The 144,179-nt window shown below is 36.3% G+C and overlaps 1 protein-coding gene across 3 annotated transcripts in view; it reads right to left on the bottom strand.

Annotated features, from left to right (window-relative positions):
* Positions 1–141,689: 141,689 nt before the first annotated feature.
* Positions 141,690–144,179, bottom strand: part of stol (voltage-dependent calcium channel subunit stolid) — a 1,833,618-nt gene continuing 1,831,128 nt past the window's right edge. For all 3 annotated transcript variants that reach the window (XM_069828334.1, XM_069828336.1, XM_069828335.1), the window contains one exon: positions 141,690–144,179. This exon is cut by the window's right edge and continues 6,563 nt beyond it. The gene's annotated coding sequence lies outside the window, so the exon portion shown is untranslated.

The raw sequence follows: 144,179 nt of genomic DNA, 5'->3' as shown, positions 1-144,179 counted from the left end.
GGAAGAAACCTCAACCAGGTAACTTGCCCCGACCGGGAATCGAACCCGGGCCACCTGGTTTCGCGGCTAGACGCGCTAACCGTTACTCCACAGGTATGGACTTCTTGCTAACAGTAGTCTGAAACCTTCTCTACTTAAACAAACGCCATTTAGAAACTAAATACCCCACCCACGTAAACAAATCTGCTGATTTGTTACACGAAAAACTAACGAGTGGAAAAATTATTTAACTACTTTTATTTCCGCTCCAATAGAGACAATGAGAATGCTCTTGAAGCGTCTTATCGCGTTAGCTACAGAATTGCTAAAACTGCAAAACCTCATTCAATAGCTGAAGATTTAGTGCGGCCATGTGTGAATGATGTAGCACAGTGCATGCTTGGAGAATCTTTCACAAAAAAAGTCAATATGGTACCATTGTCCGACAATACGATCAACCACCGGATTAAAGACATGGCAAATTATGTCGAAAATGAAATTTTGGAAAGAGTTGGTGCCAGTCCTTCTTTTGCCATTCAACTTGACGAATTGACTGATGTTGCCAATTTAGGCATTTTGTTACTTTTCGTCCTTTATATTAATGGGGAGTCTGTTAGAAGATGAGCTGCTATTCTGCAAACCCTTAAAAGAGAGAACTACGGGAGGAGATATATATATAAGTTTACCGACTAATACTTTAGCGAAAACGCAATAGACTGGACTTACTGTATAGGCATTTGTTCAGATGGTGCGAAATCTATGACTGGGTGTTATGCTGGGTTTGCTGCCAAAGTGAAGTCGGTAGCGCTGACCGCTTCTTGGACACACTGTTGCATTCATAGACAGACTCTTGTTTCTAAACGCATGCCGTATGGATTGAAATGTGTGCTTGGCGATGCAGTGAAAATCATTAAATTTATTACGGCTCGCCCTACAAATTCTCGCATCTTTGGAGTGCTTTGTGAGAAAATGGGAAGCATTTATAACTGTTTATTGTCTCACACTGAAGTTAGGTGGCTATCTCGAGGTAGAACTATTTCCAGACTGTATGAGCTTAAAGACAAAGTTTACGTTTTTCTCATCAGCCATGCCTTTCATCAAGCAAAGTGCATGGAAGATGAAATCTGGTTTCAGACTTTAGCTTATTTGGCAGACATTTTCTAAAAAAATTAACAGTTTAAAATTAACATTAAAATTAACTTATCTCTCCAGGGGTCAAATATAAACATTGTGCAAGACTGTATCGAATCATTCATTAAAAAACTTAATTTTTGAAAAACGTGTTTCAAGAGCAATCAAACCGAGTGCTTTGATACCCTTCACGACTTCCTGGTGGAAAATCATCTTTCTTTCAAGAACACGGTTAAAGAACATTTGATGGGACTTGGAAAAATCTTCAGAGAATATTTCCCTGCTATGTCCAATAATAACAATTGGATTCGCAATCCCTTCGAAGAGTCAACAATTTTAGAATCCACATTAAGCGTAGATGAAAAAGAGCAGCTCCTTGAAATTTCCACTTATTTTCAGTTACAGAAAAGTTATAAATCTTTGTCATTAATTAATTTTTGGTTGAGTTTAAAGGAGTTACCAGTATTAGCGAATAAAGGCATAACGGCTTTATTTCCCTTTTGATCCACATATTTGTGCGAAAAGTCGTTTTCTTCATATGCCTATTCAAAAAATAAATACAGGAACAGACTTTGTGCTGAAAGTGATTTGAGACTTTATTTAACTTCTGTGGTTCCTGACATCAAAGCTCTGTGCCATGGAAAGCAGGCGCAACCTTCTCACTGAATTCCAAGGAAGAGGTGAGTAATTACAATGAACACTTGTATTTATTATTGCAACTAGGCCTACACGTTGTGTAACTTTTAAGCCTTAACTAGAGTGACTATAAGGTAAAGTACCCAAATAAGATACATTTTTTAACTGCTTATAAATGAGGATGGGAATAGACATTTTTAATCTGAATGAGTGGAATACACACAGCATTTCGTCTATTTCTAGAATTGAGAATACAAATTTTAGTCAGTTTTTATTATTACTTTAAATTATAAAAAAAAAAATTGGAAATAATGATGTTTTGGAAAGGGTTTCCAAATAAGAGATACGTGTGTTATTTAAGTTTATTTTTGAACATGGACAAAAATTATTATCATTTGGCTGAAAATTGAAGCAATATATTACATTGTGAAGTCATGTAGATATTTTAATAAATTCAGGAACATTTTAAAATTGAAGGTGTCAGTGCAACAGTGGTCTAACTCCTCTCAACAGAAATTCTGTTGTTTATTTGGCATTTTTCCAAGTGAAATTGAGATGGTTAACGAAAAGAACACAAAGTCGGTCAAATCGGACATGAATGTACTAATATTATTTCGGCTACTATTGCTAACGTTAATGTTTTGCTAGAGAAAGAAAAATGATAGAACATTAAATTTCGATCTCCATATCTTAATTTTAAGTTGATTGCACTTATTTTGCCGACCCCTTTAATTGATAGAATTCTTATTTCGGTGTACTGAGCAAGTTGGACAAATGAAAGGTTCTTCATCAGTGCTGCAGTCTTCGTGTGCCCAACGATGGCATTTTGAACACTGAATCTATTTCTCCCCCTTGGGCCCTGGTATTCTCTGAAAAAGTTCAGTGTAAAACAAGCACTTTCCATCATCATAATTTTCTCCATATTCCGTGTCACTATAGTTAATTAATTCCATTTCCACATCGGATTTTTCATCACTGGACGAACTCAAGCAGTGCTTCTTCGACAGAGTTTTTCTATGGTTTTTGTACTTTTTCGAACAAATTCTTGCGAGCTCCATTTTTTCTTTGTTTTCTTCCTTATCTAAACTCTCTGTCATTTGTTTCTGATAAGAGTTGATAGGCTATTATGATAGCTCATTTTCCTGCCCTGGATGACTTTACATGCGACTACCTACTGGTTTATGCTTGCGGCTCTTGAGGTGGTGGTTGTTGCTGCTACTTCTGTAGGCATAACAGTGGTATAACCAAAGTCACCGTTTCTGGCGCGTGAAATATGTAATGGGAACGTTGAAAGCAAATAACTTATCTTAGCCACAGGCAGTGGGCATTAAAGCTGACAAGCGTGATTGGCAGATTGCTTACGTCACATCTGTTTAGGAGGTGATACCACTCTCAGCCGAAGTGACAACAGGTGCTACTGACTGGTCAATGTACTCAAGGACACATCCCAGAAACGCAAAGTGCGAGTGTCTTGCCTGTGACGCAGTTAGTGGGCAATAAGACTGACATCTGTGATTGGCAGATTGCTGACGTCTTGGGTGTTACCGTCCTCAGCTACACTGGCAACAAGTAGAGCCCGGACGAGAAGTTATGGCACCGGCGCGAGAGACGCATTTTAGTTCGTTTGCTTGGACTCACCCTCACACTCAACTAGAGGGGTGTTGGGTTAGTTGGTTGCTAGCATTCCGAGTGTTCAGATCGTTCTGCTATTGCCGCTATTGCTCTAATGAAAACGTTGTCCTTCTGAGCGCCCTCATTATGGCATTGTCTAAGGTGGGAAATCACAGAGTAGTTCACAGCCAAGGACGTGAACTAGCATACAATGTATGGAAATTCATGTCAGAAGAGGCTGTAAATGGAATATCAATTCCATTGAAAAGTGTGTGTGCAAGAGTACTGGCTGCCACTGGTATTTCAAAGCGAACCTTGGCAAGAATCAGGAAAGAAGGAAAGAATATTGACGCAGGAGCAGCAGCTTCTTTCTCCACTCCGGGAAAATCACGACCGAAGAAGAAGATTGTTGCAGCTGTAGATAATTTTGATGAGGAAGTCATAAGGAGACTCATCTATAATTTCTACGCTACACATAAGCAGAGGCCGACTCTGAAATCACTTCTTCCTATAGTTCATGAAAACACAAGTTTTCGAGGAGGGAAGACTTCGTTAAGACAGATCCTGTTGAAGCTGGAATTCAGGTACACAACATAATACACTATTTCTTTGTTTCCATAAAGCTAATTGTATTTGTAATATTGTGTTGTTGTTACTACATCTTTCAACGTTACCTTTTGCATTTTAATAGATGGAAGAAAACTTCCGACAACCGTCAAGTAATTATTGAACGCAGAGAAATGAGAGCTTTGAGAATTGCGTACCTGAGAGCTATACACAAGTTCCGAGAGGATGGAAGACCAATTATATACATAGATGAAACTTACTTGCACAGTTCTCACACTACAACTCATGAGTGGACTGACAGCAGTACAGAAGGTCTTAAAGCTCCAATGAACAAAGGGCAACGCCTAATCATCGTCCATGTAGGTGAAGTAATTAATAAATTAACATTTTGAAAACAATAACATTTTGTTATTATACGAATATTATCATTTATAAAATATAATTGACATTTTTCTTATACTGTACTGTTTTTTTTTTTTTTTTTTTTTTTTTAAATTTCAGGAGGTGAAAATGGTTTTGTTCCTAATGCCCTCTTAATATTTAAATCGGGATTAAAAACAGGGGACTATCACCACGATATGAATTCAGAAAACTTTACGAGGTAATTTATTTAAGTGCCGTATTTCAATATAATTTCATTTTAAAAGTAAAATCAGCAATAATTAATTTCTGAAACTAAGAAGATCTTATAATTTATTATATATTTGAATTGCCTGGGAGAGAATATTACCAAATACAATTAGAATATTAAATTTATTTTATTATTAGTTTATTATATAATCATTATTTTAAATTATTTTTTGTGTCATCATTCTTTTAGGTGGTTGGAAACAATGCTCATTCCGAATCTCCCTCCCAACGCAGTTATTGTGCTTGACAACGCATCCTACCACAATGTACAAGACAATAGACCACCTACTGCTAAAAGCAGAAAAGATTCAATTAAACAGTGGTTAGATTCTCACGGCATTCGTTACGCGGACGATGCCACAAAAATCGAGTTAATTGAACTTGTTAAACTTCACAAGCCCAGATACAAAACTTTTTCTATTGATAGTATTTTGGCACGACATGGACATGTTACTATTCGTCTGCCTCCCTATCATCCAGAGCTAAATGCGATTGAAAAAATCTGGGGTATTGTGAAAAACTGGGTGGCGCAAAATAACGTCACATTTAAGCTCGATGACGTCAGAAGACTAGCAGAAGAAAAATTTTCTTCTATCACGAAAAAAGAATGGGTATCAGTGTGTGATCATGTGAAGAAAGTAGAGAACAATTACATTGAAAGTTAGCACGTGATGGACAATATTTTGGAAAATATTTCCATTAACATAGGGATATCTGATTCCAGCTCAGATCAGTCATCTGATTCTGACGGAGAAGAATACGAAGATGGTATAGCGGGCGTACTTCCACTACCTTCGGATTCTGAGTAGGAAAGTACTGAGGTAAGACGAATGTTTTTAGAAAGAGATGAAACGAAAGTGCCCGCGCTCTGAGCTTGAGAACCGTAACCCAAACAACCCCCACTCCTCTACCCTGCTGGCCGGCAATTTAAAACTTCGCGCATGTTGGTGCCATAACATCTCGTCTCAGCTCTACTCACTAACTGGCTTTTTACTCAAAACCACGCGCCACAAACGCTGGCACTGGCTGTAATGGCGACATTTACACATGTCCAACGAAATTTTCGAAACCAGGAATCACAATTAAATTTAATAGTTTTAATAATTACACAAGATTTTTTATTAGAAATGTATAGAGAATATTTTACGAATTAAGCACTTATGTTTTGATCTTTAAGTAAGGTAAATATTGTCGAACTGTCCAATTTTAATTGATTAGCTATTGATATTATTGCCATCTCAATGAATAATTAATTTTAGTCATTAATAATAATAACTTAATCATTTTAATTAGTAATTTTTGTAATGAATAATTGAGGACAATGGATAATTAATGATCGGCCTAATTCGTAATTAATTTTAATTAATAGTTCAATTAATCTTTCATTGGTTCTTTTGTAGTTACTGGCAGACAAACTGACACGACTAGAAGCATTGACGCTTTTCGTGAAGTGTCAAAAGTGAGCTTCATAATAATACCAAATGAAGGTTCTAAATAAGAGACACTATCTCTTAATAGGACCCATAGGTATCTCTTATTAGGGAACGGAGTAAATAAAAATTAAATAATACCCAAGGTCATAAATTATTATCTTTCTTATTAGCAATCTACCTCAGTATATGCAACATTTTGCCAGCAATTTTATAAAATTAACAATAAATTTGATGTAGCTTACATTAACTGCTGTTCTATTCCTCAAGAAAAACCAGTAAAAAGTTCAAAGTATAAAAAATTACTTTGCTTGCTCTCAGCTTCGTTGCTTATTGTCAACCGAGGTTAGACAAAGAACACGATGTCTTAGAAGCACAAACATTGATTTACCATAATTGTCGAGAGATGGCAAATTATACCGGAGTAGTTAACAATGTATATCTTATTAGGACCCTGTCTCTTATTTGGGTACTTTACCTTAGGTTTTAACCGTTAAGGGTTAAGTTAATTTAAGGTTAATAAACCTTTTGCTTGGAATTAAATTTTATTCATGTCTACTGTATGTATATTTAACAGAGAGTGGTTCACCCAACTCAGATAGTTGTGGAAGGGGTTCGCGAGTGGAAAAACGTTGGGAATCGCTGCACTAGAGGAACAATACCTACAGAAAGCCGGGACGAATGGATGATGCCATTGACGAAGTAATAATTAATTTTGAACCAAGCAAGAAATACGATGACGATGATGGCAGCAATGATAGCGATATGGATTATGTATAATTGTAAATTAATGTAAATTCAAATAATAAGCCTGTAAAATATTGTTATAAGGATATGTACATATTAGCTGTAGGTTTAAGTCATGTAGGCCTATACAGTGTGTTAAAAAAGTATCCATTATTTTAGGAGGTGCTAGTATGCATCAAAACAAAAAATAATGTCTAATAAACATGGGTCGTACAACACATACATTCTCAGATCTGAACACTTGTTTGTAGGAAGTGCTCAATGTGACGTCCATTCATGGCAATGCATTCCTCTGCCAAGACCGTCTCTAATACTCAGACCTTAATGTAGGTATCAATAGTGGCCAAAATGGCGCCGGTAGCGGTCCAAGCATGTTTACCACGTGGTTTTATTATCATGTTTTCTTGTATAAGTCTGTTGTGAAATGGGCCGTTCGTGTTGTGTACCGGGTTATAACTCTAATAGTGGATCTGAGTCTCATATTTCAGAGTGTAAGTTCCCGAAAAATACAATGTTACTACGCGACAAATGGTTCAGGTGCATTGTGACAATTTCCAAGTTAAGGAAATTACAGTTTGTTTTTGTTTAGTCAACTGTCCGAAGACAGGTCTGAACCTCACAAATGATACCAAGAAGCCACCACTTATGAGGCAACTAAGCCAAGAAATAAGGGACAAGGTGGCCAGTTCTTATCCTCCTAAAGTGATAATGTTACACATAAATATTTTGAACTTAGATTAGTTATTGGGAAAGATATTTTTCCTATCGTAAATGGTAATGTTTTTCGTATTCCTCGGGAAATTTCGAATCTTACCCATCATGCCTAAAGAATCATAGCCTATTTCCTAACCAACTTTCATACCGTAATGTCAGTCATTCTAGTGCCCAGAAAGAATCCACAGCAACGTAAAGGGGAACAGATGGAGAGAGAAGAAGAATTTTTCAGGGAATGGTGTGAAAGGGACATTATTAGTACTTTTGATCAGTTTCAAAGTGATGTTCAGGAAAGAAGTGGGTTTCATTAATGACTGTTGTTTAAGGTGACTATGTTATTTTCTTAAATATGAAAGATGACAGTGTAGAAGAAATTCCATCATTAATAACTATACAATGGTGTTGAACGAGGGAAAACATTTCAGACCAATTATCGAGAAAAGTGAAAAGAAGTCATAAAGAGAATAAATCTTCTCGGGTTCTCAGCCAGGTGAGTTGGAGATTAGCTTCCAAGCTTTCGACGGCTAGCTCTGCCATCTTCTTCAGGGACCACGTCTAGCCGGTATATATGCAAAAGTAGGGCTTCCCGCTGCGGGCCAATCAGGAGCTAGTTCCTAGTCCCGACCGCCAGGCGCATTCTGGTTGGTGGACACGTCAGCCAATCAGGAGCCACTTGCTGGTCCCGACTGTCTGCCGTGTGCTGGTGGTCTAAGCGTATTGATGGCAGGTTTCCATGCCGTACTCAGCTGTAGACCCCCGTCTCTGTTGAAATTATTGCCATCTAGCTGGATTTCGATGGCTTCCTTGATAACTAAGTCCCAGTAACCTGATGTCTTGTCCAAGATGGTGGTGGCGCTGAAATCTATCTTGTGGCCAGTTTCTAGGCTGTGTTGGGCTACTGCAGACTTATCAGGATAATATAGTCTTATGCTGCGTTGGTGTTCCTTGCAACGTTCCATAATAGTTCGTCCCGTCTGCCCGATGTAGCATTTCCCACACTCACAAGGTATTCTGTAGACACCAGGTGTCCTGAGACCAAGGTCGTCCTTAACTGGTCTCAGCAAGTTCTGGATCTTTGTGGGCGGCTTATGGATGGTTTTAATCCCGTGTTTTCTTAGCATTCTGCTAATTTTGCCCGAGATGGGGCCGTAGAACGGGATATATGCCATGCCCTTTGTCTCCTCTTGTTCCTCGGCAGGTGGTTTGTCCGAAAAGGCCCTTCAGAGGGCCAAGCCGATTTCCCTGTTGCCGAAGTTGTTCTGTAGGAACGTCTTACGTAGGTGACAGATCTCAGAAGGGAGACTCTCTTTGTCCGAAATCCCTCTCGCCCTGTGTAGAAGAGTCGACAGGACCGTTCGTTTCTGTGCCGGATGGTGGTGGCTGTGTCCATTGAGATATAGATCGGTATGAGTCGGTTTCCTGTATACTCTGTGACCCAGTGTGCCATCTGACTTCCTGGAGATGAGAATGTCTAAGAAGGGGAGACATCCGTCTTTTTCCACCTCTTTCGTGAACTGGATGTTCGGGTGGATATTGTTCAGGTATTCTTGGAACTCCTGAAGTTTTTCTTCTCCATGAGGCCAGACGACCAAAGTGTCATCTACATAGCGGTAGAAGTGAGCTGGTTTCAGGGGCGCGTTCTCCAGGGCTCTGTGCTCGAAGTCTTCCATGTACAAATTGGCTATGGCGGGTGACAGAGGTGAGCCCATGGCTACCTTAGTATGTGGTACCTAAGAGGTTACGTCCAATTTCGGCTTCCCCTTCAAAATTCTCTAGAGCTCCTTCAGGGGAGCAGCGTAACCCGGAGTGAGACTAGTGGCCAACAGGCTTGGAGCTCACATATTTAGTTTTGTACAGCCCCCAACCCACTTGCAAGGACGCGTTTTGCGTACCTTTTAAATTTTCCTCCCAATTCTCCTTCGATTTTTCGATTTTCGATTTCGTCCCATGGGGGTTTGTGGCACTGTCCCATCTCCGTAAACTTCAAGTTGTCCAAAACCAGGTGATTCGACTCATTACCCATCTCCCCCGAGTCGCCTCGAGAAGAAAGTTCCATGATGAACTAGAGTTGCCAACCATAGACGAGTTCATTGCTCGACTGGCTAGGAACCTGTATGCGGAAGCTCGTGCTAACCCCAACCCGCTCATATCTGGCCTCGGCCAGTATGATCCTAGGTTACGGCGTAGACACCAGACAGGTCCATTAGCTATACTATTGAGACAGGAGGACAGGGAGGCTGGCGTTACTCCCAGGTTTTGGTAGCCACGACTCAACTCCATGAGACTCCTTGGATAGTGCAACCGCTTTAAAATGACCTTGTCTTAACTGGGCTAAACAAAATCCCTCCCTAACAATATCTACTTTTGTTGATCCATGGAACTATCATAGAGCCAATTGGCTAGTATATATCCATCGATTCATAGAGTCATTCAACCTAAGAGCCAACTGGCTAGTCTCTGATAATGAGACAACTCATCCTGCCTAAGGTTTTTCCGTGGTTTTCCTAAGGCGCTAAGACAAATGTCGGGATGACCCTAAAAGAAATGGGCCACGGACCTGCACCCATATCCCCATTAATCTCCCTAATTACTTATATTAATCAACTAATTACATCTCTCCCCCTCTTCGTAATTGAGCCATCATATAGCCAAATGGCTTGTCTCAAAATTGAGACGATTCAACAAGGCTCATGACAACAATCACATCCTACATAATAGCCAAATTGGCTAGTCTCTTATACATGAGACAACTCATCTCGCCTAAGGTATTCCGTGGTTTTCCTCAGGCGTAAGACAAATGTCGGGATGAGCCCTATAAGAAATGGGCCACGGACCTATATGCCTTTCCCCATACATATTCCACCCTTATTATAAACGATGTATGCCCTAGTTCAGATAATATAAATAGTCTATTAAATATACGAGGTCACTTAATAAGTCGCAAATTGAAAGGACAGGGACCTCTCAAATTGCAGATTAGATTTCACGGCGCTTCTTCCGACGGCCTTCACATGCTTTGTCATCGAACAACAGATGACGGCGTCTTGCCATTCTAACGGCAAACACCAGCCAACTCCTCCTCGCCCCGTTCCGTGATCAGTTGATCAATGTCAGCCCCCCTCGCGTATGTGGTACCTAAGAGGTTACGTCCAATTTCGGCTTCCCCTTCAAAATTTTCTAGAGCTCCTTCAGGGGAGCAGCGTAACCCGGAGTGAGACTAGTGGCCAACAGGCTTGGAGCTCACATATTTAGTTTCGTACAGCCCCCAACCCACTTGCAAGGACGCGTTTTGCGTACCTTTTAAATTTTCCTCCCAATTCTCCTTCGATTTTTTCGATTCGTCCCACATCACTTCGTCCCTGAAGAAGTTGGCAGAGCTAGCCGTAGAAAGCTTGGAAGCTAATCTCCAACTCACCTGGCTGAGAACCCGAGAAGAGTTATTCTACATCAAACGCCGGGAAAGCCTCAAGTCATACAAGTCATAAAGAGTTAGGTCTAAGCCTAAAAGTGACAAAACATAAACAATTGAAACTCAAGACAAATTAGGTTAAGGACCTTAGGTTGTCAACATCCATCTATTAAAAATATAACATATAAGCTGATTATTATTATTAGTATTAGTATTATTATAATTAGACTATCATTATTATTATTATTATTATTATTATTATTATTATTAGTAGTAGTAGTAGTAGTAGTAGTAGTAGTAGTAGTAGTAGTAGCAGTAGTAGTGGTGGTGGTAGTAGTAGTAGTAGTAGTAGTAGTATTTGTGGTAGTAGTAGTAGTAGTTGTATTAGTAGACCTTGTAGGCCTAATATTGGCTGACCTTGTTTAATTGTGGTATTGATTTTGAGTATGTGTTGGGAGCAGTTTTGTTCAAAATAAAACAAAATAAGTTATATAGTATTTGTGAAAACTATATTTCATATCTAATAACTGATAACAGGGATGAATGTATACATTTAATAGCATATTAGTGACTCTCAAGTCGTACAAGGAATTGTCACTTGTATACCCTTGTAAATTCGTGTTTGATAAAATTCTAAATGCAGAAAAATGTGATACATTGGTAGAAAATGTATTGACACTAAAAGATTTGAAGTCTTTATTCATTAACGCTTCAACGCATACGTTCCCAATTCGTTATAATATATTTGAAAAAGTCTTATCATTATTTTAGAACTAGAATATATTTATTGTTAAGAAAATTGTCTGTTATAGCAAATGCACGACAATAATTTGCTAAATGTGGCGGTCGAAATGTTGGTGTGAGAATTGCACTAGAAAATTGCTGATGTTATCCCTATTGAAATGGACATAACATAAATAATAAAGTGTTATCTCTCATGAGTCATTTCACTATGACAATAATGTTTATTAATTCTTGTCTCCTCTGTGTTCAATAAACTACAACAACATCTATGATATCGCCTTTAAATCACCATCGTTCTAGCATTACTGCTTACGCTTCTGTGTCGAGCAAGGAGTAAATATGGCTGCCGCCGTCGAGAATGCGGTACTCTCTATATACACTGCTCTGCTGAAGACCTCTGATAAGCGCTCCCTGCGGAGGCCAACAGTACTATGAATCGTTCCCTAAAAAACGTGGCGGTCTATAGTACCGCGACCCTCCGCAAGGAGTGCTTATCAAAGGTACACTGCAACGAGTTGGTACATGTATTATATTTCTCAGATACATCAATATTTAATGTAAACATTTCGCTATAGGTTTTGTAAAAAGCTGATTTATAAATGAAAAAGTAGTAATTAAGACTTTAAAATTTCCAAAAATGTCTCATTCCCTCGGATTTAAATGAAATGTACCGTAAATCATAATATTCGTTGCTGGATAATTAAACCCTCTCAATACAGGTACCGTTGCCGCAGAGAATTATAAGATAAGACGGACTGAGCATAAGCGAAGTATCTGTATTAATATAACCTATACTTAGGAACGAGAAACCAGGTCTCCACATGTACGCGGCGCCCCCCCCCCTCTTCATCCGGACAACGGGCACGGTATCAAGGTCACTCTTTCGGACCTTATGAGGACCAGTATTTAATATGAATACTACCCTTCATACAGACCTCAACCGGATTGGACCACGTAGGACCAATCAGATGCCAGAAGGAGAACCTGCGACCTATCACAGCAAGTACTCCCCCCCATCGAGACTACTATATATATAAGTACTGGCAGACTATTTCCTTATCCAACAACTGCTCTGAAGATGGCCACAACATAGCGGTCGAAACGTCAGCCAATAACACCAAGACAACGCGGTAGAAGCCCTGAAGCTTATCCACACACCATGTACACCAGCCGCGGAAGCCTACGCGAACATCTGTATTAATAAGTTTGTACCATCAAGAGTTTAGTATTCATTGTGTTTATAGGGCCTACTCCAATATTCTTTTCATTAATGCGTAGGGCTCTTTTTGTTAACAAAGAGGAAAGTTAGCACTTGCATCACACACAATTTGTCATTATTGTTCGAAATAATGTAAGAACAGTTTTATTCTGCAAAGCCTCTGCTTAGTTGCGAGACACGTGTGAGATCAATGCTTGTTTCAAATTATATTAGACTACACGATGTCTCCATCACGCGACAATATTTGTTTCAAACTATATTAGACTGTCATGATGTCTCCATCACGCGAAAAGAAGTGTACCTAGCTGTGGCTTCTGTTGTTTCTTATAACAATGTTAATCGTAAGTATCTTATCGTTTCAATAAATGCGGTGAGTTATGATCATGAGTAACATTCTATTAGTGTCATTCTTTAATTATTATGTTGCATGCTAAGAGATTATTTGTAGTTTTAATAATTTCAGTTTTCATAAGTTCCCTGTGTTAATTCCAATTTCAAATGAATTTTTCTCAGTAACTTAATTACTGGATTTTTTTTTTTTTTTAATTTTCGCCACTACCTTTCCTATATTTTACTCCTATTAGTTACATACGTCGTCTCTCTTGAAATCACCTGGTGAGCACTGAATTACATAATTTCATATTAGGTTAGATTAGCTGTACGGTAATTAAATTTGTGACGAAGTCAAAAAATTATTTATTTTTCTTCTGCCGATTAAATTCATCCGTCTTTAGGTGCTTTGCTTTGGTTGCATCGGGTATAGCTTGTCATTTAATATCTGGGCTATATTTAGTGAAACTAATAAAACATAGATCTACAGCTGTTATAAAACGTAAAGTTTTGTGTGTATTTTACTTTTTACTTATTAACATAGTCTTAATATGTAGCTCAATTCACAATAATACCAACTACATCACAGTCATTTCCTACAACATCCGAGCCACGCCCCTTTGTTTTGACTAACCGAAACATGGCGGACCAATGTTCAATTGTCTTCAACTTTCTGAGGTCTTTGTCCTCTCTATAGTATCTTAACTCGTTGGAAAAATTTGGACCGCAGCGGCGGCCATCTTTTTTCTGTATTAAGGTCTGGGTATTGGAGACGGTCTTGCCTCTGACCTTCGGCGTAAGAATCACGCACTCTTTGAAATTGACCTGGTTGTTCTTCATAAAAAAAAGTCTAGGGTATTTAGGTTTGGGGAACTTACAGGCTAAGGTGTGGGGCCTTCCCTATCAATTCAGCGATCCCGAAAAGTCAGCGTCACGTGTTCACGCACATTGCGGAGAAAATGTGCTGGTATGTCATCATGCATGAACCATATCTATAGTTTTTGCTGTAATGGCACATATTCCAGCAAGGTAGGCAATACGTTAATAATAAAGTCCTGATAGCGGACCCCAGTTAATATCTGTGGTAGCACGTATGGTCCTTAATCTATCGCCAAGAACGCCTGCCCATACGTTGATTGAGAATCGGTGCTGATGATTTATTTCTTCAACTGCATGGCGATTTTCATCAGCCCACATATGCTGATTACGAAAATTCACAACACCATCTCTGCTGAATCCCGCTCATATCCGCAACGAAACTTTTGTTTTCAGTATTCCTTGCGACTTATCAGTATTCCTCCACTACGGTATGATTATCTGGTAGTCTGCTGTATTGTAGGACAGAAAAATGCATTGCCATAAATGGACGCTGGTATAGCGCTGGCTTTCAATGCTCGAGGTTGCTGGTTCGATCCCGGCCGAGATCGATGGCATTTAAGTGTGTTTAAGTGCGACAAGCTCAGGTCAGTAGATTTACTGGCATGTAAAAGAACTCCTGCGGGGTAAAATTCCGGTAACGGTGATATAACCTCTGCAGTTGCGAGCGTCGTTAAATAAACCATAATTAAACAAAAATTTAAATGGACGTCACATTGAGTACCTCCTATGAACAAGTGTTCAGATCTCATAAAGTATGTGTTGTAGGACCCAAGTTTATTACACATTGTTTTCTTGTTTTGATGCATACCATAACCTCCTAAAATACTGGATAATTTTTTTAACATTCTGTATATTGTAGCCTATAGAAAAAGCTGTAGTAATTCCGCCATTGCCGGTCCCCAGCCCGGATGAGAGTGGAGGAGGGCACACACGATTATATTTAAATACTTACTCATTACAGGCTAATTAAGACCTGCTACGAAACCATGTTCTCCTCTCAAAACCGGAGTGTCGTGAGATGATGATGTCTGTATTGAACCAAGTTCATTTACAGTAGAGAGCCGTAAAGTGAAAGAACCAACGTTTTCTGAAAAGAATCACGTTACCCGAGGGAGGGGCATCCTTGCCATGCCGTTACGTTGATGAGTACATGCCGCACCGAGCAGTTCGAAAGACAGACTTAGGCCTGGTTTCTTCAACATTTGTTAAAATGCACCAACTTAGCGTTAATTAACTGCAAGTTAAAAGTATGAATTGCTGTTAAGAATATTGCGTTTCATCAACTTTACATTTCATATTTTAACATTTTGTTTGTTAACTCTCTGTTAAGACCAGAGATTCTAGAGTTAACCATAACCTATAACCTATATAGGCTCACTTCTGTTTTCTGAACTCTGAAAATTGCGATTCTCGCTTGTTTCCGTTGTTTGATTCAGAGAGGATAGAAGTCGGAGATTCTTCACAGCGTTCCAGAAGATGGGACAGCCGCTGAGATAATGGCGGCCCTGGAGGGACGTTATGGCGACCATCAACTTGCTGCAGCATTTAGGACCCAACTAAAAACGAGGGTCCAAAAGTCAGGCGAGTCCCTACAAGAATTCGCGATGGCGGCGGAACAACTGGCCCATAAGGCCCTCAGGGGCCTACCTAATGATTTCATAGCTGGAGAGGCGGCCTACACCTTCGGCAGGGGGGTTCGAGACCCCGAAATCAGACAACAGCTACTCCTGGTAGAGCATCGTACCATCAACGCAGCTCTGGCGGCGGCCCTCAGGATGGAGGCAGCAAAGTTGACGGCGAACGTCTCGACGTCGCACCGGATTAGGAGCGTCGCGGCGGCCGACGTCGAGGAGCGTCAACCGAAGTCACCCGACCGCCGAAGACGAGGAGTGCCTACCTGCTGGTCCTGTGGCGAACCTGTACAACTGAGGAGGGACTGTGACCGATCTGGTCACAAACAGGAAAACTAAAAGGGGCCGATGCGATGAGGGGCACGTCGGCGCCGTCATCACCATCCCCTCGGCTGATCTTGAAGACGGTTAACAAAAGATGCGACGATGGGCTGATTGCTGACGGATGGATAAGAGGCCGCCCATGCAGAGTACTGGTAGACACCGGGGCGTCGCTCACTATCGCCAGACCGGAAGTCGTGCGTGGCCTACCTGGGAAGACGCCGCTGCGCCGGTATGAGCTACGTACTGCCTCAGGTGAGAACCTGCCCATCCAGAAAGAGGTTTTCCTGGACTTGACCTTGGGAAAGAGGAGACTAGAGATGTGGGTGTTCGTCGCCAACATCACTGAAGAAGTCATCCTGGGACTCGACGCCATGCGGATCTTAGATGCAACGGTGGACGTCCGGCGCCGTATCCTCCGTTTTGGTCAGGATGAAGTGTTCCTGAGGGACGTCGTAGACCAACCCATGGCCAGCAGACTCACCTTGGAGAATCATGTGACAATCCCGGCAGGCTGCGAGATGGTGGTGACGGCAAGACTGGACGGACAACCTAAGAGAAACCTGCTCCTCGATTCGCATACAACTCCCATAGATGGGGTTTATGTGGCCAGATCCCTACTCCCGAATCAGAAGGTGGTACCGGTGAGGGTCCTGAATGTCACCAATCGGAACAAGGAAGTGCCTAGTGGAACTGTACTAGGTAACGTCGAGCCGGTTGTGTCTGTGACGTCGCTGGCAGATAACGAGGAATGTCACGGACCACGTCCAGATCTAGACCCATCTCTGAAAAAGCTGGCTCGAGAATTGGCGGAGAATTTAAGCAAAGGAGAAAGAAGACAAGTCCACGACCTACTGATAGAATTTCAAGACGTGTTCAGTCTGTCTGAAAACGACTACGGGAGAACGGAGAAAGTTCAGCATCGACATCGGAAATGCTCGCCCAATCAGACAACCTCCTCGACGCGTCCCTCTAGCTAAACAGAGGGAAATTGACAGCCAATTGGAGGGCATTAAAGCAAGAGGGGTCATCGAGGAATCCGACAGCACTTGGTCATCACCTGTGGTGCTGGTGAAGAACAAGAATGGGGACCTGCGTTTCTGCGTGGACTACAGAAGACTGAATGACGTCACCAGGAAAGACTGCTTTCCCCTTCCACGAATTGACGACACCTTGGACACCCTGGCCGGAGCAGAGTGGTTCTCGACGTTCGATCTCAAGTCAGGATACTGGCAGGTGGCGCTACATCCTGAGGACAAGGAGAAAACGGCATTCTCTACAGGCCAGGGACTATGGCAGTTCGCCGTTATGCCGTTCGGCCTCTGCAACGCCCCGGCTACATTCCAGAGACAAATGGAGTCCGTAATGAGAGGCCTGACATACGACACATGTTTGCTGTACCTTGATGACGTCATCGTGGTGGGCAAGACTTTCAGCGAACAGCTGTTGAACCTGAGGAAAGTGTTCGAGAGACTGCGACAAGCCAGGCTGAAGTTGAACCCGAAGAAATGTCATCTGTTCCAGAAGAAGGTCAGCTATATGGGGCACGTAGTAGGGACGAACGGAGTGGCCACGGACCCGGAGAAGCTACAAGCCGTCAGAGGATGGCCGAGACCGAGGGACAAACAGGAGTTGCGCCGCTTTCTCGGCCTCTGCACTTTTTAAAGAAGGTTCGTAGCTGGCTACGCCAACATCGCTAAGCGTCTAACCCAGCTGACCGAGGAGAAACGACAATTCAAGTGGACGGACGAGGCGGAGTCATCCTTCCTGTCACTGAAAGAGGCGCTCTGCACTGCTCCTGTACTGGGATATCCCATCCCTGGAAGGAAGTTCACGCTCGACACGGACGCTAGCAACGTAGGCATCGGCGGAGTACTCTCTCAGGAACAGGACGGGCAAGAGAGAGTGATTGCCTACTTCAGCCGAACATTGTCCAAGGCTGAGAGGAACCACTGCGTGACCCGTAGAGAACTTCTTGCTATTGTGGAAGCCCTGAAGCATTTCCACAAATATTTGTATGGCCAGGAGTTCCATCTGAGGACAGACCATTCTGCACTCACCTGGCTATTGGGCTTCAAGAATCTGGAGGGGCAGACCGCCCGTTGGGTTCAACGACTGCAGGAGTACAACTTCACCTCCGAACACCGACAAGGTAAGAAACATTCCAACGCTGATGCCTTATCACGACGCCCGTGCCCGGATGGCTGTAAACACTGCCTGAAAGTAGAAGAGCGGGATGGCGCCCACGCAGTCCGAGCAATTGCCGCCCAGCCGAGCCCAGGATGGGATAACGCCGCCATAAGGAGGGAGCAGCTGGAGGACCCAAACATTGGACAGCTACTACGTGATGTGGAGTCCGGCCAGAGACCAGTATGGGCCGATAACGCCAACCGTAGCACCACTTACAAGAGCTACTGGGCCCAGTGGGAATCCTTCACTGTCAAGGACGGTATCCTGAAGAGGATTTGGGAGTCGGCCGATGGAAGGACCCACATAGAACAACTTGTCCTGCCCAGGAGCAAGGTGAAGGAAGTGCTGGAGGAGACTCATGCTGGAGTGACTGGAGGCCACCTGGGAGCCAACAGGACGCTGGACAAGTTAAGGCAGAGGTTCTATTGGTTGCATCAGAGAACCGACACGGATCAATGGTGCCGAAGATGCGACACCTGTGCAGCCAGTCGCGGACCAAGGACCCGCAGCAGGGTAGCCATGCAGCAGTACAACGTGGGAGCTCCTTTTGAGAGGATCGCCATCGACGTTGCTGGACCGTTCCCGGTCACGGATCGCGGGAACTGCTACCTGCTAATCGCCATGGATTACTTCACAAAATGGCCAGAGGTGTACGCAATTCCCAACCAAGAGGCTTCGACGGTGGCCGACGCGCTGCTTGACAACTTCATCTGCCGATTCGGGGTGCCCCGGGAATTGCATAGCGATCAGGGGCGCAACTTCGAATCCAACCTGATGGGAGAATTGCTCGAGCGTCTGGGGGTGCATAAAACCAGGACCACTCCCCTCCACCCACAGTCCGACGGCATGGTGGAACGATACATCAAAACCGTGGAGGAGCACCTCCGGAAGGTGGTGTCCAACCATCAACGAGACTGGGATGCCAGAGTCCCACTGTTCCTCTTGGCGTACAGAGCTTCGGTCCACGATACAACAGGGATGACACCGGCAAACATGGTCTTCGGGAGAGAGAGAGCTGCGCCTGCCCTGTGATCTGCTGTTTGGCACGCCACCCAGCGCCGACCAGCCAGCAACTGACTAAGTGGCAGAACTCACCGAGAAGTTGAATGGAGTTCACCAACTGGCCAGAGAGCACCTCAAGATGGCCAGCGACAGGATGAAAGTGCGCTGCGACAGATTAGCCAACTCTGCAGGAGGGCGACCTGGTGTGGCTGTATCGACCTACCAGGACCAAAGAGAAATTACCAAAGCTGCAGCGTGCCTGGGATGGACCATACCGCGTGGTGACCCGGATCAACGACATGGTGTACCGCATCCAGCGACAACCTCGAGGGAAGATGATGGTGGTGCATCTGGACCGATTAGCAGCCTACCAAGGGACTGCCCGAGACGAGCAGTCCTAAGGAGGGAGCAATGTGACAGCGACGTGAGATTCGAACTCACGACCAGCGTCCCGCAAGAAAGCAGATCGCACAGGCTCCACGGAACATTGAGTGACGTCGCGCGGTGGAGAGAAGAGAGAGGGTGTATTACGTCAACGCGACGAGTTTGCGCGCGTATCTGGTCCTAGTAGAGAGGAGAGGGCTCTGGATTTCTCTGGAGTGCCATCTCTAGAGACGCGTGGAACCTTCGAGGCTACGTCGCTGTGGTTATAAATTACGGACGCGAAGGAACGGCAGCAGTTTGCAGTTTTCAGTTATTCAGTCAGTGAGTAAGCCAGAGCAAGCCAGCCAGTCAAGCCAAACGAAGTTCGACTCGAGTGTGCGTCCGCATCTGCGTCAGCATCCGAAGGCCTGAGTTCGAGTGCAGTGGATCGCAGTTGGAGGGACCTGAGTTCCAGTGCAGTGTACCGCAGTTGGAGGGACCCGAGTTCGAGTAGAGTGAACTGTCTCTGAAGGTCTGTGGTTCGAGATACTGTGGATTCGAGTGACTGAGATAGAAGAACTGTGAACTGAGAACTGATAGTTCTGATTTATAAATAGTGCTTTGTAAATATTAGTTAAGATTAACAGTTCATTGTTGTTCGTACTAGTCCAAGTAAATTGTCATTGTCGTCGGTGGAGTGCTATAACGAATACGGTGTTGAGTGAAAATCCAATTGTTGACGAGAGCGTTTAAGGCGAATTGTAGAAAGGAATTATTGTTGTGACGAATAAATTACATTGTTGTTACTAATAAAATTTACAATACATTACTTATATACACACGAAGTATCACTTTATGTCCACTTATTAGCAAGTTTCTGGCTGCCATCTTGTCTTCTCGAGGAACGTCTCGAACGAACGGATAAACAGAGAACTCTGGATTTTTTTTTTTCATTGATTGATTGTTCATAAGTACCAGGTCGAAATTGACCCTTTCCTTTTAGAAGAAGTGTAGGAGATCATATGACAAGTTAGAAATTAAAATATTTCAAGGCAACATAACTCTACAAATAGCAGAGTGTGCATATTGATAATGTAATGTATGAGGAACCGGTATATTTTTACTTATTAGTGGATTTGGATGGTTGTGGAGGGATGTTAGAAATTTTGTACGAAGGGTTTTGATATAAGCTGAGAAGTACAGTATGCCAAGATCGTCGTACAGTTGGCTATTTCGGAAGAGATAGTCCGCTCCAGTGATGGTTCGACAGATGGCTCGTTGAAGTCCGTCTAGTCGTTGAAGATGTCGCGGATTTGCTTGAGCCCATATTTCACAACAGAATGTCATGTAGGATCGAATTAAAACTTTGTACAACATGGTTTTGACATTTAAAGATGCATAGCTCTTGAAAAATGGGTAAAGAAGCATACGTGGTGTGTCTAAAAAGTTCGGTGAATGGTGTCATATCTGAACGGCAACTTAGCGCATGTGCTTGCGCATGCGCATGGTTCAGCAGAGACTTGGGGAGAATCGATACACAGCATGCAATGCATGTGACTGGCAGTGTAAACAGACTGCGACCAGTTGAACGTAGTCAGTGTGAGAGGAAGTGTCACAGCGCAATGAAGCAACGTATAAACATCAAGTTCTGCTACAAATTGGGGAAGACTGCAACGGAGACACATGGAATTCTGGTGCAGGTGTACGGGAAGGAAGCCGTGAGCAGAAAATGTGTTTACGAATGGTTTAAACGCTTCCGTGAAGGGAAGGAAACAATTGAGGATGAGCCACGTTCAGGTCGGCCATCGACAAGCAGAACCCCAGAAATGATCGAGAAAGTGCGACAAATGCTGGCACAAGATCGGCGACTGACTCTAAGATTGATTTCGGAGGAATTGGACATTAGCAAGGACACGTTGCACACCATCGTCCGCGATGATTTGGGTAAGCGGAAGATCTGCTCCCGATTTGTGCCGCACAAGCTCACAGACGAGCAGAAAGCAAAACTGATGGAAACTTCTGGTGATTTCATTTCCATGTGTGACCAGGATCCATTGCTTCTGAAAACCATCGTCACGGGAGATGAGACCTGGTTCTACCAGTTCGATCCGGAATCAAAACGGCAATCGATGTCATGGTGTTCACCGACTTCCCCGCGACCAAAAAAAAAAACCGTCTGCAAAAATCCACGGTGAAAACACTGTTGATCGCCTTCTTCGACAACAACGGCATCATCCACAAGGAATTTGTTCCTGCTGGTCAAACCATTAATGCTGCTTTTTACCAGTCCGTTTTGAAGTGTTTGCTACAGCGTATCCGGCGGGTTCGGCCAGAGTTGCACAGGACTGGAAAATGGATGCTGCTCCATGACAATGTCCCTGCACACTGTGCGATCCGTGTGCGCCAATTCCTGGCTCAGAAGATGGTAACTGTTCTCGAACATCCTCCGTACTTCTCTGATCTGGCTCCTCCGGACTTCATTCTGTTCCCCCGCTTGAAGGCGGCCATGAAATGTGAACGTTTTGCGGACATGAATGCCATCAAAGATCGTGTGACAGGCGTTCTAGGATCGATTCCACAGGACACCTTTGCTGATAGTTTCCAGAAGCTGTACGAATGTTGTCAAAAGTGTGTTGTAGCGGGTGGCGACTATTTGAAGGGCAATGAAGAAAATTTGTTTGTATCTTAGTTTTGTTTGTTTTCTGATAGCATTCACCGAACACAGATCGCACAATGTGCAGGGGCATTGTCATTGAGCAGCATCCATTTTCCAGTCCTGTGCAACTCTGGCCGAACCCGCCGGATACGCTGTAGCAATCACTTCAAAACGGACTGGTAAAATGCAGCATTAATGGTTTGACCTTCATGAACAAATTCCTTGTGGGTGATGCCGTTGTTGTCGAAGAAGGCGATGAACAGTGTTTTCACCGTGGATTTTTGCAGACGGCTTTTTTTTTTTGGTCTCGGGGAAGTCGGTGAACACCATGACATCGACTGCCGTCTTGATTCCGGATCGAACTGGTAGAACCAGGTCTCATATCCCGTGACGATGGTTTTCAGAAGCAATGGATCCTGGTCACACATGGAAATGAAATCACCAGAAGTTTCCATCCGTTTTGCTTTCTGCTCGTCTGTGAGCTTGTGCGGCACAAATCGGGAGCAGATCTTCCGCTTACCCAAATCATCGCGGACGATGGTGTGCACCGTGTCCTTGGTAATGTCCAATTCCTCCGAAATCAATCTTAGAGTCAGTCGCCGATCTTGTGCCAGCATTTGTCGCACTTTCTCGATCATTTCTGGGGTTCTGCTTGTCGATGGCCGACCTGAACGTGGCTCATCCTCAATTGTTTCCTTCCCTTCACGGAAGCGTTTAAACCATTCGTAAACCCATTTTCTGCTTACGGCTTCCTTCCCGCACATCTGCACCAGAATTCCATGTGTCTCCGTTGCAGTCTTCCCCAATTTGTAGCAGAACTTGATGTGTACATTTTGCTTCATTGCGCTGTGACACTTCCTCTCACACTGACTACGTTCAACTGGTCGCAGTCTGTTTACACTGCCAGTGACATGCATTGTATGCTGTGTATCGATTCTCCCCAAGTCTCTGAAGAACCATGCGCATGCGCAAGCACATGCGCCAAGTTGCCGTTCAGATATGACACCATTCACCGAACTTTTTAGACACACCACGTATATCGTTGGAAGACCATCTCACGAATATGTGAGACGTGATGTTTAAAAGTAAGTCTTTTATCAAGAAAAACTCCAAGATACTTGACGGTAGTTGTGAAAGTTTTATTTTCATTTTGAATGGTTAAGGGCTGTGATTGCCGCGGAAATCTTGTGAAAACAACTGCTTGCGACTTGGAGCCATTTATCTTAAGGCTCCATTTTGTGGACCATTGGGTAATAATATTTAAGGCTTCCTGCATTTGTAGACAAGCAAAATGAAAGTTTATATGCTTTGTATAAATAACAGTATCATCAGCGTATAGTGTAAGTTTACATTTTGGATGAATTGGTATATCACGGACATATGCACAGTACAGTGTTGGGCTTAAAACCTGATCCTTGAGGAACTCCTGCTGTTAAGACGTGAGCGTTTGAGAGACAGCGTCCGTTTTGAACACGAAAAGTTCTATCTGTAAGGTAGCTGGCGATAAGTTGAATATAATTTATAGGAATGTTAAGTTTGTGAAGTTTATATAATAAACCAGTGTGCCAGACAGTATCAAAAGCTTGCTGAATGTCGATAAATGTAGCTACTGTATGTTGTTCAAGTTGAAATCCTCTTTAAACGGGTGTTGTTAATCTGTGATGTGCTTCTCTGGGACTATGGTGGGGCTTAAATCTAAACTGTTCATGGTGAATGACATCTGGTGCAGTTAAATATGGCTTTAGTCGTGCCAGAATGATACGTTCAAAAATATTTCCAAGGAAGTTGGTTTGGCTGATTGGTCTATAACTTTGGGGAAATGTTGGATCTTTTCCCGGTTTAAATATTGGTATAATATGTGCTGTTTTCCACGCTGTTGGAAAATAATTATGATGTAGACATGAATTGAATATCTTCGTTAAATGTGTTATGGCTCTTTTTGGTAATTTCTTCAGTATGGCTGGTGTTATTTTATCCGGACCAGGTGTCTTCTTCGGTGCTAGATTTAGAATTATGATCTTGATTTCTTGTGGTCGTACGTGAGGTGCATTTCCGGGTTCAGGGCGATGTAATGTGGACTGTACATGTTGCGATATTGTTGTTGAAAAGTCTTGAAGTGAGGAGTGATGATGGGAGGAGAATCGGTTTTGAAAGGGGTTTGCAAGCGCTTCAAGCCTATCAATAGGATCATAATTAAATGTACCACTTGGGTCTTTAATAGGTGTTGAATTTTTTGTGATAGTTTTTGCTAACATTCGTTTTGTGAACGACCAAAAGGTTTTTTTCCTGTAGACTTTATGTTTTCCACTGTGTCGGCAAACTTATTGATTTTATAAATCTCATATTTTCTTCGGATAGCACGTTGATACCGATAAAAAGCTCTTTTTGCTTTAGGATCCGCATAAAGCTGCCACCGTTTTCGAGCTTGGTTTTTGGCTTTAAGAAGATATTTTAGTTCATTTTTACCATAAGCGTTGTTATCTGATTTCTCAAAAGTCAATGCGGAGGACGTTTCATCCAATGTGTCTATGATAGTATCAGAAAATATTTTTATAGCAGTTTCTATTTCTCAAGTTTTTAAATTCAATAGAGTACCTGGGATGATTTGGTACAAGCGTTTTGTGAAGCCATTCCAATCTGTAACTTTCTCTGTAGAAGGTTGATCTGATATCATATGGAAAGGGGCCTTAAAAATCAGAAGTACTGGAATATGGTCGGAGTCAAGAGCGTTTAAGCAGATTTGTTGGACCGGGGAATATTTTGTGTTACATAAACAAATATGAAGTACATCTGGATGATGAGTGATTAGCCAGGGAAATCTTGTAACTGCTTTTGGTCCTGTAATTGAGTAATGAAATTTATTGTAATGTAATAACAAAGTTTCACCTTTCGGAGTATTCAGTCTAGACTTCCATGATTTATATTTTGCATTGAGAACACCACAGAAAATGAAATGTTTGTTATGTGTGATAAGCAGGGTCAGGTCGTTTTCATTGAGTTGAGCGTATGGCGGGTAATAAACAGATGTTATGAGTATTTCTGTTCCTTCAAGCTGGATGAATACACCAGTGGCTTGAAGATTCTGAAAGATCGGTAGTATGGCTGTTCGATATGGTATGGAGTTTTTAATGAGTATAGCAGTTCCTCCTCCAGGTCGGTTGTTTCTATCTGTACGGATAACAGTATAGTTGCGCACACGAAATTTTATAGTGGGTTTTAGATGAGTTTCACTAATACATGCGAGGTCAATGTCATAATTAAAGAGCAAGGTTTGTAGTTCGTAAGTCTGGTGGATTATTCCATTGGCATTGAAATTTAAGATGTTTAGACCTCTGTGTTTGGAAAGCATTTAGGGATCATTTATGAATTGTTGTAAATTGAAAAGATTAATGAAACCTTCAATGAATATTATGACCTTGCATATTGAGTCATTTGCATTTTGGATTTTATGAAAAGTTGTGCGGATAAGCTGAATTTAACGTTGAATGTTCAGTGAGCGTAAGATATTAACAATATCTTTGAAGGAGTCTGATATTAATTCTGATGCTGTTGATGTTGCACTTGGAGAATTAAATGTTGACTGGAAAGCTTTGGTGTTGCCAGGATTAGCAAGTAGAGGAAAGTCACTGTGTTTCCATGTTGGTGGTGTAGAACGTTCTTCGGAAAGAATTCTCCTGTTCCTCATTTTGTCTTGAAGTTCCGCTTTCTTCTTTAGTTGAACTGGGCACTGGCTGTAGCTGGCAATATGTGCACCGTCACAATTTTCACATTTAGGGATATGTACAGGGCCTTTCAGAGGACAATCGGCGAATAAGTGATTATATCCGCATTTAACACACCGAGTAGGCAAATTACATCGACGTGAAGTGTGACCAAAACCCTGACACTTATGACATTGTGTAATATGCGGACGAGGTCTATATGACTCGATATTTATGGTATGATTGTTAATATCTTGCAATTGGTATATGGTTCGGGAGTGTTCTTTATTTGGAAGTGTAATTATCCAGATGGGGATGGGACGTCTTGTCGGTATGCCATCAGTGTCGTAGCAAGGAACAGTAATTTGACGAATGTGTTCTATTTGAAAATCTAAGAGTTCAAGTTGTGTTTTGAGAGTAGCAGTTTCTACAAAAGCTGGAAGTCCTTTCAGTACTACTTGTAGTAATTTAGTTTCCCGAGGTTCGTGAGAATAAAACTGAAGGTTTTCAGTTTGCAAGATATTATATAACTTGTCATAGTGAGCACGACAACTAGTTAAATATTTCATTCCTTCAGCACAATATGTGATTTTCAGTGGCTGGCTAAATAGTGACTGCAGTTTTTTATTATTTGCAAAGAAATTTCCGGCTGGGATATTCTTCACAATAAAATTGGCGGCATCCGAGCCGATTTGGGTCTAGGAAAATCTGTGTTGTTGTTATCTTTTTGGTTCCCTACTTGAGGATTATTTAGGTTTGGTGGTGATATGTCGGTATCCATTTCATGGACAAGAGGATCGAAAACATTTTGTAGTTTGATATCCAGATGAATTAATATTTCATGAGATAATGTTGTTTGTGTATCCGAAACTGAAGAATTTGGTTTGGCTTTGTCCGTATTTAGTTTCTGTTTCTTAACGACATTATCTCTTACTTTACTTTTACTTGAAGTTGCGTTTTCCGCGGGATTAATTTGTTTGCTAGTTGAATTGGGTATGGGAGTAGGATCACATAATGTAGTCATTGTAGATGTAGGAGTACTACTACTTGTTACAGATGTTGTGGTTGTTGTCGTATTTGAAGTCACTATGTTAAATACACCAGGTTGATTTTCGATTAGACACCAGTCTTCAGTATTTTGAGTCATTTTAACAGGCAAGCTAAAGTAATTACTACACAATCACTCGATTATGGTCGCGCACGTAACTCAAAATAATAAAGAAATAAAGTTATAACTTAAACAAACACCACACAATGTCGTTAAACTGTTAGATAATAATATAACTTAAAAAAACTACCGTACGCAACTACGTAAACACAAAACAGGGCGGAGTACTGTTCGATAAGATACTTCTCCGATCAGCACTCGATGCGAACTAAGAACTCTCGATAACGTACCCAACACGTAATTATAAAGTTCACCACCTACGACGTCGGGCGTTGATCATCTTATTTGAGCCCAAAGAGTTTGTAATATATAACTAGAGACACCAACGGCGCTAGTTTCGCGTACAAAATTGAACCGCTGTTCGGCCGCCATTAAAGGGAGTTGATGCTTCGCCGGGAGTGCGAGCAGTTCATGCTTATTGAGGAGTACGAATAAATATAAGTACACTTGAAGGGAAATAATAAGAAAATGCTGAAATACTGCGCCGCAAATAATTGTTCGAACATAGCTACTATTGTAGGATGCTCAGGAAAGCATGCATATCTTAATATTTGAAAAAATGTTCCAAATGCAGTTCCTCCTTTGAATGTGTTTGCAGAATGTCAGAATATTTCTTGGATAAAGTTTTTCCAGAAACAAATTAATCAGGTTTACAAGGTTGGTTTCAACAATGTCTGTAACGGTTAGGTGCCATCATATTACAGTGGATTATAATACCAGAGTGCATAAGAAAATCCTCAGACTATATCTGCCTAAAACTGTTTTGTTTCACAATAAATGAATTAATAATGTAATTTCCGTATTGCACAGTATGTACTTCTAGTTTTTGATTGTATTAAATGCAAAGAAATTAGTGAAAATATAGCTGATGGCCTAGTTACGCCTATTATTACCACTACTACTAGGTCTACTATGACTACTACTACTAGGCCTACTATTACCACTACTACTAGGTCTATTATCACCACTACTACTAACTAGGTCTCACTACTACTAGGCCTACTAATACCACCAAAACTAGGCCTATTATTATCACTACTACTAGGCCTACCATTACCACAAACACTAGGCCTACTATTACCACTAATACTAGGCCTACTATTACCACTACTACTAGGTCTACTATTACCACTACTAGGCCTACTATTGCCATTACTACTACACCTACTATTACCACAAAAACTAGACCTCCTACTACTGCACCTACTATTACCATTACTACTAGGCCTACTATTACCACTACTACTAGGCCTACTATTACCACCACTCCTAGGCCTATTATTACCACTACTACTAGGCCTACTATTACCACTAGTACTAGGCCTACTATTACCACTACTACTAGGCCTATTGTTACCATACTACTAGGCCTACCATTACCACAAAAACTAGGCCTACTATTACCACTACCGGTACTACTAGGTCTATTATTACCACTACTACTAGGCCTACTATTACCACTACTACTAGGCCTACTATTACTACTACTCCTAGGCCTACTATTATCGCTACTAATTGTATTAAAAAGCCTGTACTGACCTCTAACTTGGTGGTCATCAACTACACAATGAATAGATTGTTTTATGATAAAATTTATTCTCATTATATTTTAAATCTGTTTCCAGAATTTTTATGATCTCATATTTCATCACTAAATATTTTCTAAGCACCATATACCTTCCTCTTCCTTTGCATGAAAGGACTGAAATATAGATCACTTGAAATATTACAGTAAATATCCATTATTATGTCCTTAAAACAATACTAGTAATACTGAAAATTAATGCTGACATTGCCATTATTCACTATTTCACATACTTATCCCAAGTGTATATGGGTGATTTAATTTATATTTTAGAATATCGCCAAAGATGAACCATTATAATACTTTAATAAATATAGCGCTCCTCTGCCATTCATGTTTATTTCACGACTCATCCTTTGTAAAAGATCTTTAAAACAGTGTCTATCACCAGGCTACATCAATGTATTGTGGTACTGTTTTCGAATTTTGCGCCGCAAACCAGTGGCGTAGCTTCAGTGTAAGCTAAAAAGCTTAGCTTCCCCAGTTAATAATAATTTCATAATAAACCTGCAGTTTATGGAGAAAATTATTTATTAATTTTAAAAGAATTTATATTTACTCATTAAATAATGTGATGCGGCAGCACAGGATTATTTGTGATGCAGCAGTAAACAAGAAGCCTGCACACACCAGCTTCCAAGCAGACCGGTTTCTTCTGTGTAATCCACCCCGCAGATTTTCCATCCCTTTTAAACTACGCTAGTCGCAAGGCTCGAAAAGAAGCTAGCTTTAACATTTGAAATAAGTAGTTTCCGAGTTATCCCTATTCGTCAGTTGTGTTCAGTTGAAGTGTTAGTGTGCATTGTGGCTGATATAATAAATAATGAGCGAAATAATAGTTCCTGACACTAATTTACTTGAATTTTTTAGGACAATTGTATTATCAAGACTGACTTACGAACAAAACTGTGATTTAAAAAACAAATGACCGACTCCCTTGCTGTCAGTGAAGGACACAACGAAAAGACAGACGCATACTTACGTAATGATACTAATATTGTGATTTCTCTAAGTATGACAGGGAGTGAGCTAATGTTATACGTATACGTGTCTATTTGTTTGAGATATGTGTAAACCGTGAAATCGTATTTTATTACGTTTTATTTGAGGTCATGCCTTATTGGTGTTACGATGTTCCAACCAATCTTCGACTGCTGACTTGAAATTGACTACTATTTATTTTAAGACTGTATTTTTGTAATACATTTTCTCATATTGCATGAAAGACAACTTGAGTTAGCTTCCCCTGCTCAAAATTTCATGCTACGCCACTGCCGCAAACACTCCCTTTAATGGCGGATGCTAGCCGATTCAATTTGTGACATTTTTCTTGCCTGCCACTCACGGGTATGTGTCTCTAGTAAGTATTACAAACTCTTTGTTTGAGCCCCCTGTCGTCAAGTGGTGCTGACCGCAGTTTCGCATCATATTTATCCATGATGTAAGGTTCAAAGTAACTTGCATTAACAGTACCTGTTTTCTTTTTTAAGATAGGATAGCGCTGCGATCGGAAAAGACAACTGAATGTCAGCGTTGTGGGCCTGTTGCCACAGTAACAACAGTTGAGTTTGCAAAGTTATAGTTCCCACGTGATGAATGCTCAATAGCTCTCTTGGCGACATTTATTGTACACACAATATTAGCATTGATACGTTTCGTATTTCATTCTTTGCCGATTTGTATATAGTTTTTTCTTTTTATCTTCTCATAAATTAGCAATGAATGTTTTAACGTCAGCTATCTAACGTTAATCCCAATAGCTGACAGCGTGGTATTCCATATTGGGGACATAGGGCTGTAGTTCCAAACTTGGCCTCTTTACTGTCATGTCCCATCTTAAAAAAAGGAACAAATATAAGCTACTCACTAGCTAGTCACTAGCCGCTAGTACTAGCTAGTCACTAGCCGCTAGTATAAGCAGTCACTAGCTAGTCACTAGCCGCTAGTGCTTGGCATAGATCCATGCTGCAAACACTGGTTACAATGTGATTGGCATCAACGATAATATTGGTGGTAGAGCTTGCAAGTATAGCCAAAGCGTAACTTGTTTCTCTTTGGCTTTGTGTGGAAAATATGAATTCTTCTTTTCTCTCTTGTGTTCTGGCAGTGCCATGGCACGATGGCACTGTCTCTAAACCCGACCTTGTTCCAAGATATAAATCTTATAAATTAGATCCTATTTCTGTAAAATTAAGATTTCATTGTGAAAAATGCATCCTTCAACAATTTGATGAATTCTGGAAAGAACAGCTAATGAACTATTTTGTAAAAAGAAATTATAACAATTAAAGGATATAATTAGCCACCATACCCCATTACCCCCTGGCTTAGTTGCCGCATAGGTGGTATCTTCTTGTATCACTCGTTAGGTTCAGACCTGTCTTCGGACAGTTGACTAAACAACAACAAAACAAGGGATATAATTTATACCGTTACTGAAATCAGACGTTCTCCCTAGGATTGGTATTTAATTTAAAATTAGGGTAAATTGCTATCTTTGAAATGTCAAGCTCATAAGAAATTTGTACTCTAAATATCATTCAGTGGAATGTCAGGGGCGTTTTAAATGAAAATAACGACTAATTGATCTTATTTCTCATTGTGAAAGTCATATCCTATTGACAGTAGAAACTTGATTACAACTATGGTTGCCATAATGAAGAAACAAAAGAACAGTACAGGATTCACAAGTCAATTTTATCGACAAGAGAAAACGTATGAATTTCCAAGTAATTTTTAAATTTAATTTATTTTCTATAGGCATTAGAACATCAATATCATTTGTGTACTTAATATGGATGGGGTTGGCCACTTCAGTAATACACTTTATATTATCTAGAACCTTCTTATTTGGCATGGGATTTACATTACTATCATTTATTTTAACACCATACCATTCAGGTCTGTTTATTACCATCACAGAACCACCCATAAGGTAAGTACCCAAATAAGAGACACTTTATTTTAATTGCTTATAAATGAGGATGGGAATAGACATTTTTAATCAGAATCAGCATTTCGTGTATTTTTAGAATTTACAATACAAATTTTAGTCAGTTTTATTATTATTGTGAATGAAAAAAAGAAGTAAAACTGGGAAGTAATGATGTTTTGGAAAGGGGTTCCAAATAAGAGATAGTGTGTCATTTAACTTTCTATTTGAACATGGACAAAAATTATTATCATTGGGTGAAAATTGAAGCAATATATAACATTGTTAAATCATGAAACTTTAATAAATTCCGGAACACTTTAAAATTAAAGGGATCAGTGCAACAGTGGTCTAACTCCTCTCAACAGAAATTCTGTTGTTTATCTGAAACTTTTGCTAGTGAAATTAAGATTGTTTACGAAAATAATACAAATTCGGTCAAATCGGACATGAATGTACTAATCTTACTTAGGCTACTATTGCTAACGTTAATATTTTGCTAGATAAAGAAAAAATGACAGAATATTTAACTTCGATCTCCATATTTTAATTTTAAGTTGATTGCACTTATTTTGCAACCCTTTTAATTGACACAATTTTTATTTCGCTGTGTTGAGCAAGTTAGACAAATAAAAAGTTCTTCATCAGTGCTCCAGTCTTTGTGTCCCCAAGACGACATTTTGGGCACTGAGTCTATTTCTCCCCCCTAGGCACTGGTGTACTCTGAAAAAAAAAAATCCATTGCAAAACAAGCACTCTCCATCATAATAATTTTCTCCATATTGCGGGTCACTAGAGTTAATTAATTGCATTTCCACATCGGATTCTTCATCACTGAATGAACTCAATCAGTGCTTCTTGGACTGATTTTTTCTGTCTTTTTTTTGTTTCTCGAACAACTTCTTGCAAGCTCCATCTTTTCCTTGTTTTTCCTAATCTAAAATCTTTCTCATTTGTTTCTGATAAAGAGTTGATATTATGACAGCTCCTTTTTCTGCCCTGGATACTTTACATGCGACTCCACACTGATTGAAGCTTGCGGCTCTTGAGGTGGTTGTTGCCGATGCTGCTGCTTCTGCTGCTTCTGTAACTGTGGTAAAACTAAAGTCACCGTTTCTGGCGCGTGATATAAGTAATGGGAATGTTGAGAGCGAATAACTTATCTTTGCCAAAGTCTGCGGCATGAAAGCTGACAACTATGATGGGTAGATTGTTGACGTCACATCTGTTTAGGAGGTGGTATCACTCTCAGCCGAAGTGGCAACAGATGCCACTGACTAGACAGTGTACTCAAGGACACATCCCAGAAACGCAAAGTATGAGTGTCTTGCCTTTGACGCTGTCAGTGGCCAAAAAGACTGACATGTGAATGGCATATTTCTTACGTTACGTATTGGTTGTTATCGTTCTCAGCTATACTGGCAACAAGTGCTCACTACTCGCTTTTTACTCAAGGACATTGCCACAAACGCTGGCACTGGCTGTAGTGGCGATAGGTCCAACGAAATTTTGGAAACCAGGAATGACAATTAAATTTAATAGTTTTAATAATTACACAATGTTTTTATTTGAAATATATAGAGATGATTCACGAATTACGCACTTAAGTTTTGATCTTTAAGTAAGGTAAATATTGTCGGACTAGCCAATTTTAATTTATTTTAGCTATTCATATTATTATCATCTCAATTTATAATTAATTTTAGTTATTAATAATGATAACTTAATCATTTCAATTAGTAATTTTTGTAATGAATAATTGGGGACAATGGATAATTAATGATTGACCTAATTCGTAATTAATTTTAATTAATAGTTCAATTAATCTTTCATTGGTTCTTATGTAGTTAATGGCAGACAAACTGACACGACTAGAAGCATTAACGCTTTTCCTAAACTCTCAAAGGTGAGCATAATAATAATGATAATAATAATAATACCAAATAAGGGTTCTAAATAAGAGATACTATCTCTTATTAGGGAACGGAGTAAATAAAAATGAAATAACTACCCAAGGCCATAAATTATTATCATCCTTATTAGCAATCTACCTTATTATATGCAACATTTTGCCAGCAATTTTATAAAATTAATAATAAATTTATTGTGTCTTACATTAACTGCTGTTCACTTCTTCAACAAAAACCACCAAAAAGTTCAAAGTGTGAAAAATTACTTTGCTTGCTCTCAGCTTCGTTGCTTACTTTCAACTGAGGCTAGACAAAGAACACGATGTCTTAGAACACAAGCATTGATTTCCCATAGTTGTCGAGAGATGGCAAATTATACCGGAGAATTTAACAGTGTATCTCTTATTAGGGCCGTGTCTCTTATTTGGGTACTTTACCTTACTTCTGAGAACTGTGAAGAGAAGAAATTAACAGTGTATTATACTTTATCTGATGAAATACATTTACTAACTTATGTGATGATCTAATCATTTCTTTTATCCACTGCCTTTTTAACGTTGGTGTTATATCCAGACAGAGAGAAATAAAATTCTACACTGTTTAGCAGGTCTAAATACTGCACCATAGAAATACATTTGTGAAAAAAATTTAATGAGATATCGTGTGAAATCTTATCTTTATTCCTCTTTGTTGTGCGGTAGAAGAAAAATAAATTTTATCAGTTGGTCAATGAGAAGGCTTTCATTCAGTTCGCAAGATGAATTATCTTGCATCAGCTTGAGTATCATTTCAACACTATCTTACAAATTATTGCAATTTTCCATATTTCTATCCGACTTCATTCAAAATGGTGGACATCCGTCTTTTCGGCCCAGATTTTCTCCTTACACTATAAAACCATAGACTGTCTGCGAAATCCGTGGCATATGGCAGCCCTACTTACAACTTAATTCCAACTAAATGTAATAAATTTTTTCAATCTTATTCATTAGATAAATCAGATCATTATGAAGAAATATGTGTTTACATCCAAAAAACATACAAGTAAGCTCTTGAAAGATGTTTAATTTACACTCAAACAATATAATTATAAGTAATAACAATAATTAATGCATCCCTTATTTCAATAGGAACTATAGTATATTATACACTTGATGATTACAACTAGGGCTCATATACTTTGTCTTTTCGGGATTTAGTTCCAAACCTATCGCTTTACTAGCTTCAAGTAAAATTTCCGTGTTTTCCCTAATCATTTGTGGATTTTATCCTAACATTCACGGCAATTCCAAACCTTCTCTCTTATCCTGAACAGAGAGAGTTTGGAATTAAACGGGTTACATCAGCTTCTTGTCTATGTAGATGACGTGAAAATGTTAGGAGAAATCCACAAACGATTAGGGAAAACACGGAAATTTTAATTGAAGCAAGTAAAGCGATAAGTTTGGAAGTAAATCCCGGAAAGACAAAATATATGATTATATCTCGTGACCAGAATATTGTACGAAATGGAAATATAAAAAAATTGGAGATTTATCCTTCGAAGAGGCGGAAACATTCAAATATCTTGGAGCAACAGTAACAAATATAAATGACACTTGGAAGGAAATTAAACGCAGAATAAATAGGGATATGCGTGTTATTATTCGGTTGAGAAATTTTTGTCACCTAGTCTGCTGTCAAAAATTCTGAAAGTTAGAATTTATAAAACAGTTATATTACCGTTTGTTCTTTATGGTTATGAAACTTGGACTCTCACTTTGAGAGAAGAGCAGTGATTAAAGGTATTTGAGAATAAGGTTCTTAGGAAAATATTTGGTCTAAGAGACATGAAGTTACAGGAGAATGGAGAAAGTTACACAACGCAGAACTGCACGCATTGCATTCTTCACCTGACATAATTAGGAACATTAAATCCAAACGTTAGAGATGGGCAGGGCATGTACACGCATGGGCGAATCCAGAAATACATATAGAGTGTTAGTTTTTTCTTTATTGAAATTAAACACACATTCAAAGTAAACTGACCTCACTAATGATTAAGGTTTTAAAACAGCACTTTTACCAATTACATAAGAAATTCTGAATGTAATTTTACAACAAACTAAAAAGGTTAATTTGACAAGCTTTAACTTATAACTGTATCTTAATCTCAGACTTCATGATGCCTGCAAGACACGTGGTTCCGAAAACTTCACAGATGCACTGAGAATTAGCATTTAACAAAGAACACACAATCACATATTCAAAGGAGTAACTATTCTTCCGTAAGAAAGTCTAAAATTTGAATTTTTTCCTAACATGTACATCAGTTTGTAGATATACCCTTCTGAGTTCTTTAATAAAGTCGGGTAAAGATTTTGTTTTCATTTGCAGCATATCATAAATAAAACCCATGGCAAGCCACAATATACTAAAATAATGAGAAGTCTGTGATAAGTCCAGGTCAAAAACGACCCGCAGATTCATGTTCGGGTTCGTTGCCTTTTGCACATTATTTAACTGTTACTGAAGCCATAGCCAAACACACCTTGAAAGATCTGAACATTTTGTTAGTCTCTGGCTAATTGTATCAATAGTCCCACATTTATCGCATTGTGGAGTTGGAACAATGTGATACATATATTTTCTTTCTTCTGTCATAATTATCCCATTAATTAGCGCATATGACTCCCATTTACAATTTGATGGTATATGCTGTATTTTAAAATATGACCAAATCTTCTTCGAGTTCTTATTAGGAAATTTACGTTGTACATTCGGTAAACACCTCACTTGATCTTGTAAATAGCAGGGGCGTATTTTGCGGACTACCGGGGCTACCGGCGGTAGCCCAAGGAAATTACAAAAAAAAAGTTTATAATATAACATAATGTAATAATTTTGTATTACCGTATTAGTTTTACCACAGTAATTAAAATTAAAGTAATTGTTAGATTTATATGCGCTCTCTGCTCTCGAAAAGAAACAAGTTGCCAAGGCGGCATTACTGGAGAAACCGCTGCCGCGAACGGTAGCCTGTGACCGTTCCGCTCCCGTCGCACAACTCCCCGTCCCCCCGTTCCCTCCTGTTTCCTTCGTGCACTGTAGGTGGGTGAGTTGCCGCTCTCGTGATCGGTTTCTTGGAAGGCGCGAAGCAACAATATGCTTAGTACGCTAGCAATTGAATGTAATTGTGTTCTTACAGTGCAGTATTTTAAATTTGTGATTTGTTCGAGTGTCTAAGAGTTATATTAATTGTGAATTATTAAGTTTTTAATTTCCCAATTAAGTGATATTGTGAAAAATATGGCAGAACAAGTTTCTGGAGAGGTTTGTGTTGAAAATGACTGTGTAATAGAAGGTTTATTAAAAGTGCCTTTTAACCGTCGTACATACAACGAGAAAGTTGAAATTGTGAAAATGGAAAGACCAACTCCTGAGTTAAATTTGTCCATGGACGTAAAAGAAAAACAGCGTGAGTACACACGCCATTTCACTTCAACATCATATGGTAAGTGGAATTGGTTGTGTGGTAGTTCTAAACTGTCTAAACTATTTTGCTGGCCATGTTTGTTATTTAGCCGCGAAACTAATGTGTGGTCAAAAGAGGGGTTTTCTAATATGAACTCCCTTCGAACGACAGTCCTAAAACACGACAAATCAAAAGCTCATATTTGTAGTAGCATGAACTTTGCAAACTTTGGGAAGACAAGAATTGATTTACAGGTAGATAAGGAAAAAGTTCTACACATCAACCAACACAATGCTCTTGTGAAAAAAAAATCGGGAAATTTTACTGCGTCTTATTAACGCAGTCTGCTTTCTAGGAATTGGCTTTTCGGGGTCATAATGAGAGTGTGGAATCAGACAATAGAGGAAATTATATTGAATATTTAAGTTCCTTAAGTGAATTTGACCATTTACTGGCCAATCATCTTGAGAGTTCAACAGTATTCCGTGGTACTTCTCCCGCAATTCAGAATGACTTAATATTTGCTATAAGTGGGGTTATGATAAAGAACATAAAATCTGAAATAGAAGAAGCACCTTTTGTGGCCATTGTTGTTGATGAAACAAGTGACTGCTCTAATCAGAGTCAATTGTCCACTGTTTTAAGATACGTCGACAGTACTGCCAATGTTCAAGAACGGTTTATAGGATTCACAAATGTCAGTTCGGGCAAAACTGCTGCTGCTTTGTTTCAGCATGTGGAAGGTGTTATAGCAGAATACAATGTCGGCAGTAAGTTAATTGCACAGACATACGATGGTGCTTGAGTTATGGCGGGAAATATTAATGGCTTAAAAACAAAAGTTCAAGAAAAGTATCCTCAAGCACTATTTGTCATTGTTATAGCCATGTTCTCAATTTAGTTTTGCAACAAACTACTTCATCCATTCCAGAAAGCCGCATTTTTTCAAAACACTGTCGGGTTTAGCTGCATTTTTATCATCATCTCTTAAAAGATCAGAAAAACTCAAGGAATTTATGAAAAAGAAACTCCCAAAAGTAGCACCAACTAGATGGAATTTTACATCTCGGCTTGTAAATACAGTAAAGGAATACAGAGAACAACTGACTGCTTTCTTTGAAAATATAATTTGTAATGACTCTGAAGAAAACTGGGATGATGATGTAATTGTGCAGGCTCAAGGATATTTGAATTTTTTCACACAGTTTCAGAATATATTTCTTCTTGAAGTCTATGCTAGAGTGTTCGCACATACAGATGTGCTCTACAATATTCTTCAGACAGAAAGTCTAGACATAGCATACTGCTTGCAAGAGGTATCAAAGTTAAAACATACTATATCCGAGTTCAGACGTAGTGGGTTTCCGTCCATATGGAGTAATATGGAAAATGAAAATTCTTCAGACAATACAATGGAACCACCATTAAAGCGAAGAAAAGGAGATGATGAATTGAAATACAGGCAGCTGTACTACAGCATACTAGATCGTATGCACATGGAAATTACTGACAGATTTTCTGATTATGGAAAGCTTCAGTTCACACATCTTCTAGATTCTCAAAAATTTTCTGCTTATAGAGAAAACTTCCCGAATGAGGCACTAAACAAATTATTTCAGTCCTATAACAGTCACTTTGATCAAGTACGTTTGAAAAATGAATTGAGTGTAATATATTCAGCAGAAGTCTTTGATTTTTCGAACAAACCTATCCATGAAATATTATCTGCCATATATGAAAACCAGCTGAACCAAGTTATTCCTGAAGTCCTTAAATTGGCAACATTGATTGTGACAATACCAGCTACGTCAGCATCAGTAGAAAGAACATTTTCTGCGTTGAAGAGAATAAAATCCTACTGTAGACCAACTCATACACAAGAACGTTTATCCGGCTTGGCACTGATGTCCATTGAAAAGTCATTTCTACAGAAACTTCGCAAGCGGCCCAACTGTAATTTCAATGACGAAGTCATCAAAGTATTTTCGTCCCAATCAAGACGTCTGGAATTCACATATAAATAGGTGAGGAATTTTATTATAGGGTTTTAAAAATATATTTTGTGTAATAATAGGGTGAGTGGTAGCCCAGACCCTTAAACCAGTATACACCACTGGTAAATAGCTGTAGATCATTGTACTTGTTATTTGTTCTGGTGCTATGTTTGTGTATTCCAAAAATTTGTTTGCGTCAGTGGTGAGTATTTTCAAAGACCTAGTCTTACTGGATGTATGCAATGAAGAAACATATTGAGATTTGAACACTAAAGTGTCTATACTGTGGTCAGCGCGTAATATATCTTTAATAAATAGAGCATCACATTTAGATTTTACATTAATTAACTGTAAACCTCCTTCCTTGATCGACAATCTGCATTGAGGTCGTGCGATACGAAATACGAAACCTTTCCACAAATAGAAACCTACCACCGTTTCGATTTATTGAGCTGTCTGTTCGGGTATCGGAAGAACTTGTGCAAGGTACCATATTTTGGATAAAATAAACGTGTTTATATGCCACACTTTTTGAATAACATTCAAATTTCGACTGAGGTGTCTTTGGATTCCATATCTGATTTTGTTAACAATATCCTTCCAATTTATCTCAATAACATCCGTGATATTGGGTGTAAATAGTATCCCTAAAATTTTCATTTCATTAACATTAGTAAATCGAGTTGTTATCGTTTGTCCTCTTGGAGTTACAGCCACGAACGTACTTTTCGTAAAATTAATGACAGAGTTTGACACATTTCAGAATACTTGTAGAACTTTTTGAATACGAGAAGGATGTGTTGTTTCTTTGCATAAAATAATCTTATCGTCGGCATAGGCATAAGCCGGGGGTATAGACACCAACTGTCTGTGATTACACAAGGAAAAAGTCAGCATCTTCAGCAGTGGTTTTAATGCACATGTAAATAATATCATTGACATTGGACAGCCTTGACGCACGGATCTTTCTATGGCGATTGGTTTAGTAAAATACCCGTTAATTTGTACACGTGAATGCGCATTCTAATATAATCGTTTGAAGGTACTGATAAGTTTTATAGGCATATTCAATTTACATAACACTTCAAACAAATAGGAATGATTTATATTATCAAAGGCTTGCTCAAGATCTATGTTAAGTAACCCAGCAATATCTTTTTCAAAACCAAATCCCTAATAGTAGAGAGGATATTGGTGATTTTTCTTCCTGGCACTGCACACGTTTGCCCTATATCTATAAATTGAGGAAGCAGAGTTTTTTTAGTCTATTTGCAAAACTCTTCATTAGAGTTTTGTAGTCGGCATTTAGAAGTCTAATCTGTCTATAGACTTTAATCATTCCAGTGCATTGCTTTATTGGGATAAGAATTACATTGCCCACAGTAAAACTTGTACAGTCTAATTGACACTTAAATACTTCGTAACTTCGTTGCTCTTTTACGAAGTCCCAATAAGCCTTGTAAAAATTATAGGTAATTCCATCTGGACCTGGAGCTGATTTGGAACTTGCAGAAAATATCGCTCTTCTAATTTCCTCTTCAGTAATGGGTTGTTCTATTAGTTGTTCATCATCAAGTGATATGGCTCGTTGTAAGTATTGAAGTACGTTATGTTGATCTTGCTCAGAGTGTCCTCTATGACGAAATCTTGATTGAAAATATTTGAAAGCTTCTTCCAATATTAAGGGGGTACCTTTAATATTTTGGTTATCTGGTGTTTTTAAATGATGAATAAACTTTGTTTGACCTTTATTTTTTTCTGTAGCAATATGAAAAAGCGCGGCTTTTTCTTCAGCAATGATAGAACTATTTGTGCTTCGTGTTAAGGAACCTTGATATACACGCTCTTGAAGTAAGTTGAGTCTCCTCTTAGCAGCTTGCATGTGTTTAAAAACATCTTTACCGTCACATTGTTGTTGATAGATGTTCTGCAGGAATTGATAATGATAGCGCAGCTTGTTACGTGCAGTACGCGCCCTTTGTATGCCTTGGGATTTAAAAAAAACTGCTGAATAGCTGCTTTAACCGCTGTTCTGCAGTTGGTTCCCAAACAAAATATCAACAACGTGAGTTGGTTCCCCATGTTCAAATGTCAACAACGTGAGTTGGTTCCCCATGTTCAAATATCCAAGGCTGTGATTTTGTAGCGGGCTGTGTGGGACATGGATGTTAATCGATCACGTAGCAGAGTAGTTATTATTGTTAATGTCTTCGTACGATCTCAGCACTAATAAAAACGAACAGTTTTTGTTTATAAATGATTCCGAAAGAAACATTATTTCTTTTTCTTGTAAATCGAATTTAGAAGCTTTGAATGGAATGACACTATTTTCGTTGATGGCACATTCAAGGCGTGTCCTAAATTATTCAAACAACTTTTTACAGTGCTTGGTTTGACAGATAATCATTACGTACATTTGGTGTTCTTCTTGCTACAAGATCAACATGAGACGTCATATACTTACGCCTTCAATTCAATTAAACAATATGTAAATCCAGTTGTTGTTTATGCCGACTTCGAAAAAGCAATCCAAAATGGAATTTCAAACGTATTCCTTAATGTCAAACTGAAAGGTTGTACTGTTGTCACGCCAGGAGAAGGCGGCTGAAGTACTTAGACTGGGCGGAGGGGAAACAGTCGCGCATGCGCACCGCGCTGTTCACTGCAATATTCCTGTTTCACAAACATCTACTACACGTGTCTATGAGTCTTTGCGACTTTGTGAAAATAATAGTGGGGTTTTTACTGTAGTGTTTTATTAGTTTCAACAAGACAATTGTTTTCAGTATACCACAATTCTTGTATTGAATTAGTTATCCTTTGCTTTTCGTGTTAATAGTGTTGATAATAAAATAATTAATAGAATTTATGTTATTGTATACTGTTATTTAGGTTTATAACAGTTTTTGTGTATTGTAAATATGTCGACAAAGAGGAAACAAGGATTGACAATCTATAGCGAAGAAAGGAATATTATTAGAAGTGCAAAATAATTCTGTGATGAAGAAAAAGAACAGTGCCTTTGCATTCCTCTTACGAAACCTACAGCAAAGGTAGAAAAGTACTCTAATCTATCCACAAGAACAATGTAGATGACTTCGAGGGAGATTGACAAAAAATATAAAATTGAGAATTTTTTGACAAAAAAGATATAATTGAGAATTTTTATTTGAAAAAGAAAGAGGGCCATTGTCGTAGCTGAGGAGGTAGCGCGTTTGCCTGTTGATCTGCAGTTGTGCTCGGGAGTGAGTTCGATTCCCGTTTGCGCTGACTACCTGGTTGGGTTTTTTCCGAGGTTTTCCCAAGCGGTAGGCGAATGTCAGGTAATCTATGGCGAATCCTTGGTTTCATTTCGCCAAATACTATCTCGCCATCATCAATTCAATCGACACTGAAGAAGGTAGTAGTTATTACAGTGTCGTTAAATAACAAGTAAAAAAAATACCAAGCTGCAACGAGCTTCTACCCTTTCACAAGGGAAAATTGATTTGAAATGAAAGACAACATTAAGACGAATACTGAAGAAAAAGGATTTCAGGAGGAAGAAGTGTGCAGCAAAAAAATTTAGGAAAACACTGTAAATTAGAATACGTGAAGATATCTACAGCAAATAAGAAAGCTTAGGAAAGTGGAAAAACCGATTTTGTATCTGGACGAAATGCGGATAGATAGGCCTACCAATTTAACGTTTCCCAAGTGCTGGCAGGATAAAAATGTTATGGGAGTTTTGACTACCGTAAATGTGTCCAGAACACTCATTGTTGTCCATGAGGATGGGGGCGGTGGGGCTAATGGTTTTGTTGAGAGATTCGAATTAATATACACGGCTGGAACATAAACAGACGATTATCATGGACAGATCATACTTCAGAAATTTTGAAAAATGTGATAATGATAGTCATAGCGACAGCACCGAAGATGCGGAATCTTTTATGTCTGACTCCGTTCCCTTGTAGCCAAGTAAGTGGACCGAAGTTTTCAGGTTAGAGAGTAGCTTAAAGTTCCCCCGTCCCGCCTATCTACTCCCCGCGCCAACTCGAAGCGCGAAGACAGTAGGTTCCATCTTGCACAATCTTGGTGGAGGAAAATTCAATACTTAGGTTTGGGTAGATATGCATTCCTGCGACACGTTTGTTTCAAATTTTTACCAGTACAGAAATAAAATTGTGAAGTTATTCGACGCAGCGTGTCCGCCAAGCATAAAACATTTTTAACCTACCTACTACTGTAGACAGTAGTTGACAGTCCTAAGTCTGTATAAAATGGGAAGGGAAATGTTTTCTGTCTTGATATAGCGCGGGAACCAATTGCAGTACACAGGAGAAATCAACCTGGAACCAGCTCGAGTATAGCTCTGGGACGAACTGGGAACTAATTCACAGATTTGGGAACCAATTCCAGTACAGCCGGTTTAACAATGTAGGTCCATTTATGAAGAATGTTAGATGAAGACCGTCTCACTCTATCAGTCACTGCCTCCCAAAAAAATTTCAAATCTTCGGTAATTTTGTCATCACGTAATGACTGAGAGTTCAGTTTCCAGTAACTTTTCCCTATCTGTGGTACATGATGAAGTTTTTCCACTTTCAACATTACACAATCATGGTCAGTACAGGAAACTGGAATCGTACTGCCCGTTTCAAATTTATCTGTTGAAGCTGCGTTCACGTAAATTCTGTCGATATGAGAAGCTGCATTCATATGATGATACATAAACCGAATGTTGTTGCCATACAGTTTTCCCCACACATCATATAAACCAAGTTGAAGGGTCATGCGGTCTAAGGCAATCAATGGATTATATTCTCCAGTTTGGTTCTTTGCATGGAGCACACAATTAAAATCTCCACCAAAAATTAGATGATCAAAATTATGTCTTACATAATAAGGAAATTCATGTATAATAAAGTGTTCTCTTTCTGATCTTTTATTCGAACCAGAAGGGAGGTAAACATTTACGTATAGCGTATTATCATTTGTTAACAGCGTCGTTATTCTACCGCTTGGATGGATATCGAATTGTTGAATTTCAATACTAGAACGATACACAATGGCAGTGCCTCTTTGATTTTCCCCAGGGTTGCATATCGCATGAAACCGTGGACCCAAAAAATGCCTGTTATCTACATTTATTTCTTGTAACAAAAAATATCCATATCATTGTCATTAATAAATCTTGTTAGTTGCTGTTGTTTAGATCTACTGCGAAGAAGATTAACATTGAGAGTTGCCACTACATTTAAAGTGAGTGACATCAAAAATAAAATGCACAGGCAAAAATGCATTTTATAATAATACAATTAATTATGATATTATCACCCTTCGACTTTGGAAGTTACGGTTTGTTTCTTTTTAGAGAGACGAGGATCTCTTGAATTAACCTGCCTCTTTAAATAAGGTCGAATTATTAAATCAGTCGTTTCACTATCCATCAGTGTATCCGGAAACATTGCATCATAAGAATCATCTGTTCCGTGTTCTTGATTCACCGTAGAAATAGGAAGGTCATTCACACGATCGACAGGCATACTTTATTTCGTGTCTTGTTGAGAGGCAGTTTGTGTACTGACCTTGACATTGACACCGTGCGCAGAAGGATTATTTTGCGCTGAAGCGGTGTTTAGTTGTGGGGGAGTGCCATCCTCGGGTATCTTGTCAGACGTTGTCTCTGTTGTTATGGTTGAACTGATAAATCAATAACTTCAGATACGTCTTCTTTGTTTACTGATGACGTCGAAGCGGTAGCTTTAGTTTCCGTCGTATTGCTGGATATATTATTTTTACTAACATCCACTTCCAGTCGTTGAGAAACATTACGCTCTCATTCTGCAGAGTCGTGGTTATTTACATCCATCTGAAGCACAGATCGTCTCGCCGGCAGCGTCCCAGCTACCAACTTAGACCAAGCAGGTTGATCACTTTTATTACGAGAAATCATATTCGCGAGGTCTTTTTTGTTAGGACAGTTGTTTCGCATATGGCCAGTTTGATGACAGTATGAACAAGTAGTAGGTTGATTTTCATAACTTACTAAGGCTTTAATCCATAAAGATCAATATATGAAGGGATATGCGTTTTCAGACCCATTTCAACTGTATGCACTCCATTCTTAATCTTATATCTAAAAGTCTGTCCTCATGAATCATCAGTAACTGAATAAACCGTACCGTATTTTTCAAGAACAGTACTTATATTAGTATTAGAAAGTTCCGGAGGAAGGTTATAAATTTTGACAGATTTAATGCCGGGTCCTGCTTTCTCTATTTTCACCTTGGTTCTCTGTCCATTAGAAAATGTGAACGACAACCTCACCTTTGGTTCTTTATAATATTTCTTCAACAATGTTAGTGGAAGTACATTTAATGAAGACTTTCCGTGTCACTCCATTCAGTTGAATCATCTCTAGTTGTTCTTCCATTAGTCGGAGATCTTCATAAATCCATTCGTGAAATAAATATGGTTCTGGTCGAGGAATATCTTGCTCGGTGAAGGATATCACAAGCGTTTGTTTCCTTTCTATCATCATAATTCTTATGAAATAAATATCAGGAGACTTAGTCAAAAGTATATACACGCAAACTTGTGCAGGAACACTTAACAGAAATAATCACAGTTTATAACTCTAACAAAAGTCACTGTAATATGATATTATGTCACTTATGAAACTGAAACACTCACTACTCAGACAGTACAATCGCGTGCGTACGCTACCAAAGCTTGCTAGCAACTGCTGTACTCGTAGCGTAGTGTACGAGCGTACAATGAGTTGGGAGGCCGGAGGGAAAAAGACCTTTGGGGAGACAGAGACGTAGATGGGAGGATAATATAAAAATGGATTTTTGAGGGAGATGGGATATGATGATGGAGATTGGATTAATCTTGCTCAGAATAGGGACCGATGGCGGGCTTATGTGAGGGCGCCAATGAGTAAGTAAGTAAATCAGTGTAATGTATGCCGATTTAAAATAATTTGATAATTTTGAGTACCTGGTAGATTTTATAAGCAAGTATCTTTATATATTTTGGCATTGAGAATATTGTACGTAAAAACAAATATGGATATTTTCTTTATTTTTTAAAAGATCGTCGGTATTCGTGAAGTCCCACATACTGTATTTATTGTTATGAGGTTGTCATGGCTTTTGTATTTTTTTTAACTTATTTAACTCATGTTTGTAATGAATGTATTAAAAGCATTTCAGATTAAATAATTTTGTTTCAACACCAACAGATATGTTTTATTTATTAAAGTATGCGTTCAGTTATATTTAAGCTGTTAAATTTAAGCAGTATTTAAAATTACAACATTATACTTAATAGTTATCTTTGATTGAGGTTCTGTCTGATAATTGCATAGGGTGACCACTATGTGCATTTCTTCCCGGACATATCTCCTTTCTTATGCCATTTATAATGTGCGGACATATTTTAAAAAAATCAGAAAATGTCCTCCTTTTAGGGCTTCGTCAAGGGCTTAAACCAATTTTGTAGTTTTCTGAAATTGAGAAATTTCATCATACTGATATATCCAAGACAACTGAGAAGATTTTTTTCGAATGATGTATGGTGTAAATATTTTAAGGATTCGCCAGCTTTTAAAACTGGCAGAATTTTTCTTCTACATACCAGCCATAATACTCATGGTGAGAGAGAATTTTCTTTGATAAATTTTCAGTGAATAAAGGAGAAATAATTTCATATAGAAACCAGGAAAAAATCATCAATTTTCAGTAGGCCTATAATTTCAGTCACTTAAATTGTGTTGAATTTGATAGTTACTTATTAAATGTTTTCTTTGACGTCATTAGTTACTCTCTAATTTCACGACAAATAAACTACTTTATAGACTCAAATAATATTTTTTGCATTATCGCTACATGCCGGAAATAAAAGAATCTAAGCACAGAGACACTTAGAGGAAAGCTACAAATCCGCCGAAAACTCTGCAATTTACGTCTGTTGGAGTTAGGGTTGTTTTCTTTTCCATCATGATTTCGAAATTTAAGGCGAAGTACATGGAAAGGTGAATTGACGACAGTTTCTTCTAAGTCATTACTGCGAGCAGACGTTGCCGTCAAGCGTAATTTAATTGACCAAAGAAGTTCTGTAGTTTTTTAACACAGCATTTTAACACGAATGCTACGTTTTTTCTTTATTTTTTTTATTGTCGTAATTTTATTTTTACATAAGTTTCAGCCTCATATATAATAAGCATTTTACTTTAAAGTAATATAGGAAGACATTATAATGATTTTTGGTTCCAACTTAATTATTCTTTTCTTGAAGATAATTAATCAAATTTCATTTTAAATAGCCCGATCACGAATTAGGAGATTGGAATGATGCAGCAACTTACGAGAAAAGTTTTTTTAAATTCTTTTGATGAAATCATAAAATGATTCAATCTGTAACATATCTTGGAGCTGTGAATTTGATGTGGTATGATCAGCACCAATGAATTTTAAGGAGACTGATCGTTGAATAGCATGTAGTCTTGTGATGATTCTTTGATGAGCCGAATTCCAAACTTCACAACCATATTACGTCATCACTGGTCTTATGACCTATGTATAAAGCCTTACTTTGAGGGGAATTTTAAGATACGGAGATATAATCAGAGGGTGTAAGTGAATAAATCTGGCCAGAGCTTCATTTCTTGCATATTCTACATGTTCACTGTAGCGCAGACGTTTGTCGAGAATCAGTCCTAGATATTTAACTTCATTCTTGTAGTCAATGTTTTCTGAGAAGAGACGACAATCTGGTGTTTTAGGTTTCTTATGGGTGAATATGATAGCTTCTGTTTTTTCAATATTTACTTTTACTTACCAAATTTGTAAGCCGCGTTTCTAGAGCATTGAGTTGTGTTTGTAACTTGATATGGGCATTGTTGATGTTGAAGTCACTTGTGTAATACACAGTATCGTCTGCATATAATCCTAATTTACAATTAACAGAGCATGGCATGTCATGAACATAGACAGAATAGAGATATGGTGCAATTATGGAACCTTGGGGAACTCCTGAGTGAATATTCTGACCTGCTGAAAGTTCATTTTCCATTTTAACTTGAAAAGTTCGATCTGAGAGAAAACTGTGAATTATATGTATAAGCCCATCGTCTATGGTGAGTACTTGTAGTTTATGGAGAAGACCAAATTGCCAGACTATATCAAAAGCTTGAGCGATGTCAAAAAAAAAAAAAAAATTGCCGTTGTATGCTGATCTGTGTAAAAATGATCTTTGATGTGAGTAGTGATTCTTTTTAACTGATGAGCTGTGGAGTGCTGTTTCATGAAACCGAACTGCTGGTGATGAGTTCTTGATGGTGTCTGAAGAAGAGGAAGTAGACTTCTTGCAATGATTTTTTCTAAAATTTTTCCGGGAATACTTAACAACCTAATAGGCCGTCTGATATTAGGAATATTCTTTCTCGGTTTAGGAAATGTAACAATATGAGCATGTTTCAAGGATCTAGGAAAATATTTATGTTGCAAGCATTCGTTATAAATATTTGTACGATGTGTAATGGCTAATTGCGGAAGGCGAGTTAATATTTCAGTTGTGATTTCATGTGATCCAGGTGATTTCTTTTGTTTACTTTCGAAGAATTATAGCTTTCACTTCTGTGGGCGAAGTCTGAGCAATATCATATTTGACGAGAAGACTTAGCAAATTTCGTATTTGAGATTCTATATTATGAACGAATTGTAGATATATTGGAGTGTTGTTTGGCCAGAATCTCTATTCTAAGGAAGTTGCAACAACATTCGCTTTATCAATTGGTTTGTAATATCTCACTCTATTGTTGTCAACTATTGCTGTATTTGAAATTTTCTTTGATGTGCCTTGTAGTTACTTAATTAAGGACCAAAGATGTTCTGGTTTTTCTGTTATTTTTTCAACTGCAGATTCAAACTCTTGTATGCGTGAGATTTTATTTTTCTTTGGAGAGCTTTATTAAGTCGATTATAGCATCTTTTGGCTTGTGGGTTACCAGTTTCATGCCAATTCTTTCTTGCTTTATGTTTTGCTTTGTTAAGGAAGAGAAGTTCATTATTTTCTTGTAAGTCGAGGTCATGATCTTCTATGCAACTGGAAGAAGTTCTATAAGCGTCATTGATAGTATCAGTAAGGATCTGTATACTGGATTCAATATCGTCTTTAGTGACTAGATTTGGATTTCCTGGCAGAGTCTGTGTTAAGGTATTTTCAAATAAGTTCCAATCAGTATAATACTTCTTACGTGGTTTTTGACAAGAAAAAAGAATTAGCTGTATTAATAGGTATAAGAACAGGTAAGTGATCTGAATTAAGAGCGTTTAGTGGTTCAATAATGGGGGGCATCGCATATGTTTTGAGAAGAAATATATCTAGGACATCAGGTAGTTTATCTTTTTGATACGGGTAATAAGTTGGAAATATTGGGGCTAGAATGTAGTAATTGTGTTCTTCTGCATGTGCGTGGAGTACGCGTCCTTTTGGATTTATTAATCTAGAATGTCAGGATGTATGTTTGGCACTTAGATCACCACCAATGATAAATCTGGGGTGTGCACTGATGATTTTATCAAGTTCATTAGGAGAGAGATTTGAATTAGGAGGAATATATAGGGATGCAATCATTACTTATTTATTATCGAGAAGGAGTGTTATAGCTGTGATTTCAGCACAGGTTAAGCCAATTATTTGGATTGGGGCATAGGATATATTTCGCTTGATGATTGTAGCAGTACCTCCTCCACGTCTGTAAGGCTTGTCAGAGCGAATGATAGCGTAGTTACGTAATGTGAAACGATCAGTGGGTTCCAAATGGGTTTCTGTGATGAGAGCAATGTCGATACTATGTTCAAGTAAGAGATATTGAAGTTCATAAATTTGTCGTTTAATGCCATTTGCATTGAAATTAATTATACGAAGGTTTTTAATTTGTATTGGTTTAAGGAACATTTGTTTCTGGAGTCAGTATTGTTGTAATTGTTTCAAGTATTATGAATAGTTTAGAGAATGTATCTAATGCCTGTTGCATTTTTAATGCACTTTGTCTAATTTGAGTAATAATTTTGGTTAAGCCTGTGCTTTGAAGAAAAGTATAGAGTTCTTTAATATCCCCCATGAGTGTGTTTCTAGTAGTCTCTGTGTTGGAGTTCGTTTTCGTCCAAGCTGGATTAGATGTAAGATTGTCAAGCTTGGGAAATCATGGTGATTAATTGTATAATGTATTCCTCTATTTCTCAGTCTCTGTTCTTTCAGATCTTGTTTTTGTTGCAGTTTATTTCGATGTTGAAGAGCTATGTTACATTGTCGGTAATTAGCAGTGTGTGATTTACCGCAATTTGCGCAAGTAGGTGCGACTGATGGTCCTTTCACTGGACAGTCTTCAAGTTTATGATTGTTACCACATTTTACACATTTAGTAGGTAGGCAACAGCCCGAAGACATATGGCGATAGAGATTGGAATTATAGCATTGATATGTTTTTGTTTTCGGGTCGTAAGTTTCAATTAATATTGTTTGGTGACATATATATTTAAGATCATAAACTGTTCGCCCAACTTCATTATATTTTAAGGAGACAACCCATACTGGTAAATGAAATTTTTCAACAATATCTGTTGTCTGTCGAACACCGATAACGGGAACATCTAACATTAGTAACTCTTCTTGTATTTGTTGAGCAGTTACTTGTACTGGAAGTTTCTTGATCACGACTTGTAGCGGCTTGTGTGATTTAGGAGTAAACGTATAAAATCCAATATGCTTATCTTGGAATAAATTTTTTAGCTTGTTAAAAGCTTCTTATGATGAAACATGAATCCTTGTGATTGATTGTATATTATTCTTATAGGAAAGCCTATCCCTTTCTCCAGGTCCCGCGGTACTGAAAATAGTTAGGACATTTAGGAAGTATAGGAACAATGATTGGCGGAAATCTATCAGTTGTTACTTTAGGAGTGGCATCTAGCACCTCTTTTTGAGATTCATCATTTCCACAACGATCGTGCGAGAATACAGAGTTTCCATAATTTCTACAGTATTAACATTTAGCTGGGAAAGTGGGTTAAAATAATTATTTGTAGGAATCGAAATAAGTTGTTTTGAATATGAAGATTGTAGTGTCTTGAGTTTATCATATTGATTCATACCTGATGTTCCTGAAGTTGGTGGTGCAGGTTGTGGTTTTGATGTAACCGAATGTGAGGTATTTTGAAATATTGGTAAGTTACGTACTTCAAGTGATCTGTTTGGATTGATTAATTCTTTCTTAGCTGAAGATTTTTTTTGATTGCTTGACTTTATATAACATACCTTTTTTTAAGGTGTACGTTTTCGTTCGTGGGGCCTCTGTGAAGAGTTAATTCTGAAGTATCTTCTTCAATTGGAGTTGATTGTTTATTTCTTGTGGATAATTATTTGTTTCCTCCATAAGGATTTCTTGATTGGTGAGGCAATTGTTAGGAATCAGTGTCGTTTATCACAAGATTTATAAAACAATAAACGGAAGAAGAAACAGTACATATAACTTAATTAATATGTTATTTAAACACTAAACACTAAATAATAACTCAACACAAGATGCGTAACACAACACAAATAATAATTATTCAATATTTAAATTTCACGCTAGCTCTCTAAACACAACAATCGCGTCCATCATTTCTCTCTATCCCCTATATCACGAATGTCACTGAATTTCGGCTTTAGTGTTCCTCCATCTAGCCATCTAGCGTCTAAAGTTTACATTAATACGAAAAAGTGTAACACTATTGCCACCTGGCGAGTGAAATTCTACCTACTTACTCAAGTGGAAGCTTTAATGGGCTAAGGATTAAACAACGAGTTAGATACTGTCTTCGCGCTACGAGTTGGCTGGTGGAGTGGATTGGCGGGACGGGGGGACTTCACGCTACACTCTGACCTGAAAACGTCAGTCCACTTACCTGGCTACAGGGGAACGAAGTCAGACATAAAAGATTCTTCATCTTCGGTGTTGCTGTCGTTATGGCTGTCATCATCACTCTCATCACTGCTGTTATCGTTACTGGTGTCCGCGTCGCCAACATTAATGATGAACTCGTCTATAACGTCCTCCATTATTGCGTCTTTCTTCCAGTAGTAGTTTTCAATATCACTCACATGTTTACAGTATCCAGTCCAGTCTTCTTTAGTTACAGATTTGAATCGTCCTTGCCCAAGTTCTTGCAGTCTTATCAGTGACATATCACCCGTTGTGTTATGTAACCTTACATAGTTCTTAACACTACTCAAAGCTAATTCAATAGCGCTTAGGTCACACATATACGGTGGTAACCTAACGACAGTGTGACCATGATTTGCAAATATCGTATCTATTTGGTACACTTTTTGCTTAGGACGAATTTGTTCAATTAACGAAAAAAGAGTGAACTTTCTCTTATTTTCTTCACATGGCACTCCATGCCTTCGCAGGTAGTCCAACATTTCTTTTTTTACCGCTGATTTGGTTGGTACCTTATCTAATTGTTTTCCATGATAGGGCGCATTGTCCATGACGATTACAGATGGAGTAGACAGATTGGGAATAACTTTTTCAACCACCCACTTTTCGAAATTGTTAGAGTTCATCTGTCCATGATAGTCGCCTGTTGCTGTCCCCGCCTTGTATACTAATTCGCATCCTTCAATAAAGCCATTAATCCCACCCAGATGGACAACAATGAGTCTGTTAGACGCATTAACGGTAGTCAAAACTCCCGTAACGTCTTTATGCTGCCAGCACTTGCGAAACGTTAAATTGGTGTCTACCCATGTCTCGTCCAGGTACAAGATTGGTTTACCCTCTTCCGTAAGCTTTCTAATTGTCTGTAGGTATCTACACCTCCAATTTACAATGTTTTCCCTTTCAATTAAAAATTTTCGTCTCGATGCACACTTCTTCCATCTGAAACCCATTTCCTTTAGTATTCGTCGTAATGTTGTCGCCTTCCATTTGAAATCAATTCTGTCTTTTAACACAGGCAAAAGTTTCTTGCAGCTTGGTACTACTTTCTTGTTCAGATAAATATCCTCAATTATGTCCTTTGTCACTCTCCGGTCAAAGTCATCTACATTTGCGTTCCGATAGTCTGGACGTTTCCGTTTTTTTCCAGGTGTCGACAAAACACTTCCTTCTTCTTTGCAGTCTTTCATTTCTTTCCTTATACGCTGTATCGTTCTTATAGATACATTACAATACTTTTTTGCCCTTTCTGCAGATTTCGTAACAGGAATGCTAAGACATTGTTGTTCTTTTTCTTCATCACAGCATTTTATCACATTTGCAATAATATTTCTTTCTCCGCTATGGATTGTTAGTCCTTGTTTCCTCTTTGTCGACATATTTACAATTATTTGCAATTAATAAACCGCTATGTAAGCCTAAACTACCACTATACAATAATAAAAACTCCACTAACTGTATTATCATCAACTATATTAACACCAGAAAAAAAACCTATTATTAAAGACTTGCGATATATTGAAACTATTCTTGTTGAAACAAATAAAACACAACCAAACGCCACTATTATTTCACAGACCCGCAGACACTCTCAAATATACGTGCAGAAGATGTTTGTGAAACAGGAATACTGGCGTGAACAGCGCGATGCGCATGCGCGACTGTTTCCCCTCCGCCCCGTCTAGATACTTTTCGCGACTTCTCCTGGCGTGACAACAGTACTATAGAGAGGACAAAGATCTCAGAAAGTTAAGAAAATTGAACATTGGTCCGCCATGATTCGGTTAGTCAAAACAAAGGGGCGTGGCTCGGATGTTGTGGGAAATGACTGTGATGAAGTTAGTATTATTGTGAATTGAGTTACATATTAAGACTATGTTAATAACTAAAAAGTAAAATACACACAAAACTTTACGTTTTATAACAGCTGTAGGCCTATGTTTTATTAGTTTCACTAAATATAGCCCAGATATTAAATGACAAGCTATACTCGATGCAACCAAAGCAAAGCACCTAAAGACGGATGAATTTAGTCGGCAGAAGAAAAATAAATAATTTTTTGACTTCGTCACAAATTTAATTACCGTACAGCTAGTCTAACCTAATATGAAATCATGTAATTCAGTGCTCACCAGGTGATTTCAAGAGAGACGACGTATGTAACTAATAGGAGTAAAATATAGGCAAGATAGTGGCGAAAATTTAAAAAAATATCCAGGAATTAAGTTATTGAGAAAAATTCATTTGAAATTGGAATTAACACAGAGAACTTTTGAAAACTGAAATTATTAAAACTACAAATAATCTCTTAGCATGCAACATAATAATTAAAGAATGACACTAATAGAAAGTTACTCATGATCATAACTCACCCCATTTATTGAAACGATAAGATACTTACGATTAACATTGTTATCAGAAACAACAGGAGCCACAGTTAGGTACACTTCTTTTCGCGTGATGGAGACATCATGACAGTCTAATATAGTTTGAAACAAATATTGTCGCGTGATGGAGACATCGTGTAGTCTAATATAATTTGAAACAAGCATTGATCTCACACGTGTCTCGCAACTAAGCAGAGGCTTTTGCAGAATAAAACTGTTCTTACATTATTTTGAACAATAATGACAAATTGTGTGTGATGCAAGTGCTAACTTTCCTCTTTGGTAACAAAAAGAGCCCTAACGCATTAATAAAAAGAAAGTAGGAGTAGGCCCTATAAACACAATAAATACTAAACTCTTCATGGTACAAACTTATTAATACAGATATTTCGCTTATGCTCAGTCCGTCTTATCTTATAATTCTCTGCGGCAATGGTACCTGTATTGAGAGGGTTTAATTATCCAGCAACGAGTATTCTGATTTACGGTACATTTCATTTAAATCCGAGGGAATGAGACATTTTTGGAAATTTTAAAGTCTTAATTATTACTTTTTCATTTATAAATCAGCTTTTTACAAAACCTATAGCGAAATGTTTAAATTAAATATTGATGTATCTGAAAAATATAATACATGTACCAACTCGTTACAGTGTACCTTTGATAAGCACTCCTTGCGGAGGCTGACGGTACTATAGACGCCATGTTTTTTAGGGAATGATCCATAGTACTGTTGGCCTCCGCAGGGAGCGCTTATCAGAGGTCTTTAGCCTCTCTATAGTATCTAACTCGTTGGGATTAAACTAAAAGCCAGGTTATGAACCGAGGAACCGACTAAACAGGATGTAGGTGGCTGTGCGAGAGGAAAGTGCGGGTTAGAGGGGCAGCCTGTGCAGCCAGACGCGTCGAGTATGGCGGGTGGAGGGGGGGAAGGAGGACGGAGCTTTTCATTTGACCTCCCGTAAAAATGTCGTCTGCTAACGAAAATCTGGCAACGGAATCACGGAGACAGTGTAGACAAACTTCCCAGTTGCTTTGGAGCACCACGTGCATTACGAGTCGCATTTCGTACCAGCGTCATTAGCTCGTCTTTTCTTAAAAACAGTACTTTTAATTACTAATATTGTTGATAGTGTTATCGAGAATTTTATACAGTAATTATTTTAACATATCGGTGACAAACGCTGAACATGCTTTGACTGTAGCGCCACTATGTGGCAACAGAGCTCAGAAAGAGAGCAACAGAACGTTGCTTCCGGTTTAGACGGTTCATATACTGGCTTTTAGTGTAGACCTGTGAGGATAAAAAGAAATGAGAGAGCGATCCAAGGGGAAATGCTTGCAAGCGATGGGACGGATGTGACGTCAAACTACACCTTTTGTCCCATAATTCTCCGCGAATTACCGCCAAGTATTTAATTTTGCTACAGGCTGTTATGTCACATGGCGAAATTTAAATGTCTAACTCACATTTTAATAATGGTTAGTTGTTGCATTTGTGGTGTAACAGCTAAACCAAAATCTTCAGGAAATGCCGTAACCTTTCATATCTAAGCATTATATTGTTAAGTTACATTTAAGTATAATGAATGGTATTGATATAATAGTATGTAGGCCTAACCATTATGGCTTACGATGAAAGAATAATGGAACGGAGAAAAATTCTCTCCGGCGCCGGGATTTGAACCCGGGTTTTCAGTTCTACGTGCTGATGCTTTATCCACTAAGCCACACCGGATACAACCCCGACGCCGGTTAGAATCGTCTCAGATTAAGCTCCAACTCTTGGGTTCCTTCTAGTGGCCGCGCTCTGCACTACGTCATAGATGTCTATGAACGCAGGACCGAAGTCCACACATGTGCTGAGGTGCACTCGATATGAGTGACTAGTTGGCCGGGATCCGACGGAATAAGCGCCGTCTTAAATCACGAAGTGATTTACGCATATCATATATTGTTTTAATGTACCGAAGTACATATGATATTTCCATGCAGATATTCTGCATATATAATATATAATATACTAGTATAATATATAATATATAAATAATATATAATATTATGGCTTACGTTCCTCACAGATTTCCGAACGATATAAGTCGTAAAAATGAATGGATAAAAATTTATAAATAAGCCAAATTGGCAGCCAACGGCAAGAAGCGTTATTTGTTCGCAACATTTCCTGGAAGAATGTTTTGACAGGTCCTCCTCCTGCTCTACTGTTAGACTGAAATCATATGCAGTCCCAACTTTGCATGTGGAAAGACTTAAATATGTAAGCATATCATCCACATATATATATATATATATATATATATATATATATATATATATATATATATACATATATATATATATATATTTAGAATTTAACAGTGATGAAGTACAGCGCATTTAATTATAGTCTATAAGATTTCATATACAAATTAGCCTAGTTTTTTTCTCTTCCCTTTGAGGTTCGGCATCATAATCCAGAGACTCTAAAAGAAGTTCCTTATATAATTTCAACATCATCAGAACTGCCATCAAACTCTGACACACCAAGAAAGTTGGGCGAAAAGGAGGTTAAAAACGACACCGGATAGTAATCACCTCCCAGTCTGTTATAATTCTACACAGAATTACAGCACTTTTTTCTGCAGAAGAAAAGCACTGGCTATGGCCTATGCAACAATTGCACACTTTTCTAATTTTTCTGTAAATTTAGACATGATAAAGTGTCGCTATATAACTTAGTATTGTGTTAGGCCGTATAATGGTCTATCTATATACAAGATACGCCTACTACATAACCTATATAAAAATGTGGCCTACACTTTTCTGAACATTTATTAATAAAACAATTGATCATTAAATTTGTAATTTAGCATTATAATAGGACTGTATATATTCTTTGTACTGTATATAAAAATGTAAAATATTTTATAGCCTATATTTAAGAAATAATGTAATTTACCAGTATCAGGCCATGTGGCAACTACACGATAAAAATAATAGCCTACACTCTTTGAAAATACTACAGCCTATAATGATATTTTATTGTCGAACAGCCTTACGTAATTATATTTCACATGGTTGACCTTCACCTTGTACTATAAAAAATGTACTTTTCTGTTAGTAACTTACGGTATTTTATAAAGCCACGTATTTAAAAAATTAGACGCAACAGCACAGTATGTCCACCTATGCTCTATCTAACATATGAAGCTTCAAAAATTATATTTTGTCTTACGTAAATGACTTAGAATGGATGTGGAGAGAACAGGAGTAAATTAGTAGATTATTATATCAATGTACATTTCACTGTAGCTTTATTAAACGTATTATGGTTGTTACATGGACTGAACACTTCATTTCTACTTTTTTAAAATTGTTGTTCACTATATTCACTGAAAGAAAAGAATATTAGCTTTTATAAAAATAACACCCGCTTAATTTTACTAGACTTTCAAAATATTCCCAACATAAAACAGAAGTCTTAATCGTAACACTACGAACATAACAGCTGCTTAACACACCGGAAAAAGATGTGAACTATGAGTAATTTGGCGGCCATACTAGTACACCTTTTGGTTCAACCGTTTCAAGCTTATAGCCCGGGGTTGGTGTAGACGCAAGTACTTCAAACTACCCCGGGCTATAAGCTTGAAACGGTTGAACCAAAAGGCGTACTAGTATGGCCGCCAAATTACTCATAGTTCACATCTTTTTCCGGTGTGTTAAACAGCTGTTATGTTCGTAGTATTACGATTAAGACTTCTGTTTTATGTTGGGAATATTTTGAAAGTCTAGTAAAATTAAGCGGGTGTTATTTTTATAAAAGCTAATATTCTTTTCTTTTGGTGACTATAGTGAACAACAATTTTAAAAAAGTAGAAATGAAGTGTTCAGTCCATGTAACAACCATAATACGTTTAATAAAGCTACAGTGAAATGTACATTGATATAATAATCTACTAATTTACTCCTGTTCTCTCCACATCCATTCTAAGTCATTTACGTAAGACAAAATATAATTTTTGAAGCTTCATATGTTAGATAGAGCATAGGTGGACATACTGTGCTGTTGAGTCTAATTTTTTTAATACCTGGCTTTATAAAATACCGTAAGTTACTAACAGAAAAGTACATTTTTTATAGTACAAGGTGAAGGTCAACCATGTGAAATATAATTACGTAAGGCTGTTCGACAATAAAATATCATTATAGGCTGTAGTATTTTCAAAGAGTGTAGGCTATTATTTTTATCGTGTAGTTGCCACATGGCCTAATACTGGTAAATTACATTATTTCTTAAATATAGGCTATAAAATATTTTACATTTTTATATACAGTACAAAGAATATATACAGTCCTATTATAATGCTAAATTACAAATTTAATGATCAATTGTTTTATTAATGAATGTTCAGAAAAGTGTAGGCCACATTTTTATATAGGTTATGTAGTAGGCGTATCTTGTATATAGATGGACCATTATACGACCTAACACAATACTAAGTTATATAGCGACACTTTATCATGTCTAAATTTACAGAAAAATTAGAAAAGTGTGCATTTGTTGCATAGGCCATAGCCAGTGCTTTTCTTCTGCAGAAAAAAGTGCTGTAATTCTGTGTAGAATTATAACAGACTGGGAGGTGATTACTATCCGGTGTCGTTTTTAACCTCCTTTTCACCCAACTTTCTTGGTGTGTCAGAGTTTGATGGCAGTTCTGATGATGTTGAAATTATATAAGGAACTTCTTTTAGAGTCTCTGGATTATGATGCCGAACCTCAAAGGGAAGAGAAAAAAACTAGGCTAATTTGTATATGAAATCTTATAGACTATAATTAAATGCGCTGTACTTCATCACTGTTAAATTCTAAATATATATATAGGTGGATGATATGCTTACATATTTAAGTCTTTCCACATGCAAAGTTGGACTGCATATGATTTCAGTCTAACAGTAGAGCAGGAGGAGGACCTGTCAAAACATTCTTCCAGGAAATGTTGCGAACAAATAACGCTTCTTGCCGTTGGCTGCCAATTTGGCTTATTTATAAATTTTTATCCATTCATTTTTACGACTTATATCGTTCGGAAATCTGTGAAGAACGTAAGCCATAATGGTTAGGCCTACATACTATTATATCAATACCATTCATTATACATAAATGTAACAATATAATGCTTAGATATGAAAGGTCACGGCATTTCCTGAAGATTTTGGTTTAGCTGTTACTCCACAAATGCAACAACTAACCATTATTAAAATGTGAGTTAGACATTTAAATTTCGCCATGTGACATAGCAGCCTGTAGCAAAATTATATACTTGGCGGTAATTCGCGGAGAATTATGGGACAAAAGGTGTAGTTTGACGTCACATCCGTCCCATCGCTTGCAAGCATTTCCCCTTGGATCGCTCTCTCCTTTCTTTTTTATCCTCTCAGGCTTCAAACCATAGACTTATTAAATAACCGCTAGACCGCTCACTGGCGCTAGTGTTATGTTCCCAAATTGAACAGTCGACGAGCGGCCATTTGTTTGGTAGAGTTGAAGAAGTATGGTTCTTTCGTGTGCTGCTTTTTATTGCAGCAATGCACATGGATGTAACGATAATGAAGGAAGGAATGTTATATTTCACTGGTTAGTTAATCCTTCATTTCTAGGACGATTTTTTTCTCCATATTATGTTACAGAAGACTAACTATTGTACTTGCGATGTGACTCTTTATGCTTAAAGTTTCCTCGGAGTAAAGATTCCCTTAACCGAAAGTGGATAGGTGCAATCCGCAGAGAGAATTGCTACCCTACATTGAATCATTCAGTATGTTCAACTCATTTTGAAGATAGTAATTACCTTTCAAACTACGTTATTATACACTGTTATTGTCCTTCACTCACTCTATATCATTCATTTTCTTCAAACAGCTGTTTTTTCAGTGCATACATGAATAATAAAATTATTCACCGAACTTAAACATACAGAAACTGCATAAATTATATATATATATATATATATATATATATATATATATATATATATATATATATATATATAACTGATTGAAAGTAATTCCTGTCTTAATTACGGATTAATGAAACATTTTCTTATGCTATTGCTGCTGCTACTGCTATTATTACTACTACTACTGTTCCTGCTACTGTTGCTACTACTTTTTTGACTTCATAAAGCAATTTAACCTACAGAGTGAATTAAAAAATTTGGCATATTAATTCTTTTATTAACCGTGGTTATGAATGTTCACATTCAGAGTTCCTATGAAAATGATGCAAGTCTGAGCACGGTACCTATGTCTGACAGCCTGGTTTGTCGGGTATCCCAATTTAGGCGGGATTCTCCCAATTTCCTGGTTGAGTCCCTATTAAAGGGAGTCGGGATTGACAAAAATCCCAATTTTACATATATTAGCCTTGAACATAATTAAACAAATTAGTCTGTATTTCCTATTATCCGATATTTTTATTTATATATTGACTCAAATGGTAACATTGTAAACACAGAGATAACTGCGGATATTTAGTAAGTCTATGAGGTAGCCCAGCTGATTGCCGTAAGGCAACTAAACTCGCAAAATAATACTTCTTCTAGTTCTACCGCTTTGTTGATTATTCCGTCCCGGCCCATAGTCGCTGTTCTCGCAATTAGTAAACATTGTGTATTTCAAGTGCGTTGACTGGCAAGAAAGATAGCGTTTTGATATCGTACTTTACACTAATAACAGAGACATACAATTGCTGCCTTTTATAGTTTAGTGAACTATGTTTAAACATGGATTCATCGTCAGATAATGAAATTGTTGCAGTACCGGTTCAAAAATTAATTTATTAGCAAATTGTTAAAACATAGGCTATTCGCGGTTAGTAAAAGAAAAAAATTATTGTATTGTGTGTCCTTTGTATTTTAGTGTTTCTCACGGAGGCGAATAGGCGTATTACATTAAAAAGCACGTGAACACTGTGCAGAAAACTGCTATAAATTTTATGATAGGCTAATTGTTGACAAGTCTGTCTTAGGTTAGCTTCTGATATCCCGACTTCCCTCGTAGAAAACCTAGCAACTCTGCTGACAGAGAGACACGGTATTAAAGGTATCGCAAAGGAAGTATTGTTCCTTTCAACAAAAACATTTAGCTTACGGATACGCAATACAACACGTATTCGAATAGCGGTTTCGAAATCCCGCGCGTTTTCTACCTAACAAATGGCGGCTTTCTGCTGCTTCAATTTGGGAACATATTTCTCACTTCTCCGCTACGGGGTGGTAGGGGCTCGCTTCAAACATGGATGAACACAGTAAATGTGAAACTCCGGTCAGTAGACCTACCATCTAACATCTCCCGGAAGAAGTAACAAGGCCAGCGCCATATGTCGTAGGTGGTGAACATTAGAACTAGGTGATGGGTAGATTCCCAGAGTTCTTTACTTATCCGTTAGAGACCGTTAAATAGTTGAGAAGACAAGACAGAGTCTGTGGATACCAACGAGTTAGAAAGAGAAAGGTATAGAGTGGTCATTGCGCCGCCACGTTTGAAGAAAATTGAACGACCGTCCGCCATGAACTTATGCGTCCAAAACAAAGTGGGTGTGGCGATAAGTGACATTATAGAATCGTCAGCTGCCAAATTTCGTTTGCATAAATCAGTTAAACTGAAGTGGAAAAACCTAATATTTCGTCAAAAACGTGCTAGGAACTTAATCTAAATTTATGTACGCTAAATTTAAAACACTTGAGCTATTCCTAGGAGGAATGCTTAAAAGAATAACCTAAGCAAAATTGTCATGTAGTATGACAAGAAGTCCTAGCAAATGTACTGAAGAAATTGTTAATAATCCTAGGTTCTTTTAAATGCGACCTGCAAGATTGCCTATAAAATGAACGAGTATGATTCGGATAATTTTATTAAATTGTTTTCCCAGTCTCTACATGTTGCAAAACTATTTATTATACCATAAGATATGGAATGAAAGTAGGCCCTAACTGTAGTAAACAACCTTTACCTTCAAGCTTGTAACGTGGGTAAAACATGACCAAACACGCTTTTAGTTTTTTTTTTTTTTGTTACAGTAGAGTATAATTATTATCGAAATGTGAACGTGAGGCCAACAGCCGTCTGGTCTGTCTAAGCCTTTCAAGGGCTGTGGCACCACAGATAATTATTAGTGTATAATTGAGCACCCACGTACAATAATGGGGTAAGTACTAGTTACGAAATATATTCATATCCATTATTGCACGTGGGTGCTCAATTATGTTCTTTCATGTCCTTCCAGTCAAAATACTAACAACAATACGACCTACTCCAGAGTTTTGCGTTATTTTGGATGCGAGTGTCGAAATAAAATTTTAATATTTAATTGCAATTACTGGCTTTGAAACGGAATTGTAGCGATTTTATCCGTATTTAGTTTAACTTTATTACTAGTGAACCATTTATTTGATTAATCGTTTGTCTTCGAAATAGGCCTACTTTTTATAAGCTACAGCTCATCGTCTTCTTCTATAAGCAGTAAGGACAGAAGGAGCAGAAATAAAGAATGCCGGTGTCGAAATACAATTTTTATATTGTATTGCTATTTGTTTTTCACTGGATCTGAAACGGAATTGTAGTGGTTTTATCCGTATTTAGTTTAAGTACATTACCAGTGAACCATTTATTTTGTTTATGCCGGGCGTTGTTACGCATTTATGCATGAAAAAAGAATGTTGCTAATTAACAAAACTATGGACTTAACTTCATAAAATTTACATTAAATATGATATATCAGTTGTCTTTTCCTTTTGACATTGCAGTTATATGCAGCACACACAACAGGCATGTTTTTTCTTCGTTTATTGTAGTTCTTACCTCCGTTATACAACATTGTAAACAGACGAAATTTTACAAAGGTGGGCGCTTAGTTCAGATCTGCCGTGTTTCGCGGTGACACCGCAAAGAGCGCTGTACAGAACAACATGGCCACTCTATAGTCTTCTCTTTCTTACTCGTTCTCTTTCTAACTCGTTGGTGGTTACCCAGAGTAGCGCATCAACCAGTCGGCCACCATTGTTATTTCACTTCAACACGCTTGGGATAGGAATATTTAATGTAAAACGCAAATATTTTGTAACTTAAGAGCAAAAGGATCTTTATATATTTTAGAGCATTGTTGTTAGTCAACATATGAATGTAGAGAAGATCAGAGACCGGAAGTTTAGGCATTATGAATCATTAAAATACGCAAGCAAAAAGGCATCATAAATAGCTAAAATAGGCAGGCAAAAAGGCATTATAAATAGCTAAAATACGTAATAAAAGGCAATTACAAAAACCTTGCACTAGACTCATTTATTTACTAGATTACACTATTCAATAACTCGATCATCAAATTTTAAAGAACTTTAAAGTTTTGAACAAAGTGCTAGTGTTGTACTTGACACAAAAATGTTTTTAAAAGCCCTATGTATTTCAATGCCTTATTCATTGCACACGACAACCAAATGCTTTTTTAAGTTCTCTAGGGTCATGTTGAGTCTTCTGTCAGATAACACATATTTCATAACGAGAAAATGACCTCTGAACTTCGACAGAGGTTATTGGAGCAAATCTAAAACATAGCATCATTGTAGGATCCATTTCAACTGTAATAGAATTGTCACCTTGTAGAATTTTAGAAATGTTTCTAAGTTTATCAAGATCACAATTTTTCGAAAACACATTTTTACACTTTTCCCTAACTAATGAACCCCGTTTCCCTGGTACACTGTCCATTCTTTGCATTGCATCATCCACAATTTTCACTGATTTCGTCAAAGGCTGCCCTCTTTCTTGAAGCTGGCAGATCACTTGTGGCAGGAAACCAAACTCGGCCGCAATTAAAGCTAAATCATATTTCACTTCCGAAGAATTTAGAAGTTTCTTGGCTGCTACTACTGAAGATACTTCATTCTCCAGAGCGTTCACCACCTCAGTTATAGTCACGAAATTTGAAGCATAGTAAAGTGCCGCTGAGACCCATATCCCTCATCTCGTTATGATATGTTTGGGGGGCAGAGGTATATTTGGTACAATGGATTTAAATGCCAGAATTTTTTATGGGGCTTTCAGAAAAATCTTCTTGGTACTGGAAATCAAATTATCGACATCCGGAAACAAGCATCGTATCTCTTCTGACACTCTGTGTAAGCCGTGTGCTACGCAAGTCACGTGAAGCATGTTTGGAAATAGCACTTTTAAAGTTATTCCAGCCTTTTTCATGTATGGTGCAGCGTCACTGATGAAAAGTAACACGTTGTCGTATTGAATTTCTTCAGGCCACAGTAACTGTAATGAATTGATGAATAACTGCGCGATAGTTGAATTGTTAACTTTCTCTAGACACTCTGTTGCAAGTAGGAATGGTTTCATTGATTCATCTTCTGAAGGATCTAATGGCCCAACAATGACATTGGCAATGAAACGACCCGTAGGATCAGGTGACTCGTCGATAGAACTCCAGATCTTATTTTTAATTTTGTCTTTATTGATTTTCATTGTGTCATCGTAACATTCGCTTAAGTAACGTTTTCGCAAATTTGACTCGCTAGGCACAGATTCGTTCGTATACTTCTCCAAAAACTATCTTAATGTAGGATTCTGTAATTTACACAAAGGGATTTCGGCAGCAAGAAAAGCTTTACATAAGTCGATTTCAAATTGAGATTTTCGACTCGATCTTGCAATTACTGTTGGAAGCAAAGAAATCTTCTTCCCAGTAGCCTTGGAAAGTGCATTTTTGTGTGTGGTTGCACTGATGTGTTGCGATATGAAATATTTCTCTACGTAGTTCACTGACTGCTCACATATTTTGCATGTAAGTACTTTACCGTCAGTACAAAATACGTCGGATCCAATAGTATTAACGTAACTTTGCAATTTACTGCGTAAAGAAACACTGCATTTCGGCATCTTGCTGCTAGCTACAATGTCGCCGCAATGAAAACTCAAAGAAAAATAACCGTTGTTGCCGTGTCAAATGAACACAAGCGATAATTAAAACGCTTAGTATTATACATTTTTGCAAGGCAGCACTCATTGTTGCACAGAGAATATGAACTGACTGAAATACAATAATATACATTCGGTGAAGTCACTTTCATTGTAGCGGTTACAGAAATACATTAAAATATACCTGTAGTAAATTTTGAATAATAAATTAATAAATAATAGATAAAAAATCAAATAAAGGCAAAAAAACATTTATTTTGTAAATTAGGCATTTATATTAAAAAAGGCAGAAAAAGGCAACATAAAACTGTGACATTTAAATCACAAAGGTATAATTCGTACAGATTTATTTTCAAAATGAAGATAGATTTAACACATTTAAAAAGGCATTCTGCCAAAGTTCCGGTCTCTGATTATAATTAACAGAAAAAAGTTTAAATTTTGTTGACCAGTGTTATTACATCAACAATAAGGTAAAGTAGCCAAAAAAGAGATACTTTTTTTTAATTGCTTATAAATGAGGATGGGAATAGACATTTTAAATCTGAATGAGTGGAATACATATAATATTTCGTCTATTTTTAGGATTGAAAACACTAATTTTAGTTAGTTTTTATTATTATTTTAAATTATAAGAAAAAGTAAAACTAGGAAATAATGATGTTTTGGAGAGGGGTTCCAAATAAGAGATACGTGTGTTATTTAACTTTATATATGAACATGGACAAAAATTATTATCATTTGGCTGAAAATTAAATCTTGTAGATACTTCAGAAACATTTAAAAATTCAAGGGGTCAGTGCAACAATGGTCTAACTCCTCTCAACAAAAATTCTGTTCTTTATTTAGCATTTTTCCAAGTGAAAGTCGGTCAAATCGGACATGGAAGTACTAATCGTATTTAGGCTACTATTGCTAGAGAAAGAAAAATGATAGAACATTAAATTTCGATCTCCATATTTTAATTTTAAGTTGATTGCACTTATTTTGCCGACCCCTTTAATTGACACAATTCTTATTTGTCTGTATTGAGCAAGTTGGACAAATGGAAGGTTCTTCATCAGTGTTGTAGTCTTCGTGTGCCCAAAGACGACGTTTTGAACACTGAATGTATTTCTCCCCCCTGGGCCCTGATGTCCTCTGAAAAAATCGAGTCCAAAACAAGCACTCTCCATCAACATAATTTTATTCATATTCCGAGTCACTAGAGTTAATTAATTCCATTTCCACATCGGATTCTTCATTACTTGACGAACTCAGGCAGTGCTTCTTGGACAGAGTTTTTCTGTGGTGTTTGTTATTTTTGGAACAACTTCTTGCTAGCTCCATCTTTTCTTTGTTTTTCCTTATCTAAAGTCTCTCTCATTTGTTTCTGATAAGGAGTTGATATTATGATAATTCCTTTTCCTTGTCTTGATGACTTTACATGCATCTCCCCACTGGTTGAAGCTTGCGGCTCTTGGGGTGATTGTTACTGCTGCTGCTTCTGTAACTGTGGTATAACCAAAGATACCGTTTCTGGCGAGTGAAATAAGTAATGAGAACGTTGAGAGCGAATAACTTATCTTTGCCACGGTCTGTGGGCATAAAAGCTGACAACTGTGGATGGCAGATTGCTGACGTCACATCTGTTTAGGAGGTTGTACCACTCTCAGCCGAAGTGGCAACAGATGCCACTGACTGGACAGTGTACTCAAGGACACATCCTAGAAGCGCAAAGTGCGAGTGTCTTGCCTTTGACGCAGCCAGTGGCCAATAAGACTGACAACTGTGATTGGCAGTGATGTGTTGGGTATTACCGTTCACAGCTATACTGGCAATAAGTGCTCATTGACTGGCTTTTTACTCAAGCACACGCGGCACAAACGCTGGCACTGACTGTAGTAGCGATATTTACACAAGTTCAACGAAATTTTCGAAACCAGGAATCACAATTATATTTAATAGTTTTAATAATTACACAAGATTTCTATTTGAAATATTTAGAAAATATTTTACGAATTACGCACTTGTGTTATTTGATCTTTAAGTAAGGTAAATATTGTCGGACTAGCCAATTTTAATTGATTTTAGCTATTGATATTATTGCCATCTCAATGAATAATTAATTTTAGTCATTAATAATGATAACTTAATCATTTCAATTAGTAATTTTTGTAGTGAATAATGATTGACCTAATTCGTAATTAATTTTAATTAATAGTTCAATTATCTTTATTGGTTCTTATGTAGTTACTGGCAGACAAACTGACATGACTAGAAGCATTAACGTTTTTCGTAAACTCTCGAAGGGTACCGTGTGGCGTTGACCACAGTAGAGTACAGTTGTATTGTGTACGCGAGCTTTGCTGACGGAGTACAGTGCCGAGTCGTTTGGTCGCGTAATAAACAACAGTGCACATCCAGTGTATAACTTCCTACATATATAGTGTATTTGCGTTTATATATATTATTATTTTGTAAGCTTTTTTTTTTAGTGTTATAAAGACAGTGTAACGAACAATTTGGACAGAACATGGCCATTATACGTCGTGTTAACACAATAAAAGTTCAATTTGAAGCAAATGCCCTGCGCCCTACGGCGAGGGAATTACACGTGTGGATACAACAAACTCTGAACATAAACACAGATCAAGTATATATGTTGCAGTTGAACATGCAAGACAAATCGTTGTATATAAAAGTGATATCGCCAACTGTTTATGAGAAAATAGTGCAAAAACATGAAGGTGAAACAAAGTTTAAATACGGCAACGATGAACAAATGCAAATTAAAATTAGTAAAGCTGATTCTCCTGTTATAACAGTTAGAATATTTAATCTTCCTCCCGAGGTGCCGAATTCAATGGTAACGACAGCTTTGACTAGATATGGTGTTATCCATTCAGTGGGAAACGAACAATGGAGCACAGCATTCCCATTTCCTGTTAATAACGGTATCCGTGCTCTAAAGATGGAAGTGAAACAAAATATTCCAGGCTCAGTACCGATAGCGGGCTATAATGCCCATGTTACTCGTACATACAGTATATTGGTCAACCAATTTTATGTTTTGTGTGCCATGAGCCTGATCACAAAAAAGAAGACTGCCCACGAAGGAAAACAATCTTACCAGTTAGTGTTCAATCACGGAAAATGTTATTGAGTGACATAGTTATGGGGAGATCTTCACAAGGACCATCGACATCAAAAGAAGAGCGAACGATGACACGGCCCGTGGAGCGAGACGCACCGGTGAAAGACGACACAGATACATCTTCCGAGACAGCAGAGGTCACAAACGTAGTGACCGACAGGACGGAGCAGCCTACGTTGGAGACAACAGACCGGACAGAGGATACAACAGCAGAGGAGGTCAACACAGACGGACGAAATGCAGCTCCGGAGTTAATGGAAACAACAGTAATCCCGCCAGAATCGAAGTCACCCTCGCAATTTGGAGATGCTTCACTCGAGGTAAGCTGTACTTTACAATTAGAAGAACCAACGGAAACTCCATCAAAAAAACTAAAACCCACAACACAACAGGAAAATTCAAGGGACCCACGATTGCGATGTCGAGACGCGGGGCCCAGTAATGCAGCCACAGATAAAAACTCGCCACATGTAAATCCGAGTAGTAAAACAAAGAATAGTCCGACAAGACCACATCCATATGCTATATATGGACGTATCAAAGAGAGCAGAAAGAAAGAGGGTGCTGAAGGGAAATCGTTTCAGAAGGGGAATATAAACAATACCACCACTGTCGAGGGTATTACTGACTTGGACATGTTAGATGTGTAGGATGTATGTACGTCCGCGGTCCTGTTTGTTTATGTTTACAGCCTCTGGATTCTCCATTCGATAACAATATTACGCAAATATGTACTCTAAAAGTCAATTATATGAGAGGGAAACACAAACAACAGTCAATCAAAGAGAGCAACAAGAAAGAAGGTGTGGAAGTCAAATCGACTCATATAGGACATATAAACATTGCTAACAATATCGAAGGTATCATTGACTTGGACATATAAGTTGTGTAGGACGTATACACGATCGCGGTATTGTTTGTTTAAGTTTATAGCCTTCTAGATTTCTATCAAAGTTAATAGTATACAAAAACACTACTTTAAATATAACTAGTATGCAAGAGGAACACAAACAACAGTTACTCAAAGACAGCAACAAGAAAAACAGTGTTGAAGCAAAATCGACTCGGAAAGGACATATAAATTCTACCACCAATCCTGAGGTTATTACAGACTTGGACACGTTAAATGTGTAGGATGGATGTACGTCTGCGGTCTTGTCTGTTCATTCTCGCAGCCTTCTCGATTTTCTATTCTATGGTAATATTACGAAAATATGCTACTTTAAATGTCAATTGTATACAAGGCAAACACAAACAACAGTTACTTAATGTATTCATTAGGCAAACTGATATCGATGTGCTTTTATTGCAAGAAGTAAATAATGATATTTTCGAATTTTTGGGTCCGCAGTAAGAATATGTTGTAAACACCGGTGAGAATAATCGTGGTACTGCAATTATTTATCGCGCGGGGATGGATATTGATCAAGTGGAAACACATCCTAGTGGCAGAGTTATATCCATGAATCTTAATAACACACAATTTATAAACGTCTATCTGCCTTCGGGAACAAACTATCGTCAGGAGACAGAGAATTTTATCAGTAAAGAAATTCCGTTCTACCTGCGTCACCGATACAATCGGTGGAGATTGGAATTGTGTATTACACGCAAAAGACCAGACAGGCAAATATAATCCATCGCCAGCATTAGAAAATTTAACAAGAGAACTACAGTTAATGGACACCTGGGAACTCCTTCATGGTAATGATGAAGAGTATACTTTCCGTCGACAGAATTTATCGTCCAGATTAGATCGATTTTACATCACGCGACCGCATTCAACAGATGTATACAGAATTCAAGTGATACCGACACCTTTTTCGGATCATGATTGTGTCTGCATTTCCCTGCAGACAGATGGGAAAAGTTACTGGAAACTTAATGATTCTTTATTGTTTATACCTGACTACAGATACCAATTTGTTCAACATTTCAAAACTCTAAACACAAGAGTCAGAAATTAAAAATTCAATATAATGGAAAAATGGATGAAAATAGTGAAGCCTGGTGTCAAATCCTTTTATCAATCTGTAGGGATTCAACGAATACAAGAAATCAGAGCAACATTGCATTTTTATTACCAGATATTAGCTGAACTTTATGAGGCACAAAAAACAGAGGAAAATAAATGGGCAGACATCGTTGCAACTAAGTTGAAAATCTGTGAGATGCACAAAAAACTTATGAATGGTGTGATGGTCAGGGCCCGTGTACCGACAGTACACGAAGAAGAACGCTGTGCGCTTTACCATCTGGTAAAGGAAAAACGAAAGAGTAGAATGAAATATATAGGTCAGCTCCGCACTGCCGAAGGAAATATTGCGAACACTTCGAAAGATTGTATCAAAGAAGCTGAAGATTTTTTTACATCACTTTATGCTGCATCTCCAACATCACAGAAGGAAACAGCAAACATATTGACAAGTGTGAGCAGACATCTAAGTCTACAACAACAACAACAACAGAATCTCCAGTCACCAATAACGGAAGAAGAAATTCGGTCAGCATTAGAAGGCGCCCAAGAATACTGCTCCCGGTCCTGATGGATTATCTTATCAATTTTACAAGACCCATTGGCGCTTAATTAAGGAATATTTATTAGAGCTGATGAATTATATTTTAGAAAATGGTTCAGTTATCGATGGTTTCAGTGACGGTTTAGTGACTTTAATTCCGAAAACGACTAACCCAACTACAATGTCGGAGTACCGCCCCATTACTTTGCTCAACACTGATTACAAGCTGTTCATGAAGGTACTAGCTAATAGATTGAAACTGGCCTTTCGGGATATATTTGAAATTGGTCAGACATGCAGTGTTCCAGAAAAATCCATTATACATAACCTTTCCACAATTCGCGACAAGGTTCTGCATTTTGAAGAACATCATGATGATAAAGGAGCATTGCTCTCTGTGGACTTTAACAAGGCTTTGATCTGGTTAATCACCAGTACCTACAACAAGTCATGAAACGGTTTTGCATACCAGACAAAATAATTAACATTATCAAAAACGTGTATAGTACTGCACATTCCCGAGTCCAAGTTAATGGCTTTTTTACGAAACGAATCCCCATCTAATCGTCCGTACGCCAAGGATGTCCGTTGTCTATGTTCCTGTTTGCACTCAGTGTGGAACCTCTTATTCGAATGGCACATCGGAACTTAAATTCGGATGCACGAACAATATCCTCGCTATTCACTAGCAGAGTGTACGCAGATGATATGGTCTTTCTCCTTCGTGACGTAGAAGAATGTGCGACACTATCACATATTTTAGAAATATACAGTGCAGCCTCCGGTGCACAAATAAACGCACGGAAGTCCTTCTTGTTACCCCTGGGTAACTGGCCTGACAGACACACATTTAATGATATCATTACGGTACGCCAAGCGACGATTCTAGGAATGACAGTATGTGGTTCCTTCGATGAAATGATTGAAGTCAACTGGACAAAGACAACTGCTCTCACAAGAGCTGCACTGTTCCAACAGATACACAGAAATCTAAATCTTTTTGAAAGAGTATGACATGTTAATGTGTTCTGTTTGTCCAAATTGTGGTACCTAGCACAAATTCTCCCACTTCCAGATAAATACGCTACGGTCCTTGAACGTGCAGTCAGCTTCTATATTTGGAAAGGGTACCTGTACAAACTAAAGAAAACACAGTTGTGTTTGCCAAAAGGGAAAGGAGGGCTGCAATTGATAGCAGTGAAGGAAAAATGCCAAGCACTCATAACTCGGAACATTCTAAGAGGACAGCGAGGAGAAAGCGATTCAATGGACAACGACTTCTGGGAGCGACAAATTCCACCATTGTGCAGCAGAAAATCCACGCTACCGAAGTCTATACAAAGATTATGGCAATTAATAGAGTCATATCCTCCAGAACTAATCACATCGGACACAAAACAACAAACCAAATTGATTTATAAACACATCATGGAGAACAACTTTCAGTCCCCACGTATTACAGAACAATTTCCCAATCAACGCTGGCACAAAATTTGGCACAACATACATCTGGCCAATATCCCCACTGCATGGCAGACAACAGTTTATTGTTACATCAATCACATGATACCGACGGAGGAAAGAAAACACCGACACCATTTGACGGACTCGCCTGCATGTAAAACATGTGGTTACTTAGACACGCTGAAACACCGAATAACAAATTGCGGAACTGCAAAAACGACTTGGGACGGAGCAAAACATCTATTGCAGCAGATATGGCCCACGTCACAATTAAATGATAAGCATCAAACTCTTTTGTTAGTAGACCCTCCAACTGCAAAAGCAGTTTTCGTTAAGGTTTGGCTTGCTGCAGGATTTCTACACTATCAACTGAGGCATCAGTACACACAATGGAGGAGTTCTTGAAAATGCTCGCAACAGAACGTCACAAATTTGAGCAAACGTCATGAACAATCAGAATTTACAGCAACAAAAATCATTGCACCTTTAAAACAAATACATTCAAGGTACAAGGTTATGGCCGGTTTCAAGTGTGTGTGTGTGTGTGTGTGTGTTTTTGCATTCCGTTCTTCAGTGTACTTAGTGTATGTATGGTGTGAATAAATAATTAGGGTATTTGTATGTAAAAAAACTATTTAAAAAAAAGTACACAGAGGAAGGTATACAGCTACAAAGTGATAAGTGGGCCCAATTTTATTTAGTCGTGACAGAAGACGAAAATAAACAAAATGAGAAATGTTTCATCATGTTATTATTAGTATTCACCACAGCTCGATTGAAGCAACACAAATGCGTAATGAGTCCACTGACCATTCCAAAATTTGGTAGATTTTTTAATTGAATGCTCCAAATTTGAGGCTTCAAGAATGTAAAAATTGTTCTCTTAAGTTATGATGATTAACATATAAGCTTGGAAATTAATTTTACTTTACGAATTATGATTCTTTAATGTTTGTTGTGTTTAACTTCAATTTTCAGTGAAATATTAATTTTATTTTCCGAAAGAACACTATTTCTATACTTACATTCTGTGAAATATAACACGAAGTGTCGGTATTCATTCATAATTTAACTGTTTATCAAGAATCTACAATGATAACTTAAACTGAGTGCAAGATTGAATAATTTATTACTGATATGAAATGCACTTGTTTTATTTATTTCGACATAATGCACATTATCTGTTATGTCTAAATCCATTTAAATAATTGACGTACCTGTTTATATGCTGCATGTATTTTATTGATATAGCCAGTTAAAAATAAAAAAAAAGTTGAGCATCATAATAATACCAAATATGGGATGTAAATAAGAGATACTATATCTTAATAGGACCCCTAGGTATCTCTTATTAGAGAACGGAATAAATAAAAATGAAATAGCTACCCAAGGTCATAAATTATTATCATCCTTATTAGCAATCTACCTTATTATATGCAACATTTTGCCAGCATTTTTATAAAATTAATAATAAATTTGATGTAGCTTACATTAACTGCTGTTCACTTCCTCAACAAAAACCACTAAAAAGTTCAAAGTGTGAAAAATTACTTTGCTTGCTCTCAGCTTCGTTGCTTAATTGCAACTGAGATTAGACAAAGAACACGATGCCTTAGAAGCAGAAACATTGATTTCCCATAGTTGTCGAGAGATGGTAAATTATACCGGAGAAGTTAGCAATGTATCTCTTATTAGGGCCCTGTCTCTTATTTGGATACTTTACCTTATACATTTAAATTTTCAATATATTCCTATTTATAACAATATTATAAGTACCGCAGAAACACGAATTGCCTTACAGTAATTAAAACAATAATGTTGGAATTAAAATAATAAATCTAAACATTTCCAACTGCATTCCTCATGCCCATGCTTCGGCTTCCGCAATTAATAGGATTTCTGCGACCTTCCTTTGTATTTTCCAATCGAATAAAAAAATACAATCTTGTTCTTAAGAATAAATTCGAAATAATTGATTAAATGGCGATCTTACTCGTGTTAATTATGTAAGCCACACATGCTTACATAATTAGCACGAGTAAGATCGCCATTTAATCAATTATTTATATTCAAGTGTCAAAAGTAGTGTACGAAATATTCAACAGGAATAAATTCGAACTTTCACAGACATATTATGCCATTCTGGCAAAAAGCAATAAATTATTAGGGTTGGAATCGAGAAAAGTTGGTTACCTAATACTTTTTCTCTTCCTTTTAAATAAACTTTCAGCTTTCATGATCCAATCAAACATTTCACGGGAAGGGTAAATCAAAGCACCTGATTATATGATTTTATTTGAATAATGTGATGTAGGTCAGGAATAATTTAGTCTTGTTCATTAGTTACAGTTTTTTCGTGGCAATCTTCACATGTTTTATAATTCCTTTTTATCTTTGCAAGGACGTATCCTAACATATAATACAAAGATAGCTTTTCAGAGTCAGTGATATTAGTGCTGCAACTTAAGTCAATATTCAGTTCACATTACCAAAATCACCACCACCACCACCATCACCACCACCACCACCAACATCATAATCATCATCATCATCATCATCATCATCATCATCATCATGCAAACTACCATGAGAGTCATTGCAGTCAACTCCTTCAGTCTGAAAAAAATTCTGAAGTTGTTGAAAATCACTTACCGCGTAATTGCCACGCTTAGGTGAATTGAAAAACTGGGATATTGAAATAAGTCGCAGTGACGATGTAACTTCTTTAGCACCAGGTACAGGATTCTCAGATCTAACATTAGAAAATAAGCTTTCTAATGCGTCTTGGGTAGGCCTACCTAGCATGATGTATTTGCAATTTTCACTATTCAAGTAGTGCTCCTGAATGTCTAGTGCAGTCTGCATAATTAAAAAAATTCCTGTCTGAAACGGTTTCCAATTCCCATTTTTGCCAACGGACAACTCAGTCGTCATGTCAATTATTTCTCTCAAGAAAGATGTTTGGTTGTAGATATCTGGCTTATCATAACTTAAAGCCAGAGTCTGTGACCGCGAATTCATCACTCGAAACCATTTCTCAAACAAGTCAAAAAAACCAAGCGGTAGCGTTGTGACATGGCGAAAGTTTACCATATGTGATGTAGTATTTAATTGCAGCAGCAACATTAAGATTTATCAAAGATATCGCCAGCCAAACATTCATTTTTTCCTAATGTCCAGGTTTTATAGCATTTTCTTTTAACCTCGGAGCAAGTTTCAGTTGGACATTTTTCTCAACTCGAAAAACTCCTTTCCCTGGTTCAATTGGAACTTCATTTGAGGGCAAATTATACTTTTTTATGTTATCAGATGGAAAGAATGTGTGACCCTCAGTTAGAGCCAGCCTTAAGTTCTTGAATACGTGAGGCTTGTCAGGCATATAATACAACTGTCATCGGGATCACACGGATGTTGCGTGAAGTGTTTTGGCCAGTTATATCTAGAACATACAACCCGTTCAAACGCCAAATTGCTTGATTTTGCGAACCCATGTCGCTTACAATAACACACGTGCAGTCCAATGTCATGATCAGAGACCGGAAGTTTAGGAATTATGAATCATTAAGATAGGCAGGCAAAAAGTCATCATAAATAGCTAAAATAGGCAGGCAAAAAGGCATTGTAAATAGCTAAAATACGTAATAAAAGGCAATTACAAAAACCTTGCACTACACTCATTTATTTACTAAGGTCCCTGAGCCAAATAACGCCATGTATATCTTTAACGCCATGTATACCTTTAACGCCACCCTATTAATTTTTGTTAATGACACAAGTTTTCGGTAGTGCACTACTGTAGCCTGCATTCGCTTGCAATCTAATGCTGAAATGAGTTAATAGCTGTCCGCTGACATTTACGAGTGACATTATATTCCATCATTTTCCTGTCGTGTGTTGATAGTGAATGGCTGTTCTTGTATCAAGGTAAGAGGCAATATTTTATTTTGTGTGTTGAGCAAATAATAACTACATTAAACTATATGTTTTCGTGATCTTTAAACATTCTTCTATGTATTGAAAGTATTTGCTATCTATAAAATTTGAAAATGTTAGAGAAATAGGCATGTCATGTTATCAAGTACTCAGTAGCGCTTTAACGCCATGTGGCGTTAAAGGTCTACAGACAAAATTTTAGGTTATATTAGTACTAAGGTTGACAGTACAGCATCAGCAGACTGTTCTGGCGAGGAGAGGTGCAAGAAAGAGCATCTGGTTGCATCTGAGCACGCAGAAAATGTCACAATAAATTAAATGTTACATGCGCTAATGCTCTTTGTACACGTATGGTTATCTTCAAAAGCCAGCGTTTGTAGCCGGAGTGGGAGACAGATATGCCTCTTGGAACAGAGACTGTCATGAGTGCCAAGGGCTCTATGACAACTGCTGTATTCGTCCATTGGCTTGATCAATTCGCCCGATATAAGGTGGCAGGAGAGGTGGTGTTGATATTTGATGGAGCATCATCTCATCTGGACGCAAACATTACAAGTGCCACTGATAATTACGGAATCACACTGTATTGCCTTTCCAGTAGGCCTAATACAACACATGAGCTGCAACCCATGGATAAAGTGCAAATACTAGTTGGATGTGTTTTATATGTGAAGAAGATCGCGTTGAGAACATGTCATTATGTTCATATTATGCGAGTTGTTTACATGATAAGTGTGTAAACATCAGGAAAATCACTAAGCTTTCAACTTACAAATGTTCAATATGTGCAGTGGTGATATTGCTTCAATTGCTTATCGAACTCTTAATTTTTTTTTATTTTACAAAACTTAATTTTTTTGTTTTACTTATTGGAAAACATTCATATTAAACTAAGGTAAATGCTTTTGTGTTTAATAACTTTCTACTGTGTCACATTGTCTCTTTTTTTTTAAACTAAGGAGTCATTGGAAAGACTATTTCTCTGGCTTGAACTTGTGCACTAGGGTCCCTACCAACTTCAGGAAGACCAAGATGCTGGCAGTTTTCGTCTGCAGCTGATTCCTTTCAGGTGAACATATTGTGTTCATGGCACTGAATGATCGTTCACATTCGGCTGTGAATATGATTATTGTTTTCACAGCTCGAAGCAGAAGTTTCAAATCATCTGTTATTGTTTTGTCAGATGCATACAACCTAAACGCTGTTACCGTTTCCCTCATGGAACCTATATACAATTTTTCACATAGATATTTTATTTTACTCTCTCCGAAACAAATATCACTTCCTACATCTTCTGGCCACTTTGTTTCGTCAAAAACTTCCAAATTACTGAAAAGTTACTGATATTTAGCATTTATTTATTTATTTTATTGCTAGTAAGTTTGAGATGAATAAAAGTGAATACAATGTAAGATAAACTAGCCCACTCCTGAAAGAAGAAGCATTAGAAGTAGAAGATCTATGTGACTGACTGTTTAGCATTCTCTTTTCCATTTCTTCCACTAATGTACTGTAAAAAGCATGTTCGTTAATTTTGCACACTCTTCCATGTTCATGCAAGTTAACGTCATTGAATTTTTTACACTCAGGTGCAGTTCTTGTTAACTCTGTATACTCCAGGTCGGGTGTGTAAAGAGTGAAATACTTGAAGTTTTTGGATGACCAGGTTGTGAGCCTGACTGACAGATATCTCCCTCTTTTGTAATTGAAGCGACAGATCTTCTAATTCATTCAAACCCATATTCAGGACAAAGTTGATATCAGTTAAACGATCCAGCAGTCCTTTGTACATGGCTCTTTCCTTAGAATCTCTTCTTTTATCTTCCATAGCGATCTTAAAATGAATGGAAAGTGCTGAAAATCCTTCCAAATAGCTCTAATCTACCTAGCACTTGATGAAATCCATCTAACTCCTAAAATTCTTCCTATTGCCTAAATTTAGTACACAGATCGGAGGCACATTGCTTCAATTGATTTCTAGTTTTGGTGATGCATGATAAAGAGAATATAGTTTATCGAAGAATTTCCTCATGTGGTTGATCTGTGTCAAATTGGATACAACATCACAGACTGATAATTCAAGGCCGTGGTTGGCACAGTGCCACACAATAAGCTGAGGAAATTCTTTCTGGAGACTTACTGCCAGTCGTGATACACTACCTTACATATTAGACGCTCCATCATAGGCAAATGATATTAAATTGTAAGTTAGAAACGCTTGTAAAAAATGCTGAAGAAGACGGGTCTTTAAGGAATCATAAATGCATTGAGCCGAAGTATTTGAAAGTTCAACTAAATAAAAGAATAGACTACTGATTTCTTCAGAATTATTAAAATGCACCCGAAGACAGACACAAAGATCAGATTTTGACTTACTGAAGTTAATTCGTCTACCATCACACCAATCTTGAGATTATTTTCAACAACTTCCTTAACAACAGTTTTCCTCATTTCTTCACCAATTAAATTCGTAATGTCAGCAGCTAAATGTTTAGAATGTAGAATTAGCCCCATATCAAGACCGTTTGCTCTCTGTTCATCAATCAAGGATGGTAGATTATACAAGCTGGTGCATAGCATGATCAAGAACAATTTTAATTTTATTGTTTCCGGATTATTATTAAATTCAGCAAATCATGCTGCATCAGTACCATGTTCGTGCTTTATACTTATTTATGATTATTTTATATTCAACATTATTATTATTATTATTATTATTATTATTATTAGGGTAAACTAGGGTCTGTTGGACAGTCGGGCATGTTGGACACTCTGTACCTTAACGTGTTACCTCGCCACTTTTGGGCACCACATTCTGTTAGAAGTCAATGACGGAAGTAGCCCCACTCGTGACTACTTCCATCATTGACTTCTAGCAGAATGTGGTGCCCACAAGTGGCGAGGTAACACGTTAAAGTACAGAGTGTCCAACATGCCCGACTGTCGAACAGACCCTAGTTTACCCTATTATTATTATTATTATTATTATTATTATTATTATTATTATTATTATTATTATTACTATTATTAGCATCATAATTTATCATCATCATTTATATTAATACGGCTATTTTATTGATACTTATTAGTTCTTGATTTATTGTAGAATTATTTCTTGACTCGAAGTTTTTCATAACTTATATCAGTTATGTAACAACCCGTAGGAAATGGCTGTTCTAATGCAGCCAATAAGGATATAATAATAATTTATATTGTAATCCGTCTCACTGGATAATTACTTTTTCAAGTTTAGTGTGGTTATATTTATTTAGAGACGTTCTATTCAATCAATACGATCCAAAATTGTAACATCTATATTAATTCAATTCGGAAACCAAAATCACTGTCAATATACAAAATATTACTGTCAGTAATACGAATAATCAGTAAGTATAACTTTATTGCCATGTAAAAATATCTAAAAAATATGTTATTATACTAGCAAGTGTAAATAATAATTATTATTTGCATACATACTGCTGATGTCTACACTTCACTCAAACAGACGCCATAATGAATTACTTATTAAAAATTAAATACACGCAAACACTAAAAAGTAATTAACACTTCTTAGAAATACAAAATTAAAGTCACTCTCAATTTCTCAAATATTAATTGAACTTAACTCAATACATCGATACGAAATGAGTTTAAATCACCGCCAATTACCGTCGTCAACTCCCTAGACTTCAACTTATTAAACAATAAAGTACTACAATAATGAGGCGTACCATATTTCTTCTATCTGTGACTTTCTATTCTTACAGTTCTGCATGACGTCTATTATAATTATTATGACCATTTACTCGTAATATTTTATTATATTCTGTTTCGTCATGCGTAAACAGAATTAAACATTTATAAATAGAAGTATAGGCTATACAAAGAAATACCAATATTCTGTATTCCTAAAAAAGAAAAGAAAAATTTACAAGATCATTAATTTAGGCATATTGAACACTTACAACTTACAATGACAGAACAGAACAAAATCACCCTCTAAACTGAAGGGGAAAAGTTGCGCTGAGATCAACACAGTCCAAGAAAACAAATCCCCACGTGAAAGCTATTAGAGCGGATGTCGTAACATCTGGCAGTCATATCGATCGCTAATAGAACTGCGACGCGAACCTAGCGGCAGAAATTGTCGTGGTGCTCAGAGACCCAATCTTGTGCTGTTGTGAGCTGTGCGTCCAGATAAGTAACTATAACGACATTGCTCTTGATCATGCTATGCACCAGCTTGTATAATCTACCATCCTTGATTGATGAACAGAGAGCAAACGGTCTTGATATGGGGCTAATTCTACATTCTAAACATTTAGCTGCTGACATTACGAATTTAATTGGTGAAGAAATGAGGAAAACTGTTGTTAAGGAAGTTGTTGAAAATAATCTCAAGATTGGTGTGATGGTAGACGAATTAACTTCAGTAAGTCAAAATCTGATCTTTGTGTCTGTCTTCGGGTGCATTTTAATAATTCTGAAGAAATCAGTAGTCTATTCTTTTATTTAGTTGAACTTTCAAATACTTCGGCTCAATGCATTTATGATTCCTTAAAGACCCGTCTTCTTCAGCATTTTTTACAAGCGTTTCTAACTTACAATTTAATATCATTTGCCTATGATGGAGCGTCTAATATGTAAGGTAGTGTATCACGACTGGCAGTAAGTCTCCAGAAAGAATTTCCTCAGCTTATTGTGTGGCACTGTGCCAACCACGGCCTTGAATTATCAGTCTGTGATGTTGTATCCAATTTGACACAGATCAACCACATGAGGAAATTCTTCGATAAACTATATTCTCTTTATCATGCATCACCAAAACTAGAAATCAATTGAAGCAATGTGCCTCCGATCTGTGTACTAAATTTAGGCAATAGGAAGAATTTTAGGAGTTAGATGGATTTCATCAAGTGCTAGGTAGATTAGAGCTATTTGGAAGGATTTTCAGCACTTTCCATTCATTTTAAGATCGCTATGGAAGATAAAAGAAGAGATTCTAAGGAAAGAGCCATGTACAAAGGACTGCTGGATCGTTTAACTGATATCAACTTTGTCCTGAATATGGGTTTGAATGAATTAGAAGATCTGTCGCTTCAATTACAAAAGAGGGAGATATCTGTCAGTCAGGCTCACAACCTGGTCATCCAAAAACTTCAAGTATTTCACTCTTTACACACCCGACCTGGAGTATACAGAGTTAACAAGAACTGCACCTGAGTGTAAAAAATTCAATGACGTTAACTTGCATGAACATGGAAGAGTGTGCAAAATTAACGAACATGCTTTTTACAGTACATTAGTGGAAGAAATGGAAAAGAGAATGCTAAACAGTCAGTCACATAGATCTTCTACTTCTAATGCTTCTTCTTTCAGGAGTGGGCTAGTTTATCTTACATTGTATTCACTTTTATTCATCTCAAACTTACTAGCAATAAAATAAATAAATAAATGCTAAATATCAGTAACTTTTCAGTAATTTGGAAGTTTTTGACGAAACAAAGTGGCCAGAAGATGTAGGAAGTGATATTTGTTTCGGAGAGAGTAAAATAAAATATCTATGTGAAAAATTGTATATAGGTTCCATGAGGGAAACGGTAACAGCGTTTAGGTTGTATGCATCTGACAAAACAATAACAGATGATTTGAAACTTCTGCTTCGAGCTGTGAAAACAATAATCATATTCACAGCCGAATGTGAACGATCATTCAGTGCCATGAACACAATATGTTCACCTGAAAGGAATCAGCTGCAGACGAAAACTGCCAGCATCTTGGTCTTCCTGAAGTTGGTAGGGACCCTAGTGCACAAGTTCAAGCCAGAGAAATAGTCTTTCCAATGACTCCTTAGTTTAAAAAAAAAGAGACAATGTGACACAGTAGAAAGTTATTAAACACAAAAGCATTTACCTTAGTTTAATATGAATGTTTTCCAATAAGTAAAACAAAAAAATTAAGTTTTGTAAAATAAAAAAAAATTAAGAGTTCGATAAGCAATTGAAGCAATATCACCACTGCACATACTGAACATTTGTAAGTTGAAAGCTTAGTGATTTTCCTGATGTTTACACACTTATCATGTAAACAACTCGCATAATATGAACATAATGACATGTTCTCAACGCGATCTTCTTCACATATAAAACACATCCAACTAGTATTTGCACTTTATCCATGGGTTGCAGCTCATGTGTTGTATTAGGCCTACTGGAAAGGCAATACAGTGTGATTCCGTAATTATCAGTGGCACTTGTAATGTTTGCGTCCAGATGAGATGATGCTCCATCAAATATCAACACCACCTCTCCTGCCACCTTATATCGGGCGAATTGATCAAGCCAATGGACGAATACAGCAGTTGTCATAGAGCCCTTGGCACTCATGACAGTCTCTGTTCCAAGAGGCATATCTGTCTCCCACTCCGGCTACAAACGCTGGCTTTTGAAGATAACCATACGTGTACAAAGAGCATTAGCGCATGTAACATTTAATTTATTGTGACATTTTCTGCGTGCTCAGATGCAACCAGATGCTCTTTCTTGCACCTCTCCTCGCCAGAACAGTCTGCTGATGCTGTACTGTCAACCTTAGTACTAATATAACCTAAAATTTTGTCTGTAGACCTTTAACGCCACATGGCGTTAAAGCGCTACTGAGTACTTGATAACATGACATGCCTATTTCTCTAACATTTTCAAATTTTATAGATAGCAAATACTTTCAATACATAGAAGAATGTTTAAAGATCACGAAAACATATAGTTTAATGTAGTTATTATTTGCTCAACACACAAAATAAAATATTGCCTCTTACCTTGATACAAGAACAGCCATTCACTATCAACACACGACAGGAAAATGATGGAATATAATGTCACTCGTAAATGTCAGCGGACAGCTATTAACTCATTTCAGCATTAGATTGCAAGCGAATGCAGGCTACAGTAGTGCACTACCGAAAACTTGTGTCATTAACAAAAATTAATAGGGTGGCGTTAAAGGTATACATGGCGTTAAAGATATACATGGCGTTATTTGGCTCAGGGACCTTAGTAAATAAATGAGTGTAGTGCAAGGTTTTTGTAATTGCCTTTTATTACGTATTTTAGCTATTTACAATGCCTTTTTGCCTGCCTATTTTAGCTATTTATGATGACTTTTTGCCTGCCTATCTTAATGATTCATAATTCCTAAACTTCCGGTCTCTGATCATGACATTGGACTGCACGTGTGTTATTGTAAGCGACATGGGTTCGCAAAATCAAGCAATTTGGCGTTTGAACGGGTTGTATGTTCTAGATATAACTGGCCAAAACACTTCACGCAACATCCGTGTGATCCCGATGACAGTTGTATTATATGCCTGACAAGCCTCACGTATTCAAGAACTTAAGGCTGGCTCTAACTGAGGGTCACACATTCTTTCCATCTGATAACATAATTCATCACATGAAAATCGCACACCACTTCGCTGCACTTAACAAGTTGACGACAGTAACATGCGCGCCATCTTTGTTGCGTAGGTGACGCTTCTCTCGCTTGAGCTGCACAAGCCCCTACACCAGTATCTACGCAGACCATACTGTGCAGGTAAAATAGAACGTTGCGTGCGACGCCATTACTGTGGCAGCTCAAGCTAGCAGGCTATTAAGTTCCTAGCTACAAATATCGCAATTATAAGTATCCAGATCCTTAATAATACATAAAAATATAATAACTGTGAAATTATTGTTTATCCTTATTACACTAAAGCAATAAGTACACAATACGATTTATAAAACCAGTATAACTGGATTGAATATTGCGTCAGTAAAGTTTCATACGAAGAAGTAGTTGAAGAACCTACAATGCTCTATAAATATTGCATTATTTTTTGTCGAAACTAAGAATCCTCTTGATATTCATGTGCGTTCGTAGCTCGGCTGGACCGTTCCGCGGTGTTATATAACACAACAATAAGAATTTATTACAGTTCAGAAACCGGTCTGATACAGACTTGATTGCATGCTTTTTAGTTTTTAAACGACCTGCATGAATGTGTCTATAATATTTCTCGTCAATTGACGACCTGTACCGCGGAACGGTCCGGCCGAGCTACGAACGCACTGAACAATAAAAGTGTTATTGTGACGAACAGTGACAATAAAAACGAACAGGAATGAAGAAAATGTAGATCTACTATTTGCTCTAAAAAAGTAAAAAGAATTTATTATGTTGAGTGTTACTAATCAATCCACTAAATCTTACTTTAAAATGCATTAAATTGAAATCTCAGTAACATCAATAATAATAATAATAATAATAATAATAACAACAACAACAATAATAATAATAATAATAAGAATTTAAGTAATTGATTAACTAGCGGACTTACTCGTGTTAATTATGTAAGTTTGTGCGGCTTACAGCTGTTTCGGTGCTTCATCACCATCCTCAGAGCCTACTAGATCTCGGCGTCATCTCGAACTTCTCTGCCTGTTATGTGGGTGCGTTTGATTGTTGAAAGGTGTTGAAAGGTGGAGTCAAATAGTGTGTGTGTGCTGAAATTGATCTGTGTGTTGAGAATTTGATCGGGGTGTGTTTTAGTGTGTTTGTATATTTCGTATTGTTCTAGTGTGTTGAGTTTTTGGTTCTTGGGTTGTATGTGTAGGATTTCCATGTCCGCATTTATGTTATTGTATGTATGGTTAGCATTGGTTATATTGTGATCGGCGTATGTAGATGTATTGTGTCCTCTGGTTATTGCCTTAATGTGTTCTTTGTAGCGTCTTTGGAATGATCTGCCTGTCTGTCCAATGTAGAACTTGTCGCAACTATTACATGTGAGTTTGTATACACCTGTGTGGTCGTATTTATTTGTTTGTGTTTTTTGTGTGTTGAGATGTCTTTGTAGTGTGTTTTCCGTTCTGTATGCTATGTTGTATTTCTGCTTTCTGAATGAAGATGCGATCTTATGTGTGCTTTTGTTTTCAAATGTTAGTGTGATGTATTTCTTGTGTTTGTGTTGTGTTTTGCGTGTTTTTGTGTTTGTTAGGTTTTTGTTTTGTCTTTTTTATGATGTTGTCTATAATGTTTGGATTATAACCGTTTTCTTGTGCTATGTATTTGATTGTGTTGACTTCTTCATTCTAGTGTTGTTGGCTCATGGGTATGTTGAGTAATCTGTGTATCATTGAGTAATCTGTGTATCATTGTCCCACATAACAGGCAGAGAAGTTCGAGATGACGCCGAGATCTAATAGGCTCTGAGGATGGTGATGAAGCACCGAAACAGCTGTAAGCCGCACAAACTTACATAATTAACACGAGTAAGTCCGCTAGTTAATCAATTACTTATATTCAAGTTTAGGAGTAGTGTACGCAAGATTCAAAATGGAATAATAGTTTAGGCCTATTATTATTATTATTATTATTATTATTATTATTATTATTATTATTATTATTATTATTATTATTATTATTATTATTATTATTATGGGATATTGTAACTTTTCTATTAAATCAAGCATCAGATCTGAAAAATTTACTGTTTACAATGTCATGCAAGTTTCCGTTAATCAGGTTGTTTTTCCTACAGTTTTTAGTCAAGCTTCTTAAGTTTGATATTGAGCAATTCCACGAAAATGTCATACTGAGGTGAATTTCTTGAAATTGATGTAGGAGTATTTTTGTTGAAGAAATATGTTTCTTTATACTTTAAATCGCCTTATTTCGTAAGATAATGTTTAAAATACTCTTTCTTTTAGTCTATAACTTACTGCAGATCTTGTCATATTCCAAACGCTTAAAAAAACACGTATAGATACTTATGTTTCGTGTCACAATTTGGACACGTACATTTGTTTTATTTCGAGCCGTTTTTTTGTATACTATATTTTGGTCTTTCTTTGAAGTAAATATGTAATTAGTTGAAGTACCCTAAGATCCTAAATAACTTAAAATCATTATAATTATTTGTACTGTAAGTTACGGTCAGTCCGTCACAAGAAACATACAAAAACTCTTTCACACAGCACAATAATTGACGGATTAAAATTTCCTTTGGTATTCTGCGTTATTACTACATGACCAATAAAAAAAGTATTGGAACATTTTCTTCTAAAGTGATTTCGTTTTCCGCAGCGGCATTGTGAGTGACTGACATGTCTCGCTCTCAGCTGTTATGCTGTTCATTCTCACAGCGTGTTTAGTTACTTGGAAGGCCTTGGTGAAGTTATACGTGAACTGGTGGTAAGTGTGCAGTAATTATACCTGAAAAAAGCAAAATGAGATTCAGGCAGCTCATTGGAGCAATAAGCAGGTCTCAATATTTACTGCTGATGTCTGGTTTAAACAGGAAGGTGACAGGGAAGTTCAGAAGAAATCCTCTGCATTAGTGTCAGATTATGTAGCACATGACAAATAGGCTATGCAGTGAATGTTTGTCTATGAAAAATGTTTTCGGAAATTTTGGCGATTCTTCCGAACATTGAGGTGGTAAAAATATTTTCAGATAAATCAGCGAGTCATTTTAAACAGAAGTAAACATTGAGCAATGTGACATTGCTTGCTCGCATATTTGAATTTAACATAGAACGGAACTTCTTTCAGTCACATCATGGCAAAGGGGCCGTGGATGTGATTGGAGGCCAAGTAAAAAGGATAGCATGGATGCCTGCGAAATCGGGGAAGAAGATACAAAGCGCTACAGAATTTTGTAACATTGTGAGCAATAAAAACATCCAAATTATTGTTAAGGAGGTAGCACAGATTGAGATAGACGAAGGAAAAAAGTATCTCGAAAAACGATTTGAACATCTTGCACCTATTCCGACATCTCATGGAGTTCATTACGTGAAAGTATTAGATCCCTATGTTGTAGAATATGTACAACTGTCTTGTGAACAATCAGTGCGAAAGGTCCACAGGTTCCGTGTGTGAAAAGAAACTAAAGTTTGTTCACTAACAAGTGACATATTGACAGTGTTCCTGCCGTACTTGTTAGACTAAATAAGTGAGTCAACGAGTGCCGTGGAGTGCTTCTACGTGTTTAATTCCAATGGTTCAAATTCAATCTAAAAGTAGAACTCAACATTCTAATCTATTATTATGAACATAATATATAACAGCCATAGGCATGGGAAATATAAACTGTGATCTGCGTCACCTTATCGTAATCGTTAAGGAGGTCAGTGCCAGATGATTAGGAACGCGCTTGAATAACGTAACATACGGTCTTACACTGGGGAGTTGATGCCATATAGAGTGATAAGCGCTGTCAAGGTTGCTGTGACACTCTTATAGTCCTAAAATTAAACACCAATGCATATGGCTTGTATATATAGTATTTAATCACAGAGAAAGAACTATATATGTTATTAAGTAGGCCTATGTAATTCTTGTATGTGCATTAATATGTGTCATTTAAGATGCATGGTTAAGCAAACTAAGTTTTGTATTCTGGAAAACATATTAACCGAGCGGGCTAGCGGAGTGGTAGAGGGCTGGCCTTGCATTCGGGAGGTCCGGGGTTCGATCCCAGGGGCCGGCATTCCTAACTGAGGTTTTTCATGGTTTCCTCAGTTATTTCCAGGCAAATGCCGGGATTGTACCTCTTGAAAGTCCGGCCATATGTGTGAGTGAATGCCGTGTAATGTCTTCAATGTTTGTGTTGTATCGGAGCTGATCCCTCGTCCGGGGAGGCCCTCCATGTCCTTGTGTGGTCAAAAAAGTATGTATGTGATCCACAGTTTAATTCCTCTCCCGACAGGTCGCGGCCCTGTAAGGCCCGTGTGGCGTGGGTCGTGTAAATGAACCTACAAGGGAGAGGTTAAACTCAGGGAAAGAAAGAAAGAAAGAAAGAAAGAAAGAAAGAAAGAAAGAAAGAAAACAAACATATTATTCATTTAAATTAATCGTTATGTTAATTTACTACTTATTTTGTACTATTTACGGTTCTGTAAGTGCAACTTCATTTTATAATTTAGAGATGTCAGTCAGTTACAGAATGAGGTCAGTCTGTTACACATCACTTTTTCGGCCATAACTCCATTAATCATCGTGGTTTGGAGGTCGTTTTCAACTTAAACTGAAGATAACAATTTCCTTTCCGAACTATATTTTGCAAAATTGTATCTGCAATGACAATTCAGAGAAATCTGTGGAGAACCATGTTCACCCGAAGAGAGAGTTGACATTTATGTCAGTCTGTTACACACACTTTGGACGTAAATAAATAGTATACTTTTCCTATTAAAGACGTTTATTTTTATATGTATCTTAAGTGTACACTTCCCTCTATAAAATCCTGCGGTGACACAGTCTAATTTCAACCCATTATACAATTTAGGCAAACATTTTGCTGTCAAAGTGTACTGTAAATGTCAGTCAGTTACACGTGGAATTGCTCTATTATAACTGCATACCTGTCACATCCTCTGATTGAGGTTCTGGCTGATATGTACATCCATTATCAGGCAGTATATCTTACTCGACGATATGTGTCAGAGGAAAAACAATTATTGTTTGTACACATCTGAAGTCTGATCAGTGTAATATGTAGTTAGGCGGCGATGTATGCAATGGAGGGGGAATGGAACTGGCCACCCTACCCCATTATCTCCTGAACTATACCTGGTGAGGTTTAACTTGTCTCAGTAGCAATAAAACCAAGTCCCTTCAAATGAGGGTGGAGATTATAGGAGGGTTGTAAATTCTCAGTATTCCTTTCAAAACCTTGTTATTGTGCAGGCTACCGGAACTCAGTTTCTTGAAAGACAAGCTCAGTGACGGAACTACACAGTACGAAGAGAGATATTTTGTTACTGAGTATTCTATTTTGTGCTACAGAATGTATCAACTTGTAAGTGATTTTTACATCCCTTTTAATTTATTTGTGTTATTTGTGCTTTTGATTTTGGTGCTCCTAGCTGGTGTAGGCAAACAAGGGAAACCGTTACAGTCAGACGCTAGGGAAATCGTATGTTTGGTGCATAAGTTCTTTGAAGAAGAATTAGACGCACTGAAAAACGGAAGAGAAACAATATCAGTATCAAATGTATTAGGTAGAACGGCGGTTGCGACTGGTGTATCTAGGCGAACAGTTTCTCGTATTTTAAATCAAAAACAACAGGCGGAAAAAAGTGGAAACGTTTTGTCAACACCAGGAAAGAAGAGACCCAACAGAACACCAAATAAAACTGTTATAGATTCGTTTACTGGTTCTGCTATTCGCCGTACAATTTACAATTTGTATCAATCAAGGTTTTTGCCAAGTTTAGATAATATGAGGGAGGCTCTAAAAGAGGCGAAATTGTTTGATGGTAGCAAATGGACTCTTCGACAGATATTGAAGAAAATGAAATTTCGCTACGTCAAAAATAATCAAAGACGGAAAATGCTAATGCAAAGGAGTGATGTTGTAGTAAAGAGATTTCATTTTTTGAGGAAAATAAGAGAATATCGATCTTCTAACCGCCCTATTATCTATTTGGACGAGACCTGGATCAACGTAAATCACACTAAAGATAAAATATGGATGTGTGAAAATTCTGAGGGCGACCTAGAATCACCACTACGAGTCCCCATAGGCAAAGGCCAACGATTTATCGTGCTTCACGCTGGATCGCAGACTGGATTTGTACCTAATGGTTTATTGTGTTTCAAATCCAAATCTACACGAGACTACCATGAAGAAATGAACGGGAATGTTTTTAAGAACTGGTTTATTAATACTCTCCTCCCTAATATACCACAGAATTCAGTGATAGTAATGGACAATGCATCTTACCATTCAGTTGAACTAAATAAAGCTCCCGTTTCTTCCACTAAAAAAAAAAAAAAAAGAAATGCAAGCATGGTTACGCTATCACAATATTCCGTACGATCCGTGTTATACTAAACCAGTTTTATATGTTACTGTTAAAAGATCAAAAGACAGATTCAGAACATACGAAATCGACACAGTTGCTGTTCAACATGGACACACCGTACTGCGTTTGCCACCATATCATTGTGACTTTAATCCAATAGAATTGATATGGGCGCAAGTAAAAAGTGACGTAGCAAAACACAACACTGATTTCAAAATTAGCAAAACTAAGGAATTGTTTGAAGCCGCGTTGGAAAAAATAACACCTGAAAATTGGAATAGTGCGTGTGAACATGTTCGGTATATTGAAGATTCTTATAGGAGCAAAGATGGTATCGTGGATGAGCTCTTGGACAGTTTTGTCATAAATTTAGAAGAATCGGATACAGGTACAGATACAGATAAGTGTGAGGAGACTAACGACATCTCTATTTTCATGGAAGCAAGCCCTTCCGCCACTGGATGTATGGACGGCATCGCTCCATTGCCCCAATCACCATAACAATACAGACGAGGTAAGACATATCTCCTTTCTCTCTCTTTTCACAGTGAGACAAGATACATCACATCTAGTATAATTGCCTCATAAGTGGTGCCTTCTTGGTATGACAAATGATGTTCAGACCTGTCTTCGGACAGTTGATTAAACAACAATCTGGCACATTTTCTTTTACAAGCCAGGTTTTCTTTTTCAAACTCCTAATCTGGTCATTCCTTTTCTGTAAATCACCATCCATTAATGTCAATCTTGTCTTGTGACTGAGCATATAATTGTATTCGGCACTAATAGCAACAGGGACGTGTGAACAATTCGCAATAAGTTACATTGTCTGGTTCTGAGACTCCAGTAGGCTAACTTACTTCTTTTCACAATACTCCAAGGGTTGTTTTTCTACCTAAAATAATATTATACCACGAAAAAAAAAAACAAATTCTACTAAATATACTTTTAAATGATGAAGTTCAAGCCAATGGAAAATATGTCTACGTGAATTTAACTTGTTTCAACAATGAACCTATCCGCATGAGATGTTCTGGAAAATTAAAGAGGGATGATACTGCGCTATCTTCCATTTTTTTCATGTGATTTCCAGAAGCAATCTTTTGTGAAGTGTTCAGAATACAATTTGTATTGTGATAATTGTTCGAATAAAATTATCTCTTCTAATAGCAGATAGCCATCGCAACAGTAGTTCTGCTTTTCTTTGTAGAGGGAGAGCTAGGAAGAACACATATTTTATTATAATGCCTCTATCATATTTTAAAAATAGCAGCAATATGTTTGCCGAAATAGTTTTAGTGTAAGCTGACAGAATAATTCAATCTACATGAAAGTGCTCTTTATTTCTTGCAGCAATTGAACGTTAAATTATTAACTGCTTTTAAATGTCGTTATTTACGCATTAAAAGTGATGCTTAGCATTTCCTGAAGCGATTTGTGCAGTTACAAGCCTTACAAGAATGCATCATTATGATAGATTCATCAAATGCACACTGGATACATTCGCAATCACAATCACAATCACAACTGCCTGTTAAATGCCACATTGCCACAATGATGACGATGCGCGAAGGGTTTCAATTTTGCACAGCACAGCAGCGGTCACTGTGCGCCTAGGTAAGTAACTATAACGTCATTGGAGCTGCACATGCAAAATAAATTGTGTCTGCAGTGAAAACTTCAAACTATATCTCTGTGAAATGTCAACATCCCAGCCGCAATACCAAGGCAGAAAAAAATATTGTGCATTACTTTCCGATCCACACTCTTATGTGAGGCAATAAAATGGAACATCTACAATATCTGTTACGGAGATCATGGAGAGAACTACTGCTCCTACTGGTGTGTTCCGTTATTCTGTATACAGAATGCTTAATGAGAAGAAGATAGCGGACGAATCAGGAACAAAAGTGTAAAACCCAAGAAATAAACGACCTAATAGGACGCAGAAAAATACTACTATCGATTCCTTCACTGCAGCTGCCTTTAAAAGGAAAATTTATACGTCACCACTTTTACAGATATGCAGAAGGTGTTGGCACAGCAAAACTTAATTCTTGATAGTATATGGATAATGGGGCAAATTTTGAAGTAAATGAATTTTTGGTACCCACTAAGCTAAAAACGACCAAGGGCATAATTTTCTTATAGAAAGATTTGATGTTGTGACTATTATTTATCTAGATGAAACATGGATCAACGTTAACTATACAAAAAGTAAAGCGTGGATGTGTGAGAAATCCGATGGTGACAATTTTCTCTTGGAAGTATCACTAGGAAAGGGGGAAAGATTTATAATTCTCCATGCAGGATATTCGTCTGGATTCATTTCGAATATCCTCCTTTGTTTTCAATCGAAGTCAATAAAGGACTGACATGAGGAAATTCACATTGCCGTTTTCAAGGACTGGTTCATAAATAAGCTTCTTCCAAACGTCCCATAAAATAGTATTATAGACCGTAGTTATCATTCAATTGAATTAAAATAAAGGTCCAGTATCACCATGAAAAAAAAAAACTTGAAATGCAAATCCGCTTAAGAGATAATAAAATTTAATTTAATTTTAGAGCTATCAAGATAGATTTGTACGAACTCATTAAAATAAAAAGATCTCAACTTAATAAAGTACGAAACGGAATGTAGCATTCAAATTAAACAGTGTAAGATCATTATTCGAAATAGCATTGTAAACATCAATGCAGAGAATTATACAACTGCGTGCGAACACGTAGAGATAGAGGAAATATTTTATTGGGAGAGGGATGGATTGGTTGATCAAATCATCGACCAGTCCCTAATTAACTTGGACGATTCGAATACTGAAAATGAGGACGACGGAGCTGCTTGGGACCAAGAAGAAGAGTACACCGCTGATATCTTCATCCTTATAGTATGGTCCGATGCCTGGGACAACCAAGCCCCTACAGTCTAGGCTGCGCAGAACGAGGAACGCTGCGCTTGCCGCCATGTTGATGGAGAGCAGACGCGTAATAGCAGTACGTAAATCACGCAATTTAATGCTGTAATGATCTAAAATTGACAGATTAGCCTATGGACATTTTCGACGTTTAACGTAAAATTAGGACGAAATAAACATATTCAAAGTTTCATTGATATGCGTCAGAGCATTAAAGGAAAGAAAATACGTACGCAGCAATTTATAGAAAACATGCTCATACATCCATAAATAGGCCTTCCTACACGATACACATTATAGAATATATAATTTTACGATAATCAGCATATTGTTAGGTTTTAGAGAATCGAACATTATATTACCGGTACTTCTAGACCATAGGATATATGTAAGTAATCTGACAAAATATAATACGCAAAGGTAGCCAAATTATATTGAATACATTCTTCAATTAATAAAGGGAATGCTATCAATTACAAAAAGTACCGGTACCTAATACATTGCAAACAATAGGTAACGTGAAGACATAAAAATTAAACATAATCACTTTATGCAAAATAAAAAAGACATAACTTACTTTTTATGAGTGGATTTATTTACATACTGTATTGTTATTTTAAATAAATAAAATAGATATATTATCACTGCTTGCGAAGTGATGGTACATAATTTTATGCACATATGTAATATCAATAAGATGGCATTCCTTGCATTTTTAGTAAGATATATCCGGCAAAATATAAAAGGGTTATTTATAGGTGAACCCTGAATCAAAAGTTCACAAAGAAGGTTTAGCTATTACAGCCATTTACTTATTTATTTATTTGTTGTTTGTTTATTTATTCATTCATTTAATTATTTGTTATTTAGTTATTTATAATCTGTATATTTATTTATCCATATATGGAATTTGAATGAAAGTTTATTATCTTGCAGATAAATTAATTTACATAATAAAAACAAAAAGTTATCTTTCCACTAAATTGTGTTTAACATCTGATGTGTAAGTCTAAATAATTCACTCAGTGGGATTTCTCTACAGTCTGATACACCTGTACTAACAATTAAGTATTCTTTATTGTCGTAAACTACTGATTGATTTTTAATGATATTGATATTGTAACAACAGAGATAATATTATATTGTACCTTTTGCAAATGGCTTAGAAAATTAAACAGGGATGGTATATCATCTTTCAAAATTCTATTTCTATTACTTTCCCAAAAATCTGTATCTTTAAAATGAGACGAACACAATTTTACATAATGTGAAGACACAAATTATTTGTCTCTTATTATAGCAACAAGGGCTTCTTCAAAGGGAACATGTAAAGACAGATTGTTGCCTAATTATAAACTTTTTCAACTATGGTATCTAAGATATACATAAGTTACACTTTCAATGTAGCCTCCAGAATTCAATTTTAGGGAAAATCGCAATAAGCAGAACGTAGAAGCTCCGCCCACCACCCCTTTCACTTTTCTCCTACTAGCTCATCGGACACTCTAGGTGATAGGCGAATGTTGCGTCGAATGCACATTTCATGTGGGTGGGGATAACTTCCCCTACTGGCGTTCTGTTTATTGCGATTTGTCCCAATTTTATTATTTTAAATCGAGTGTACTTACTTGTGAAAAGAAATTCCTTACCCTCTAAGCCACGTGTTTTTGCACTTATACGCCGCACAGGAAATCACCATTTTACACTATTTACAAAGCACATCACTTCATATTAATTATAATAATATTTACAAAACAAAAATTCGTATTAATATCACATAAATTTATATTACTTTCACAGTGTTCACTAAAAAACACCCGAGACAAAACAAAGGACAAACTATCGTGTTTACCGCTCTGTTTCTACCAGTAACATGGCGGCGTAAACATGCGCAGATTGGTTTCAATTTTGGACAGAACGTCAGCTCTCTGTGTGAGTCTGGTATAGCCTACTATACTGTATAACGTCTTTGGGACAACAGCGCTATGGAATGTGTAGTAAGAATAAAGCTTAAGTACTTTCTCAAGGTTTATACTTTTGAGTATGAGCACTTCCTGTGATTATATACTCGTAACTACTAGAACATACTCATTTTCGTAAGAATAAAGACATTCTACCTAACGCGAATTTATACTTATCTCAACAGCCTTCTTGATCGTTTAAAAGTTAGTATATACTCATGTTACCTATCGTCTTTGACCACATTGCACTGTGATGCTCCGTTTTTTTTTATAGGCTTTCACATGCTATCTGCATGGTGTAGTGGTTTATCTTTTGCTTTTTTGTAAATTTTAATAATGGATAAATAAATAAATAAATAAATAAGTACATAAATAGAATAAATAATAAAATACAATAATTAAATAAATTAAATTAATTAATTAAATAAATTAAATTAATTAATTAAATAAATTAAATAAATAGACACATAAATAAATTAAATTAATTAACTAAATAAATGAATGTATTAAATAAATAAATAAGTATATAAGTAATGAAATAAATTAATTAAATAATTAAGAAAATAAATAAAATAAATAAATAAAATAAATAAATTAAGTAAATAAATAAATAAGTACATATATTAAATAAAGAGATAAATAAATAAATAAAATAAATAAATGAATAAATAAATAAGTAAATAAATATGAAAGAGAGAGTGAATCAGATAAGTGACGTTAATAAAGCAGGAAACAAGAAAATACTACTGGGAAATCGTCATTACGGGATGTTGGATAGAGATTACATCCATTTCTAGAATTCCAATTATGGTAATTGTATTTTTTATTATGGAGCAGTTACATATAATTTTAAAGTTACAAGTAATTGCATTTTGCAATTCAAATTTTACAAAATAAACTGTAACTGTACAATCTAACCTTATAATTTTATAGCCATTCATATTCTTATAGTTTATGTTTTTATGAAGAACAAATATGTGTTTAACCAATTTCACATTCACTTTTGTGAAGCGTTAAAGGCTTCTGAAATTCACGTCTTTTTCTATATTTTTCCATGAGGCACTACATCGTTCATAAATTATGCCATTTCTTTTTAATTTAACTTTAAATTGAACACAAATCAACAAATACTCAGAATTGAGCCTGCTACAAACCATACTCAGAATAACATGAGAACGAACTTATAAATATGAGAATATACTAGCTTTTATTCTTATCAAGCATGAGTATATATTCTGTACAAGATGGACGCTTGAGTATATTCTACTATACTTCCATGTTATGAGTATGTAATCAAAAATGAGTAGGTACCGGCACTCAAATGTTTTTATTCTTACTAACAAGAGTATATACTAAAAAATAAAGTCCAGTATATGCTATATACTCATGTTCATTCTTACCACGGAATGAGTACATCTATTTCCCTCGCTTTCTAAAATGCTGTGTCAAGTAAAACACGGGCTTCAGTGTTGTGAGCAGCCACATTCCACGCTATTGTAGGGATTCTCCTGCCTTCTTTTCATAATTTAAAGATTGCTGTTAGCCACCGGCTAGCTCAGTCTACTAAGGCGCTTGCCTTCTGATCCGGAGTTCCACTCGGGAGCGGGTTCGATTCTTGCTTGGACTGATTACCTGGTTGGGTTTTTTCCGAGCTTTTCCCCAACTGTGAGGCAAATGCCAGGTAATCTATGGCGAATCCTAGGCCTCATCTCGCTATCACCAATTCCATCGGCGCCAAATAATCTCGTAGTTGATACAGCGTTGTTAAATAACCAAGTAAAATAAAAAAAAAAAAAGATTGCTGTTTCTCCTGTAACATATATGTATAAAATATGCGTAAAATCAAATTTATATCATTAAATTTAGGTATATAATTTTAGGTTTTTATATTTTAATTGTAACACTGTTGTACTTTGTAAGGTATTTAGAGTGAAATCAAATTTGCAAAATTATAAATAGATACATTTCATTTTCCATATGTAGATCTTAATTCTAACATTGTTGTCCTCTTCACAACCTATTTCAATATTTTAAAGCATATTTTTAGGAGCCTAAATGTGATTTTCTTTTAGTTTAAGTATCCGCGATCTACTCATAATAATATGAATAAAATCATTTGAATAACTTTGAATTCACCACTGTAGAGTAACGGTTAGGCTTTCTGACTGTGAAACGAGCTTGCCTGGATTAAAATCCTGGTTGGAACGAGATATCTGGTTGAGGTTTTTCCGAGGTTTTCTCTCACCCCATTAAGAGCAAAAGCTTGGTGACTTTCGGCGCTGGACCCTGGACTCATTTCGCTGACATTTTCACCTTCATTTTACTCACACTCTAGATAACCATCGTAGTTGATGAAGCATTGTGAAATAAACCAATTAAAACATTTTTGGCGCAATGGGCATGGACAAATGAGGGAACAGTATCATGATAAAAATTTATTCGTATTTAGTGATTATTTATTTTTTATTTTCTTTATTATAAGGTTTTACAATATCCGAGAACATCTTCCTGTGCCCATTTTCAGGATTCTATAGCCTTTCTCCATTCTTCTCTATTCTCACATGCCCCAGTCTTCGAATCTCCTTTCTCTCATTGTTCTATTTAGTGATTACACTGGTCAACAGCCATTTTGCGTCAGACATAAAACTAACAAATTCTTATTAATTTCGACCTCCTGAATTCAAAAATAACAATCAAAATGTTCCATCAGTTCGAGTTTTCGAGCTGCACAATATAATTCATTTTATATGCATTCTATTTAAAATATCATCGTATTTCGTATGTAACTATTTTGTTTTACGATTATGACGACTCATTATGTGAAAACAATATTAGTATAAGTAGGCCACTATGTTAGTAGCACTTGTAGAAACGGAAATTATTTTATTACCCTTTTACGAGTCTATTTGGAGAGGGGGGGGAAACAGGTTCGCGGTGTGAATTAGTTTGAGTTTACCTGATTTTACTTGAGATGTGCATTTCTTTTACTGTGAGCTTTAATGACATTACTGTAGTTTATATTTTGCAATAGACCACCTTGTCAAAACTACTTCTAGAAGCGGAAATTCTTTTAGTGCCCTTTTCGGTTCAATTTGGAGGGGGAGAAACAGATTCACTATATGAAATTGCTTCAGTTTACCAGGAGATATCCGTGGTGTTAGTATTCTGTGTTAAGACGTGTATTTCTTTAAAGTGTGCTTTAATGATAATATTCAAAGTACGAATGGTTTATATGTGCGGATTTGAAGGTTGTAGCATTGCTTTTTGGAATTCAATTAGGACAGCCTACACAAAATTTTGCCAATGGGACAGTCGCGCTCGAGATAACCATTATAAAATAAAATAGACAATCACTAGAGCCAGGGAAGAAATATATTATACATGAACCCCTTGTACGTTAAAGTAAAGTAATTTTACTCCCTTCACACATTAAGTTAGGGTTAATAAAGAATTTTGTTAAAGGGATGAATCATACAACTGAAGCATTTAAAAATATCCAGGAAAAATTTCCTACTATTAGTGACTCGAAAATAAAAGAGGGAGTTTTCAATGGACCATAAATTAGAGAAATAATGAAGGACAATCACTTCGAATCTTTGTTGGAAGGAAAAGAGAAAGCCGCCTGGATTCCATTCAAGGAGGTTGTATTAAATTTTCTAGGTAACCGTAGAAGTGAGAACTAAGAAGAACTAGTGCAAAATTTACTGTTGGCGTATGAAACTATGGGTTGTAACATATGACTGAAAATTCACTTCCTTCACTCCCATCTTGACTTTTCCCCCGAGAATTGTAACGATTTCAGTGATGAGCATGGTGAGCGCTTTCATCAAGAAATTTCAACTGAGGAAAAAAGATATCAAGACAGTGGAGTACCAATATACTAGCAAAGTATTGTTGAACTTTATCTTATGATTTACCTGATGCCCAGTATGAAAGAAAATGCAGAAAAATAAATCTGTAATCTTCTGAACAGTGAATATTTAACCTTATTGTCATTATACAAAGCAGTATTGTGAATAGATATAAATTCGAAAATTTTTCAAAACCTGTAACCAACAACTGCTTTTTATTGTCATATTCGTATTCAGGAGGCTCAAATTATATAGTAAACATGTATCACATGCCCAGCGCAAAAAAAGTTAAAATGTGTTACGCAATGTTATTAGGCCTATTATTATTATTATTATTATTATTATTATTATTATTATTATTATTATTATTATTTACTAGTAATGTTATATTTTATAGTTGTAATTGGTTGTAATATTAACTTAGTCCATGTGATTACTACAATATCATAGTGATTATGTTTTGAAACATTATACAGTATCGCATTGCAAACAATTGGACATGGTTCTGGCATTCTGGCTGATTGGTGTTGTGAATGCAGCAGAGAAACGTCAGAAACCAGGCTGGAAGCTAGTGGTTGGTTACATACCCTGAGAGAGAGAGAGAGAGAGAGAGAGAGAGAGAGAGAGAGAGAAAGTAGAATGCTTCCGTATCTGTCTCCCTTTTATCCCAGCATCCCATTGTCACAAGCAGATATATTTGGACGGCAACATCTCACATCACCCACACGTTCAAATTCATCCTCAGTCAAAATGTTGTATAAACACGAAGTAACAAAATATAAGATAAAACAAATATTAGGGTAATTCCATGCAAAACAGTATGATGAAAAACATTCATATCTCCAAATTTGTTAAAAATTGTACATTCAACTCTTTATGTCGTATATATTAATCATGTACAAAATTATGTTTGGGACAGCTACCGTTTAAATGTAATGGGCAGTTAAAATATTTTTATTTAAGTATTTTAAATTTGTTTTCTGACCACAAGAATAATTACAATTTTTTTTAAGATATCATTAGATAGCTTACAAAATAGGTTATTAAGATACTATAATTCAGTGCAGCTCTAAAAATTGTATTTAGATAAATTCAAAAATATTTAAAAAAAACGCCATTACATAAAATCGAATACTTCAATTCGCATGAAAAAAATAAATGACAATTTACTGAGCATTTTCATTAGGCTGTCAAATTTTCATAATGGGATCTTCAAAAATAAGGAAGTTATAAATTAAATCAACTCGCCGTGTAAAGGGTGATCTATGCTGCTGCGCCATGCGCCATCACTGCTGCTGGTCACTGCGAGAAGCGATTCCGCGTTGACGACCGGTTCGCGTCACACGTCTGATTTCAACTAGTTTCGGTACTTCTGATGAATCAGAATAGGGTTTTATTGCTAACTTTCCACTAACTGGAACCACACAGTGAACACTTCTTGTTCCGGGAACAGTCTTGAGGCCGGCAAATCTTTGAGGATTTAGATTTTGTAACTACTTCTTCATGTTTTTCAATGGATGTGAATGACACAATAATTCCCTGTATATTGCACTTTGACCAATCATACAGTCCTTTAGGAGTAGAAATTAGAGTTCCTGGCTTTTGCAGCGAGTCGGTTGATTGTACCCCTTACACTGACACTGGGCCCTTTACCATGACTAGTTCCAAAGAAATGCCACTCCGCAGGTATTTGAAAATCGTGTTCATGATTGAGTAGATTAACGGATTTTTTTCGTTCTTGCACTTGCTAGCTGCTCCATCACTGAAATCATATATTTCAGATTTTTCTGTATGTGTTTTGTTTCAGGTGTTCTATCATTTTCCTTTAAAAAAACATGAACTGTTGCACTATCGTGAACTAAGCATTCCGAAATTACCGAAAAACAAAGGTTCTCTAAATTACCACCAACTGAATTTCTGTAATATATTGTGAATGGGTGTATTGTTGCTTGAGAAGTACTCCAGTGATGACCTTGTGTAGCATCCTGAATAATAAAACTGTAATTCTCTCAAAAATCACCAATGATAATGAGCTCACAGGGCTTTACTTCATTTTTCAGCTACTTTAAATAATTTGCTTGGGACTTTGCAATGAAGTTGTGTACAGTATCTTGAATTTTTTAAGCCAACCAATGAAGTTATTAATGAAATTTACACAGTCACTTTTGACTAAAATCATATTGGCCCTGTCAGTTGTCGTCCATTCCTTGTACTAAATTTCTACTAAATTTCTCTGAAACAATCGCGTCAATATTTCTGATAGATTTCTCATAGGTAAGTGTATAGTTCCTTATGTTCAAGAGCATATGCTTCTTCACTCGTTGGATTTCCCGCCTGCGTTTGTAAACATTCTTTTTCGCTTGTTGATTTGTCGACCTTACTTTCAGTCCCAGCAACTTCACTAATTATTTCAATTTTTGAAATCTTATGGAAAAGGGTTCTCAAATAGCATCATCTACCACTAAATGCGAGACCTTTTTACACAAGCTACTTGTCACTTTTCTTTTACAAACTTGTGAATGTTTTTAAAGTCCGAAATTGTTGAAACACCACAGATGACGCCAACTTTTCGTCTTTAATTTAGGCATAATGAACACTTACAACTTACAATGACAGAACAGATCAAAATCGCCGTCTAAACTGAAGGGAAAAAGTTACAATGACAGAACAGAACAGAATCACCCTCTAAACTGAAGGGAAAAAGTTGCGCTGAGATTATAACAGGGAAAAAAAAAAAAAAAAAAAAAAAAAAAAAAAAAAAAAAAAAAAAAAAAAAAAAAAAAACTATCACGTGAAATCTATAAGCGTACAATTGAGCGGATGTCGCAACATCTAGCATTTGTGATATCGATCGCTAAGCGCGCGTGTGGATGTATGGTATGAGAGCGTGACGTAATACACTGCACACGACTTTGATCCTTAATGGCAACATTTGCAATTCTGGTTTATTTAATATTTCCCAAAGTATTAGAGATCCCATCATACAATTTTTGTAATAGATTAAAAAATTGCTTATCTCACCGTAAAAAATAGAGCATGGTAAAAAAGAATATTCGATTTTAAAATATTAACATTTCTTTATTTTACTGTAAGTTTTAATACATGTTCGAAGTAAAAATCCATAATAACTCAGAAGTAAGTTTAAATATATAGAGTCATCATTGTATTGGCACAATTTTTACGTCCATACAATGAAGCATGTCATTTTAATAATATTTTTAACAATAGTCTACATATCAACTCCCCGAATATTTCACCCTTCATTACTTTTCAAGCCTTGGTGAGATGAAGTTCATATTAGGCCATTTAACTATTTATTATTATGGCATTCATTTACTAGAATATTGAAAAAATTCAGAACTTGACGTTACAAATTTTAAAATTTTGTATGGACTTACCCCATTAGTTAATTTATCCGTATACAAATAAAAAATGAAACGGTGATTTCAAAAACATCCCAAGTCCTTATTTTTGCCAAATATGGTTTTATCCTGAATCGTGTTGTATGAAGTGGACCGTATCTAGTGACGAGATAAACCATCCAACTTTGCATTTCACTACCACACATAATGGCGACTAAATGCTATAGTGATTTCAAGAAAATCCCAAGTCCGAGACTTGGGAGGTTCTTGATTTCACCATCTATTTTGTACAGCGCTAGTGTTGCCAAAGAGCTGAGTGTGTATTGAAAATGGCTGACTTGGTGGAGGCTGTTGATGATTTTAGTACATTTAAAGGTAAAAGAAAAAGAAATGAGAGCGAGTGGAAGAAAAATAAAATGAAACTCTTAAGAATGGAAGGCAAGGAGTACATTAATACGAGTGGTAAGAAGATTGAAGCTCGCAAAGCAGGTAGCTCTTGCAGGTATGTAAACATCCAACAGGTTGCTATGTTACATTCCGCAGATTATTAATATTTTATATTAGATGGAGTTTCTTTCGTACAAATACTTTGAACGTACTTAGACCTACTATAATATTTAAAGGGAGAAATTGTCTGAAACTGGTGTGTATATAATTTATCTTAAACCGACACGTACTTATGCAAGCATAACCTCACTTTATATTAAAATAGGCGTTTGAAAATTATTTAACAGTTGCATACATTCGTACTTATTTATTTTAGGTGTAAAAGAGGATGTCTTGGTAAATTTTCTGATGAGACAAAGCAGTTTCTATTGACCAACTTCAATACATTTACCTCCCAAGATGCTTATTTGTACGGTCTTATTCGTGAAAGTGTTATTGCCAGAAGGCGTCCAAGGAAAGGAAAGGATTCCATGCAACGTATAAACCAATATACTGTACATATACTGTACGTATCATGAAGCTCCGAGACAAATATTGTACTTATTCTCAAAATTCATTACAATAATCATGTGCTTCATTCTATTTATTTTTTTTTTTAGATTGTACTTGGTGAAGAGGACACCATCGTATGCCATGAAGGGTTTGCTAGTTTGTTTGGAATAGGTGTTGCAAGAGTAAGACGCTTAACAGGCATTCACAGTAATGGTTTGTCACCGAAAGACAACAGAGGACGCCACAACAGACCGAGTGCTAAGTCAGAAGAAATAAAAGAGCAAATAGACTATCACATGCGCTCATTTCCTTACTGCGTCCAACATTATGGTTCACGAGCGAAACAGAGATGATTACGTTCTGATTTAGATATAATGCACATGTATGTGTTGTTTCTGAGAAAGCATTATCCTGAAACGTAGGCTACTTGCAAGTAAAAAGTGGTGCGGATCCCAAGACTGTATAGTGAAGTATGAATATTACCTGCGCTATTATCAAGAACATTTCAACTACTCATTTGGTAGACCAAGAAGCGATGTATGTGGTTTCTGTGAAGAATATCGTGTCAAAATAAGTACCGAAACAAATAGGGTGGTCAGGAAACGTTTACAAAATTATTTAAAACTTCACAAATCAAAAGCCAAAAAGTTTCAGACGTCAATGAAAGAGGCAACTCAGTATCTACAGAATAATGAAAATGCAGAAGCAATCTGTTTTGATTCTGAGCAGAATATTCCTTTCCCGCATCTTGCAGTTTGTGGTGTATTTTATAAAAGACAGCTATGGCTCCATAATTTTGCTTTACAAGTTTGAGAAGCGGTAAAAGTGTAATGTTTGCATGGCCAGAAACGAAAGCAAGAAAGGAAGTTAATGAAGTTCTTTCTTGTCTCAATATTTACATTAATAACTTTCTTTCTGAAAGTTGCAAAGAGCTCTTTTTGTTTTCAGATAGTTGCATTAGTCAAAAACAATATGACGATGATGCAGTATTTTTTCACTCAAGGTTATGTACACAGATTTTCGAAGGTTACTCAGATGTTCCCAGTCAGAGGACATTCCTTTTTGCCGTGCGACCAGCACTTCGCCGTAATTGAAAAGATGAAGAGAATGAAGAGACGAATGGAGACAATGGAAATGTATAAAGGATGGCTAGAATTAATAAAGAAAAAGTTTCTAGTATATTGCTTACAAACAGTGTAAATTATTGATTTCCAAACAGGATGCAAGGAGTATTTCAAACCTAGCATAACAAAAGACAAAGAGAGGTTTGGTTTTACAAAGTATGAAGTATTCAAGTTTGATAGACGCCATATGAATGAAGTTAGTGTTGACAAAACAATGAGTGGGATGACACCACAGTATTTCCGCATCTTGAAGCCTAATTTGAAGCCGATAATCCCTGGTTGTAAGGCTTACAACAAACCAATCACAATTCAGCAAAAGAAACTTGGTGATGTTAAGTCATTAATGAAGTACCTACAACCAAATGCAGTGCAGTTTATAAAGTCACTTGTTGGATCTGATGAGCCATGTAATGAAGACGAAGATTATGATGTTACAGAAAATCAGTAAAGAATGCTGTATGGAGTGCAGCGGGTACATTTAAAATTATTTTTCACATGTTTATTCACAAAAGTATTAGAAGTGTTCTGGTTTTCATCCCCATGATTTGTAATAAAGTATAATCTATATGAATAAAAGTTCAATAGCTGGTATAATACATGTTTGTTCGAAATAATACTCTGTTATTTCAAAAACATCCCAAGTCCACTTACTTTGTACATCCCTCAACTGTCACAGACGAGACTTACAAAATTCATAATAACTGGGAATATTCACAAAATGTATTATTCATATAACGGGAATAAATAATTCCAACTTCCACAAATACCTTTAATGAAAAATAGTTTTTTGTATCTCCTGTAAAATTTTGGTTTCTGGAATTGGGATGTTCTTGAAATCACTGTTTCATTCTTCACTTTAAAAATAAAAGGGGAAATAATGCCCGAACCACATCCATAGATGTTATGCCCCTCGTATTATCAGAGGAAGAATGTACCGGTACTCAAGATTTTTATTTTCTTTTAATAATGTTTTTACAATGTGTTCTTATATGCACATCTGTCACTATCCTTTGAACTTTCGTTTGTAACACAAAAATAATTACGGTATGTTTACGTAGCTTCAGATGAGTTGCCCCAGAATATTTATAGTATTAGAAGTGTTTATAAAGTGATTCAATTGAGGTAATCACACTTGTATCATCTACAAATGAGATTACCTGCAATAGATTATTTATGACTGAGGCTAAATAATTATTAATATAAACTAGAAACAATAATGGACCTAAAAATTGATCCCTCGATAACTCCACGTTTAACTTAGTAGCACCAAGCGTACCAAGTGTCATAGCGGTCAGTGCTCTGTAAGCAAAGATAGACTCTCGACGAAAACGCTTAAAGTAGGAGTTCTATAGTGCGAAGTGTCTTAATTTTAGTTAATCATGTTACAATTGTAAATAAGCTCTTAGAATTAATCATGGTAACAAGAAAGATAAAGTGATTGAAATTGAAGAGAATATAATTATGGAAGATTGTGTGAGACGTGTGTTGAAAGACGCTCTGCAGGACCAAGCCATGTTGCAAGGTATTGCCAACATAGGCCTAATAAGTGATATCGTAGTGGGTGAGCTTAGGACGACGGTAGAAAAGAAAACGGAGGTGATAAAGCAGTTAGAACAGTCGCTCAAAGAAAAGGATGATAAAACAGCAAAACTGGTAGCGCATGTTCTGGAGAAAACAGACGACATCGAGCAGTACCAAAGGCGTCAGTGTCTTCGAATTGATAGAGCTTTGCGTCCTGTCATAGTTAAGTTCGTTAGCTACGGAAGCGAAGGGAGGTCTTCAGAAACAAGAGGGGTCTGAAGGACAGTTATACGAGATCCGTGAAGATCTGACACGGTTGAGACATAATCTGTTGCAACAGTGTATCACCAGGTATGGCCTTATCAATGTGTGGACTTGGGAACGGTGTTATACACGTTAAAGGAAGTTCTAAGTGACGCATTACCCGTGTCGGTGATATAGTTTAAAGCGTGAGTCAGTGCCACATGAACTTTGAAACAGAGGCATTCTTATTACAACTTACTCTACCTTTGTAATTATTTTCTTTTATCTTTTATATGTTTATATATCGTCCTATTATACTTAGGTATTTTACCGGTAGTATCTAGTTTAGTTAGGCCTATATAATCAACAGTAATCTCACTAGAGGTTTTATTTATCTAGAGTAAATCAAAACTCGAATGGGATTTAATTGATTATTACACGATGAGAAGAAAGTATATAAAGATTGGAAGTAACAAATTACTCCAATACAATAAAATATGAATTGGCTTACGAAAATACAACTGTCTTCAAATGTATTATTGTACCATCTCAACATTACGCTAGATAGCAATAGTGTTTTATGATTATGTTTTCTTGTTATCAGTTGTGCCAACTATGGAATCTTCATTGAACTCTGTGGACGGTTACTAGTCAAGAAGGCTTTGTTGATTCAGTTTCATTTTTATTAAAACATTTGCATTCCACTTCAATCATCGGGATCCCAGTAATCAACGTCACTTGACAGATGATTTTCAGTAAATCTTAGTATTAAACAATCTCTGATACGTGACTATCCATAATATCATATAGCAGAAGCTATAACAAACATAACCTAAATAATATAAACAAGTGTTAGAAAAGTTTGAATTAGGAATGATGAAATAAACAAGAAACGTTTTAATTAACGATGATGAAATAAGAAGTAAACATAAATAATTTTAAAAGAAACAATTATTGAAAGTACAATTTTCAAACTTGAATGTTTTAGTGGTTGGTGGTTCAGTTGATGTTATATTGGACGTGTGCGTAAAAGAAGTGAACTCGTTGATGTACATGGTGTATCCCTCAACTTATTCAGGATTTCCGAATGGTGCTCTTCATATATGACCAGTGATCTTTATTAATTCTTGTTCTTGAATGCCAATGCGAGACAATATTTGAAAGTGCTGTGCATCGACTGGAGTGGTTTGTAATTTTCTGTTTTTTACGTTCAGACAGTGCAGTTTGAAATGTTGGCAAACAAAGAAACAAATGCTAGGGACGCGATAAAATTGCGCGATAAGCAGCCATGATTGGTTGAAAGACGTCCTTTCGTACCGTTTTATTGGTCAAAAGTAGTGTGACGTAGTAAAAGTGTATAATAGCCATAGTTAAAATGTGTCTCAGTGAAACTTACAGCAGAGTCCGTATAGGCCAGTTTCTATTATGCTTTTCCAATTCTCTGCGAGCTAAAGCAAGGAGATGCACTATCACCTTTACTCTTTAACTTTACTCTAGAATATGCCATTAGGAAAGTTCAGGATAACAGACAGGGTTTGGAATTGAACGGGTTACATCAGCTTCTTGTCTATGCGGATGACGTGAATATGTTAGGAGAAAATTCACAAACGATTAGGGAAAATACGGGAATTTTACTTGAAGCAAGTAAAGAGATAGGTTTGGAAGTAAATCCCAAAAAGATGAAGTATATGATTATGTCTCGTGACCAGAATATTGTACGAAATGGAAACATAAAAATTGGAGATTTATCCTTCGAAGAGTGGAAAAATTCAAATATCTTGGAGCAACAGTACAAATATAAATGACACTCGGAGGAAATTAAACACAGAATAAATATGGGAGATGCCTATTATTATTCGGTTGAGAAGCTTTTGCCATCTAGTCTGCTGTCAAAAAATCTGAAAGATAGAATTTATAAAACAGTTATATTATCGGTTGTTTTGTATGATTGTGAAACTTGGACTCTCACTTTGAGAGAGGAACAGAGATTAAGGATGTTTGAGAATAAGGTTCTTAAGAAAATAATTGGGGCTAAGAGGGATGAAGTTACAGGAGAATGGAGAAAGTTACACAACGCAGAACTGCACGCATTGTTTTCTACACCTAACACAATTAGGAAAATTAAATCCAGACGTTTAAGATGGTCATGGCATGTAGCACGTATGGGCGAATCCAGAAATGCTTATAGAGTTAGTTGGGAGACCGGAGGGAAAAAGATCTTTGGGGAGACTGAGACGTAGATGGGAGGATAATATAAACATGGATTTGAGGGAGGTGGGATATGATGACAGAGACTGGATTAATCTTGTATAGGATAGGAACCGATGGCGGGCTTATGTGAGGGCGGAAATGAACCTCCGGGTTCCTTAAAAGTCATTTGTAAGTAAGTAAGTAAATCATAGTTATAATTTCGTACTTTTAGAACTTTCGTCTGTAAACTTCAGCATTGAGACAAGTGAATAGTCGTTAAGTTGGCAACATTAACACATTACAATAGAAATCCGACAGACTCTGACAAGGAAGAAGGCAATGACCCTGTCCCCCTCTCTACCATAGACCCAAAGAGCACCCTCGAAGCTCTGTATGTCATAAAGGAGGGCTTTTTCTGAATATTCTCATTCTCTTAAAATTGCTCACGTTAATAGTCAAAGTTTAGTTTCGCACATCGATAAAATTCACGCAATATTTACACCTTTGAATACCCATGCTAGATTAATATCTTAATTCCGGCTGAAACCGTCATTAACTAATGCTATTGTTCACCTGAATAAGTATACGTTAATTCGTAATGACCGCTTACATACGGTAGGCGAGGAGGCGGCGTTGCATCATATGTTAGGTCAGACCTAAACCCCAAAACTATTTATGCTTCTCCCAGTGAACCTACGGCTCACGCTGAAATGTATTGGTAGAAATCAATTTATCTTTCTTAATGTCTTATCTATCAACCGTCCAGAGTAAATGACACCCATTGACACCTCTTCTATTGAAGCAGCTTTAGTTAATGTTCTTCCTAATTATGAACACGTTGTAATGATGGGCGACCTCAATACAAATCTCATTGCAACTGAAGACTATTCTACTAGACAACTACTGACAATCGTGTGATAATTATGATTATACTTCCCCTCAAATCGACACATCACACTCAGTATAGTGAATCACTACTTGACCTTATAACTACAAATAATCCTGACTGTGTATTAAATCACGGTCAATGTGCAGCTTCAGGCATATCAGTTCACGATATAATCTATCTCACATATTCTCTCAAGTGTCCCAAGCCAGTGCACAAAACTGTAACATTCCGTAACTTAAAACGTGTTGCCGATACAATACAGCATTGACTGTAGACGCGCTGAAAGTACCGTGGCATACTATCTTGACATTACGGACAGTAGACGAAAAAATTGACCGACTTAATGAATATATATTATCACTATTCGACAATCACCCGCCCATCCAGACGAGACGTATTAAGAGAGCTCCTGCCCCCTGGATAACTACTGAACACAAGACTCGACTTTCAGAGACACGGCACATCGTAAGTGAAGACATGATAAACTGAAGCAAATCTTCAACATTACGAAACAAGACGACTCAGGCAGTAAGAAATACAAAACTGAGGTTTTTCCATGAACTTATGAGTGGACTCAGATTCAGCCGACCTGTGGAGGAACTTACGAACAATAGGCTTAGGGCGCAGCAAGACGTGACACCATTCACAGTAGACGCACTGAATGACCACTTTGTATTGACACAATCAACGGGCGTGAACGAAACAACAAAACAACGTACAATTGACGAACTAAAGAGTATTCCCCTACCAGAGAGGGAAAAGTTTCACTTTCTGTACTGCTCATATGATGACATAAAGAAGACAATAAAGCGTATTTCGACTAAAGCTGAAGGATCAGATCAAATTGGAATAAAACTACTTCTGAAAATTATTGTCGTAATACTACCAACCTAGACCCATATTTTTAATGCCTCACTCATAACCTCTACATATCCTAAACTTTGGAAACAAGCCCTCATTAGACCTATCCCGAAAAGCAAAATTTCTGAATCCTCAGACGACTATAGACCAATTATTAGTATCTTGCCAGCTCTGTCAAAAGCACTGGAGCGCGTAGTATATAAGCAACTAACTGACTATCTCAATGAGCATCACTTACTTGAGGACTACCAGTCTGGTTTCCGATCAGGACATAATACTACTACTACTACTACTACTACTACTACTACTACTACTACTACTACTACTACTACTACTACTACTAACCTTTTAAAAGTGACTGAAGACACTTGAGAAACCAGTGACAGAGAAGAACTAACGCTACTGACATTACTAGACTTCAGCAAAGCTTTTGACACAGTTGACACGGATCTCCTTTTATGTAAACTCAAAAACTACAATCTTTCTAACAATGCCGTAGCTTGTTTCGATTCCTACCTTCGCGAACGCGATCGCCAACAATGTGTATCAGCTGATGGTCAATTGGCGTACCGTAAAGGTCGGAATCCTTCAGAGCTCGGTTCTTGGGCCATTTTTCTTACACTTTACATAAATGACGTAACAAAGATCTTAAAATATTCTAAACACCACCTATACGCTGATGACTTATAACTCTACATTCATTCCCGAACTTGTACAATCAATCACTCTGTGATCAGAATTAATGAAGATCTAGGATCTGTAGCTCAATAGGCGCAAAAATTTGGACTCAGATGAAATCCAGACAAACCACAAGCCATAATAATGGGCCACCAATGAGCATTAAACAAAACAGATCTAGCTACTCTATAAAATGCAAAAATAAATAATGCCACAATTACATATAGTAAAACAGTAAAAAATTTAGGAGTATTTCTAGATTCAAATTTAAATTTTCAAAGTCAAGTGACCTACATATGTAAGAAAACTTTTTCCATAATTCATTCCCTCAGACTCTTAACTTATGTTCTGCCTCTCAGCTTTAAAAAGAACCTGATCCAAACTTTAATGATGCTCCACTTCGATTATTGTGATTCTCTATTGTGCTGCTTTAGATTCGGCACACCATGTTCATTTCTTTCCTTTCATTTTCTTTATTTCTTTTCTATTCTTATTTTTTTTTTATTATTAGTTACCCTCACCTTTCATAGGTGGCTTCACTTCTTCTTCATTTTTGAGTCTTTATTTCTCCTTTAGATAGCTTGTTTTATTTCCACCATTATTGCTCTCCTTTTCCTCACGTATAAGGAGCGAATTTAAATGATCACGTGTCTCGGGGTTTAAATGTCATTTTGCATTAATTATTTATTAGCGTCGGTTTTTCTGTGGGAGCATTTCCATACAGGGCAGTTTCGGGGAGACCTTCTGGGAGTAAGGTTGGACGACAGTGTTGGAGAGCTGTGGGGGAGCTGTGTGTGTTGGGGACCCAATGACTATCTGTGATGTGATGACAGAGTAGTCAGGAGTCGAACGGGGATTGTGATTTATTACGGATAAAGGCATAGCCAGTCTACGGAGTGGTGTGCTATGTGAGGATGGAAGTATGAGTGTGGCAGAGAGAGGCCATTGTTGTGTTGGACACGAGATCGGTCCGCCAAGGATCGTAACAGGTTTTTATAAAGCAATAGAGTTGGTTTTGTTGTAATTAATAGTAAGAGTTTGATTCCCTATGGAGTATGAGATTATAAGCTGGCATTCCTCAAGCAGTGCTGCATTAGTTATATTGGGGTTTTGTAATAGGGTTTTCTACTATGTCAGGCAAGTGAGGACTTGTCAGATTAGCTACTTATGAGTTCAATTAAGAAGCACAGATGGCAATACTAGTATATGTATTCACGAATGCCAGTTCAGTGAACTGCAAAAATAAACAAAGTTAGTTGGAGTGGTGAATTATAAGTGATTGTACTCTTATGGGAGACCTTGGTTCATTTCCATTTTTCGGCAGAGTTATTAATAAATGTGAACAGTGTGAGTTGATGATTTACATGAAGTATTTTCTTTGCACCACCTTACCAAAGAGACAGTCGACCCTATCATAGCTTTCTACGGCGGGGTGATATTTTATTGTTGTAGTATTGTTTACTCAATATTTTTACCATCTATACAAAGTAAAGAAAAGCTCACAGTTGCACTACTCACGAATCTAAATACTGGTCTTGCCCACAGACTACAGTGTGTTTACAATATCTGTGTTAGTTTCGTTTGTAACATTAGAAAATTCGATCATGTAACACCGTCACTAGAATTGTTGTCTTGGAATCCACCTAAAGAAAGAAGATTCTTCAATTCCCTCTTATTTCGGAATATGTATGATAAGACTTTCTTGTGTTAAATTTTAACGTACCTTGTTAACATGTTTCGACCTATTTTGGGTCATCTTCAGAACTGAAGAAGTGATACAGTGTTAAAAGTTGTGTAATCAAGATGTATTACTATTTAAAATCATCCACACCTCCACATCCTCTTACGTAACATCTCGTTTTGCTTACCTTTCACTACCTCGAATCCGGAACATGTACCTCCTCTCTATTCCTCTGCAGAACATCCTTCTACTCACCATCTTTCAGCATATCGATTCCACGCCTCTCCCTGACCATTCAGAGACTGTCGAACAATATCAAAATTCAAATTTAAATTAAAGAATCACATTCTAGTTCATGGAATTGCTTGTTGAAGACCTGTCAGGTTGCACAATTTTGGCTTAACCCATGACATATACCGGTAATAAATATTGTAACTATGCTGTTGTAAAATTGACAATTAACCTTTAACTGGTGAGGTGATATTTTTGTGACATATCTGGTGAGGTGGGATTTGGTACACCCCAATGGAAATTGGCCTTAATATGAAAACTGACAGCAATAAAAATTTACAAACTTGCATTTATAGTTAGTGTATTATTTAATGCTCATATCTATCATAAAAACAATTACAAAATTAATCTCAGTAATCATAAAACATAATGTTACATATCTATTTACAAAATCGTCAGAAAAATGACTTTCTGTCTATAAATATAACACTTTTCCAAATTATTATAACACATCCTAATATTATGTCTGTTTTTGAACATGTAACGAACATCTGTGTAGTATCTTAGTGAGAGAGAAGCGCCACTGTTTTATATGAAGGCAAATTTACAGATCGCAATCAGTACAATATTTCACTGTACATGTACCACAGATTGGTGTTTTACAGTCAGAGCACTTGAACCTTGTTTTCCTGTCACTTGTCTTGGGACATTTGCCACATCTCACCTGCCGGTCAAGTTGTGGAAGACTGTCGGGAGAAGCGGGATCTGTTTTCTTTCTCTCTTCCCTATCGCAAGCATTGTCAAATTGGAGGAACAATAGAATAATGTAGACACGCTTCAAAGACATTGTGCAACGGAAAATGTTCCGTCCTGTACCGTCTGTGGCAAACAATGCTTCAAGGTCCTCATTGTTAGATATGAAGATTGATGCAAACATCAATATTCCTAGGAAAGATTTGAGTTCAATAATATCAATATCTCTGTAATCATATCGATTTTGATGAGATAATTTCTGTCTGACTTGTGCCAGCTTTTCATTTGTCCGTAGAATCACTTCTTCAAACAATTCTTCATTGAATAAGAGCTCCCAAGATGAACGATGACTGCAGTATATTCCAAGCTGCTTAGCAGGTCCAATTATCCCAGGGAGATGTGTAACTATGTTGTGTTTTCTTGTGCGTACGTTTTCCTTAGGCCCTTCCGCTGACCATTTGAATTTGTTTTTTCCCTGGTAGAATTTCAGATTCTTTTTAGTCCTTTTTAGCTGAGGTGATCTGCTTTCGGCAACTGCAACTGATTATTTCTCCCCTGATTCATTCTCTGTATCAGAGATTTCTTGTTCTGTCTCACTGTCATGATCACTTTGAAAATCTGGTGCAACTGTATCACCTTCATCGCCGCTATGATTACTCTCGTCATTGCGAACAATATGATTTGCCCAGTCCTCGAACCCAGAATGATTCACATTCACAGTCGCTTTTGAGGATGTCATTACTGAAACATGAAGAAACGTCGGCGCTAATTACAATTGCAAACTGAAGTACCATTCCCGTAAAATAAGCAAAAATGCATCTAAATGCTGAGACCTAAATTAGTTACGTACCTGGTGAGATGGGGTTTGGTGAACCCCTAATGCATAAGAATGACGAAAATTCTTACACCAGCTGCAGCATACCACGTCCACTCTCTTGGCAGACTGCAAACAGACTGACTGAAAGCTACCTAGGCTGTCGTAGCCCCCACCACAATATTTAAGAAGCAGTGGCGGTTTGTATTTTCATTGGGGTTCCACAAACCCCACCTCACCAGCTAAGGGTTAATATGTAATGTATTTATTATTATTATTATTATTATTATTATTATTATTATTATTATTATTATTATTATTATCATCATCAGTTATCACTATCAACATTGTTATCTCCGTTTTTCATTATTTTTCTTCCTGTGTTAGCTCGATGAGAGCTCTATAATGTTCTTTTGACCCTGTTGACCCTCTAAAGGGCTTTAACTTAATTTGTATTATTTTCGTCATTGTTTGTATTTCTTTTTTGTATTTATGTATGCTATCTGGGGCCCAACATTAATCAATGAAATGATAAGTTTATATTTTAACACTCAAGTAATGGAAGGGCTGAACCTTTATTTAAACAAGTTTTTTTATCCTCTATCAAATGTGCGACATCTATCATCGATGGAATTGTCTATTAGGCCTACTTATCCAGCTTGTGGGTCAGGGGTCAATCAAAATATTCGGCCTTTGTGATTCAACCCTGAGCCTCATGAATGTAAAAATCAAATATATTCACTATGAAATGGAGTCGAGATAAACATGCGGAGGTCAGTCACAAATCAAATTATGATTATTATCTTAAAGACTGCTTGCATAATCCAAATTAATCTATTTGAAGTACCCTTTTAAAGAATAATAGAATGCACATAGTAAAAGAGAAGACAAAGCTCGAAATATATTAAGAAACTGCAATTTTTCTTATTTTTATTTATAATTCCCCACTTATACCTTAACTATTTTCACATATCATATTATATTATAATTTATTTTATTTACGTAACAAATCATCTTAAGCTGATGAGATTAAATGCTGTTGAAATTCTGAGAATTTTACCAACAAGTCACCTCTCAATCAAATTCTTTTTTTTTTCTTCCTTTTTTTTAACCTACAGTAGCGCTCAAAAGTATTTTGTAGTTAAGGTTTTATGTTGTCAGTACTGTTTGCATGCAGTTACAACAACGCAAAGCACACAGCTGTGTCATTCTTTGAGTAGCATCACGTTGCTTTGGTAACGTATCTAGGAAACACGCAAGTTCATAGAATAACAATATAAATGCATATTCCATTAGCTCATACTTCCAAATTTCACGAGAAGATCCCTGCGAGGGGAGTATGGTCCTTGCGGAGTAAGAGGAGAGTAAGCTAGTGACTCGGCGTTCTTGAAGGAGCAGGTGGATGGGAGTGATATCATTGGCTGGCTGGTACAAGGCTTGGTCAATGGCCGGCCGGTTCAGGTTATAAGAGTGGGGGGAAAAACTCGCATTCCTTGCTCGGATCTTCTCGTGAAATGCGGACTGTAAGTATTTTGTGGTTTGATTTGGTGGCATGGTATATATTAAATACTAGTGTTTAGATATTTAAACAGTGCTTGTGTATTTGTACAGACCGTTGCAAGGATGCCAAAACAAAAGGAATACGGTACTCTGTGGATGTGAGACAAGTCTGTTTTAAACGCTTTGAAGAAAGGAAAATCGCAGTCTAGCTTTGTTAAAGATTTCGGTATATCACAACAACCTATAAATGTGTGGAGTCGACAGCAAAAACAAGAAGGGTCAGTAGACAATAAGCCAATGTCTGGTCGTCCTCAAAAAACAACAATGAGGGATGACAGAATCATTTGTAAGCAGTCGGTTGCTGATCCATGAAAATCGGCTCGGCAAATTAGGCATGATCTAGAGTAGCACCATGGACTGAACCTACATGTCTCTACTGTGAATCGTCGCCCAGTAGCTGGTGATTTAAATGGTAGACGACCATCACGAAAACCACTCATAAATCCAAAAAATAGGAAGAAATATATCAAACATGGAACACTACAGACTGGTATAAGGTGTTATGGAGTGATGAGAATAAATTTAATTTATTTTCTTCTGTTGGTGTGCAAAAAACCAAAAAGACAACAAAAAATACCAGGTACTGATTACTAAGCATGGTGATGGTAGCATCATAGTGTGGGGATGCTTTCCTAACAGTGGAGTTGGTCCTCTAGTCCAAATAGAAGGAAATATGGATCGTTTCTTGTATAGTGATATTTTAGAAAAGAATATGGTTCCAGATGGGAGGAAGAATATGCCACTTAAATGAATTTTTCAGCTGGACAATGATCCAAAACACACTTCCAACCATTTAAAAAAATTCTTTGGAGATAAAATAATCAAACTTTTGGATTGGCCAAGCCAAAGAGCAGATCTTAATCTTATTGAACATCTCTGGGATAAATTGGATCGACGTGTTTGTCGTAGATGTTACTCAAATCAGTATCAGTTCTTTGCTGCCTTATTGAAAGAATGGTCACAACCTCCACATGAGCGACTGCAAAATCTTGTGGATTCAATGCCAAACAGATGTGCTGCTGTGATCAAAGCTCAGGGGTACCAACGAAATACTGATTTTTTTTCTCAGAGTCCAGAATATTTTTGTTTTATTGTTACATACTTAGACTTACAAATTATTTTTGATCCAGAAGAATTTTCAATAATTTTTTTACGCAAGATAACTCTGTTTAAACTAAATATATTTTGGTACTAAATGGATTAGAAGTACATACTTTTCAATTATTCACTGGCAATTTTTTCTATTCAATATTTATCTTTATGTAATTGTGACATATGCTTTCTACAAAATACTTTTGATCGCTACTGTACTTCCATACCCGTAGCTCAAGAGTGGCTACAGTACTGTCATTTGAAATGTATACGAAATTAAATTAATTTCACAAATATACACAATTTACATTTGTTTAATTTGTGACTACCTGTACTAAAATTAAATAATTACGATTTGCTGAAGCTTTATTTTTTATTTATTTCATTGTTTTACACAAAATTTGATATTTGTTCCAACATTTTTGAGGACTGGAATAGTGATTCGTGGGTCCCAATTAATAATAACTCTAGGAATTGTATTGTTTCAGTATAAGCACTAGCTACTCTATATAACATTACATCAAGTCTAACAATTGCTAACACGTGATGCAAAACACTGCAATAAATTTCTTTTTAATTAGATGTTATACACTCGAATAAATTAAAAAAAAAACAGTTTTTTCTGAGTCTCTAATATTACAGTAATACCAACTTTGAAAACTTGGTAAATACAAAGTTGGCATTGACAAAGCTTTTTTTATTGATATCTTAGTAGTATAATAATACCAAAAAATAAATATTATTTAATCATAACTGTGCCATCCTTCGCCTAGATATTTTTGTTACTCCCCTTTCTATGGCTGGCAACTACACGTGTATTCTAGTTCTTATCCATTATAATTATTCTTAAATGGAAGACTTATAATGTTTGCAGTATCCAGCAAACATTCAGACAGACTTGAATTTAACCCAAACATTCTCCAATTTAAGGCATCAGCAATCCATTGAAAAATTTCTTGCTAGTTTTTTATACCTCTTACATAAATGTTCATCATAATCAGACATCATCTATATATCTTTCCAACGCTAGTAATAATTTCCAGTGCTGAGATCATCTGTTATTTACGTATGTTATATAATCACACTGCATAGCAGAAAGATGAAATATCCTGAAAAAAACACACACTACTCTTTGTTCATTAAAAAAAATAAATACAATAAAAAAGTTTAATTTCTTTAGTTCTGATCATGTGCCGTGCTCGGTGATCATAGCACTTGTGTTCACCACCTTTCAGACGTTCTTGATGAACCAGAACAGAATACACACTCGATTTGAACAATTCACAACAAAACATCACATGGGCAGTTGCTGTCGTCCAGTGGTTTCCTGGTACAATATATATAGGCCTGATGCTTGCTCTGTCAGATGCTTCCAGCTGTAGTTTCAAGGTTCAAAGAAACTCTTAGAACTGTTTGTGGTTGCCATTTTGATTTAAAATTAATAGTTTCACTGCAAGCAGACAAGTAGTACATTTCTTCTCGATATCTTTACTACAAATAGTTTCTTGGTAACACATGTTTCTGAGGTATGCTTTACCCGGAAGCCATGATAATAAACACACTCACACACACATATATTATATATGTTACATTTTTTTATATTTTTTCAATATTAACTCCATTAAAGAAACAAGAAACATCACTCTGGTGTAAAAATGTTATGACTGCACTGTTTGTTAGAACACTGGAAACATTATTATTATTATGGTTAGGGCTTCGATACATCCAAACAAAAGCAAGAAACCAGACCACACATTTGTTTTCTAATGATTGAATGGATCTATATCTGAGGTATATCCTGTCCAAGAAAGAAAATGTAATGCTTCATAAATAAGTGTAATGCATTGGATCAGAGATTTCTTTTAACATCCCTCAGAACTTCGAAGAAAAGTTTTGTAAGTCTGATTATTCCTTGTAAGTAGAGGGAATACCTGTAATAACACTTCTAAGAATAATCATGTAACTATTTGTGAATGAAAAAATGACTGCAATCAATACAATATGCATATAAAACTAATTACCACTAAGAAACTGTTATTTTATAATAATAATATTAATAATACTCACTGCATGAGCAGTATAGTTTTTCTCTCTCGCTCTCATTCTCTCTTTCTCATTTGGAACTTGGTTTTGTTATGCAGTCAAGTCAGTCTATGGGTACATTATGTTTATTGTCTGAAAACATTGTAGCGACAAATCTTATTGTAGTTAATTTTCTTAAAATAAATACTTCCCTCACCATTCATTTTGCAGGAGTCAAGCATGATTACATCTCCGTTGTTATTAGCAACTGGACAACTGGACCCTGGGGGCTCCTTTCGACTTGCAAGCTTAGAAATCTAAATACATGAACCCCAACATGTCATGATAACAAAACGTGAGTGTAATATTTTAGAAGCATTTATACATTTAAATAGGGAAAAGGAGAAACATTTTTCATCTAATACAGTATAAACACATAGGGTAAAAATTTGCACTCTTTAAAATACAGTTAAAAGATGGCTTTTAAAATTTTCTCATAATTATACTGCAGTTATTTTAGTTCATCTTTTTAAGATTCAATCATTCTACAAGGGATATTCTATTATCTAAGATTTACACCAAACTGTATAACATAATTATAAAAAATTACATAGTGCAGTTACATAACGTTACAACATTTTTAACAACCACCAAACAATAAAACCCACTTACAAGTTTAAAGCCCTCACCTACCTTCATAGTACGGTACCATTTACATAGCAAAATTGGTCATTTCAACTGCTTTTGGCACTATACATTGACCTAAATGTACTTCAATGTTAAGACTCCAGTGTTCGTATCTGACTACCTTGTGTATAACAACATGTGGAAGTAGTCTACCTTCATTCGCACATTAAAAAATGTCTACTAATTATTGTCTTTTGTATCAATCACTTATTTTGTTGGGTATGTATGAAAAAGATATTGTCTCACTGACCTTATTTTTAACAGCTTGTTGTTCATACATCACAAAGAATATGCGGAGATGAACTAAAACAGGCTCAATTTATCATCCTAGACATGAATAATAAATCATAAGTTACCGGTACATAGTGTTATAATACATACATAGCATACTTTTAATATTTAAACCATCGGAACCACGTCATAATTCACAAATTCGATTATCAACTGACTGTATTAACATGAAGTGAATTCTAGATTTGCAGATCAGATCAAACTAACACGGCTCTTTTAATTCAATTTATCAATTTTATATGCAGATGTATGCAGATCGTATAATTTTGTTACATAATTACTTCTTCCAAAGTCTCTTTATTCTCATGTTAACATATTACTCAACTCTGAAAGAACCTCTTACTTTATTATGCGTTTAATAAGTTAATAAATAAATCTCAGCATCTAATTACGTGGTTCTCTCTGTATTTCATTCAAAAAAACTTTCTCTCTTGCAAATAACAGAAGAATATTCGCACTTCATCTATTATCAAAATATAATAGCAATTTTCTAAGGTTTTGTGAAACCAGGACTTCATTTAATGAATGAATTTCAAAATCGTACAAAATTCTATAATTTATGAATAAAATGATAGCCTTAAGTAAACATCATGTTTAATAGCAAAATTATATATTAATAATAAATGACAACAACTCTCATTCCATTTAACCTTAAAAACTCCAGAAAAAGAGACAGTTTGCACTACTAGTAGTAACTTCATAGACTATATATATATATATATATATATATATATATATATATATATATATATATATATATTTTTTTTTTTCGATAAGATGTCAAATTAGTCATTAGTCTTTGTATTTACAAGAGATAACGAATTCATAGTTTTTATGTGAAAGTGAAAACGAAAGTTTTCATTACATGTCAAGAATAATTTAAAATTTAATTCGAGCGAAAGAATGTTTTGAGTTTATCTTCATTTTAAGTTTGTAGTAAAAGCCGCCACTTTATACTGAGCTTCAGAATGGAGGTAGACTTCTTCAACTTCAAAATAGAAACCAAAAGAGCTGGAATTTTAAATGTACAATATATACAATTCACAGATATTAATAGAGAAGGCAGTTTTCAATTCAGGTGAAGCTACATATTCCTTTGACAAATCAATTGTTGAACTCAGAAACAAATATTTGATAAGTGAAATTATTTTCTTGTGTTATTTCACGATGAAGGAAAAGTTTGCCATGTGCCATCTATGATGCTGCTATTAAAATGGATTTTCCCCAAAAGAAACTTCAAAAGAAAATAATGAAACAAGTCCCTATATGCACTCTAAGCGAAGAAATTTTTAAAGAATTAAATATTTTACCACTCCCCTGCATCTACATTCTAGAAATAGTTTGCTTAATTCATAAAAATCTTAACTATTTTAAAAGGAACTCTGAAATTCATGACCATAACACTAGAGCTGCCAACAACTTGCATGTAAATTGTCATACTATTACCAAAAGTTTTAACAGTACTTCACATATAGGTATCTTATTTATATAACTAGATACCTGGAGATATTAAACATTTAAATTATGAATATTTCAAAACCAGAGTAAAAACTATTTTCCTTCAGTCCATGCCTTTCAAAATTACTGATTTTTTACATTAAAGCCACAAAATGGAATACCTACCTTCATTACTGTTGCACATAATTTTTCCTCTAAAAATATTAATAATAAACATACAGAATATCTAAGATGAAGTCTTTTGCCTGTTAAAGGATCAATTGCTCTCCTAATAAATCACCTCAGATGATACAGTAACTTTTTTCATGTAATCTCATTATATATCTTGTTTGTAAGAGTTATTCCATTTATCTTAATGTCTTTGTAAACTGAAAATTTAATATGTATCTTTGTTATTTATCGCATATTTTGTTAGTTTCACTATTTCTTTGAAGAACTTAAAGTACCGTATGTTAAAATTAATTCATACTAGAAATCTTATTTTGTTTGTGTGTGTGTGTGTGTGTGTGTGTGTGTTTGTGTGTATATATGTTTGTGTGAATACCTAATGACGAACCTATAATCTGTAATAGATTACACAGGGAATAAATAAATACAATACAAAACAAAGTTGTCTTATGAACTTGCTTTCTAGTAAACACGACTTATATGATGAATGTTCTCATCTTACTCTCCTAGCTATATAACTCTGATAAAAAAACACAACTATTGTGAAGGAAGTTATTAATAAATAAATGAACATCACAACGGTGTTTGAACAGGGTCGGAATAAATATACTGATAGGCGATTAACAAATTTTTAATGTGTGTCACTGATTATTCAGATACACTTAAGATGACACCTCACACATCAACAAATGTGTAATTATGAATTCTCGGACATTTTATCGAATAATTTTTTCCTAATCCAACACTACTAACAGACATATTTCTTAAATTTTAATTTTTCTAATATTTTATTCCTAGTTGAATTTTCCTAAATCAATGTGTTCCAATAGCTCTAATTCCTAATGAGCTATTTTTCATATGGAAGTTTACACAATACATATTATATTATTATTATTATTATTATTATTATTATTATTATTATTATTATTATTACTATTATTATTACTGTTACGGGTTACATCAGCTTCTTGTCTATGCGGATGACGTGAATATGTTAGGAGAAAATACACAAACGATTAGGGAAAACACGGAAATTTTACTTGAAGCAAGTAGAGCGATCGGTTTGGAAGTAAATCCCGAAAAGACTAAGTATATGATTATGTCTCGTGACCAGAATATTGTACGAAATGGAAATATAAAAATTGGGGATTTATCCTTCGAAGAGGTGGAAAAATTAAAATATCTTGGAGCAACAGTAACAAATATAAATGACACTCGGGAGGAAATTAAACGCAGAATAAATATGGGAAATGCGTGTTATTATTCGGTTGAGAAGCTCTTATCATCCAGTCTGCTGTCCAAAAATCTGAAAGTTAGAATTTATAAAACAGTTATATTACCGGTTCTTCTGTATGGTTGTGAAACTTTGACTCTCACTCTGAGAGAGGAACATAGGTTCAGGGTGTTTGAGAATAAGGTGCTAAGGAAAATATTTGGGGCTAAGCGGGATGAAGTTACAGGAGAATGGAGAAAGTTACACAACACAGAACTGCACGCATTGTATTCTTCACCTGACATAATTAGGAACATTAAATCCAGACGTTTGAGATGGGCAGGGCATGTAGCACGTATGGGCGAATCCAGAAATGCATATAGAGTGTTAGTTGGGAGACCGGAGGGAAAAAGACCTTTAGGGAGGCCGAGACGTAGATGGGAGGATAATATTAAAATGGATTTGAGGGAGGTGGGGTATGATGATAGAGACTGGATTAATCTTGCACAGGATAGGGACCGCTGGCGGGCTTATGTGAGGGCGGCAATGAACCTTCGGGTTCCTTAAAAGCCATTTGTAAGTAAGTAAGTAAGTAAGTAAGTAATTATTACTGTTATTATGAGTAAAGTGCTTGAGTTGTGATATCCAGGTTGATGTTCGTGTAATATTGATAGTGTTAATATTAATATTAACAGTGTAATATTGAAGAAATAAACGAATCTACTTATGCACACTCTCCAAAAAGGTAAGAGGATCAAGCCGAAAACGTCACGCTTATAAAATAGGCCTACTGCTGAAGATAACCTACAAATACCATCTAATCAGATCTTAGGAAATGAACTGCATAGGCCTACTGTAGCTTCTGCAATACTCATCCACCTTGCAGGACGATACAATTTGAAGAGAATACTGAGAAGATGCAGTCAAATTGACCAATTATAAAATATCATTGCTCTAAGCGACTTCGTGGAAACATCTGCTTGATACCAATTGACTTACAGGGAGACTTGTTTCTGTTATCAGTACACGATTCATTTCAGAAAACAGAAAGAGAGGATCGATTGGAGCCTTATCTTTGGAATTAGAAGAGATCTCGAATTATTGAGGCAGAGTACTAAGTACCTTGCTTACTTAATTCTTTATTTGTAATACCGGTAATACGAATAATAATAATTATTATTTATTACACAAATTATCCTTAATGAGCTATTGCTCTATCCAAAGCAGTGTAATAAAATGAGCAACCACAAATTCAAAAGATGGCCATAGCATACAGACATATGGAAGGTACTATTGTCATTCATTTTCTTCCTGTTGTACTCGAAATAACGTCAATTCACTATACTATTCTTCGGGAGTTAGTTAACAGAACTGTATAATTTGGAATTGGTATAATTTCCCCAATACAAATCAAGCCACAATAAACAGTGCTGTTGAAGCCTTCTGGGATTCTCATATTTTCCATTTTCGACAATCAATATATAAAGAATTCAAGCCAAGAGTCTTCATGAGTTTGCAATGATCTTACAAATTTAGAGGTCAAAATTTCCATGCATATGTGGCTAGCTCTAGTAGTATTCGTGTCAATAGAAGAAGAGCACGATGCTCACTTTAGATTATTTTGAGAAATGAGTTTATTAGATAAAAGTAGGGTTTTCTTAATAAGTTGTTAATGATTGGTAAAATGTTCGAAATTCACATTAACTCAACCTTAGGTTGTGAGTTGATAGAGCAAGTGCCAGCTCGGTGAAATTTTGGACCCTTTGGACAGCATGGAAGAAGGGCCTACATGTGACAGTGCGATAGAAAGAGTACTGAAAAGTAGGTTTAGTTCTCTGCCTTACGAGGGAAAACTAAATATAATTAAAAGTAACCAATAAAAACTACTTCTTAATAATGACCTCGGTATACAGAGTAAAGGTGTTAAAGCGTTTGTGCGATATTTTAATGAAAATATTTATGACACAGTTCCGTGGTTATGTGGCTGCCATAGATTGCGAAAATTGTTCTGCTGGCCATGCTTGTTATTTTTGCAAGAGAAAAGCGCTTGGAGTCACACTGACTTTGACGACTTAAATAACTTGCATAAATTTCAGAAAAGACGTCAAGTCACACAAAATCACATAATGTGTCTAAAACAATTTACACAGTTCAGGAAAACAAGGATCAAATCGTGTTTAAGTGAACAATTCCGGCTTTCGATAGAGAAACATAATGAGGACATAAAAAGGAACAGAAGAATACTTTCTCAGATGATAAAGGTAGTATGTTTTTTGGGAAAGCAAGAGCTTGCATTTCAAGGCCACGGTGACTCCGAAAGTTCTTTGAACAGAAGGAACTATGTTGAACTGTTGAAGAAATTTGGAGATTTTGATGTAGAGTTATCTTATCAGTTCTCAAATTCGACGGTTTTTCGGGGTTGTCCAGTGACATACAGAATGACATTATCTTCCCTGTTTCGCAACTGACAGAAGAAATCAAGAAGGAAATTTCTGACACTCCTTTCATTGGAATAATTATGAACAAAGCGACAGATTATACAACAGTCACAATTATCTATTATACTGCGGTATGTGACAAAAGCTGGACATATTGAGGAGAGATTTTTGTATTTCAGAGATGCCAGTGACGACAGAACAGCAAATTCTCTAGCATATCATGTATTTAATGTCTTACATGAATTTAACTGTGAAACAAAATTGGTGTCACAGACATATGATGGAGCAACAGTAATTCAGGCAAACACAGTGGTGTTCAGAGGAGGGTAAGAGAAGGATGCCACAAGCTATATTTGTGCATTGCTATGCACACGGACTGAATTTAGTATTGTCACAAGCAGAGAGTTTTATTAAGCAGTGTAAAATATTTTTTGTCACCCTTTCTGGTTTTGGAATTTTCTTTTCTAAATCAACAAAGTGAATGGCAGCACTAGACAATAAGATAAAGAAAAGATTTTCAACATTAGCTCCAACAAGATGGACTTATAGTAACAGGTTATTACAAACTGTGTACGAACACAAACAATAAATAGAAGACTTGCTAACTTCAATTATTGAAAATTCAGGCAGTTGGGATCCAGAAATAGTCTGTAGTGCTCGAGGTCTTCTTTTAACAGTACATGACTTTGATTTCAATTTCCTTAACATGTTCTATTTCATATTTCCTCAGGCTGATATATTGTTTCGAGTTCTCCAGAAAAAGGCTTTTGATATCGAGTTCTGTAGTGTACAAGTTGAGAAATTTTCTACCCATCTTATAATACTTAGAGAAGGTTTTGAATCTATTTGGGATAAAGTCTCTAACAACAGTGATAAACTTGCTCCTAGTAAAAGACAAAGAATTGGTGCTGTTTCAGGAGAAAGCAGATCTAGGGCCTATAAAAGAATATTTTTGGAAGTTATTCACGTAAAGAAAACAAACATTGATTATAGATTTGCTGACTTGAGTCAACTCAAATTCCTCAGTAGTTTAGATTCAAGATACTTTAAAGGGTTTGGAAAACAATTTCTGCTTAAAGCACAACTATGACAAATTCTTTGATTTTTCAAGTTTGAGAGGTGAATTGAATGTATTATACAAATATAGTGAAATGTATAAGGGCATTGTTGTGAAATTACATCAGTACTTGACAGAAGAAGGATTAGTGTCAGTTTTTCCAGAACTGCATAAATTGTGCTGTTAATAATTACCATCATCACATCTAGTTCATCTGTGGAGAAGTCTTCTCAGCAATGAAGAGAATTAAATCCTATCTTCGGAACATTCAATGTCAGGAGAGACTATCTTCACTAGCTCTTCTGAGCATCGAAAAGTCCTTGCTTGCTACATTACACCAGAGACTATTTTTCTACGATGATGTAATTGACATATTTTACAGAAAGGAGGATTGAACTGGTGTACAAAAAATTAGGGACGATAATGTTTAATAATGTTTAATTTATTTTTATTTATGTACATATTTTATTCATTATTTATGTGCACGAATTTAGGTCTAATTATTTATTTGTTTCCCAGCTCAAAGACACCTGACACCTCATTCACTATGCTCTCTTAAGAATTTTTACAGTGAAACACATGTATAACCTGGAGCTTCCCCTATTAGAAATGTCATGTCTCGCCACTGCTTCTACTCATATTCTTTTCCGTGTAGCCTACTTAATTTCTTGAGGAAAAACGGTTCTTACAATTAAGTTTATCATTTGTCACCTCTGTAAATAGTTTTTGTAAGTGGAGAAGACCACTGTACATGAGGGTAATGTGGAAATTCTTGTAAAATGCGATTTGAAACTTTATTATTGCTTCTTTGATCCTTTGACAACAATTAACCCCAAAAGCACTTCGTCACATTGCATGAAGTAAGAGCCATAAGCATCAGAGGATTAAAAAAAGTGTCAGATTCCGTAATCAAAATTTTACTTTTTCGTAAACGAAAAGATGTCGAAACATTAAATCTGAAAGAGAATGGCATGTGTGCACGTAAACACAGACACAAACACGCACACACCTACAAAGATATGCAGATACACACATTTCTTAAGCATTGATGAAACTGAGGGGTTGGCCATGTCGTATATATGTGTTCAGAAAGGAATGAATATTATGTTACATAATTATGTCAGTGTTTTGAAATTTTACTTTTGTTGTCCTGATAATCCACTACAGGGTGAATAGTTGTGTAACTGATATATTTTTTATTTTCCTTAATGAAAAATCTGTAATATGAAACAAGGCTTATGATTGAGAATGAGAATAATATTGCTGTAATGCCGACATTTAGTATTATCCACTCCTTCCACTCTTCTGACCTAATTTTGATCTTTCATATTATTCCACCAGGAGCAATGACTGTCTACTTTACAGGCATTTTCGTCTTATAAATATAAATTTTCACCTTACGAAGTGAGGAGAAAACAGAAAGATCTCAGAGATATTAACTGATGAAAATATACTGAGTGATTCTGTGACTTTGTTGAAAACTTTTAGGGATGATAGAGGGGATCATTATGAACAACTTTTATAGAGGAATCCGTGTCTAGAAAAGTTTCTTTTGATAATTACAGAACGCAGTGGCGATTTCTCTTAAGGAGCACAGAAGCAGTGCACCACCTCTTCAAGTAACGCATGTTTTTAAATTTATATCAATGAGCTGCAGTAGACTATGTGAGCGACATAATTCTTTATTATAATACTATGTAAAAATAACACTGCATGAGTACTGTTCTTGTTAACGCCTGGGACTTATGTTTACCACTCGACACTTGCGGCACACTGCTCCATTCGAGCATGCGCAGTAGTACTGTTTCACTGGCAGGCTTTGGAGCATGGGAGGGAGCCAGTACAGTGTGCGTAGGAGGGGTTAGGAGCACTTTCAGATGTGTTCTCAAGCTCGTTCCATCATAAATGTTACAATGAATAGTGTGCAAAATCTTTTAAATGTGTAATTTTCTATAAGACCTTTACACGAAAAGATCAAAATAAAGAAGATGGGTAGACGTACACATGAATTAAAATTATAAGTGACGAAGAACAGTAATAGAGAAGTGACAAGAAAATTCAACACTCGGACTTACGAAAAATGCAATATGCGGCTGCAATATAAAAGACGCTGTACTTTGTTTTCCTTGCCTATTGTTCGACGGGGAACATTTATTGACAAAAATAAGTACGTTTCATGAATTTTATTTATTTTTCTGTTTGAATTTAGGACGGTGCGTAGTAACTATATAATTTTGATTATCGTTCTGCAGATATGATTGATTTGAAGCACATGAATGAAAGAATTAAAAAAACACGATTCTTCAGCTGCACATATCAACAATAATGTTAAATTAGCAGTGTTGGGTCAAACAAACATACAGACACAATTGGATTCAATTAGATTGTTGAACTCCATAATGATAAAGTTACCAAGAACAGATATGTGCGTGCGGTTTTGTGGACCTTTGAGTTGGCTTTAAGAGGTCACAAAGACGGAAGCTTATCTTTAAGCGCTAGTATTTTTCTTGGCCTCATCAATTTTAGTTCTGAATTAGACGCACTCTTAAGGAACATTTGGAAAGAGGAACAGTGTTTAAGAGCACATCAAACACTATACAGAACGAAATCCTTCAAGCCATTTTGATGTATGCCATGACGAGATTTCAAAGAAATAAAGAAAGCTGCTGACTTTTTAGCAGTTAAGGCTGATGAGACAACACTCGTATCGAATGCTTGTGAACGTGTGAACTGTGTTATAAAACGCAATATAGCGAAAACAATATTATTTACGGTGTGCTGCAATAGAAATTGAACACTTTATTTTGCTAATACTGGACCTACATAGGAAACTGATTAACTGCAGTTACTTGATTAACAAAATTATGTAAATCTATACCTACGTAGCATATGTTAATAGTTATGTTGTAGTATAGTTAGTACCTATAATAATAATAATAATAATAATAATAATAATAATAATAATAATAATAATAATAATAATAATAATAATATAATCATAATGATAATAAATATTTGTGCACCACCAGGATTATTTATCACCACACGCCACTGACAGAACGTGATGTGTGTTGCCAGAATCCTTTCTCTAACCACTGTTTCTTTAGTGTGAAGGATAATGGTAAAGCATTGTTTTGTTTTTATTGTTGCTGTGATGATGATGATTGTAAAGTACAAAGTTCATGCGAATACAAAATCATGTTTACAACATACATACAGTGGCGTGCATTCTGGGTAGGCTAGATCTGCTGCGCCCACCCAGACAGAAAGGAAGAAATTTATTAAATTTGTATTTAAAAGTAATACTGTTAACTTAAGAAAGTCTGCAGTCCTTAACTAATTTCAGCAAACTTTGGCTTGGCATCCTATTTTCATTTCCTTTTGGCTGGTACTGTACGTCGCATTTGAATTATTGTCCGCTGTGTGCTCACTCTCGCGTCATCTTTCGTCACGGGAGAGTTGGGCTGCCAGCTTGCGGTGCCTACTCGGCCCTGCAGCGAGCGTAGTGTTTCCCTTCATAGTCATGTACATTAAAACAGCTGGCGCATGCGCCCTGATTTACGTGTCTTGCCCATTGCCGTAATACGCTAGGCTGGTAGGTGCTATTGAAAGCACTTTTGGTGATGAAATTACTGTATTATAGTGTTTATTTGGTGGTAAAGTGAGTGTGTTATAGACTTTACTTAAACAAAGTGAGGTATAACTAGTGCGATATTGTTGTAATATGGCAGAAGATCACTGTATAATTGAACAGATTTTTAAAAAGCCTTTCGGTTGTAGATCATTTAGCGAAAAAGTTGAAATTGTAACTGTGGGGGGGGGGGGAAGACCAGTGCCGGCGCTTCCGAACTTAAAGTTTTTACATAAAGAAAAGAGTAGAGAATATTTACGTTATTTCAGTGTGAATCAATATGTGAAAACTAATTGGCTAACCGGATGCTGTCATCTTAATAAATTATTTTGCTGGCCATGCTTATTATATTATGATAGCCAGCAGTTGAACTCAGTGCCAGTGTTGCTCCAATCTCAGTTTAAACACATCTTCGTTTGATGAATGAAGCTAAGTTTACAGTAAGCATTACTGTACTTACTAATGTTTGTAGTTTATAGTGGAAAGATTAAATTGAGGAAACTTGCTATTATACATTTCATTTACAGAAAAGCAAACGAAAATGGAAGACAAGTTGCAAGGCTTTATCAGTTAGGATTTCCTTTACAGTGCCAATCAGTTCATATTACGTTCATGAGATTTTACCAACGCCTACAAGAAACAAGGGAAACAAGGGAATCTATGAGCAAATTTCAATAAAATGCAAGAAGAACTCCTGTGACACCATAGGGAACATCCTGGAAACCTTAGAATGGGTTTGACAGTCGACGACGTTGTAATGCCTATAGAACGTTGTAATGCCTATAGAACTATTGAGATTGGTGGAAGACAGTTTGAACAATTTCTGTAATGATTAGGCCACTCATATTTGAATTGTGATATTATTCGAGTGAATATTGTATGAGTAGGCCTATAGAATGCATTAATTAAAAGTTTATAATGAAATAAACACCTCTGATTGAGGCTGTGGCTGATATGTGTATCTATTATAAGGCAGTACATCTTACTTGCCAATATGTGTCAGAGGAAGAACAATTGAAGAGTGTGATCCCATTTGGCCATTTTTATGATTTATACACACACACATAGGCTACATATTTTTTTTTCAGACCTTTATCATTATATTTCAAGCTTCTTTTCTTCCGAAACAACGCCAGTCCTTGTCTAAAAGTCTGTGTTATTGTGCATATTACTTGAAAACTCCCTCAGTCCATACACCGCTGGATAAAAAAAAACTAGCCTAGCCATTTAAAAAAAATGGACTGAACACGTTTTGGGATCACATTCTGCAATTGTTTGTATACATCTGAAATTTCATTAGCATAATATGTTACAGTCAACAATGTATGCAATGGAGGTGAACAGGAACAGACCACTTTACCCCATTATCTACTGGCTTGTCTCATGAGTGATGCTTTGTTGGTGTCACATATGAGGTTCTAACCTGTCTTCGGACAATTGACTAAACAACAACAATGAAATAAATAATTTTTTGGATTATTACTTTGCAATGTTTCTTGGACAGTTAGCATACACATCACGTTATGTAATTACCAAATGAAAATTTTCCGAACATGCGTTGGTATATGCAAGTTATTCATAATGATCTCCTTTATCAAATCTAAAAGTTTGTAACAAGGTCACAGAATCATCCTCTATACATTTTTCGACAATTAAAGTGAAATAAACTAAGATATAGGCTGGATATTGATAAATAGGCTTATGCAAAAAGTACTGCTTTTGAATGATGGCCAGTTAGCTCAGTAGGTAAGGCTACGGACAGGAAAGTCCTGGATTCAATCCCAGATTGTGGCAGGATATTTTTTGTTGCTAAAGTTACAGAACATTCTTTGGGTCTGTTCAGCCACCTGTGAAATTGAGTACCAGGAGTAAAAAGATAATTGGTGCCTTTTTCTAATGCTACGATCATGAAAGCAGAGAACTCTACTTGCTGCCTCTCACGTGTTTTATGGCGTTCACTTTTATACATGGGATAAAGTCTTCTTGAAAACTGAAACTGATAATATTGGGTAACTCCCACGACACTGATTCTCTGTATTGGTAAGCCCGAGCACAACTTTATTGTAAGTTACATTAAAATAAATGTCTTCTTGAAATAGAAACTATTAATATTGGGTAACTCCATGTCATAGAGTCTCTGTATTAGACTAATTTTACCTGAGCACAACCATAATTATAGTATAGGAGAAGAGGGCACATTTGAACAGTTTTTCTATTTACATATTTTATTCATATCCATTGTCAATTTTTTAAACTTTAAATGGCACATAATTATAAGACATTGCTTAACAAACACCTCAGAAATTTATATTTGCAGAAATTACATATATCTGGAACGTAAATTAAGTCAGAACCAACTCTTGTAACACATTCAAAACTGCCCCATATGTGGGGTAGTACCTTTGAACAGGTATGAGACACTTTTGAACAATGTCCAAATAATCTGTTAAAGAACTAAGTAACATTCAAAAATGCCATGTAAAGTGCACTATTATGGTTACATGATTTCTTCTTTAAAACTACTGAAGCTCTCATCAAAGTGTTTCATTGCCATAGTGCGAGCAGTTCCTCCTGAATCCTCCAGTGGTGTGAATTTTATGACAATATCACTTTTCTCTGTTTTACTGCAGTCTTCAGCTTTAGGATATCTAAAGTTCCACCTTTGTCGAAACCTCCACATAAACCTATCATTGCCCATCTATCTCTTCCACTTGTCCAACATAGACAATTTTGATTTCATTTGTTGCATATTACGTCAGCAAAAAATTTCGTCAATGTCATTTCTTTCTACAGCTACTATATCTTGTAGTGTTCCATATAAACTGACATTGTAGATGTAGCTATTGACAGATTGATGTTCTCAGGTTGTATCATTCTGAGTTGTCATGTAGCTTCAAGAAATCCTAAAGTCAGTCAATTCCAGCAATTCTGTTATTATCCTATGCTGTGGTATACTTGCAAGCTAAATGACGAGCTTAATCATATGCTAATTGACAATATATTTATGTAAGTCATGTCATAATTAATCTTAATACTACATTTAATAATACAATTAACTAATCGGACTTCTGCTCCTTGCTGAACACCTATTGGCTCATGTAATGCAAACCTATTTTCCACCTATGTCATTGCCTTCTCATTGCCGCTTCCTAAATAACTTCATTGGCTAAGTCATGCTTGTTGTTTTTTTATGTATGTCCGAACAATTTTATGCCCTAAAAAATATATTATCATTAAAAAATTTGTTATATTGAACTTTTAAAACGTTTTTCACAGTATTGTTAAATTAATGTTGTGGAGCTGTTTTGAACATTCTTCAAATGTTCCTCACATGATCCTTTCAAGTACGATCATTCATTAAAAGGAACAAGAAGTAAATAGGCTATTAGAGATCTACAATAATTTTCGAAAAGTGAATTCACTAGGCTCTAATATTACATAATGAAACTCAACTCTGAAATGTTCATGCTGTCAGAATATCCTCATGAAGTTTGGGGGGGGGGGGAACTTTCTAAGCACTTCAACACAAGTGCATCCATCGAGTTCTCATCAATAAATTAAATGGAAGGAAAATGACAGCCAGTAGACTACATCAGAAGGGCTGCCTTCTGCTGTCAGTACTAGCAACTTAATAAAAATCGTGTGTTGAGGTGAGAAATTCAATCTGTTCTAATGTGTCCTCTTCTCCCCTACACATTAGAGGACTATGTAGCATTATAGCAGCAGTCATTTGTTTAATTAAAATAGAAGAGCTAAATGTAGAGTCAGATAAACACTGAAATGGAACATATGGCTGTTTCATAGGAGAAAATCTATTTAACAACATCATCATTATAAGTACCCGGTAACACAATAAATTACTATAGAATAGTTCATTTTTGTAACTGTATGATATGATAATTTGGGATATGTCTGAGATATGCATATTCACTAGAACAACAATCAATGAAGTTCGGAATTGTTAACATAAATATTCAGTTGATGTCATGATTGTTATATTTGACGAAATGCTTTTTGACTGCTTTCCAATGGCAAGTTCTTAACCGTCACATTGTTTTCCTTCTTTCCCCTTTCCCAGCAAAAACTCTTCTTCCATGATTCACATTCGAAAGTACGAATATGTACCGTACCAAAATATTTTATTGTAATTTCAGGCAAAATATCGTACTAATTCTGAAATTACTTTCAGTACCGGTTATGCTATATTCTACTGCTTTGTTTTCATGGAATTTCATCTAAGGAAAAAAAAAAAATAATAAAACCACCATTATGCCAATTCCTTGTCAGTAAACAGTAGATTGTTATTTGTTAAAGTTTCGTACATCAGAAGAGTAATTTTCAAATTTTGGTATTTTGTAGAGTGATTTCATCCGAAATGTTATATAACCTGAGTTCTGATATGCTAATTAATTTGTAGGTACTAAGTTGTAACACAAAATATGCAAAACCGATACATTTCGAGTTCGGCATTCTATACAATTAACAGCAAGCAAAAGACATTATACCGTACTCCTCAAGCTGAATGTACTATAAGTTCACAAAGCTAATGGTTATATTCTTTATCACTCTTTCTATTAGCTGTGGAAGCAAAATGAAATGACTGCAGAAAGATTCATGATCGCTGTATGATGGAATTGTTGGTACAAAAACTTGTGTTCTATTTAGATAAAATATGATTTCGATTTATTGGCTATATGAAAACAATGAATTGGTACTGAATTGTAGAAAATTCACATGTCGTGCATGAAGTAACATTAATATGATATGTGTATCATCATTGCGCACAAAATATTTGGTCAAGTGTTTCATGAACAGACAATGGATATTGAAAAAAAAATATATTATTGGATATTGATTTCATTGTTTAATGAACTGTTGTTCAAAGAAGAAAAATTCTGCGGGCAGTGATGGCTGATGGAAAGGGGCTTTGGGGTGCTATCCTTTCTGTGTAAATATTTGTGTGTTTATTTATTTATTTTTGGTTTGTATTTGTTTGTTAATTGAGTTTCATTTGATTATTTGAATAATTGTGATAATACACTTCACATTTTAGTCCCTCCATGACCAAACTTCACGAAGTGCCTTTGCTTATAATAATTTTTTGCAGGATAAGGCAAGTGTATACCTACCCTTTAAAATAATTAAATGAATTATTAGAAGGTTGTTTGGTGATTGTATGATCAATTGAGGATAATGACCACCGTAATTCCGAGATTTAAATCTCTGAAATTTTCTTATGGAGGAAATTAAAGAATAGGATATATAATTATCTACAATTTTGATGAATAAAAAACAGTAGGCCTATTCGAGTTGAAGTAATTAATATTACAAGAAAATATTGAGTTAGCTAATTTGGAGTATTTTTAGAGACTTCGAGACATGTGCTCGAACATGGGATCCACTTGTATAACTCAAAGAGGTCATGGTAGAATCAAAAAGGAGTCTTGATGTAATCTGAACATTTTATATTACTAAGTTTTAACAGTAGGCCTAACTGTATTTTAAAATTGAAAACTAGTATGTAACTTAAACAGTACAAAAGGCGGTATTTTAAATAAATTACATAACATTATCAAATGGAGAATTTCCCATTCAGCATACTTGTCAATGTGTGAAATTATCGCACATGTTGCAGAATTTTTAATTTATTGTAAGTACGGTAATTTATAGTTCCATTAATAATGCATTTGTTTATAATAGATTTATAGATATGGTATGTTTCGAAATATATAGCATTATTACACTTTCTTTCTCTTTCTCTTTCTCTTTCAGTGTCTTAATACCGGTGCCTATTTATGAAATATTAAAAGTGAATGTAAATTTAGAAAGCAGCCTTTTTTTTTTTTTTTTTTTTTTGAGGAAATATAACAATTATGAATATCACTGTATAATTTATTTTTATTTTGACATAATTTTTGTGCCCTCAACATGAGCATGAAAAACATCTATCTGAGTCAGCTAGCGATCATAGAGTTACAATTGAAAATCACGTGATCCATAACATTAGGAATTTTATTTTTGTAACAGACCCAGTAAACAGTACATGGCATGTTATTAAAACGTACAATGATTTTTAGGTAACATGTTGAATATCCAACATGCCGTGACCCTGTTTCCCTATTGAAAGGCCACCAAAATGACGTTGGTAATAAATCAAAATATGCGTTTCTTTCTTCCTAAATACATGACAGATACCAGCACGGAGCTAATATATCTTACAGAAATGAAACCCTATAATGAAAACCAATTTGTTAAAATGATTCTTTATAAATTATCCTAAATTAAAAAGCATGAAACAAAGACTGCACAAAAGGCACTAATAAAAATTTATAAAGAGATATATAATTAAGATAGTGTGCTTTGAACTACAGATTATAAACTGCCTAAGAGTTTTTTTTATATACTTACATTGTTCTCGTATTGTGATATGTGTAAACCTCTAGATATAGTCTGGAAAAAGGAAGACTTCGCATAGAATAAGAAGTGAATTGAGTCTAAAAATGCAACAGATTAAGTGCGCGAAGAAACATTACTAACTTTACCATTCACATAGGGCCAAAGTTACGAAGACATGGACCTTATTGTCATACCACATAATCTCCTGACACAGATAGTTGATAATAATCAGAATATAATCCCTTTAATGAAATTCTTTGCTGCATAGAATTTTACTTTGCATACATAATATAGAAACTTGTGGCATGTGTGTTGTATGGCAAATAAGCCACGTAGTTCAAAATATAACTAAATTTCACAACTAATTTATAAAGGTTATAAGTTAATTGATTTGTGTCATAATAAGAAAAATTAAAACAAAAGTTTCTGAATTTTGCAAATATATGTAAAATACGACACACAATATAAAAAGGCATCACAGCTGGTTCAGAGAAATGTTTTCCATTAATACATTATTTTTGTACACTAGTATAGAACTTTGATTCAAATTTATTACACACAATCACCACTCGAAATATAATGAATTCTTATTTTTATATATTGGTGTGCAACTTTCTTATTTAAATCAGTAATTTTCTCGGATGACAATGTGAGACCAATTGCAATAGGTACTTATATATGTACGCCTGTATGTATACAAGGTGTAAGAGGTATAAGTGCCGTCCTTTTCACAGTCGTCAGGGACGGTCTACAGGATCAAAAAATGTCCATACAACATAGGATCAAAACTTGATAGTTTTTCCAGAAAAAAAATTTCTTTTCTTATTTTATTTGCGTTATACTGCTTATATCGTCAGTAAAATTACGAAAACAATTACATCAGTAGGTATATCTGGCAAAGAGTTAATATTAGTTTAAATAAATATTTGTATGTTCTATTACGTTTTCGTGAAATTAAATAAAAATGCATGCTTAAATTTGTTAACATTCTGGAGTGAGAGATGTGACAACGTGTTCAGCAGGCAGTACTCTGCACAGACGTAAGTACGAGTCAGTTGAGTTCAAGCTCCCTGTCCATAGGTATACTGTCAAGCTGAGTTCAAGCTCCCTGTCCATAGGTATACTGTCGAGAGGATGACAGTTCAGTACAGGGTATTCAATAAACAACTTACATCATTCACAGTTTAGGAATATCATATGTCATTAATTTATGGAGAAAGCCGTCATAATTCAAGTGAGACAAGAAGGATGTACCGTCAAAGTTTTCCTCAAAGAAGGTTACCTAATTGGCGAACTTTTGTAGAAGTTTCTCAACGATTTTTAGAAACTAGGAGTCTCTTATTCTGTTTCGAAAATCACACAACCAGAAATTTGTTTAAAAATGATACTGCTTTATGGAAACAGGAGAGATTAAAATTTTGCATTAGAAAAAAGTTGGTGTGATTTTGTGCAGAAAACCAATCTTTATTATTTAGACATACAACAAAAAATGGAGCAATATTGTTACATAAAATGTAAATTTACCATAATGTTCTATTAATGAGATTGAAAGTGTATATTCGCTGCTCGTTTTATGTAAACAACAGTATTATCATGGTCCGCTCCTGGATTAGAACAGAGCATCTGTAGTGGTATGTCTGTACTCGCTTGAGCTGTACTGTGTACTTATAAACCCCCTCCTCCCCATCCAACAATGTTGCAAAACATCTAATATTGTAAACTTCAATAATTAGTTAAATATTGCAATTAGAAAAAAATTTAAGGCCATTTTTCTTCCTTATGACATGAAAAATCATCAGTTAAAATAATGGTACTTATACCCTTTACACTCTATATATACTGTATACTGTACACACACACACACTCACGCATGCTCGCACGCACAAACACACACATGCTTTTTTAAATATTTGTCTGTTACTTCTGTTGCTTTGTGTGCTGCCAATTTGTACACATACAGTATGATTTGCATTTATAGCTTTCAACTCTTTCCACAAATTATTATATTATAATAGAGTTAAAATTAAGATTTGATTATCATTCCTTAATCTCATACAAGTCTGACTAATGTCAGATTATAAACTCATCCTCATCACAGTGAATGAACTGAGGTGTAAGGCCATTAAAATACACTTCATATCTACACATAAAAAGAGGCTCCTAACCTTTCGAATTCTGTTTTCCTTTCTAGATTTTGGCGACCTCTTAATTAGTGTGGGAAACGATCTTCATTAAATTATGATTGGTCACAATAGTTTTGCTGATACCAAAATGAAATCAAGATCCGCTGACAGTAAAAATTTAATTGCTTCAATTCTAGGGCGAAATAATTGTTCACTCTATCTTCATCAGTATTGTAATAACGTAGTATTTTATATCACATTTTCCTTGCTTTCCTCTTTTTTTCCAATTACATGCCACGTTTCATGAATATCTGGTACACTTTGTTGCTCCTGACAGCTTGTAAATAATAATAATAATAATAATAATAATAATAATAATAATAATAATAATAATAATAATAATTTATTATATTATCATTATTATTATTATTATTATTATTATTATTATTATTATTATTATTATTATTTATACTGTATAAATTTTAAAATTATGTTTCATTTAACGACACTTGCAACTCTTGAGGTTATATCAGTGTCGCCGGTGTGCCGGAATTTTGTCCCATAGGAGTTCTTTAAATGCCAATAAATCTGCTGACATGAGCCTGTCACATTTAAGTCCGCTTAAATGCCATCGACCTAGGCCGGGATCGAACCCACTACCTCGGGCACACAAGGCCAGCCCTATACCTACTGTGCCAACTGGGTGACTATACTGTATATATATCGGGTCTTCAAATAAGAGTGTCTACTTTTAACATATATAACAGCTGACATGCTTATGAAGCTACATAGCAGTCATATTTTTCCCATGGTTACAGTTGTTGTTGACAAACGTCACACCATTCCACAACGCGTAGAAACCGTTAAAATTTATTATGAAAATGGGTCATCCATTTGTCAAGCATTCTGTCCATTACGTGAAGTATATGGTGTGCATAATCATCCCTGCGAGAGAACAGTTCGACATTTGATCGAAAAATTTCAGGCAACTGGTTCTTTCGTAAATCAAACAACGCCTGTACGTGAATTATGAAAATGCTCCAATTAAAACAGCGCCGTTCGTGAGAGTGTATGCGAGAAAACAATTTTCATCGACCCCAACTTGTCGAAATTTGAATTTGGAATTGAAGTTACACCCTTACAAAATTGTTTTAACTCAAGAACTGAAGCCAAATGAACATAGATTGCGCCGTGTATTCATCCCCAAAAGGTTACCGTTTGGTGTGGATTTTGGTATGGTGGAATCATTGGTCCATATTTTTTCCAAGATGAATGAGGAGGGGCTCTGACTGTCAATGGAGAAAGATACCGGGCTATAAGGGATTATTTTTGGCCTCAACTGGAAGGAATGGATCTTAGAAACGTTTGGTTTCAACAAAATGAGTCATGTGTCATACTGCTCACTAAACAGTCGGCCTTTTGAGGGAGAAGTTCAGAGCTTCATCATTTCACATGATGGTGATGTTAACTGGCCCCTGAGATCATGTGAATTAATGCCACTGAATTAATTCTTATGGGGTTATGTTAAATCATTTATGCCAACAAGCCAGAAACAGTTAATGACAAGGAATAATATCAACCGCGTTATTCGTGAAATTGAGTCTGGTTTATGTTGGTCTGTCATTGAAAATTGGAAGACCCATATATGCGCTGAAGCCGCAGAGGCCATTTAACTGACGTTTCTTCCATATGTAATGACATTAAGTGTGCTTCAAAATAATAATAATAATAATGATAATGATAATAATAATAATAATAATAATAATAATAATAATAATAATAATTATAATAATAACAATAAAATTAATAAACCTCTTTCATTTATACAATTTGTTTCATTTTAAAAATATGACAGTCTTATTGGAAGTCCCTTTTTATATATATATGAGGATGAGTCAAATGAAAACCTTAAAAATATAATAAATATTCGAAATTTCCTGCAAGCTGGCAGCACTGTTACAATTGCTATAAAGAATGCCCTACAGGTGGCAGTATAGTGAAGACAAGCGAAATGCTGTCACAGTACCATTTTAAAGACAGCTGCCACTTGCGACATGCACCAAAGAACAAAGTTCTATCATACGTTTTATAAGCAGTGAAGGAGTGAAACCCATTGAAATCCATCAGCGAATGAAGGTCCTGTATGGTGATGCATGTTTATCACAGCAATAAGTGCACAAGTGGAGTAGAAAGTTCAGAAATGGCGTGACTTCGGTGACAGATGCTCTCACCAGGTCGGACACTGAGTTGTGACACCAAAATCTATTGCAGCAGTTGAAGCCATAGTGGATGAAATAGCCGAAATTCTGAACATTATTCATGGCTTAGCGCATCACATTACTCATATTAAATTTAAGTTCCACAAAGTGTCTACAAGGTCGATGTCAAGGTAACTCACTTCAGAATTGAAACAGAGACATGTTGACGCCTGTGAAGAACTTTTGCGGCACTTTGAAGAAGAACGTGATGGTTTCCTTGTGAGAATCGTTACTGGAGACGAAATCTGGGTATACTATCACCAACCCCAACATAAAGAGAGCAAGCAAGGAATGACACCATTCCTCAATATCAAAACACAAGAAGTTCTGGATGCAGTCATCTGCAGAGAAGGTTATGCTGACTCTCTTTTGGGACAAATGAGACATCGTAATCTTAGAGCACCACACACCTGGGGGAACACTGTCACCAGTGCTTTATGTTTTTAATTGGTTATTTAACAATGCTGTATCAACTACTTGGTTTAGGATTAATGAGATTGGTGATAGCGAGATGAGGTCGAGAATTCGCCATAGATTTCCTGACATTCGCCTTACAGTTGGAGAAAGCCTCAGAAAAAACCTTACCAGTTAATCAGCCCAAGCGAGAAGCGAACCCGCTTCCGAGCACGACTCTGGATCAATAGGCAAGCGCCTTAGCCAACTGAACTATGCCAGTGGCCACCAGTGCTTCATAATCAAATCTGATACAAAATTATTTTCGGCCTGCAATTAAATCAAAGAGACATGGATGTGTCGGATTACAGATGTCATTTTGTAACATAACAATGCTCAGCCTCATACTGCACGTGCAATAGTTACAACCCATCAATGACTTGCACTTTGATATTCTTCCACATCCGCCATACTTACCAGACCTCACCTTAAGTGATTACCACATGTTTGGACCACTCAAAGAGATAATGTGAGCAAAAATATTTCATTCTGATGAAAAGCTGTGCTAGGTGGTTCATGAGTGGCTGCGCAAACACCAATATATATATATATATATATATATATATATATATATATATATATATATATATATATTTAAGAGGAATCCGTGCACTTTGTAAATGCTGGAAGACCTGTGTTGAAAGTCAAGGAGACTGTGTAGAAAAATGTTATATTTGGTTTCCTTTTGTTCAATAAATTAAATTTAAAAAAAATATAGGCCTGAGGTTTTCATTTGACTCACCCTCGTAAATATAAACATTTGATTGAGGTCTGGATGATATGTGGGGCCTACATCTATTATCAGACAGTACATCTCACTTCTCGATGTACTGTGTTAAGAGGAAAAACAATCATGTTTGTATGCATCTTAAGTCTAATTAGTGAAATATGTTACTAATCAGTGATGTTTACAATGGAGGCGAAAAAAACTGACCTCCCTATTCCATAATATCTTGGCTTAATTGTCTCACTAGTGATGCCTTATTGATGTCACGTATGTCACTTTTGAGGCTCAATCATTCGGATTAGCTTGACATAACTAGCCTAACAGAGTAGGCGACCTCTCTGATCTTACCCTGATGATGGAACCAGTATGTAGTTCCGAAACATTGGAAATGTCAAGTTCCAGGTCACGATGGATTACCCAAAAGCCTAATTCTAAGATTACAACTTATTTCCCGAAAGTTGACTAAACAACAATATATAGGACATAGCCTATATATATCTCTAATTTCTTACAGGAACTATGCAAGCTGTGCAATATCTATCACAACAAAGCAAATTTGTTTAGTATCAGTATTAGAAAATAGGTTTTTCATACTGAAAGCTTACTACTTTAAGATAATTCGTATAACAGTGTTAGTAAATATGGTATCGTAATGGGAGTTAATGTCAACAATCCAGCCTAAATACGTAGTATTCTCAAATACACGGCATAAGCCCTACATCCGACCAGTTATTTGAACTAAATATAGAGTAAGAGAGAAAAAACTTAGAGAATTACATAATTATGTAATGTACTTTAACTTTAATTTTCCGCCAATAAACGTACCCGAAAGTGGGAGTAGCCTAAATAAGAAAAATATGGCTTTTGTAAGATCTATACATAGTGCACTGTAATTCTTAAATCTTGCTGTAATTAAATTAGTGAAAGTTTGTGCATCTCACAATATTATATTATTTATTAAATAATTATGCCTATTTATTACTTATTTCAAGACAAAGCAAATTGAGTTGTGTGCAGAAGCTGATAGGTATTGGTATCCAATAGATATTTTAATAATGCCTTCGACTTCTCATACATTAGAAACTTCTACTCACACACGTACACAGACAGAGAGGGAAGTATAATTATAATATATCTAATAATATACATAACAATTTAAGATATACTAACCATAGAAGTTAATGGTGAAGGAGGATACTACGACATGTATTCTGGCCACTGTTACTGTCCAGTAAACTCCTCCCAATCTATGAAAGCATGTTGATTTCAGTAAAGCATCCATGTGCATAGGCCTACATTAGAATACTTTTCTTCCTTTTAAGTACCGGTACAACTTATTTTCAAAGTATAGTGTCACATCAAAATTATTTCACAACATACATATTGAGGCTTGTATCTAAAGTTGAGATTTTATGACTAGCACTGTTTTATTTTTTGGTCTTCCCTGATGTGGACCACGAAATGTTTATAGTGAAAAGAAATCTAATCAGGGACATATGAACTGCCATGTCTATCCAGAATTTATACATGAACATACAACATTTCATTCTCAAAGGTGATGTTGTGTATAAAGTATGAATTGTACTAATTACAAAATAAGTCAAAATTACTGTTACATTTAATGATTCTTCTACAGAAGACGTAGGCAGTATTATGCTGACAAGTAGGCCTACATGTTCAATTGAGATCACAAATTGTCTTCTTTCTTACTTTTCTGACATTACACATTTGTTTAAAGCAATAGCTGCCAGTATTTAGATGATATGTTTATGAGATATGATTAAATTTTTTCTAATTCATTTATTTATTCATGATGATCCTGAAAACTTGATGCAATTTGTGATTCTTAGAGAGTATTTTGAATTTGATCTGGAAGAATTGCCTGGAATCTATAGCAGTGGTAATATGAAACTACTCTAAAACTCAACTATTTTCTTCATTGTTGTATATGCACTTTTAACACTTACATAATCACTGATTAATTTTAGAACTTCTTTACTGTGTTAATCAGTCAACTATATTCCATACAACAAATTGTTTACTTAACTCAAAAAAGAAAACAAAAATAACATCAGAGTTGAAAACTACAAATGAGTCATAACCTTGCAATTGCCTATTGTCAGAAGGTAATATTATTAATTCCGAATAAAAAAATTCTTGTAAACAGAGAGTCAACAACACTGAATATGGAATGAAACAACTAGGGTTAGTTGGTAATTGAAATTACTATATAATCTACATATCACAAATTGTGACGATAAAACCTCTGAAATGTTACTCTTAATATCTGTCTTGATTTATAAGTCATATAATAACATAGCATTTACTGTCCATCCTCAAAACCTGATACACATTAATGGGCTAACAAGATCATCACTTATTTTGAACTCCGAAAAATGTAGTTTTTT

This window comes from Periplaneta americana, chromosome 6, assembly GCF_040183065.1.
Source record: "Periplaneta americana isolate PAMFEO1 chromosome 6, P.americana_PAMFEO1_priV1, whole genome shotgun sequence".
Lineage (NCBI taxonomy): Eukaryota > Metazoa > Arthropoda > Insecta > Blattodea > Blattidae > Periplaneta > Periplaneta americana.
The sequence above is the reverse complement of the archived record's forward strand: the minus strand, read 5'-3'. Positions and strand labels throughout refer to the sequence as shown.